Source organism: Numenius arquata, chromosome 17 (assembly GCF_964106895.1).
Source record: "Numenius arquata chromosome 17, bNumArq3.hap1.1, whole genome shotgun sequence".
Taxonomy (NCBI): Eukaryota; Metazoa; Chordata; class Aves; order Charadriiformes; family Scolopacidae; genus Numenius; species Numenius arquata.
The window spans coordinates 5,434,220-5,578,398 of record NC_133592.1 but is presented as its reverse complement, the minus strand read 5'-3'; the positions used below and the strand labels follow the sequence as shown (position 1 = coordinate 5,578,398).

Sequence of the window (144,179 nt, the reverse complement as noted above, 5' to 3'; positions counted from 1 at the left end):
GTTATAGTGTTATAAAAGACTGATGAGAAGAGGGAATTTTCCTACTAAAATGAGAATAAATCATTTTTCATTCTGTAAGACCTGCTCATACAAATGGGATACTGCTACAATACAGAGAAAAATTGCTTTATGTTACTGCTTTAGTCACTGAGTCCAAATTACCTTTGGAAGTTGCAGGTTGAGGCCTGTCCTCCAGGTGCTTTCTTGGGCCGAGCTCACGTGCCAGAAAGAGAACAAAGTAATTTCCTTTTTGCAGTTGCAGAACTCTAATGGTGGTTAATGGAATAAGCTGCGTAACAGCCAGGGTTGTGAAAGCCAAACATATGTTCAATTTTAGCAAGGATTGAAGTTGTTAACCCAAGTGCTTGTGCTCTCCACTGTTGAGCAGTAAAACAGGGTAAAGGGTTGGGCTGCTGGGAAGGCCAAGGGCGCTGGGCTGGAGCTGACTCCTTCCCAGGAGCCTGGGGAGGCTCCCCTGGCAACCCGCATCTCTGGGGTTTGAGCAGGGGCAGGGGCACTCAAGGGTTAATTAAAGGAATTTTGACGAAACGTTCCTATAATAGCAGGGAAGTGGATTCAATGACTCAAGAGGTTCTGTCTCTCTCTGGGATTGCTTGTTGCTCAGGGGCCTGAGCTAAAGTCCGTGTCTTGTCCTAAGGGATTAGCCTGAGCTAAAGTCCATGTCTTGTCCTTTGTTCCTGCCCTGCTGCAGACTTTGAGAGATCCTGAACACGTTACTCCAGCCCAGAGTGTCAGAGGTATTTCAGCAACACAACAAGCTGTTGAGATATTCAATGTAATGAACTTTGTCACTATAATGGCTATACCATAAAATTAGAACAGATTTGAACAGCATTTTTTCCAGTGGAGACAGGTGTTGGATTTAGCTGAGGTGATCATCTGGTTGAAAAGGGTTGTGCAGGGAAAATCTGGGAAATTATCTTTTTCAAGAAGCAGAGCCATTTCTTACTTCTCATGAGTTTTTTCTGGCCTATTCATATTACTTCCAGTGCTGGAGCATATCCACCTGCTGCTGAACATATAAGCACACTATATACTGTACTTTCGCAGAAAGAGCACAATGTTAATCCAGGAACTAAGAATGAGGATGTGGTCTTTCTAACAATGTCTTAATTTGTATTTTGCAGTAAATATATGTCCTAGAAATTGACTCAGTTTTAAAGCAGGTTCTTTTGTATTCCACATAGGTACAGCCAACATAAAATCTAATTGTGCTAACGCTGCACCTATTATGATACAATAAATCCCTTACACTATGTATTGCATTCAAAATTGTTATGTGAGCCTCGACTGAACTCAAGGTTTAGTGAAATCATTAACCATGAAAGAAAGGAAAAAGGAAATCAAAGGCATGGATTGTCCCTCCCACCTGCCAGGTGCTGGTCGGTCCACTGCTCTGTACCACGGCATCCCCTTCAGGAAAAAGGTACAAGCTTTCTGACCTCACATGAATGTGTTGCACAAGTACAAAATATTGACATAAAGTACTACTTATCAGCAGTGTTGTATCTAAGAGGGAGTGTGAACTCGTCGTGATTTATGCCTGTGTTACATTTTATAGCTTGCCATGTCACATGGATGCTTTGCTGTTGGTTATGAGCGGACTGAGACTGCAATATATGAGAAAGCTGTATCTGAACATCTTTTGTACGTTAAGTGGAAGGCCAAAATAACATATGTCCTAATGCTTGTTTTTTCAAATACCAACTCTTTTTATTGTAGAGTAGCAAAGACAGCTTTGCAGTGTATTCCAGCTGAATCTGATACGCAGGGCAGGACCCATCCTGTCAGTGGGATGCAGAATATGGAATTCCCCTTTGTCCTCCAAAGAATTATAGGCTACGTTTATGTCCCTTAGAAAGTCCCACTGAGAGACTGCAGGGTCCAGGAACCTGGCATGAAGCTCCTTTGCTGCATTGCTATTGCTGAGCTGTAGCATAAAATTTGACATAGGATAATCTTTCTATAATCATCTTAGCTGCAGGAGACATTAGGGAAGGTTACATTGACGTGCTGAACTAATATGGAGTCAAGAGACAAATGACATGGGCACTGACTCTAACCATGATTATTTTAAAATAATTGAACTAGGAACATTCCGCTCCCTGTCTTTTATCTGCTTATGCAGCAAATGTATTAGGGAGACAAAGGAATTCCTCCAGTCGTGCAGTAAAACAGACTCTCATGTGTGCTCAGTGGTGATGGCTGCCTAGCTGGGCTGCACAGAGATGGATAAACTCTCTTCTCGAAGCAAATAGCTAATTTGCTGCAAGTGTGCTGGGAATCACACAAGTAAAAAGCTGCTGTTGTCAGCTTTATGTTGTGTCACATAAAGTCTTTTGTTCCAGAAATGTTACATAAAAAGGTCAGAGCATAAATTTATAGCTGCCCAAAAGCCACTCTGCCCAGGGAATAGCCATACCCAAGAAATTTTATGTTCAATCAAAGAAATGAAAACTACTTACCATGGCAACCTTGGCATCAGTGATAGCTCTCAGGTAGGGAATGTTACTTCAAAGGAAGAAACATGCTTTAAAATATTTTTTATGTACCCATATGTTGGCTTCAGTCCTATAAACTGGTTTGTAGAGACCTTTGAAGCCTTGGTCTCTTGGCCTCCATCTCCTGTGTCCAGACGGCGGAGCTGTGGGAACGATGTTTCGGTCTCTCTTTCTTTAGCACCTGGTGCATTTCGGGGAGAGTCGATCCGTGGTGTCTGCCTCAGGCTGGTGGAGAACTGGCACCGTGCTGCAGCTGAGGCACACAGGCCTGGAGACACGCACTGCCTCTTGAAGTGAGGGTCTCTGCTTGTAAGAACTCAGAAAGTACCGATACGGATTCAGACTGGCATCCAGGACATCACTGTAGACTTTCTTCTCCCTCTGAAAGTACTGAATTATTTTATAGTATAATATATCCAGATACGGTAATGAAGAAATATATCTTCCAGACTTTTGCCCTTATTCCTGGTTACTGAGATTTAAGCATTCTGTTCGTGCTGCTTCAAGGACGATATTAACATGCAGCTTATTTCACTACAGAGCCGTCTGCAAGAGGGTTTAGATGTGCACAGTTATAAGGAGCCTCAACCCAAAACTGTGCAGTTTTCTGGTCTCATTATTTGTTTTGTTTTGGGATTATTTTTTTCCCCTGAGGCGAACTGAAAATATTTCGTATTTGAATTTCTCCCATTCTTTTTATTGAAGGTATGTGCTGGGGAAAGAAGGGGGCATGAATCCAAGACTGGTCCCTTGTGATATAAAAACTCATTCCTCCCTCCAGTAATCTTCCAGGCAGCTGCTGTCTAAAATTCTCAAAGAAGTGTCTTTAGCAGGTAAGGAGAGCTGCCCGCTGTGCTGGTTGTGCTCCCCAGTGCATGGTGGCTGTTGGTGGGAAGCCACCCCAGACACACTGGGAAATGGGGAGAGCAAGGGAGAATCGTTGCTCTGCTCCCTGGCTGGGGGGGGTTCGGTGGTGGCCCAATGACATTGGCATCAATGTCCTACACACACATGGCACCGGCAAAAGCAATGGTGTAGAATCCTTGGCATTACAGACACAGGAAAGGGGCTGGTGAGGTCTCCCTGGCAGAGGTCAAAGTCATCAAGACTGGGACTTCTGGCATCTCTTCCTTGTGCTCTCAACCTCTCTACCTCCCTGAAAAGCCATTTCATCCCCCGTGCTCCTTCACGGGGCTGGTGGCGCTTGCTTCTTTTGTAAAGCCCTTTGGGATCTTCTTTTGAAGGAACTGGTTATTATTCCATGAACTTACCAAGGGTCAGTTATATTTTTAATTGCTCGTACGTGTCAGGTCCTGTGTTCTTCAGTAAGCACTTGGAGGCAAATCTGACATAATGTGCTTCCCTCAGATTGCTTAACAGAGCATCGCAGTGAGCTGGGCCTCTCTGCAGGGCCAGCAACACATGCCAGTCTGCAAGTGTGGGACGTCACCTCCAGCCTCTGGAGCTGTTGTGTTCCTGGGATGGAAACAAGTGGGGGTCAGGGGTGGCCACAGCAGCTGATGATATTGCTGGGGTCTTCTGTTTTCTCTGCTTGGCTGGAATGAGCAAGTCTGCGTAAGAGCAGTCTGGGCTGAAGCACGGACCGGTCCCAGGGGACAGTGAGGTTCCCACTTTCCTTAGGAATGAGAAAGAAATCTAGAGGGGCAGTGTTGATGGCTTTTAATACAGGAGGGAATTAAGGCTCTGTGATGTCTTGCTGTGGAACCCTGGACAGACATTGCCATATAAAGTAACAGCTCTCTTATTTCATTATTCTTCCCTGTAACGTGCAGCCTTCTTCCTTACTTTTAGTTGTTGCAAATCTTTATTAATATTTATAAACTGCTTTCTTGTTTTCTGATAGAGAGACCAAATTCCAGTGCAGCAGTCACCGGCAACTGTTTTCCAATTGTGCCTGCCGTAATTAGTGTTACTGTGCTATTCCCTAGACCTACCCGATACCATGGCAACATTATTTAATTGCGGAGTCAACTGGCCCACTCTTGAAGATAACTACTGTGCAGTGTAGTATGGCTTGACTCCTGTGTTGATTCTGGTCTCAGTGCTACCAGGGGTAATTTCATGTTTGATTCTAAATCTGTAATAATTATAATTTAAAATTATTAAGCAAAAAGTACTGGAAAAGGAAAATAAGAATAATTAACTTCTCATCAATGTCAGGGCTAAAAAGTAGGCTTTCAAATAGTAAATAACATAAGTGGATTGTAATTCATGGTGCTTTAAGAGATGTCACAGGGGGACACAATTCTAAAGAAACATACAAACGAGAGGCTTTGAGACTCCATAAATTTAATGGAAAAATCCCATTAGTTTCAACGGGAGAAAGAAGATGATTGTGTGTCAGAATATTACTAAATTAAAATTAAGTGGGGTTAGAACATTACCTATGAATATTGCTGACATTGGCTGGAGGTAAGCAGTTTTGCATTAACATCAGATAATTTTTTCAGTAGCAATAGCCTTGCACATAGTGAGTTTTCCTCCTCTTCTGGCAAGAGAGATGCCACAATGATTATTATAATATAATTTATCCTTTCTGGGGCTATGAAGTTGTTGAAGCAATTATTTTATAGGTTGCTTTTTCTTACTCTGGATGAGAATCAGCCATCCCAATTAGATATAAATGTGCATACATGGAAACATTGCAGAAAAAACTCAGCCTAAGACAGAAAGTCAGCAAGGGGAATTTCAACCCACATGGTTTAAATCTGGCAAAGTTACTAACAACAGAAAAAACATTGTAATGGAAAATGTCAGGCTGTTGCACTCGCAGATACTGCTACCTGGCCTGTCTAAGGTGGATATTTTATGTAACCAAATAACAAGATAGTCATTATTTTTCTTTTTACTCCCATTAATTGCTCTGCTGTTGCAAACATGTAAATGCAAGTTGACAGGAACGGGTTTTTTCAACCCTGTTCCAAGTCTTCTGAAATCTGAAGTCTGGAAAAGAAGGGGGAAAAGGAAAAAACTCCTCACCTGGAATTTGTGGTATATTTAAAGGGTTATTTTCCTTTCTTGGTGCCTGTCTCAGGACTGTCTTGTGTTCAGACAATGCCAGCTCTTCTGCCTTTCCTGATCTTCTGCCCAGAACATGGTGTTATTTCAGACAGACTGGGAGTTCTCCTAATTAAAGTAGCTGTTTTATTGGAGCTCACATCCAGTTGTATCCCAGATAATTTGGTCAGAGCAACCGGAGTTGCAGGAAAACACTGAATACACCCCCACTTTTCATTTTTGATTGTCCCTCCCCTCCTTTACGTAATATTTTAATCTGACCCTGATTTGACCCAGTATAATTCAGCAGGAACATATGCAGCACCTTGTTCTGCAGTTCCCCATATGGCACAGTGAGAGAAGGAAAGCTGGTGCCAATTGCAGATCCAATTATAGCCAAGCAAGGTTGCTCCATTATTGCATTTGAAGCCATAATTAAATTTGCTAACCGTGAAGAGGTGCCAAACCTGCCATTTCTTTGGAATATGGGACATCTGTTTAGTGCTAATGCTAACATGGAATTTGAGAGGAAACATCAAAACTTTCATCAGATTCTGCTGTTTCATTTCTTTGTAAAAAAAAAAACAAACAACTTGCAGTTAGTAGCTCCTTGGTTTTGGTTTTAAATTTCTTGAGGCATTTCTAAACTGATGGTTGCAAAAGCTCTGGGTCCTGTGTAAGCCAGATCTTTTCTGGAAGTGTAGAGAGAAGCATTAAGGCAGCACTGTTCCAGAGCTAATGTACCCCGGAGCACTCTCTCTGCACAGGTTGAGCTGATGCAGCTAAATGGCTGCTATTCAGCCGACGCTGTGCATGGGAGCCAGTGTGCCCTGCCTGTATCCATGCTCCCCGTCCTTCTTAAATGTGGTTCTTTCACAGATTTTCTAATAAATGGTTATTTTTTTAAATAACCAGCATCTTTAAGTGTGACCAGGTTTTGCAGTCAAAGCAGCCACACACCGTTCGCTTTCCCCTGCTCCAGGGCATCATGTGGCCTTGAGTTTCCCCGTCTGCTCGCCCTCTGCCCTGCCTCTGCCCGGAGCTGCCTCTTGCCTTTCCCTGAAGGTGCAACCAGCCCTAAAGGCATGGTTACAATTGCATGCATTTTGGGTGAATTTATATGTTCCTTGCTGTCTGTCGCTGGTACCACCTCACACAAGCTCAGCATGGGACAGGGTTTCTGATGGGAGACTATGGAAACCCTTATGCTGTGTAGACTTGTTATCCACTCCCCACCAAATTCCTCTGCAAAAAAAGGCCTGTGTTTTTCTTGCATCTGGCAGCATTAGAAAAACGTGCGTACCTTAAAGTACCCGAAGGGGTGATTTTTCTGCCGTGTGATCCACTGATTTCAGTGCAAGGCAAGACAGGTTCTGCGCCCAGTGGCCGTTGCAGCCTGGAATGTGCGGTGACCAGGTAAATAAGAACAAAGTTCCCAGTAAAGCAGGGGTGGCATGCCCCTGGGCTGAGCAGGGCAAGAAGGAGGATGAACAGAAGCAGATGCAGGGTAACGCCAACACCTGAAAGCTTTAACTGTATTTTAGTGATTGGGAGAAACGTACGAGCAGCAGTTATTGCTCTCAGCATCCAGGCACAGCAGTGAGAGCTGCCTTTTAGCATTTCAGCACTCAGGTCTTTGGTGGGGGAGATAAAGCTCTGTGCTTTGACACTCAGTCCTGACATCATTTAAAACAGGCTCGATATGGATATCTGTCTTCACATTTTTTCTTCACATGCTTTGCAGTCGTTCAGAGCTGAGATTACTCACTCTTAAAATGAGAACACAATTTGCTAAATGGAATGTCAAAATACATGGGGGAGTTAGATGTGCTCTCTTGGTATATTTTTCCCCCAATGAGTTAATGTTTTTATGAGTTAATGTCCTTATTATTAATATACAACCTGGTTATAAAGAATGAAAATATAGCAAGTCTGTGTAGGAGGGAGAAAAAAGCAGCAAGGTTCAGGTAAAATGCCTCTGGAGATTCAACTGGAGACAGGATGATGGATTCAGCCGTTCATTCCCAAAATATATAATGGCTGTAAGAACAGGCACTGAAAATATTAAAAATTAAAACATGGATTTCCATTATTACCTTTAAATGGCAGTTGAGAAATTTGTGAGGCTTGGGGTTGAGAGTGCATATGTTATGATCTGGCCTATAAGAACGCCATTTGCTGCTGACAGGTATCAAAATGCAATGTAATTACACTTCTAATCAGACATGTATGTTTCATAATCATATAACGCTTCCAAATGCATTTTTCCTCTTAGAGATTTAGAGAGAGGGAGACAGAGCTACAACCTGAGACCCAAGAGACTGCAATACAGATATATTTATAAGTACTTCGAAGCATGCATTTGGCTGGCAGCCTCAGAAGTGACAAAACAGTGTCTGGTGGTTTGGAGCACCCGCTTGGAAAGCAAGATTTCATCATTCCCTTCTCATCTTTCCCCTGAATGCGAGGGTCCACACACAAACCAGGTAATGCCTTGGCTCTTTTTACTGGCCTGTGAGAAATTCTAGTTCCCCACCAGAGTCTGAGTAGTTAAATAGCAGTTGCTACAATCACAGCATACTCTTTACAATTCTTTTCAGAATTAGAAAATATTGAAAGACTATAATGCACAAACGGTTCATCGCTGGCGAATTACTGAATGCTACTATGAGGTCTAAGGTCTGCATGAGTTCATTGAGTTTAGAGCGGGACTTTTGCCCTCCCCTGTTTCAAGAGGCAGCATTACAAACACTCGCCTCTGTCAACTGATTTCATCCAAACCAAAAGTTTTCTTTTTGCCTCTGCAAAAAGCTCCACAAAGCTTTAGAGCACTCCAAATGGTTTGAATGAAAAATACTTGATTTTAATTGCACTAGACCTTACATAGATTGCTCTGAAAGCTGGCAGTATGATATAATTCTTCCCTCTATGTTTAGACGTATGCGTAGAAAGAGTCTTTGGAGCTGGGTACATAATTCAGTTAAATTATCGGTGGGATGATAGACTAAGGTCAGCGTGGGATGATAGACTAAGATGCATTACACATGTTCTGGTTGGTTTTTTTTTCACTTGTCAAAGCATTAGAAGAACACCTCTAAGGGAAAAGACTTCTCCAAATAGAGTTGAACGTGAACTTTTGTACAAGGACATCTTCTGTACCAGTGAAGCGCAGCCGATGCTCTGAGAGCTTGAGAGGGCATCTTCAGGTAAGGAACATATCTCTGCCAGGTGATCTGCTGTTCCTTGAAGGACGCTAAGCAGTTCTTGATGTTGAGATGACATTTAGTTTAAAACAGTATAACTCTTCCTGATCACCGACACTCGAAAGGTGTGATTTTTTCCTTCATTGGAGATGACATGGAAACTTGAACAGAATTCCCAACCAAAGAACATTAAGGGTTGCTTTAGCCAGTGTTTTGCAATTTGCTTTCCACCTTTTATTCTTATCTCCATCTTCATATTATTAATTCTGGATAAAGAGGTAAACTGTCAAAATCACTGAATTTTTGGTACTTTCTAAAAGGTTTTATGTTCCAGATTCTTTCACGATCCCAACTATATAGCCTCTCATTTCTTAGGATACCTCAGGTCATTCTCCAATTCAGTTATGCCACTGCAAGAATATTTGTAATGAATACAAACCTACTTTTTTTCTTGTACCGTCTGGCTCCTGCCTTTAGATATTCCATACCTACTATTCAATATCGTCTCTGAAAGACTTTATGATTCTTTCATGTAGATTAATAAGACTGTAATCAAACATAGTAAAATGTCTATGGCCAATTCATTTACAGAATATCAAAGGAATAAAAGTAATGGTACGATAGTGCTATTTATATTACAATCCCTTGCAACTGAATAGGTTCTTATGGCTTGGCCTGCTGTGAGAGTAGGAACTGATGTCGCCATCTGTTACTTTTAGGGAGCTCCTTTTGCTCCCGTGTTCTTCAAATGCTACGCTCATAGTCCCAGGTGTCACTCGTGGAGACATGAAGCAACATTTTCAAGTTCATAGTGCATTAGACAACAGCAGGGAGGGCACCAAGGTTACTGGAGCTTGGATGGAAAGGGCTGCAAGGGATTTTCATTTTTTAAATGACCCCGCAGAGAAGACAGCACACATGGCCATTAATGTCTTGTCCATAAGTTTGAGCTTTTCTGCTCTCAAGACATGTGTGATTTAAGTATTTGTTTTATGGAACCTCACAAAGTCTGTGCCAGTGCCAGGACCTAGTGCACAGTCAATGCTTCTGGACTCTGTTTTATAGCAAAGATTTATAACATAGATTAGCTTTTGAGGCTTTTTTTTTTCACCTCTGATGGCTTTCATTTTATTATGGGATAATCCAGGGTTTGTAAGTCCAGGGGTACATTGCTCAATGGAGTTCAGCTTCCGGGGGTATTTCTAACTTATGTGTCTTTTATGCTATTTCCTGCAGTTGTGGGGAAGTGGCTCAGTGACCTAAAGGATCCTTTTCTGTCACTAAGACAGATGCTTCTGTATTGAATCTGTAATGTTCCAATTTCATATAATGAATCACTGCTACCAGCTTGGCATAAACCAATATAAAAATATGCAAGAGGACAAAAGTATAAAATGATATACCAAGTAGCAGTTTTTCCATACCCAATTTCTTTTATTTCCAGGACTTTTGGGGGTTTTGCTTGTGTTTTTGTTCCAACAAAGATTAATATGTGTTTAGAAATAATTTACAAAAGAGAAGTTCTAAGATTTGATGGGCTCTGTGAAGTAAATAAAGGAGGTTTGAAACGTGCATAACTTTGAATGGTGAGATACAACCCAAGCAAGATTAGGTGCGTGGTTCCTACCTAGAGAGATGAGATATTTCAAATCTGATATTTTACCTCTCGGATCATTCATTCTAATGTATCCATTCCTCTGCTGTCGACCAAGTGAAAGCAGGAAAAGATTACGCACCTTCTTAGTTAACCTGGTGTTAACTTATGAAAGGCTTTTTTGGGGAAACCCATTGCTCTTGTAATCGGGCCTGAAGCTCGCGGCTGCTCTTATTCTGCAGCGTTGCTGCTCACCTGGGTGACATAGGGGAGTGCCCAGATCAGCCCTCGTGTTTTAGCTGTTGTGCAGCTTCAGAAAAAAAAAGTAAGGTCAGTCCAGGCAATGAAATGCCTCATTGCAGAGAATTTATTATGTGGAAAGAAATGTTGCATATATGCCAGTTTCTTACTGGACTCTATTGCTGATGGCATTATAGAAGTCATTTCTAATGGATCCTCAGGGGCACTAAGGTAGTAACCTACAAAATCAATGTACATCTTGCTTCACAGAGGAGTTTTGGCAAGTTTACCAGGGCAGTCGGTGAGGCTGGGTTTTCAGGTGTCTGCCCATTGAGCATTGAAGGGATTTGAGTTCCTAAATCGCTCTTACACTCCTGAGAACTCTGCCTTGTGTTCTGTGTGTCTTGTCACATAGCAAGTGACCGCCGTGAGCAAGTGAACTTTAAGTGCTAAAATTTCTGCAAAACACCTGCTATCTCATCTCTTTTTTTAAATTATTATTCTTTTTTCAAAGAGACTGGCCTTAAAGCAGTATCCAAGTCAGCAGATTAAAAGGGATTGTTCACAACAGAAAGTCCAGTAGGAGGAATTTCCCTGAAATAAGCTGTTCTGGGAGGAAGCCAAGTTAATAGTTTTGTTATCAGTACTATAACAAGGCAGCAGGAGTGCTCTAATTACCAGTGCTTGATGAGAAACCCAACACTATATCAAGGAGAATAACTGTCCTGAGTCTTGTGGCCATTAGAGATACAATTTTTTAATATATTTTTTGGGTTTCAGTCTTTTGGCTTTTTGATGCTGCTTGCTTCCCGCCAAGCCACCCTTGCCATACAAACACCACCCTCATTAGCTGTTGCAGGTTTCAAACAAGCACCAAACTTTAAGGCACAAATTCCTAGAAATCAAACTTGAGTGTTTCAGCTGTTCACAAAACTACAGATTTTTCAGTCAAAAGTGAAAAATTGCCTAAACAGTGGAGGAAGAAGAACATGATTTGACCAGATCTTCAGCTGGTATAAAAAGATAGAGACCGTCGACATGTATCATCTGAAGCTGAAGTGGAATTGCAGTCAAAAACCTTTCAAGTAATCGCACAAGCCTTAAAGACTGAAAAGCAAGAATTATTTCCAAAATGCCAAAAACCTTTCTCCTAGGAGAATCTTTAATTTGCTGCTGACTTTCTGTACGTAGGGTTTTTAGATAACTGGTGAGGTGATGTCAACATTCACTAACAAAGAAACTTTCGGTGAAGTAGTACAAAGTCTGGAGATCTCATCAGCATCGTTACTGCCATCTTGGGACAGTGGTGGCCAGAGCGTGCTCTGGAGAGCCCTATCTTTGGCACATCAGTTCTCGCAGGTTGCGAGGGGATATATAGTCACGCTTCAGCAGATGGCTTCACCAGGGTTTTTGGTTGTTTTCACTTGGAAGGCAGGGAAAAAAATTACCTTGATTTAGTAGAGAGCATTGCATCAGGAACAGGGGAACATTTTTTGTGAGCTTATATGTTCTGGACTCTGATAGGTATTGGATAGTATTATTGAAACTTTGCAAAATGGATTATTCAAACTTTTTGTTCAATTCCCTGACTTTTGGAAAAAAAAAAAAAGTCCTGAGAACAAATGATATCTCATTATACCAAGTCAGATGCCATTAGAATAAAATTGATGTCATGAATAATATCAAGAATCAATTTTTATGCTTGGAATTAATTTTCTGAATAGTGATCCACTGAATGTTGCCATAATTACTGCATTGCTCATAAACCTATTAGCACATCTTTTTTAGGGCTGAATTCACCATACAGTTACAGCTCCACATTTAAGTGCTCACCATCATCAGCTGCGGCCAGAATTTCAAGAGCACAGTTTTTATTGGCACCAAGAATGTGGCCAGTGCATTTCTGGATCTAAGAAGGAGGTCACTGTATTTTGTTAATTTCAACTGGTCCCCACTTCTTTAAACAAAAATGAAGTAACTTGCGGTTTGTTTTCTGGGCTTATTGGTATTCCCAGGACACTAAACTAAGGCCTGAGGCCCATGGGCTCAGTTCTATCTGTTGAAATGGGAAGAGGACACAAGTTTTCTCATACAGGTTTTCAGTGAGCACCTCGAGATGGAGCACTGATTGCACATTCTGTGTTAGCATTCGTGGTGTCACTCAAAGTGAACTTTTACTGCCCACAACAACCTATTTCTGTAGCAAAGGTCAGATTTGTTATCTATCAGGATGTAGCAGCACAGTGGAATAATGAGTTGCCACAATGAACCGGCCTTTTTACCTTCTGAATGGGCTTCTAAATCAAGCAGAGGGAGCATTGACTGAAAATCATTGGGTCTGTCTACTTGAAAGGTCATAGTCTGAAATACTGCAAGATAATTTCACCCTGGTTTATATAGTGAAGCAGTCTCTAGTACAAAACCCACCACCTACACCAGTTGTTCAGTTCTCTAGCCTTTTGGTGATTCGAGATAGTAATGGGAAAAAAGAAAGACTACTTGGATCAGCCACAGACCTAAATTAGTCAAGGAAAGATAGAAAACAATAATGGTTTGGCTTTTTTATGTATTTATATTTTTCTCTGTGGCAAGAGCTGCTATAGCTTGCAGTGACTTTCCTTAGAGAAGGCACATGCTTTCTTCAAGTCCAGGTAGATCTGCCTGCTTTGCCCAATGGTGGAGGTTACCACAGCCTGTGTGGGGGCTGTACATCTTTCCAGGACTTGCTTTCATAAGTAGTTTACTTTGTCTTGCTCAATACTCAGTTAAATATACCCATTTCTTTTCAACATTACTTCTCTGATCTAAGGCCCTTCTCTTTGCACTCCTCAGTCAATACAGGGTATTACTTAAACACAGGGCTGCAACTTCCAGTGTAGCCAAAGAAAGATGTGCAGTTCACACATTCTCTTTGCCTGTGACAGCGACGTCTGGTTTTCAACCAGTCAAATGTTCATCAGTTTTGTCAAATGGAGGTGCGACATCCTTAGGTACATAAAAGCAATACTCAACATTATAAAAGTAAAAAATAAACTCCAGTAACTGGTAAATTAAGCTCTTAATACAACTGCTGCTTGATCAGTTTTGGTAGGGTGTTTGCCCCTTGGTATACGGTTAAACATCTGATATTAGGCCAAAAATTCTCTGTCTTTCCTCTAATTCCCATTTCTTTTAGAGATAAGCCAAACAAAGTGCATTGTCAGTAACATTTGAAACAAGCAAAGTTCTGCTGTTTAAGTGAAGAATATCAGTCTAGACAGGGTCCAGTTCCCTACCTGAAATCGGCTTTGCACTGTGTTATTTACCTTTATGATGTTACATCAATACACCCAGCTTTTTCCAGTAGCCATAAAAATATTTACTTTTACTGCTGCAAGACAATGCTGTGACTTGCAAAATATCCTGAGCTCTGGACATAAGAGTGAATTCTTGAATTTTCCACCTGAGTGAATTTATCCTCCTCACACAAATCCTTCTCTGATGCAAGGCAATTTCACGTCTTTGGTGCAGGAGGCAGAGCTTTTTTGGCTACTGATCTGAAGCTGCAAAGCAAAGTACTAAGAGTAAATGATTACCACAGACCTTTCCATCTTCCCTATCAAAACCCGCCAGGCATCTCTGAATTACTCTTCTTCACTGAATACAGAGCAGTGGATAAAAAACCAAAAAAAACCCAAAACCACATGCACCCCGTGAAAATAAAACTGAGCACTCCGTGTCTCACACGGTGCTCTCCAGAGGCAGGATGAAAGAAAAAAGAATAAACCATGTCTGACAGATGTTAATGAAACACAGAGGCTCATTTTAATGAAGCACTGGAAAGTGGCCAGTCTATTGTAGTTAGGACTTTATAAGCCAAACAGAAAAAGAAAAGGACACAAAGAATTTTATCTCTTTTCTAAAAAGTATCCTCCTTTAATGATGTTGGGGAGAGTTTTGTATGGTTGTCACAGGGCATCTTCATGGGTACACAAGTAGAAACCCTTACCTCCTGAGAGGCAGAAGTGCTCTGATGACAGTACAGTTCTTGGGCACCAGCACAGCTCCATCCAGATCTGCATGTTTAATCCTCCCGTAGCTACTTGGGGAACAGTTTCAAAAGGTCAGTAAGCACCACAAATTCCAAATGACAGTTCCTGAATTTGTTTCAAAAAAAAAAAAGGCTGGATTTTTCTCTGTTGTCCCACTGTAAATGCTACTCAGGCAGTTTAGAGCGATGCTGCAGAACAGCTCTTCCCAGGGACACCCAAAAACTTCCCACTTTTCTCTGAGTAGGTGTCAGCCGGTGACACGGCTGCTGTTGCTTGGAGCAATACAAGACTGTGCCTGGCTGCTTTGAACCAGATTTTGTGTTGCAAGCAGCCCACTCCTGTTTTATCTGCCATCACTTAGGGAGGTTATGATATTTAAACATATTACCTTTGAAACAATATTAGGAGGAATAAAATATTAAACTAAATGTAATAAAGAGATAAAGAAACGTGCACAGGGTAAAATGCTAACTTTAAATATTAAAAAAACCCAAAACAAACGAGTTGAGGGAACTCATGGACCAGCAGTCTCAAGATTTATTCCACGTTATTATATTAACTTCAGGATTTAAATTTGGCTTTTGTTCCAAGTAGACTCCTTAAGGAGTTGTGGCTAATTTTCAACATATTTAAAAGTGTACACTGAGCCCTCCCAAAAGAGTAATTTCATTAATTGCTTGGTACTGCTGCTGCTTGGACTTATAATCCTTTTTTTAAATTACAAAGAGTATTCAAGCCAAGACATCTTCCCTACAAGAAGCACCACAAAAGATTACCCTCTATGATTCTGCTGCTGCTGTTGACACAGTGGTCCTCTGCAAATTTCATGATATTTCTGGAAAGGGATCTGTTTATAATATTATTAATGTACACATGATCCCTACAAGCCTTCATTTTAATCTTGGTTAAATAGCCAAGTTATTAAGTAGTAATTCCTGGTGCTGGAAAAACATCATCATCCCATGAGACAAAACAGGAACAGGGAATTTTAAGGCACTGGCATTTTAAAGCTAATTTAAGGAGGATTTATCACAATTAGAAAAAGAGATAATGAGGGATATATGCAAATTGTCTGGCTAATAGTGATCCACGTTCTACCACCATCATCAAGCTGAAGCAGAGGTTAGAAGGGCAAACTCCTGCCCTACCTGCAAACACCGATGTGACTGCAACGGCACAAGCTAAGCTTTTCCATCACTTTCCAAAGAATCAGTGTGAGAGCAGCTGTGAGTAGTATTTAATAGCCCAAGACAACTGAAATGTTATTGAAAAGAATAAGAGAATTTCTGTGGCTTAAGGCAATATAATTAAGCCTGCCTTCCGCTCTGATTTATCTACAGAAGAAATACCTAGCACAAATTTTATTGACTGCACTCATCATTTCTGCAAAGAAAGGCTTGTGAAAAGGTGAATGCTGGATTAAGTCTTCAGGATTAATAAATTGTTTAAGTACCATCTCACAGGCGTTCTGCATCTCTGGCTAGAGCTGCCCGTCTGTCTCTGTTGAACAGGTGGGTGCAGGTACCAACTTCAATGCCATTAATACTCCACGGGCTGCAGTTTCAGGCCTGCCTTCTAAAACTTCTGGTTCCTAGTCCCCTTTTAGCGATTATATAGGCTTTATTCCTGTCCATGCTAAGACTGGGTTTTCCCTGTAAAGCTAAAAGTCTGTGTGTATGTGGATGGATCAATGGGTGAATGGAAGGAAGAAGGTAAAGCGAGTAAGCTTTGGTAGGGGTTTTTGAGCTCTCTCCAGAAGTGGCATTAGTATTATGTGAGAATGGCAGCTCCGCTTGGCAAGAGCTGAGCTGAAATCCGGATCAATGAATGGTAGGAAAAAAGAGAAAATTGGGCCATGGAATAGCAAGCCATCTGATGGATGTGAGAGAGGTGGATATTTGAGAAGGTTCATCCTAATAGAGAAGGCAACAAAACATATGAAAGGAGTCTAATGTGTGCCAGTTTCCAGGAAAAAAAACATTTTTAACAGCCATTCTGCTACAGGGGCAAGCTCTAAATAATGGGCAAGCATTGTCAAAGGTTTGGCTGACTAGATCTTCTCTGCAGCAATATAAACCACACTGCTTATAGAAAAGAAATGAATAAAAAAATCTGATGTTCCAGATTTTATTACTTTTGCGCAGTTGTAGTTCAAGGTGAGACTTTGCAGAAGACCTCTTCAGAGTCTGGGGATCCATGTGAAACAGTTTTAAGGTCTAATGAAAACTCCAAGTAGATTATCTAAATATACGCAAAAAAACTTTGGTATCTGTGTTAGCAGTGGGTTTTGTTCATTGTTATATTTTGCTGTGTGTTTTTCTTGGGATCATCTAAAGGAAATACCAGGATCTTTAAAATACATTAGCCCAAATTTGGAATACTTACTTTATGCATTGCCTCCATGTGGTAAATTAAATTTCAGGGCAATGTGAATTAGATCTTTGAGCAAGTAAAAGGGTCAGCCTGAGGGTTTGTAGCCCCATCAATAATGGAACTTGTGTTCTAATATGAAATTAATTCAGCACATCCTGTTTTACGTGGATAATTTAACACAGCAGCTTTCAAATTTGCTGAGACTGAAGGCTAAAGTCTCAATAAGTCATTTAAAACATTTTCAAAAAATTGAGATGTAGTAATTTTTCAGCTTACCTGACTCACAACTAGGTTTTGTGCCAAAACTATGGAATAGAATCACTTCACTCCTTTTTAAGCCCTGCACTGTTTAGAGCCTATACTGATTTTATCTTTTTTTAAAGTGGAGCTATAAATTGTTTTTTATGACTGATAAGGAGGGCAGCAAGAAACACACTGTGTCTTTGTAGCTTCCAAGTGTGCTTACTACTATAAAAACCAGCTTGGTGCAAACTTAAACCTAAGCTGCTGATGCAGACTTTTAGCAGGAAAGTGCTCGGAGGAAGAGATTTGTGTGGAAGAAAAGCAGAGTTGATTGAAACACGTAGGTCTGAAATTAAATGCAATGTTTCTAGTCTTTGTTACAAAATCAGGAGATGGTTCCTTTCCATCTTGAATTCTCCAGATGTGTCTGACCTTATTCTCCTACTGGATATATTTTTTTCTGTGCAATCTAGAAATTTTTCAGGAAGGTTTTGCTTGTGTTGGTGGGCTATTGTAGGTTACATAAAAATTTCTTACGCGTTTCAAATATGCTTCAAATAAATTTAAAACTTGAAACAGTTTTATTTTTCGTTACCTTTCTGTATCAACTCTGTTGCTAAATTCTTCTTGTTGCTCTAGTGAAGCTGAATTTGCCCGTTCAGTAATTCTGCCTAACTAAAACCAGAGGTAAAGCAGTATCAATATTAATCTTCTTATGCCCAGGGGAAAACAAGTGTCTGCCCCTGTGGTCCATCTCTAGGCTAGAACTGGAAGAGCTCACACTTCATTTAGTGTGGTTTAAACTTGTCACTATAAGTGCATTTTTGCAATTCTGGTCTCAAAAGTCCATCCCTGCTGCCCCTGCAGCCTATTGCAGCTTCAGCTCTTGTTTTGTTCTCTTTATTTTAGAGATCCTCATACTGTTTTCCTCACCTTAGACATTTTCAGTACTGCACTAAATTACATGACTAACATCTCACAGGCACGATTTGTTTCTTCAGGAAGTACCAGGAGATGGGAGTCAGAAATAGAAGATCACTCACTGTGCCACAGGGAAAACGTGGTAACGTGAATACAGTCTCTGGCTCCCTCCTCCATCCTCCTGGTCCCACAGCTCTGTAACTGTGTAGGGAATATTAAGCAAAGTAGGTAACTAATATAGTGCAAACATTCTAAAGGAAACACAGTTATTGAAGTCTGAAATAACTTGGTCTTGACATAAAATCCCCACTAGGTGAGTAAATTCAGTTGCCCTTAGCAAGTAAGGGTTAATATACTGCAAATCTTGCTTTGAGCAACATTGATTACTGAAACAAGACTGAAAACCATGTCCAGTCCCACAGATGTTTCTGCTTTTTGGCTATTTCAGTTGTTTCTTCATCAAATTAGCTCTCTGGAGTCAAGCTAAAGATGCAGATGCCTTGGGTATATGGTGCATCAGAGATCTCTGACCCGCTCTGTTCCATGCACACAGACCTGCACAGCTCTGCATGACGATGCCAGCTCAAGTCCCAATAGCAACACGTAATCTGCATCTGTGCATCATTTGGCTTACACTTCAGGCCCACTTCTCAGCGCGGGCTGTAAATGCAGAGAGGCTCTCTCTATTTCCAACGCCAACCTGGCCCTGGACATGTACAGATCTCCACGTTAACTGATATTTAGAATCCTTGTTTTCCAACACTTGTGTTTGTTTCTGATTTGGAGCATTGTCATGTCTCTCATGGAATAGGGTCGATGTGAAATGTTACTTTTAATTCTAGCAATTTTCTGTTCATAAATGCAAGGTTTTCTAAGTGGAAATTTGTTTTGAAATAAAAATAAGTTCTCTGTTTTCAAAAAACATTTAGAGGACAGAGAAGTGTTGAGTATCTGATAAATTTCGATTGGTTCTTACTCCTTAAAAGCTACAAGCTGAAATCATCATTATTTCCATAGCACCTAAAGGCATTAACAAGGCCTGAAAGCAAGTGGAAAATACTGCATCACAGTCCATATGCTTACTTTCTATTAAAAAAAGACAAGTAGGTATAACTAAAAATCAGGATAAATGGGAAAAAATTCAGAGCTGTAGTAAGTTGGCTGTAGGTGTGTCCAAGCTACGCGAGTGCTACGTTGCTGCTGTACTGTGCTGGAAGAGGGGACACAGGAACTCCAGAGCGGTCTGACCCTGTAGGACAGAGAGGAAAGGGAAAGGGCAGCCAAAAGGTCTTGCTGTGATTCCAAGAGTGAGGGTGTCTTCACATCTACTATCACTGTTCACACAGCTAAATCACATGGAGATGATTTCTTTCCTAAATGTGTATTAATCAAAATGGACCAGTCTGCAATATATACTGAACATGCAAGAAATACCAGGAATTTCTATCGCTGTGTACTGGCCCGCTGTGCACAGTAAGTAAATCTTCCACTAGATTTGACTTCCAGCAGGAGTCCGTGAAAGGACGTGTCACTGTAACTGTGCATTTATTTTTGCCTAGCAGATTTGTGCCTTCCTGGAATAGACCTGCTAGTCAGCAGCAGTATCTGGTATCATCAGAAAGTTCTAAAAAAATATAGTATTAGATCAATCTGTTCATCCTAGAAGAATTTTAGTTCCTTTTGCTCTTTCTATTTGTGGGGCGGTTGTTCTTCTACCACGTACAGCTTGCATAGTGATACAGATAAAGAAGCAAAACAAGTAAGTTGTTATTTTTTTTCATTTAAGAATCTACGCTACTAAATCATTTAAGCATATGCCTAAACTCAGTGGGTTTTAATAAGATTTAGCCACATGCTGAAGGTAAGTAGGTACTTAGTGCCTTATGAAAAAAATGGATATGTAAGGAAAGCACTTAATGATATAACAGTACCTTTTTTCCGTATCTAAGAGGCTTCAGTTCAATGCACAAGTGTAATATTAAACTTCTAAGATCAATCTAGTTCTTTTGCATGCTGCAGAAAGACAGAGATGGACGGCTGTTGTGGTTGTCCATGTTTTTATAGATTTTGTAATAGTGATCTTTTGGTCTCCTGTCCTAGTCTGACCTCTGAGCCATCCGCTCCCGCAGGCCTATTGGGCATGGACTCTCCCAGTTCCACACTGAGCTGCTTTAAAAGGTGATTGTTTTCCTCGATGTATGATACCATGATTATTTGGGTACTCGAATTTCACGGCCAGTGGTCACCTTCATGAATAAAATTTCATGACAGTGGCCTAGCCTGTCTTTGCCAAGCCGTTAGCCTGGCCCCGCTCTATAAAACTATACCACGCGCAGTACAGTAGGTTAATGATTGTGTGAGTGAAACTACTGTTACCGTCCCAGCTGAAGGTTATCAGCTTTGACAGCGTTTGCTGATGCCCAGTGAACCATAAGCCATATTCTAAGAGTACTTATCACTTACTGCCGAGGGCAATTCATGAGCAGTTTGTGAGGAAAAAATGTGAGCAGGGATGAGGAGGACACATGAAATTTTGGAGGGGAAGAATAAAGTATTAGGCAATGCTAACTCATCAAAATAGGCCATGGAATAGGCTATAAAAGAGATGAAACAATGAGAGAGCTATCATCGTGGAGATAACTATAGGACCATCCATGTCAGTCTGGTACGTACTTTTTACTTGCTCCCATACCAGCCTGATTTGAAAGCGGTCTTTGACATTTGGGCTCCGTTAGAACACTTCTTGCCATGAGATCACTGTATAGTTTCACAAATATTATTGAAGTCTCACACAGTGCCTGTGAGGTAGATCAGTGAAGTCATCTCATTTTTTCAGATGAGTAAATTACAGCATAGAGAGGCGAGTGATTTTTATTTTTCCTTTTTGTTTCCCTGAGACCACAGCAAGCCACCTTTAAAGCCAGAAGCAAGATCCCAAGAGTCTTGGCTCCTTCATCCTGGTTTTGTAACCTGCACCACACTACCTCTGATTTAACAGGGTCCTGGTAAGGAATTTTTGTGTGTTAAATATCATGTCTGATTATGAGTCAGATGTGTCTATACTTGGTGCTAGTCTCTGCATTGAAAGAGAAGGAGGAGCTGCTGCTCAATAGGATTATAGTTAATAATGTTTTGTCAATCGGCTACAGAAATGTGGATTAACTAGAAATAATATATTTTGCATTAGATAAATATACATTAAGTAAAATATTTTTATTTGGGAATGTAGCTAGAGTACTGAATGGCTGTTTATTTGTAGAGGTTGATTGACAACATCATGGTCCTCATCAAAAAGAAACCCCTAATTTCCTTTTGAAAAGCACAGGGGTAAGTACTAAGATTTTCTGGTTAAAAATATAAAATCAGTCATTCTGTGGAATGTATATTTACAATCAGTTATTAGAAATATAGAAAGAACTGAAAAAAATTACAGGGGAATAAAGATTGACTCAACTGATAGCTTAATATTAAATATTAACAGTGTTCATAAGAACGAGGGAAATTACAAAGGTCTTGCCAAACTGTGAATTGTCCAAAATGACTGACTGAATCACGAAGTTAAACATCCTCAGGCAAAGCAAGCTATATACCAGTGAAGGTCATTACAGTTTCCTCAGAGGGGTTAGCTCTTTCACTTTGCAATTGAGCTGGGTTTTTTAAAATAGTTTGAATACGCAGACTTAAAGGTCTTGCTCTTTGTTAAACAGAGAGGCTTTGAAACCAATTCCCCCTAACAGTTGTTAATGAATATTAGCAGGTTATTAGGATGTTACCTGTCGCAGCTTCGCTATGTGATACTGTGTGTGAAGGCTACATCAGCCACACAATGGTTAAAGATCAGAGGTTTAATTAGCTATATTTTATTGGGCTTGCCTTTAGGCCTCAGAAGTAAAAGGACTGAAAGAAGAGCAAAGGAAAGACTTTTTTTGTCTTCCATGGGAGCAGTCTCAGGATCATGTCCAGAGCACTCCGCACTGCATCTGTGCCATTGCATCTATTACCATTGCGCTGCTGTTTCAGGCTGTGGCAATAGAGTTAATTTCCTTTATTATATCTGTATGTCACTTGCACAGAATTTACTAAAAAACTAGAAGCAAGATGAAACACTGAGAAACTAGTGATCACTTTCTTCATGTGTAGGTAAACTTACATCCATATTCAGAAGTCTGCTGACAATATTGCACAACATTGCATATTTTCTGCCATTGATTTGAGCAACAGGAACAGCAAGAGTCCAAAGGCAGCTCAAGTACCCTGTTCACAAGATGATGGTGCGCTGTTAACTGAATCAAAGCTAAGACTAAGCACTACTTGAAGCTTATTACCGTTCAAGTGAGACAAGTTAAAAAGCAAGCACCAATTTAGGGCTAGTGACCTTGAGCTGTGAGTGTTGTATTATCGGATCCAGCTGAATATGGATCTGGCTCAGCTGAGGGGTAGGCAGGAACTCACACTAAAGAAATTATAAGTAACAAGCCACTGCATGAGAGGCTCCGTCTGCCTTGCTTTCAGCCCTCATTCCCTACAAAATCAGAAAATTGATGGTAAATGCACAACATCTTATCATCCATGGGTGGTTAGAGAATTCCAAATTGAAAGGGGCTGGGGTTACTCTTGCCTAGCAGATGAAATGCTAACTGTATTTCAGTGCATTTGTGTATAGCAATGGAGAACGTAATTTATCTGGGATGTCAGGAATGACATTGCTTTTAATTAACCCTAAATAATGTTATTAGGCTTCGCTCAACTGCTGTGTAAGTACATGTATAGATACAGAATTGGAAAGTGTTGGAAATTCCTGAAAACTTGCTAGGAGAAACCTGTTAAGAGCTTGTAGCAGGTATTTATTTTATGTTTTAAAAATTCAATACCCTCCAGTTAATCTGCCCTGTGGTAATCCACAGAATAGTGATTGAGCCAGACACTTAGCTGGTGTAATGTAGTGAAGCTCTTCTGAAAGCAACAGTTAGGCTGCTACTCTAAGATATAAGAGGCTTAGGCTCAATTCCCTAATTTACCACAGATCTCTTGTGTAACCTTGGGCAAATTCTGTATTTCTAGATGAAAAAGAAAAGGGTTTACAGGCATTGAACAAAGTTCAAATCCTGATGATGCTCAGACTTCCTACATGATGCGTTAAGGACAGCAAGGCTCATTACATGGATTGCAAAATAAAAAACATAGTGGCTGGACACTAAGGAGGCTCCTCAGCATCCTCACATAATTTCTATATGCTTTTAGGAAGCCAATTCTATGATATTTCCAATGAGAATCCTCTGGTACTGCTTACATCACCAGCAGAGCACCCAGTTTCTTGTTGCTCCTGAAGACAGGCACGAAGTAGGAGCCAAGCTGTTTGGTTCTGTCATGACAAAAGCCTTTGCAGGCAGACATGGAAGCAAGTTTTTCTGGTCTCTGGTCAAAACACAGCTGAGAGCATTTCAAGCATCACATCTCTGGAATTGGGCATCAAAAGAGGGACTTCATAGAAATTAATGACTGTAACATTTAATCTTTCTGTTGTTGCTTCACGACCTCAATGTGGAATTGGAAGGTAGATGCATTAAGGAGGGTAAAGCATTCAGTTACTGTAGCAATGGGGACCATGTAAGTAGCTAAAATTAATAGATGCTGTCATTTATAATAGCTGAGAGTTTGAGCGCCAGAGTGCAAAGTGAGTATGGGGGGAAGGTTTGAGCTCTTCAGAGTTAATAGCCTGATCTCTGATCCATACAGGTAGAGCTGTCTGGGGGGCTGTTGTATGGAGATAAGCCAGACTGTAAATGTCTACCCCGCAGGCAGGACTGCAGAATGGACACCTTCACAGCGGCGAAGCAAATGCAGGATGTAAGAAAGTGGCCAAGTGAGCAGTGATGTCGGCACCCTTTTTGTAGCTTTGTGTTTCAGTTCATGATGGAAGAAATCTGTATCGTGGTCACAGTTCCAGGAATAAATGGATGGAAAACATTTTAGGGAACAATTCTATCATAAGAAAGGGTGGAGAAGTGGGCCTGGCAACAATTTTAGAGGTCAAAAGAAAATGAGAAAAAAGCAGGAGAAAATATTAAGTCAAATGAGAAATGTATGGCAGGTCTTCTGTGAAATTAGAGAAATGGTTTTGGGGTGAATTCTGCAAAATTACCACAAGACAAGTATCTAAAGAAGATGGGTGTGTGAGCATGCATGTAGGACATCAGGAAACAAGTTTCATGCTTCCCACCTGCAGGAGACAGCTTTGTCAAATGACATCTCACCATGAGCTGAGAAGTCATTTGCTCTCTCTAACTTTTGATGTTGATAGCATTTCCTCCAGTTTCAACTTCTCCCCCTCTTTCCATTTGACCAAGGACAGCTATTGATATCCACTTTGCTTATTCAGCAACATTTTCTGACACAAAATCTCACTTTGAGAGAAATGGAGCAATTTGTGCTTGAGTTACTTATTGCTGGATCTCAAAAGCTCCTTTAAGTAGGACTGCCAAAAGACAGTGATTTATCAGGTGTGTCAGCAGGAGCCCAGCATTGTCCTTAGTGATGAGCACATCTTGCACCCAACTGTTGATACCTCCTGGGTATCAATTGGGCTTTGCATAGAACAAAGAGCTATGTGTACAATTTAGTGGTCTTTCTGTTCACAAGACCAGAAGTAGGGAGTGCACAGAAATGAATGACATTGCAAGGAAAAATGAGCATCCTAAATTAGTAGAAAAGGTGGCAGAACTCTTGCTCGTTTTCAGAAGTAACTACATTAGTAAGCAGCAACAGACACGGTGTAATGGTCTAGTATGGGAAGACCTCTGACATATTGATCCTGGTAGAAAAAATAATTCTTGGAGGCTCTTCCTCACAGCTGTCTTCACAACAAACAGTTCAAATAATTTTTATACTCTTCTACTGCATTAAATATTTTAGTAAAAATTCCTGCATTGCTGACATTGCTGCATCATTACCCAGTGATAGCTGTGGTGAAACTTGAGTTTTCAGACAAAGTGAAACTTCCAGTTTGCCTACAAAACATGTGCTGTCTGTTAGAGCGAGCAGGCCCAGTGCATCCAAAACTGTTCTCTAGTTTGGGAAATACCAGTGGGATTCCTGCAGTGTGTGAACTGTACCTTTTAGACATGATGAGAATTGTTTCACACAGCATTAAATTACTGGTAGCTGCATGGTCTTGCAAATGCCAGTGCTCCAGCTCCATGGGTAAAATATACCACAGAGAAATGTTTGCCAAAAACATCAGTATTGGAGAAGCAGCCAAAGCAGTAAGTATATTTTGAGGTTTACAGCTGTTCTGGGCAGAGATTCAGAGATTTTTACCTTAAGCTTCAGAGGACCAACGAGCAGTAATTTTACCCTACTCCATCCTGATACAGGGGACGTACCTTCTGGAATTTCTCTCCTTACTGAACTTAATTACAGTGAGCTTAGGCTCCATGACGGGTCGCTGTACAGCCTGTTCGGTTTATATTCCTGCTGCAAAACCCAGTGAACTGCAATGCAAACTAAGAGTCTGAACTCCATGAGAAATGTGTGTGATTCCCCTGCTCCACAGTACTTGGGCTTAGCATGACGCAGAGGTGACAATGCCATAAATCGCCATTTAGGCCACGTGCATTAATCTATGAGCACCAACTGTGCAGAAAGCCCATGGGTCAGAGCCACGCACACTGGACAGCAGTCCCTAACCACGTGGAAGTGTGGTGGAAGTAAAAGAAATCCGAATACTTTCTTCCTTAGGAGGAGGCTCAGTCCAAACATGAGCAGACTTTGTTTCTGTGTTCAGATTAAGAAACAGGATGAACGTTTGCCTCCCTTAGCAACAGGGAAAGATATTCTTCAGCTTTCATTGAGTTACAGCATTAAAATCTGTATTTGTTTGTTTCTTCTATTAAGTGGCAGGTATATAGCTTTCCACTTAAGTTGGCAAAATTTTCTCTATATCCTCCACTCTGACAGTAGGAAAATCACTGCCTTTAAAGTGGGCCTTTTGGTAGGTCCCCATAGATCTGTCTCCACTATTGGAAAGAGGTTTTGGTTTTTTTAACTTCCTTCCAATTAATGCGTGGGAAAATCTACAGCTGGGGGGAAATTTTTCCAACAAAACACCTCTGATAAACAAATTTGTCAAGATCAAAACTGTTCTGGGAATCTGTTTTCATTCAATTCTAGTTCTGAAATTGTCAGCATATCTGGTTCTGCATTCTCAAAATGAAAGCTAATGAGGTTTTGGCTTTGAACAATTTTTGGATTGACTTGGACTAGAAGTGTAGTTTGAACTCTCCTTTTGTTAAAGAAAAAACCCCAAAACACTAGGGAAATCCTAACATGAGCAAAACACTTTGTCATTTTTTATATGACACAAAATGGTTTATTTGTAAGAGGATTGTACCATAAGTTGCATATGTGTGTTCAGTTTAAAAAAACCTTAACAAACAAAACACCCAAACTTCGTAATACTTTCTTCCCTAGCAGAAAAAAAGAAAACAAAACCAAAACAGGGACAGAGAACCTGTATCCAAATGACCATCTTTAATAACCAACTGTCCACTGAAAGACTGTTTCCTCAGTTCGATGAAGGGACTGTGTATTACCGTCATGATAGATGAGACTTGCTGAGACCTCAGATAAAGACTCCTGTGGAAGAGCATAATTGATGGAGAGCTCAAAATCACAGCACTGGCTTCTTCTTGCTTTCCTTAAAATCCTGACCTTGGTAGCTTTTCAGGCCATGCCTGTGTTTCCTGTAATGCATTTATTTGATGTGAGCTAAATTTCTCTAAGCTGCTTTGTCAAGTGATTAAAGTTATTAGTAAAATTATGACAACATTTGTCGTCCCTTATAAGAGATGAAAATTATTTTTTTACTTTGTGTATATATATGCTCAGTTTGAGTAACAGTAATGATAGAACTACCCAACTAGTTCCTTCATTTACTTTGGTATTACATGATTTTTTTAAAACTAACAACCTAAGAAAATAGTGGATTTTCTTTTTAGAGGAAAGAGGAGTAAAATGAATCCAGCAATAGCTATAAACCAAATTAAGAACACAGATTTATAAGCTTCTTTACCTTTATAAACTAGACAGAGCAAAATCTGTTGCTATTGTTATTTTTATTCTGAGAAGTCACCCTGCGCTACAATATACTAAGTGGTACTATGTACACTGCTCACTGTAAAACAGCTAAACATCCATGAGTCATTTGTTTAATCATTTCTGAGTTTTTATGCCAAGCACCTGCCTTTTAATTTGCTACAACCAACCTGAAACATCTGTCAATTTTTTCCCCATGAATTAATAACTCTGTAATTAAAATCCAGCAGAGAGCTCAGCTGAGACTCCTGGTTAATTAGGACAGAAGATAGCCAAGCGAGCGGCATGGCATTACATTAGTTGGAGGAGGCTTGGATTTGAACCAGGGCTCTGTGGGTGACACGGAGCTACCAGTCCATGATTTAACAAGGAAGCTCTTAGATACTTGTTCCAGTAGCCAGTACGTCTATTTGTGGGCAGTCAAATATTGCTGAAATTATTTAATCAGGATGCAGTGCCTGAAAACTATTTTCTTTAAATGCGTATTTTTAAAGGATCTGGTTTTAGTTATTGCTATTCTCCAAATACTAAGAAAATGAGAAGAAACAGTGCTGAACTAAGCTCTTGCCTAGGGCTGTTTTGCACTTCAAGTGGCAGGGGGAGTGTCGTGAAGAAAAAAATGGCTTTCTTGGTAAAGGCTATACCTGCTGATGATGTGCAAAGGTTGAGGATTTTAGTTTCTTCCTGGATTGCTTTCTACTGCAGTGGTGTCCAAATAATCAAGGTTGTTGCTGGTACTCAAAATATCAGCTTGATTCAGGTTGATGCAGGTTGATTCTTGCATCTTTTGAAAGGATTCATATACCACCTACTTGATACATAAGGATTTGGCGATTGATTTTTTGCTTTTTGTTTTGTTTTAAAGCAGCAGACAAAGATATTTGTTGTATCAAATCTCAGCACACCTATAGATGAAAACATCTGAAGACCTCATCACTTGTCAAGTCTTTTTTAATTTTAAAAAGTGCACCAATTAATACCACAGAATTTTTCAAGCTTGTTCATTGAAGGCAAAGAAATTTGTATTGCAGCTAAGAGTGAGATATGAAAGATTTTTGTCATAAACTTCAATAATTTGAAAACAAAATTAAATTAAACTTGTAGCACACAGTAACGTATACCATAGGTAATCTGAATGTCCTGCTGTGTACCACAGAGAAAAAAAAGTATCATGGTAACTCGGAGGGCATTCCTGTTTAAGTTAGACAATTGTGTTTTACTACTGTCCAAATTCACAAAGCATCTCCTATGAAATAAACTTCTTTAAATAGCCTCTAATGTAAAGAGACATCTGGCCAATTAATATATTCTTCATTGTCAGCTTAAATGTGAACCAGTTACTTGCTATTTTCCTGTGCAGAGAAGATGATAGAAAAGTTCCCAACTTCTCATATGCTAGCTTGCTGTAAATCTGAATTACTGAGTTCATACCTTATTTTCCCTTTTGAGCTTGCTCTTTACGCAGCCGTATATAGAAGTTTCATCCCAATCATGGGAAAAATATCTACAATTTAAGATTCAGGGAGTTTTTTATTTCTTCTTAAGTTTTCCTGTGAGATTCAAGCAGAGGATTCTACCTTCCAGTGGATAAGGTATATTTAATAATTAACCTCATATGAGAAAGTTGAGTCAAGACTCCAATATTCTTCAGTATAGTAATGATTTCATCATTTCTTTATAAATCTAGAATCTATTGCCAGAAAATATGCCTCTGGAGAGAAGCTGGGGGAACTGGATGATGCATCTTTGTCTATGAGAAGGTGAACTTGAGAAAGGCTTTGGTAAGTTTCCTAAATATACAACAGAATATTTATCTTCAGCCTTGATCCAGGGAAAAAGGAGTATTGTTTCCTGAAAGGGAGGAGAGGCAGGAAAGCTTTTGGATTAACACCACATTGTGCAGGTAGAATCCTAGAGGGAGGTAATGTGTAATATCGTTAAAAATTTTTTAGAAAGTGAATAGATGTAAAATACTTATTTCTGAAAGATTTGACACTCAGCCTTATGTAAAACAAGGTATAGATGGTTTTAATTTCAAATTAGCTGTGACTCCCATAGTGTGTTATTAAAAAAAAATGTTTTTCACTTGGAATTCTCAGTGTTTTAGAAGAGAGAGAACTACAGATCTGTCCAACTTCACGTGCAAGTCCCAGGGCAGTGACAGTGTGCTGAGGCTGTGGGGGTCCAGGAACTGCAGCACAGAAAGAACTGAGACTGAGAAAACCTGTCATTCACTTGTCAGTCCTGAAAAATACCACATCCCTTACCTGCTACCTTTTGAGAGCTTTGCTTTGCATATATAGAGATATTTTTTTTTAAATCTCAAATTACAGGAAAGCATTATAACATTAAAGAGTTGCATCTGAACCACACTGTGTGTATGAGAAAACTCAATATGGCTGGTAGGGTATTGCCTTCTTGATAAACCATCCTTCACTTCCAGTGCCCACCGCATGAAAAATGAGGAGATTCGTTGAGCAAGATTGCCCTCTGCAGGCTGCAGACACCTCCTTTCCTCACTGTGATATTTGTTCCCCTTTTCTACACAGGCAAATCAAATATGCTGCGAACATAATGGGGTTTGAATTTAAAATAAATAAAAAAACACCACACACAAAGCTTACCAGTAATTACTTGAATAGATATTTAGGGACAGCTCTTTATTCTTACGGAGATTGGGTCCCAAACATTAATTTAATTTGCCTAAATAGCTCCTGCTTAGGTTTGCTGTTATCTGAAGGCAATGAGCTAATGGAGATGATGCAGAAGGGATCTGATTTAGCCCTCTAGCTGTTTGTTCAAGTTGAGCTACCAGCACAGACCATAACCAGCATCTGGTCTAATGAGCTACAGTGAGAATCCCGCTGATTGTATCTTTGTTGTACTGGATAACAAGGAAGAATCACACTAAAATAGACTTCTGGTGAAGGCTGTGAGGGTAAATACAGCTCTTGGGAGATGGAGGAGCGAATACTTTGCAACTCCTCACCTAATCTCTGCTGAACAATGATCTCTGAAGAATCTTGTTTTTAAACTAAACCAAAAATCATCACGATGGTTTAATAATTTTCATATAACAACAGCAGGTACAAGTCAATATCATAAAACAGTGTATGAATATGACAGCTGTTTAAGATTTCACTCAATGTGTTGTGTGTGTGTGTGATTCCTTGAAAATAGGACTGAAGACTAAATAGGGTAAAGGTTTGATTTTTAAAAAACTGAATGAATGATACATAGCTCTCAACTTTAAAACCAGCAAAACTAGGTTGAAAAAAATCTCTGCATAGCTATAGCAATTAGGGATGTGATTTTGTATTCATAATTGACATAGCAACATCAACAAAACCTCTAGTACAAATAAAATTACATTGACAAACCTGTTTATGTTGGTATAATACATGTTAGCTCAGGAGGCAGACATAAACTTTGCCACTAAACACTCTTGTTTCAAAACAGTTTGCAGAGAGAAATTACTTAGCCTCTTCTTTTTATAACTTACTATGTGTGCTTGCAAAAGATGGAAAATGTCCCTTAACAGTAATAATTAAGTACAATACTGTATCTGAAATAATAGTAAAATTGCAAAGAGTGCAGTAGGACTCTCCTGGGACTCTTGATCACTGACTCATAAATAGCAAGGACTCTAGTCCAGAGAAGGCTGAAGAGTCAGGCAGCCTTGTTTCTAGCAGAACCTGAAGCCCACTAGTTCATAGATCTAGAATAGTAGCTGATTTCAATGAGTAACTCTAATCAGTAAATTCCAATGAAAAAAGACTTCACCAGATTTTTTTCTCCCGAGTAGCTCAATAAAATACATACTCTGAAACAAGATCTGACTCACGTTGCAGGTTTAACAAGGGCAAATTTAAATAGGCCCTTAATTCAGTATGAAAAGAGCAAATGAAACAAACACCTAAGTTTAGAGGACTTCTTTCAAAATTCCGCAACCAAGAATAAATGAACAAACTCCTGTTCTGACATATGATGTCTGGCTTATAACCAAATGACAACAGAAGTGTGGAAAATTGAGGTGCGTTCATAGAAACAGTCTCAAATGGAACTTCACAAAGCTGTATCATGAACTCCACCCATTTACTATAGGAAGAGTAAGAAAAAGACTCAGCTCCCACATTCATTGTACATGATCAACTTGCCTAAAAGTTCTTGTAATAACTTGCTTTTTGTAGAGATACCCGCAGGTACACAAAAAGGTGTGTACCAGCCTTTATGTTAAAGCCATCCACTAGATGGGGCCATAGAGTTATTCAAAATGCAAAATAAAGTAAAATGAGTTTATCCTAGGAAGAACTCTCATAATCAGTGTAAATACAGCTTTGTTAATTCATGAAATTCTAATGTCAGGCAAATAATTTATTCGGTTATATCATTTTCTGACTGTATGACTGATTAAGCTGTATTCAAATGCTCGTTAATATGATTTTGTATTTGTTTGATACTGAAATAATTACAACTCTCAGTCAACAAAAATTACAGCTGAGGTTTTAATTTATTCATGCCACATTCATTCCCAAGTTTTGTATAGGTCTGAGATAGTCAGACGTGTGATGAAGTGACACAATGGAAGTCATTGCTAGTAATTGTAGCAAGAAAGTCCCACACGTGGAAACGTGTATGTGGCGAGAGGAACATGTTAGTGGTTCCTACATAAGACAAAGGATGACTTTATGAATGTAACTTACATGTGCTGGTTTCTTCCCCCGCTTCTTTGAGATCTGTGCATCTGTTCCTGTTAAACCTGTGAAACAGAAAAGAACATACGGGTTTCAGAAAACAGGTATGAATGTTGCAGGAGCAGGGGTCAGCCCCAGTGATTCCATAGCAGCAGATGCTAAAGGTTGAATGTGTCTACAGACTGTGCGGTACGGTGTAGCAGAAGTTGTCACTCTCACTGTGTTTGCCAGTTGCCTTTTAAAATAAATTAATTGTGTGTAATCAATTTAACCAGCAAATTGTATCAGGTATCAGTTTAAAAGCGTACATTCTATTTTGCTGCCTTTGAAAAGCCTGATTTTCTGGGGTCTCGTACCTGAAGGGAAGGTCTTAACACTTGTATCGTAAAGCTGATCCTTTAAAGTCAGTTCTGCTGTAAGAAGTTCTTCAAAATACATGAAATAACCCCAAAATTACCATTCATCTTCTGTGCTACTGAACAGACCCATGGGGGTGAGCGCTGCAAGACAGCTATTTTTCCCCTTTCTGCTGAAGTTAACACAGGTTTCCAAGTCACAGGTGCCAACCGGCAGGTTGGAGCCCCTGGGTAGGTTTGACCTAGGCGTTCCGAGCTTTGCCTTATGAAATGCCAATTTTCTCGTGGTTTCAGCTATTAAGTCCCATTTAGGAGATGACTGAGGGACCTCTGAGTTGGCCGTAAATGGGGGGTCCTGTCACACGTTAAACACTGGCCAAGGAGCAGGGAAAGGAGGACGTGGCTACGCGATGGAGTCAGTGGGGTGCCCTGGGCCCGGCATCGAGGTGCGGGGCTGACCCGTCCGTGAGGCGCAGCCCCCGAGGCCGGGCCCGGGCCCGGGCAGGGCCGCTCCCCGCGTTAGCCGCGTTAGCACTTACCCCGCTGCTCCGAGGGCACGGCAGCCGTGTGGCCCCGCGGGGGCGGCGCTGCCGGCCCGGCCCGCGATCAGCAGCGAGGAACCGCGACGGCACCTGGAGGCGGCTCCGCCCCAGTCCCAGGAAGGGAGCGACCAGCGGGGCGGAGGGGAGCGGCCGGATCCGGCGGGACGGGACGGGGCTGCCTCCCCTCAGAGGCCGCGCGACTCTGCCGGCAGCGGCCATGGCCTTCGGGAAGGCTCCGAAAGACCCTTTCGGCACCGCCGTGGGCAGCCTGGTCGGTGAGTAACGAGAGGGCATCGCGTCCCGCCCTGGTCCGCCGCCCGCCTGAGGGGAGCCGGGGGCCGCCGTTTCCCGCCTCGCTGCCCGGGCCGTGAGGGGCGCGGCGGGACGGCGCCTCCCCGCTCTTCCCGCCCGGCCCGCGGGGTTCCCGGCCGTTGCTGTACGGCGGCTCCCCTTGGCTTTTCAGACCGGGCGACGTGCGGAGCGCTGCAGACGGAGGAGTGGGGACAGTTCATGCACATCTGCGACGTGATCAACGCCACGGAAGAGGGGTGAGCGCCGCGGGGGGCTGCGGGCCCGGGGGGGGCTCCCGCTGCCAGAGGTCACTTGTGGGGAATGGGAACAGCCGGGTTTTCGTCTCAGGGGTAGCAGGCGATACAACGCGCGTGTAAAGTTACCCAAAACGGTATAGCAGCAGGGAGCAGGTGTCTGTTTCGAGGGAAGAGTTTTCCCCGTCTCAGTGCGTTTTGCTCAGACGTTGGCACTTGTAGGGATCAGATTTGTAGGCTCTTCCCTGTAGACAAGCACTGAAGAAGGGTGATCACATAGGTTCTCACCTGAGCCTGCTGTATTTTGTATAACCTGCACTGCCCGTCAGGCTAAACGGGTGCCCTTGTGCTCTGCAAAACCCATTTGGTTGCCTACATCGCAACTTAAAACTCTGTGTTTTTAACTTAACCGGAGTTCCCCACTGTGCAGCTTCTCAGCCAAGATACATCACAGCAGGAGCGAAGTGATGGCTGGGTATCTGTTCGGTGGGATCTGCTGTATCACCGCGTGTGTCCGGGGCTCCCGGGACAGAGGTGGCCCCTTGACTGAATGGCCGTGTTCTGGTTTCCTCCTCACTGCTTTGTACTTCCTTGGTCCCACCTGTAAAAAGAGGAGAAGAACAAATTTGCTCTCATGTAAGATCTGTTTCAGCATTGCATTGTAAGAACTCACTGCTAGCAGTGGCATGTTTTAACACAAATTGGAGAGCTTTCTCCAGGAGAATTATGCCTTAGTTTCTGCACAAGTATCTTTTTGTTATATAAGCTTTTCCTTCTTTTTTTTTTGAATCCCACACTCTCACCCATGGCTCTTAGAGCTTGTAAGATCAGTAATAACTCCCTTCTGGTCATTGCCATAAGCAACAGCATGCTTTGACCTTCAGTGTTAGTTTTTATGTGGAGCTTCTATGCAACAGAGCTTTTTTTAATAAACTGTTTCCTCTTGTGCACAGCTTGTGCTAGCAAAGGAACTCCTTATAACTTCCTCCTAAGCAACTACTACTAGTCGCAGTCTGTAACAGGATACTAGGAACAGCAGAACTGCTGTATCTCATTAGGCAAATGGTTATTTTAATGCAATATCCAGCTCCTGACCAGAGCATTTCCAGATGCTTCAGTGAGGGAAGCAAGAAGCAGGAGTGGAATAGTAGTAGTACAGCTTTCTGCAAGGGAGAGTTTTCATCTCTGCTCTCATGCTCCCATTTGTCACTTGATTCTCTACTGGTATGACATAAGATTAAGAAAAATAGAGAAATCTCTTCTTTTTTCCTGATGAAGTATGCCAACATTTCAAACTGAAAAATGCAGTAATGGTAAATACCCATTTAATTTCATTGCCTTTGAAATATTTTCAACAAAGATCTCTTTTTTTTTTTTTTTTTTTTTTTCTTAGTGAAACACTGCATTTATACCTATTGCTTCATCTTAGATTCTAGAGAGATCCTAAAGAGACTTTAGGACATCTTGTTTTTGTTGATCACGAGCATTGAGCTGGCCCTAATAGTCGTACACATACAATTGTAATTGTATGATAGCCTATATTAATCAGGCAAAACTGTTTTCCACGTGTGATAAGCTTGATACCATCTTCCACCCTTTTCCTCCTACATAGATAGTTAAAAGATACGGGGTGTATATATAGACATCAAAATGACTGTGCTAGAAATGCCACTATCTCTGGGGTGGAATGGGTTGTCCATCCGTACATGGTAATTATTCAGATGAGTTGAAAGCATCCTGCAATTATAAGATTGGAAGTTAGCCAAGACACCCCAACTCCTGACAGCACTCCCAGGAGAGTATCTTTTAATTGCATCATACAAGAAAAGTAGGTACCAGTCAACTCTTGATACAGCTGGCAATTGTTATTCCCTTTCATAGCAAGAAAAGCTAGATAAGTAAATCTATTGTACAACAGTGAAATAATATAATTTTGGAGGAGACTTTGCAGAGGAGAATAACTTTGTTTCACTGCACGAGTCTCTGGAGTAACGCACGGTCTGCAGCAGCAAACCTGATTGACTGCTCCAGCTCAATGCTGAAGTGATTTTGTTGAAATCAATGGGGCAATTGCTCTAGTTCTATGTGGGTGTAAATACAGGGATGAATATGGCCCCATATCTCAGGCTGATATTTTTGGCTCTTTGATGAAGTTACAAACTAGAAAAACAGTCTAACTTCTCTGGTAACTTTTTCTACCCAATTTCTTGTCCCAGGCCTAAAGATGCAGTTAAAGCGCTAAAGAAAAAGCTTTCAAAAAACTGTAACCATAAGGAGATCAGGCTTACCCTGTCTGTAAGTACAGCTATATTTATATTAATTAGATACTAAGAAGGAAAACATGTTAAACGATAAGGTGGCATGCAAATTATCACTGACACAACTCTCCAGGATGTTTTCTTTGTTGTTTGTGTGTGCAGCGCTACCACAGTGCAGATCAGATGGTCTGCTGGTGTTCTCTACAGTCCTGGGTGATGCAAATTCTTAAATTCACTGCTGCAGTTTTGGGTTTTTTTGAACTTGTACTACATAAAAGTATTATAGTTCTTATTTATTCCAGTGACTGTCCCTCTGTGAGTGCCCCACCTGTTTGTAAAAGATATGGAGGTTGGGATATTACATAAAAGCAACATTTGACCATTCTATTACTCACCTTGTTGTACTGATCTTAGTTAAACTAAGACTGGTATGCAGTGTGGTGGAATGTGCAATACCTGTTTCCTAAAGGTAAGTGTTATTGTGTATAAATGAGAAACTTGAATGAAAGGGTAACTGGTGAGTTAAGCAAGGCAGCGAGACATAGGGTAAGCCACATAAGATTCAGATGTTAGGACTAAAGGATGGAGTGGCTGGAAATATCCTCATTTGAGATAATCCGACAGTGTTTCTGAACTATCCTGGAGTTTGGGAAAGTTATGATTTCAGTGAATTTGAGGTTTACTCGAGTATGTTAACATAGTTCTGTGTTTTCCACTACACTGATAACAGGCAGTGGCAAGAAGTTCTAACACTGTCATAAGTCCAAAGTTCCCAACTTGAATTACTCTTGACTAACAATAGTGCAACAATAGTGCAACTGTAACCATTCATATTTTAAGTTGTTGGGGATTTGTGTCTTTCATTACTTGTCTAGTAGTATTTTCTTCACCATTTCCTTTTTTGAGGTTGTAGAGGCCTGTCTGCATTACACTGAGTACTATTACTCATGGGTTTGGTATTTGTTGTGCAAAATCATTATCTATATCAATATGCGCTGAGAAATTATTAAGGAAGATGGGTGATTGATAGTGTCAAATTGTAGGTCACTTAGCAATTGCCCAAGTGTCTCCTGACAAGTTAGAGGTGCAGATAGATGTGTTAAGCATACCGATGTATACCTTCAGCTCATTCCATTTCCGCACTTCTTTCCTGGCTTCCTCCTCCACTGTCTCATGACTCACCTTTTTGTGTGTTGTATGTGTTTGCATAACAGAAACACTCAGTTTCCACCTGTAATTGCAATCCCTGTATCAGATCTGCTTGCTTTCTCCTACAGTCTTGGTGCACCTAGGTCCTCTTCTGAGTATCTGACACAGTCAACTGGAGTTGTGATAACCCAGTGCTTAGATTTAGGAGCCTTTCTTTGGATATTTACTCGGCAGATATACCCAAGGTGACATTATAGCTTAGCTCTTTAGGACATGAAAGTGGGAGAAGGATCTTGTTTCAGGTGTATCCATGGAATAACTTTATCACGTTGACCTGGAAGCTCATTGTATTTGCTCACAGATGGAGCCTGTACCAGGTTTCAGTTGTGCTTGTAGTTCAACACTTTCTCACAGTTTCTTTACTGTTCCAGGCCTCTTTCTCCACGTCTGTTCTCACCTACCCACACGTACGCATGTAACCCTGCCTGCCAGGCAATCACATCCTTTTGGCCCAGCTTCCGTTTTCTGACTGCAGGTTTTTTCTCCTTGAGTTCCTTAATACTTTGTTTTGTTTTAGTAAGTGCCAGCCTTTCCTCTAACTCTTTCTCTTCCAGCTTCTGTTCTTATGTAAAATCTTCCATCCTTACCTCTCCTCTGCCCCTGGCTTCTTTCCTTTTTCTGGTTTTCTACCAGTACTACCATCAGTTTAGCGTGTGTGGAACCTTTCTTCTGATGACCTCACTGCTGACCACGTATGACTTTTAACTCCTTTTTTCCCAAGTCAGCTTTTCTATGTGCTTCTATGTTCTTCTGGTTTGGGTTCTTGATTGCCTTGATGAAATTGTTCCTGTTTCCCATTTTGAAATGCTTATATTGGAATAGTGAATCATTGCAAATGGAAAAACAAAAATAATTTTCAATTCCTAGAACACAACCCCCCACCATGCAACATCTCTTAAAATTATTTTTCTTTCAAATTTCTACAAAAATAAGGACTTGTTTTTAATGAAATCTAAGTTTACTTACTGCGTTTCCTACAGTAACTGTGGTTCTCCAGCTTTTGAGACTCTACATCAAATTGTCTCTCCTACCTACATTAGAAACAACTAAGGAGGCAACAGATCTACAAATCTCTTTTCTTTTGAAATGTACTTTTATCCGCTTTTATTTACTCAACCTTGAAATTCTAGAATTTAATCTTTCTAGTGAAACTGCTTAAGGAGTTTATTCCCAGAGAATACACAAAGAGTAAAATGTGGAAGTGTTTATCTGAAGTAGCACAACTGCACGTTGGCCCTGATTCTGTCATCGAGATACGTTAAATCTCAACAGTGTCTTCCTTCTGGCTCATAAATGTGTATTTGTTTACTCGGAGGAAGAAGGGTGATTGCCAGCTGTATAATGTGTTGGCTGTGGCTTGACTTCATGCACTCTGATCTAGTGACGTTACCCAGTGTGTGTGAAGTCACACGGATCAAAGTGGATGCATGTCCAACCATTAAGTTGTTTAATGCACGGTCTTTGATAAAACCAAGAGATCAGGCTTGGCGGTGGTGATTTTGCAATCAGACTGAGGAGGATTAGAACTTTTAGGCAGGAATCCAACAGTGTATGTGTTAGTTGACTTCTTATTACTAATAGACTTTGGATACTAAACTCAGTGTTTACGTAGTGAACACTGAGGCACCTGTTCAGTTGTCTCTATAGATCTCCCTTTGTTTTGTAAAGCACTTACTGCAGTTCCCCAGTTCTGATGTCTGTAAGGTCTTGGGAACTGAACAGCACATGGGGAAGTAGTTCATTGAATGTGTCACTCTGTACCTGTGTCCACACACACACACTCTTACATACAGAGGAGTGGGCATAAATTTAAGATGGAATTAATGTTTCATTTTTGCATTACACTGTAGGAAAATATTTTAAAGGAAGTCATTGGCTAGGTTTAAATTTTGCAGTTTGGATTTTTGCCTTAAGCTTTTTTCTCTTTTTAATATTGTGTAAGTTTTCACATGTTAAAAAAATTTTAGCATGGCAAATGTGACCTTCAGATCTTCTTTTGTTAACATTTCACAAAGCAGAGGATCTTAAAAACAAAAACATGAGAGAGCCCTACAGCTCCTCAATCAAAAAAATCCTAGTGAACTTTATTACACTTTATGATATATATGGGCAAAGAGGAAAAAAGGGAAAGAGCATTGAGTGGGAGCAAAAGAAAAATTCAAGACTTCTGAAAAAGTATTTTTGAAATGCAGAATCTTGGTAAAGTCTACATAGCTACCACACTGTAATTGATGAATGGCAGCTGAAAAAGCTGCTCATACAAGTTTCTTTTAAATGCTGGCACTTGGAAATAGTGTCTTGCTGTTCAAAAACTCTACTGGGTAGACATCAGTATATGTTTAGTAGAGTGTAATCCTGGAGATAGATAAACAGTTTGCTTCTTTGTCTTTCTGACTCAAAGGGAACAAGTCATTAATCTGTGTTATCTGTGTTCACCTTAGGTCTGAGAAGTATCCATCACAAACTACATCCATTCATTACAGCTTAATGGACCATACCTGGCTACTTTAGATGAGTAGATAGTCCTACTGAATTCTGAGTGAGGTCGCTATTGATAAGGAATGTAGCTGACTTTCTTATCCTCATCAACTTCTCCCTCTTTTGTTTTTGCCTTACAGTTTGTCTTTGCCTCTGTTCAGATGCCTGTTACCATTTTAGTTGTGTGTTGCTGTCATGTGAACCAGAGGGCTTTGGTTGCGCAATTTGCCCCCCTTTTTGCTCAGTGCAGGTCTCTTCTCAACTGGATGTCTGGTATCAGCTAGCCTGGAACATAGCAGCTCTGTCAATTCCAACAGTCCTCAGGTCCTGCCTGTCATTTAGAGGAAGTTTAATGGTTTGGTCGAAGTTAATTTGCCCGTTCTGTTATTAAAACAAGTTTCTATTGAGATTCCATTGTGTTGTGTGGAGCAGTGGTTGACTTGGCCGCCTTGGATCTATTCATTCAAATGGAACTGCTTGGGAAGGTGAAGTCCTATTTGAAACGATAAAAACCTTTCATTAGAGTTTTAATATGGTTGTTGTTATTAGCATGGAAGTGGCTTGTTCACGAATGGCCTGGTTAAAAATAATTGAGTCAAATTCTTCTTTTTCTTACACCAGCTTAGTTTCACTCTGAGTGGGGTGTACTGGCATAATTGAGTCAAGGATCTAACCCATTAGTTCAGTACTTTCATTCAGAGCATAAATTCACAGTCCCTTAAGTAGAGAATTAATAATAGGGAGTTGCATGCCGAATTTCCCATGCACTGGGTTGAAAATTTTTTACGCAGACCATCTTTGAAGTACGGCACAGGCAAATGATTTGGTTTATTAGCATATGTTTCATGTACTCTTTCAAATGAAAAATAATGATTCGAGCCAAGATTTTTTTTTGTAATTATCTCTCAGTTAGTTTTTTTGCACAGCAGTCTGCCTGTGTCTCTTTGTTCTACCCTGTTTTCATTTCAGCAATATATTTTCTTCTGGTTTTAAACCTCTTCTCCCCTAAGTTCGTGATCACACTGGGAAAAAAAAATCCTCAAGTCCTAAGGCTAGAAGATGAGTTACTAAAATTATTTCAACTTAGTCAAATATAGTTTGCTCTGAATAGGAAAGTATATTTAACCTACTTTTATCAAGATTACAATAGTGTCCTTTAAAATCTGTGTATCCTTTTGAGGAAATATCCTATCTGTTTCATGATTCAGGGGAAATTTTGTCTCAAAACCCATGACATTTTGCAGACTTTTGTTACTTTCTACTCTTTGCTTCCATCTTCCCTCTTAAATTGAGAGGGAAAGTAAAGATACAGTAGAATAGCAAAAAGCATAAGAGTAACTGTTTTTCTCTATGTGGGACATCATAGTCCTGTGGTTGATCCCCTGATTTGAGCCAGGCAAGATGAGTTCTGTTCCTGATTCTGCACCTGATTTGACTGACCCCAGTTTCCTATCAAGACTTTTGTTGGCCTGATTTCAGGTGACTGGGATGCAGTGACAGCTTTTGATATCTGTTCTCTAAAATGGGGATTGTAATCAGCCACCTCCAGATGTACAAGGGAGGAGTACTGTGTCATTATCGCATATTGCTATATTTGGTAGGGCAGATGTGTTGCTTGCAGGTATCCTACTCTGAGCATTCCAAGCAGAGTTTTGGAAGTAGACTGCTTTCGTGAAGGTAAATCTGACAATTGGAACAATTCAGCTATTCTGTTTCAAATCAATGTGACCTTTAAAATGTGTGAAGAGATTGTAGTCCGAGTTGTTGAATTTGTTCTTTTCCGTTTTTTCATTAGTCTCTTGTTTACAGGGCAGATTACAAGGGAGGCATTTAGTAATCTTATTTTCTTCTCTTGTAGAGCTCTTCAGAATCTGCCAGACTAGGGTATCTCTGTGCTAAGCAGTGAACTAATTCTATTACTGAATCTGTACAAGTTTTTTTTTAAGCTATGGACAGCTTTCATGCTGTTAAGGTACAGTATGTTCAGTAACTGCTATGACATGGAAGCAAGTGTGACCGTACTTCTCTGTTAAAAATAGTATAACTCTGGCCAACATGTCTCATTTTTTATTGCATAGGTGTAACAGTGCGCACAGTGAGCTACTGTTTCCCTGTAGCAACCTCATCAGGCATTCTGGTGAGGTCACTGTCAATAATCTGTTCATACCCTTTTGTACTCTTCCCCATAACACCTTGGAACAAATTTAACAAAAGGAAGCAAAGGTAATCGAGTTGGGTTTTTTTCCCTAGTTTCTGTGTAACAGAAGCTTTTTGTGTGCGCAGCTGCTTGACATGTGTATAGAGAACTGTGGCCCAAGATTCCAGTCTTTAGTTGTGAAGAAGGATTTCTGTAAAGACAAGCTGGTGAAACTGCTGAATCCAAGATACAATCTGCCAATTGACATGCAGGAGAGAATCTTGACCTTTATCATGGTAAGTCTAGAGCACACAGTAGATGTTTGTGTCTCTGCTATATGGTAAACATTTAATGATGCAGCCCATTTCTGTAACATACTTATGGGAACCTCTTCCTAAAGCAGGCTTTATTCTTGCTGCTCCTGCTTCATGCAGGAATAGCACAGACTGGAAGACAAAGGGAGGGAGCTGGAAAACTCCGCCTTTTATATTCCCCTCCCAGTCTGTGTATGTACTCCCCCTGTGGTCGCACTCAAGAAGCAGGATGAGAGGTATCTTTGGAGCTTTTGTGGTTCCTGCTGCTTTGAGTGGAGTTAGCTGGAGTGGATGGAGGGAATGACTTGCCTTTAGGACCATGTGTTTTAGAAGCACTTGTCTAATCCACTGACTGTCCATTTCTGTGACTGATATTGTTTCTGTTATTTCAAAACTAGGCGTGGGCCCGAGGTTTCCAAGGAATGGTGGATGTGAGCGAAGTAAAAGAAGTTTATCTAGAATTGCTGAAGAAAGGAGTGGAGTTTCCATTTTCTGACTCCAGCAGAGGGGGACCTAAGGTGGGGATACACAAGGATACTTCATTAACCATTGTAAATCAGAAGTGGGTTGTGTTAATTGTATGAGCTCTGTAGACAAAGAAGGTGTGTTTGGTTTGGTTTGTTTTATTTAAATGCTCCAGGGCAGAATATGACCAACCTACTTAAGCACGTGAGCAGGGATCGGTTTCAGTTATAACAGCCAAGATAACAAAGAAACCTGGCCTATGTAATAGTTTATTTTATTTCAAACCATAGATTAGTGGATACGTTCTCAAAAAGGAAGCATCTCTCTCTTGAAACTTTCAAAGTGTGTAAAGGGTTTAGGTATGCTGTTTACCTCAAAAATTAATGAGAACCGAGTGCTCCAAACTTGCCAACTTCTGAAAACCTCAACTAAAATGAGTAAGATTTTAATGAACACTGATACTGTTCAGAATATGAGTATTATCTGTCTTTAACCCAAGAGAGATGGGAATCTAGAAGAAAATATTATTGTCTATATATGTCTCCAGCTGTTTGCACAGCCTGTACACAATAAATGTTATTTAACCATATATCATAGGTATCATTGTGTAGCATCTAGGACATTAAGCATAAGTATGGCTTGAGCGTTGGACATAGCTGAAAATAAGGCTGTTCTTTCCAGAATATTTTTTTCCTATTAGAAGAGTTTTCCTGAGAGTTTTGGGAAGTGTGAAAGCCATCTACCACTGGGTGGAACCTTGCAATTACAGAATTAGGTGCCTGTAATCAGTGCAGACAGGAATCATTCAGATTTATCCTGAGTTTGATTTGATGATTGAATGGTGGAGTGCACAAAATCTTACGTATTTAAAGGTTGTTTGAACAAGCTGTATGGAGAATGCTCTCAAGAAACATTTTTTTTTTCTCACCAAGTACAGTAGAGACAATTCTGTCTACCATGTGTATCTGCCGGTTAAAATCAGTGGCAAACCTGTTTATCTCAGAAATGGGAGACCTGAACACAATTTTTAGCTCAGTCCCTAGGAGTGTGTCTTGTGTGGGTTGGGTTTTGGATTTGGCTTTATCTTTAATAGCAGTCAGTTCAAATGCATGTGAAGCTTTCTTCAGACAAAGTGTTATAGCTTTTCGATCCAGAAGGCTTTTGTAGTTCATCTTCTGCAGAGCCCCAGACTTAACCCCATCACTGCTTCCAAGTGTGATTGCATTCTAAGCTATCCTTCATTGTAAAATTGCAGTGGCAGTTTGGGAAGCGCTCTTGGCTATTAGATGGCTTGAGAGCTCAAGGAGCTAGCCTGTTCTTAGCCATTCCCAATTTATCCTGTGATGGAATTTACTTGCAAACCCATTTAAAAGATATCTGAATTCCAAGCCTCATTTCATTAAAAAATGGCCATTAGATTTATTCTTGTAAATAGAACTTGCTCAACAAATTTCCTGGGAACATTAATTATGAGAAAGCTGATGCCCAGTTGTTCAGTCTGACAAAGATGTTTTGTAGCTCGAGCTCTGCTCTTTTGTCTTTCCGCAGGCTTCATCTCAGCCTTCTACCAAGTCGTCACCATCCTCTGCTACTCCTGCAAAGCGTTCTTTACTGCCTCTTCCCGCAGGCCCAACATTACTGCTGACTCCCGAGCAGGTGCAGTATTACAGGTTCCGAGGGGGTCCACTTGAAATGTACTGTTAGCATGTGATTTTGACAACCTGGGTGCATAGACCACTGGAAGGGAGCATCAGTTCAAGTGGCATAGTTCTATATTACTGGTTTTAGGTTCGTTCACCTGAGGATTTTTTATATGTTGGTGTGCCAAAGCAAAGTAGGCAGAAGCGAGTTCAATAAATGCCGATGCCAGGCTGTACCCCATCCAGAAAGTGGAATCGTTTACTCAAGCGTGAGAATATCTAATAATCTCTTATGATGTTGTTATGCAAATTGATAAAAGTTACTTCAGAGATCAGTGAGAAAGTCAAGCTTACTTTTGCATAAGACCTGTTTGAAGAGATTATTCTGAAAAGCAGAAAGGAAAGGACAGCTCACTTCCATTCCTCCTTGGCCTGTAGGTAACTAAGCAAAGTAACAGTACCATTAGTGAGAGGGATTAACTGTAAGAAAAACAAGTAGTGCTATCAGACTTGAATCTTAGTTTGATTGCACATATAAAAGCTGAGCTAATTCCATTCATTTTCATGGCAAGTCACCAGAGTAAAATAATGCTAATTAGGCCCATATTATGTATAATAGGGAAGAAACTACATATTAGAGGTAAGAATTGTTCTGCTCACTCTCTTCACCTACACAATATTCTTTCATGTTGAACTCAACAGATTGGGAAACTGTACAGTGAACTGGATATGGCAAAAATGAATGTGAGAGTCATGTCATCAATATTAAAAGAAAATGTTCCTGGATCTGAAAATCCAGATGATATGAATCTTTTACAGGTATGTGATAATTCATTGGTAGGGGCTAATGGTTTGATTTGGTCGAAATTGTTTTTAAAATACATTAATCCTTTCTTTAAATGTCTGGATTCATGTTGCCACATGGAATCCAACAACAGGTTTCAGTCTTTGGTTTTGCTCAGCTTTCTCTTGTCTTCTTCACCTTCCCCTGACATCTAGATAGTCAGGAAAGGACAATACAGCTTGCAATGCAAATTTAAGATCTAGGGAATTTCAAGGGCAAAGGAATTTCATAATGGAGCGTTCTCTGTTAAGCGTGTTTTGTCAAACAGCCCCGAGAACATTCCAGTTGAACGCAGTTGCCTTGTGGGAAAATAGATGATGACACAGTCTGTCTCTCACATCCGTCCTGGAGTTTTCAGTGCTCTCTTTATTATTACCAGTACCTTAAAGGCAGACTGAAGGCCAGTGAAGAATATGAAACACTGGGTTTATGTGCATGACCTCAAAAGATTGGGAGCCTGCTATGCTGTAGATGAATCCACGTGCTCTTAAAGTGTGGCCTGAAGGAAATGTATTGCAATAGTCCAGTTTAGATTTGACAGTGAACGTGTAGTTGTTCTTCTTTCTGTGATGTCATTTCTTCTACTTGTTCATGCTGTATTTTCTATTTTAGAAATTAAAAATGCAGTATTACTTTAGCGTTTCAATAGTAACCTGTCATTGAACATTTTTGTGTTTCATACTGTCTGCAAGAATTTAAAAAGCTTCTGTCACATCCTCCTGTTTCTAAACTTACCTCTGAACTTCTATTATGAGGAAGCATTTTTGGTAATTTGTCAGCATTGAATGTGTTGGAGAAGTGATGTAATTTTTGCAAGCCTTCAGTGTGCATCTCTTGCCCAGTGGAGAATTCTTCCTTTGCAAGGGACCCTTATTGGGTGCTCTTGGTTTGTCTTCAAGGTCGTCCTGTTCAGCTGTGTCCATTTATGGATTGGTTTGCAACTGGAGGTGGGATATCGAGAGATAGCAGCAGTTTGCCACTGTCTCTCATCTTTAACGACAGGCAGTGTTGCTGGTCTGGGGGAACGAGATAGGAGACAGGGGCAATCTCTCAGTGGTTTTTGCTGCCCTGGAAGTTCCTCACATCCCCAACACTGTCTCTTTTACAGAGATTTGTGGAGCTACAAGTCCAAGGAGGGAAGGGCCTGTGAAGCAAGGGTCTGAGCAGAGTAGGCTTTAAACACGGGCAAATAGTTGTTGGAAGAGATTGTAGAGGGTTTGCTTTGCCTGCACTAAAGGATTGAGTACAGGTTGTTCCAGCTAAACTATAGCTGTTGTATGTACAGTACTTCACTTCTGTAGTGGTATTGCCACCAGGGAGGTGGCCAAGGTGCAAACTGGTCTTGATGATTTAACCAACCAGTGAAAGATACCCCAGGTCGGAGAATACACTGGTTTAATATACTCGGGCACCTCTGTCCAGTCCACGACAAGATAAGAGTTCCTGGTTGTGAAACAGGAAAAGTATGTCTTTAATTTCCTGTCTCCTGCTATAGTCCTTCCACATGTAAGTGCACAGATAAGATTGCCCACAGTAAACCAGTGGATTGTTACTGACACTCCCAGTAATAAAATTGTTGGCAAAAGTTTGAGGACAGGGCGTGGAGTTCTCATTTGTGGGGGAGTGACTAAAAGCTTATTCCTTCTATGTTAATTTCACTGTTGTTCTGTCTCTTCTTTTCCCTTTGTGCTGAGTGGTATGAAGCATCAAGCATGGCTAGTCTGTTCCTTTAACAATGTTTAATGTTTCCTTTTGTTTGTAGCTCTACTTGGATTGCTTGGATTAGGCTTTTGTTGTCAAAGAACAGTCCTTTACTAAAAAGAGCTGCTTGGTTAGGCTTTGAGTGAGTTGCAGACATTAATTTCAGTCGTTCTGATTATCTGAAGTCTGTCAGTAAAAACTGTAGCAGGGTAAACTTTTATCAGTGCAACATATTTTCAGTTCTGTAGATTCATTCGTGGCTAGGCTGCTCCCTTTCTCCACCCTGTTTGGGCAAGGCTTGAGATAGCAGATCTCACTTGAAATGTGCTTGAAGTTAAAAAATAGCTGAAGCTCAGTATCAGCCAAGAAGAGTAACAAACTTTTGTCCTGGAAAATGAATAGATATATTTGATGGACATGCAAGACCATCAGCTGGTACAAATTAGCGCAAATTCCTTGGAATCACTGGTGTTTGTTATAGCAGCTGGTTGCCCATCACTGTAAAACTCTAATTTTCAATACATAAGAGTGTATGGATAGGATACTGTGGATAGGAGCAAAGTGTATGGATAGGATACACTGTGGATAGGAGCAAAGCCTTGCAAATCCATGCTTGAAATGTCTCCGTTTCCTTCTCTATTGAATATCGATCTTTACAAAGGAGCTAGTTTGCCCGTATAATGGAGTCGTAAGAAATACACATATATTTTTTAATGCGGATCAGGTAATAAAGTGTGGAGTTGGAGAGGTTTTAAATTTAATTTCTGACATTAAACTGAATACGTTTTTGTGTGTTTTATCCTGGGCGATGAAGGTAGAGTACTGGAAGGTACAGTACTCTGTAATCATTATGCAGATTTGGCAAAGGGGTGCAAAATTTCTTTTTACATAAATAAAATCATTTATTTACGTGAAATACATGCTTTTTGATGAAAAATCTGATCACTTTGAGAATAATACCAGAGCAATTTCTGAATAGCAGTGTGCAAATAGAATAATTTTTCCCCTCCTATTTTTTTTTCCCCTTAAGCAGAGCCTGCCAGCATTTGCAAATGCACTGTGGGGGGGAATAAAATGTTGGCTGAGTTGAAGTTCCTGTTGCTAAAGAATTTGTTTCTTTGAACATGCAAAATCTGTAGTGGAGAGGAATATAAATAAACTGTCTTCCATTTCAACTGACAATAATGCAAAAATCTGCTCAATAAACTCTCCTAGTTCTCCTATAAGCTGATTCTGCTCAGTTTGTGTCACTTCCTCAAAAAGTGCATAGATTAAGTGCATCCAGACTTCCCCACTTAGAGGAATAGTTAGAGCTGGAGACTTGTGTCACAGAGCACTTCTGCCCTTTAGACTATTACTGTTTTTCCTTCAAGCAGATGTTGAACAGGATCACATCCATTACATCCATGTGAAGTATCCTGCTGAGTTTAATCGGCTTCAAACAGGATCAAATCAAATTTGCTCTGCATCACCTAGAGGGGTCTTCGTTATTTTGCAATTTGTAATTTTGATTTTAGAGACAGATACACATTTAGAAATAAAGGCTGTGTCAAGAGGTAGGGATTGGGTAGGAGTGCTGGCTGTGATGATAGTAGTCGTCAACCTGCCTTGCTGAGATCAAAGACGTGAAAATTATGCTGTTTGCAATGTTTGGTATGTGTGTGATTTGTGTAAATTAAGTATGTTACCTGTGAGTCTGCAGTGCTCAGGTGTCTTATCGTTCTTCTTCAGAACTGACAAACTGGGAGACCACAGTTGTGATTTATGGTGTGTTTTTTTTTTCATCCCCTGCCTTGGGCAGAAACTGTACAAGACCTGTCGGATGATGCAGGAGAGGATCATGGAGTTGTTGGTGACAGTGGAGAATGAAGACGTGATGGTTGAGTTAATACAAGTAAATGAAGATCTGAATAACGTCCTCCTGGGACATGAAAGGTAGGTACAGGGCCTCTCTCCTCACATCTGGTGTCCTAACTGAGTAAGGGCACTTAATGGACACAGATGGTCCCTACCTCTAATGTTGATCCTCCACAAGGAGACAGATTTTATCCTTAAATGCAGAAAAGAAACATGATTGCAAAAAAGGGAAAATGTTGTATTTACCTTCTCCTAATCACTTCAGAAATGGTTTATAAGAAATAGTTAGAGGACCATTAGAATTGGGTAAAACAAGTTAACAGCATAGGCAGGAAATCAGACAGAGACACACAAAAGTTATTTTGGAATTTGGCTTTCCTTTTTGGTAGTGCACAGTGAATTTGTCATCAGTCTGCTACAAACCCTTCAGTAGTGGTGATGGTCCTTATCTATGTTAAGTGTATATGCCTCCAGAAAAGAATACTTGTTCTCCTTTCTGAACAATTTTGACAGCTTTACTGCAGAAATTGGCCATGGAATAGCATTCTGCCTCATTGCATGCATAAGAGAGTCACTTGCTTTTCTCAACTGGATTGAAACGCGCTGTTCTACTTGTCTTACAGCACCAAATGTTTCTTTCTTTCACACATGGAAGCACAGCAGTGCTTGTGTTGACGTTCTGTGGATGCGTCTATTATGGCGGCATGACTAGATGCTAGCTAAACTGAAATTAATTTTAAACTCAAAATTCCAGTATTATCCCCCAAAATATCACAGTGAATACACTTATAAAGAGTATTCTGGTTTAATAGGAACTAGCCTTCCTTGTTAAGTAGTTTTATATCTTCTCCATGGCTAAGAAATGTTATAAAAATCATCATACATCAAGTGCGATGGTTCATCATGGTTATCTTTTCTTTTTAAACCTCTTCTGAATTCTGCACTGAAAATATCACAAATTCTAAGTGTCACGGCACAAACCTTGGGTCTAATCTTGACAACATTTAGTTTTCATTGCTCCTTAAATCTTATGTCTACAGCAGTGTTGGCATAATTTACAATAACTGCCTTGAAAAAATGTTGTGCTCACTTCTTGCTTTAGGAAGTTTCTCATTTTAGTAAAGCAAAACTAGAAATCTGTTCAGCTTCTCTAAATCCAGTGAAGTCAGTTGTGGGCTTAGATTTTTGTTACGACTGACAAATACTGGCAAGGCCTAGAACCTCTTAACTATCAATAGTAGCTTGTGGGTATCATTCAACCCATTCCTTAGGAAAGACTCACCTGGTGATTTAAGGAGCAATTAATTGGCCATTGTGAAACTGGACAGAAAGCTGCTGTGTTTTCTTACTGTAATGTTATGGTTTATATGTAATGAGGCTCCCTGGGTGCAGATGCATTGCACTTTAGATTTGATAAGCGTTGAAATGTATTTGGTTAATGTTCACTGCAGAAGATTTGTTCTTCGGAACTCCCTCTGAACAATGAGATGTGTAAAGGGCAAACTGATTTTTAACTAGCTACATCTGTTTCAGACTATGTGTATTGTTTGAAGACAAGTCATGCTGCAATTGCTGTTTCTGATTGTTAATGTAGAGCCTAAATTAAATCAGGAGCAATCACCACTGTGCGGTAAACCAGCCCTGTGTACGTAGCAATGGCTCCCTCTAGTGGCTCTAGCAACTTCCCGGTTCTTCCTGTATTTCAGAGAAATATTTTTTCTGCATTTGGAAAGGTTTTTTTTTTTTCTCCTGTTCCTCCCTGCACATACACTATCTTTGTGGACTTCACCAGTATGGTAACCCTGAACAGCAAATGCAGTTGTATAGACAGTCTCATGCCCATCCCACTCCGGGGCTCTTACTTCTGAAACGGATTGACCTTATGGATGCTGGATGTCACTTGGCTGGGCCTGCTCTGGACTCAGTGTAGCACTGTTACGACTCCTAGTACATAAATATTTATGCAGGTGGATTTTTTGGGTTTCTTTTTTTAAAAAAATTATTTTGAATGCCTGAACTAATGAGAGTGCTGGGTACCAGAGCTGGTGTGGTTTGTCCTGAGATGGCATGAGGGAATGTGGGGACCTCTGAGGATAGAAGGCTTCCAGGGACCCAGTTGGAAGACTCTTCTGGTCAGAAGGAGCCAGACTTGGCAGAGTTCACAGTTACCAATCTTGCATGAACAGAGGCAAATTTGGTTTTGCCTTGGTTTTGCGTTGGAAGAAACAGATGGCTGCATCCAAAAGTGATCCCAAGAACAAATTAACTGGTGTTCGTAGGTGATCAGAGGGCAATGGCCCTGCAGAGGAGTGAGTCAAATTGCTAGTGCAGACACGAGTCCCCCAGAGAAAAGCAGCTCTAGTTCTTGTTTGGACCTCTGGAATCCTTTGATAACCAAGCTTTGATTATAACTGGTTTCATTTTCTTAAGAGTGACATCACAGAAATGTAAGAGTGAACACTTAACTCTGCAACTTCAACAGGTTCTCTCGAAACAGAGTTCGTTTTTTGGAGAATCAAAGAATACAACGTGAGCGCACAGAGGTGAGTAATTATAGATGAGCTCATGAACTTCAGGACTGTAAACATTCCTTTTTCTGTCATTGTGAAAAATACGCTTTTAACGTATGCAGAATTTTATTCTCTAGGTGAGAGGTATGGGAGACAGCAGGCTGATACTGCTCTTACTGATTTTTCTAAAGTCTCGCTTGCAGAATTTTATGCAAATTCATGTAACTAAAATAACAAATTATGTCAAATCTAAGATGGAATCTTGATCAGGAAAAATGAGAGAGATACCTATTCCAATGCTGGTTTATTACCTCTACAGCTAAGTCCTGTTATCTGCCTTATACAAAATGGGGAACCGTAAGGTTTCTTTTCATTTGTTCTCTGTTAAGCATTTATAGACTGAAATACAATTACACTATCGGAACTCACGATTACTGGTTTTTTTCTGAGTCAAAGCTTTTTCTGAATTGTGAATAAGGGCTTGTAGCAAAACTTTAATGACTATCCTTTATTGATTGATAATTATGGTTGTTAATTATATTGCCCAGACTAGTTTTGCACATGTTTCAGCTTCTGCTAAGCCATAATTGTGGAGTCATCTAGGACTCAATATGGAAATGACTGCATTGTGACTGCTGAAATACAGCTGACAATTATTTAAAAAAACATAGAAGACGATCTTGTTTTCCTTGAAAAGCCACTATTACTACATTCTGGTTATGAGGGTGGATGGTTTTGCTTGATGGATGCACTGTTGGATTAGTTAATAGTCCAAACAGTGCAGTCTGTGCATTTTTGTATTATTCAGGACTCTTCAAGCTTAAAATACATCTCTTTTTTTTTTTTTCTTTAATCTGGTGTGACCAAACCCATATGATTCAAGCGTGTGGTTGTATTAAAATCTTTGGTTGGCTACAGTTTTAATTCTAACACATTCACAGGAGAAACCAAGGGAACCCTTTTCTGTGTCCTGGGAAACACTGTTGTGATTTTGAACTTTTCCCATCCAAAACAAGACTGAAAAAAATCCATCTCCTAAGTGTGTATCAAATCTCAATAACGCAAATAAGTAACATGAAAATATTGTAAAATACTCCATCAGAAGATTGAGATCAAACCTGTATCTAAACAAGTTCATGATTGCTTCTTGAATTGAGTCTGTTTTATTTCCTACTTTGGAATTTTTTTCCTTAATTTTCTGAAATAGCAACCTTGCTGAAACTGATCTTTTCTGGAAAGCATTTTTTGTTTCAGTAGCTATCTTTGACACCAAAAAAAAAATATCCTGGTCTTCTCTCATACTTGCTAGTTTCTAATATTATGCTTTTAAAAGTTTATATTTGTGAAAATAGCAATTTGTTTAAAACTATACAAGTTCCTTCAAAAAAAAAAAAAAAGGACACAACAAAAAACCCAAAGCAACTTTATTCCTTTTCAAATGTTAAGCTGTACAGGAAACAGCCATCTGCTCCCTCAAGTGATCTACTTGACCTCTCCATAGATTCTCCATCTCCTGTGTCGACAGACTCTGCAGTGTCTCCTTCAGGCCTTAGTAAGTGATGGAACACACATTTCCTTTGGCAGTCTGGGTTCCTAAAGCAAACCAACGAGAGCTTAGTGGAGGAATCAAGAAGTTTCTTGTAAAAAAGAAAACAAAGATACTCCTGAACTTTAACGATGTTCCTTAAACCTCCTTAAAAGGAGAATTGATGTGTGTACATACCAAAAAAATGTAAGCTGGTATAAGGTTGCCTGTATTTTCTTTAGAGTGGAAGGAATAACCTTTTTCCCCCATGACGTAAATTCGAACAGTAGAACACGCTCTGTTTTTCTGTTACAATGAAGTCTGTAAAACAGTTCTGTAGGCTTGGAAGAAAGAAACACAGATACGCCTTTCTGATGCCCTCTTGATGTCCTAAGTTTTTTTCAGGATGCACTTTATGTTAGAAACAGTTCAGCTTGAGAAAGGTACTTATCTCCTGTAACTTTGGACTTCTTTCATTGTCAGAGGAGTGAGTAAAGCTCCTAACTCTTGGTACCTGGAATTAGTGTTTGCAGAAGCTCCCTCCAGGGGAGTCTGTATACAGAAATTAAAGGTGTGAACGTCCACCCAGGAATAAATGCCTATAATTCCATTTTAATCTTTTAAAAATAGGGAAAGGGGTTTTAAGTGGTGTCTCTACCATGTATAGCACTACGGATGTTGTTTTAATGTTTTAAGGCGATAAATACATTGCGTCTAAAACCTTCTCAGACTTATTTAAATTATGCCTTTCATGTGATAAACAGCAATTTGTTTCAGACTCCTTATATGCCTTCCAAACAAAACTTTACCCTTTAATGTTCATAGTACAAGTAACTAAGATTTGCTTTAAAATGTTCAAATGATCATTAATTATCACTTTGGATTTCAGATTGCATATCTGCAGATAAATCCAGGCATCATCCCTCAATTTATCCACAGCTCAATTTAGCAGCTACTCCAAGCGGTCAGCAATTCCTGTGAGTAATCTCTTGTCAAGGAATGGTAACAGATAACAGAACTTCAGAGGTATTAGTACTCTGTAATTCATCTAATGAGTTTATAGAAAACTCTGAGAACACAGATTTACTACTTTTACACATTAGTCAAACAACTGAAACAACTACCTGTGTGCTAGACGTTGCTTAACGTGCTTAAAGATGCACTGCTCCTGCAGCACTGTTTAGTCATAGACATTAATGTATCTCAACAGTCAAAACATACTTGCGATACATATGACTTTCTGCTTGAGTCTTGCCAATGCTGCAATGAAAGGGGGAAACAGATGAATTGTACAGGTCAATAAGAGGAGTTTTAAGATAAGAGAGGTGTCCTTGTAGTTCCCTACCTTTTATGTGAATGGGACAGTGTCCCACCTGTCCGTGCTGCTCTCAGTTGTGACATAAGGTAAAGACAGACCAGCAAAAAAATAATGTAACAATCAGACCATACAGTTTTGATAGTTTCAGTTACTTTCAATGTATTACTCTCTCCTAGATTTGCAGCTGAAGCACAAAACAATAGTGTAAGCAACCCAGCTGGACATTCATATAGCAATGTGAGTAACACTTGTGTTCACAATAATCATTCTTTGCTGGCAACTGTCAAAATGAGAACTGTTTGGATTTACCCTGACAACTGTCCAAATGGGATACAAAGATTTATTCTGTGGCCCTTCTCCACGCAGCAGGGAACACTCTGTACTTGGTGACCAGGCCAACTTTCCTCTTTTGATACCACAGACGCTAATATGAAAGCATATTTTCTTGGGTCCAGCACAATCTCAGGGGAGTTTGCAGCAAGCAGTTACTCTATTATTTGTGTTTAATCTGTTGCTGTGTGAAACAAGCTGAGATCTCCCCCCAGAACCTCCACAAACACCAAACAACCCCCCAAAAAACCCAAACACTTAAACACCAAGTACACTGTAGGACAAATAGCATATGCTGCAGGAAAAACACCCGTAACAGAAGGAATGCAAAGAATATGAAGGGCCTTTGAGGTAATGTTATGAATTTCAATGCTGTTCTGTGGTAGGCGGTATGAAACAGAAAAGATGAGAAGCAGCCCCGAAACACACATGCGTATACCCTATTTTAAACTGCAAGTAAAAGCAGATACCTTTATTGTGAATACTGCGGTCCTTGAGTCTGTGTAGCATAACAAATTATACAGAAGTAAATTGTACAAATGTGCTATAGATAACACTAAAAGATGTTTGAACTTAGTGCGAAGAATGGAGATTAATTAGATTGGTAACTGTTGACCTTAGAATTTAACTGCTATAGTCTGAGAGTCTAAAGATAAGTCAGCAGTTACATAAGTTAAGTCAAACCAGTTCTCGTAGAACAATCTGTTCACGCACCGTTTTGCTTCACGTCCTTAGTTGGCGACTCTTTTAAGCCCAGTGCCTCTGAATCCAGTAAATCTGCAGACTGGACATACCACATCATTAAATGGACCGTCACCAGCAGGTAATAAATACTGCAGACCACCTGGCTTTAATGAAGATACATTTTTCTTGTTAGAACTTAAGGGCTTTACATAATGACTGTTAAAAAGACTAGGAGCAGCAACAAACATTGACAAAATCTCATATGCTCATGGCTTCTCTGAGACATGTTTGTCCGTTTTAGCATCTAAAGCAACTAGATACATAGGAGATAATCTGCTACTTTCAGAAGATACAAAAAAGTAATATTCTTTGCATGCTTTTCATTTACATTTGAATCTGGATTATATCTGCCTGTCTTTATTCTTCAGCTGCATCAAAGAACAAGTCACCATCACCTCATTACTATGAGATCATGGAATTTGATCCCTTGGCTCCTACTGAGTAAGTAACTTTTAAAATAGATAATATACAGTTTTCTTAGGTGCCAAAGGCAAGAAGAATTCTGAGGTGGCTTTTTCTTTTGAGGGAGAAAACAGACCATACTATTTAGACTGCGTTAGCTGATCAACTGGATCACTAACATAAATGAGAGTGGCTGCTTTTTGTACATTTTCTTCCAATATTTCTGGCATAACCAATTAAAGAATAAGCTCCTATAGTGTGCTTATTGAATGGCATCTGCAAAACTGGTAATACTGTGTCAAAAATGATCTACTAAAATCCTATCCAGTGACATGAAAAGGTGAATAAAGCATGGTAAGGGTCCTGGTGGAGGAAGCTGATTGACACTTCAACACAGGTAGTTCTGGAGCAAGGTAACCAAAGTAATTCCTCTTCACAGGAATTGTGATTTTTAAGAATGTTGTTCTACTGCATATCAAGAAAATGCTCAATTTGAATACAAGCTACTAGAGGGAACGGATGCTGGGACTCTCTAGAGGGCCAAATAGTCAGAAAACTAATACAAAACTAAACAAATCGCAGAACTCTTTACCAGTAAATTGCAAAAAAATTGAACCATCTACACAAAACTTATTTCCAAGGAACCATGAAATTCTGAGATAATAAATAAAAAAAAGCTTTGTTGAGATTTTTCTGACTAGTGCATGCATGAAACTGCATGCCATGTGGCGTGCTTGCCATTTGCGTTTTGCGGTCCTGTTCCCAAATCTATTTCGTCAAAAGTGACAATGTCCAGAGGTATCTCATTAAATGTATAATCTCAGGCGCGCCGCAGGATTGGCTCTTTGTTCCCATGGAAACCTGGGCATCCTGCAGCTGATGCTACTCCATTTGGCAAACGCTATCAACTCTTGGCAGTTCATGCCTGGGCAGGATTTCATTGGTGTGTTTTGTCAAAATGAAACTGTGATGTAGGAGTCGTCCTGTTTCTCTTCTTTCAGAGCTATTTATGAAGAAATTGATGCCGTGCTGAAGACAGAAGTTAAAAAGGATACAGAATGCTGAAAGTGGAGGTGAAGTTTTTTACTGAGCACACGTTATTCTCTGATGCTGGTCCTGTGCAGCGCGGCTTCTAACGTACAAGTGAATAACAGAACAGGTTTTGTATTTTGACACAACAAAATGTATTAGAGTGCTAAGCTGTGTGGAAGTTGAAGTTACTTGGATCTACACCATGATAATTTGTCCTGAATGTTCAACTGTGTATTCTTCAAGGTGACTTGTATGAGTATTTGTAAAGTATTTTAGAGGCCTTTAAAATACAATTTCCAAATTCACCTGTGTATGAAGTAACACTTGACACACAAGTAAACCAAAGGACACTTGCAGGTATAGAGGAAAGCTTTTCTTCCAAGTTAACTGTTCCTTTGTATTGCTTTACCCCTTCATGCAGCAAACAAAACAGAACATTGTTTACAGAAACTGCAGAATCCAGTTTCTATTTTGGCCTCATTGCTGTCTGCGTTAATCTCCCTAGAAATTTATACAGGAGTGTTGATATGTAGGACATTTCTAAAATTGGGCCTCTTGATAGCTGTCTGAAGACACGCAGTGTTACTTTCCTCCATGCATAGCCTGAACACAGATTTTGGTTTCTTCTAAAAGCCCGCAATCTAGTTGGATTTTTGTCTTGCCAAGAACCTGAGCTGGGACATGAGGTGCCGTCATCCATGATTAACAGAACAGAAAAAGCCCTGCTTGTTCCTGTGTTGTTGTTGTTGTTGCTTTTATTTACTCAGTACATATTGGAGGGGGATCAATCATTTCTTTCAATGTTCCTGTCCTGCAGAGATTGCTGTTATGGTGAAGGAAAAAATAATCATCTACAAAGCAGATGAGCAATAGTTAACACGTTTTAGTCAAGTTGTTTAACCCTGTTAATAACAGTTTTCTCTTTTAATAAGTAAAGTGCCTTATCTATTTTAATGCTGAATGTAAAATGTGCACTTTAACAGGTCCAGTTCTCTGAATTTATAATTGATATAAAATTTGAGAACATAGTCTATGTTGATAGCTGATAAGCTAACTTTTTGTGAAATACTGCATTATAAATGCTCGGTAACTGTTCCAGTGATAAGAAGTTCTCAGTTTTGCAATTTTTGTAGCATAAAATTCCAAATAAAAGCAAATGCTTACTGAGAAGTTAACTGCCATCATTTCTGAGTTTTTACTAGACTGACATGCGTATTCCATGAAATACTGAATGTAGATACTAGTGGAAGTGTTTTAGTGAGAATCTGTGGCATTTTGTTGCATAGTTAGCAACTTTGCAGTTTGCTGGAGGACCATTATAACACCTTACTTCATCAAAAACATGACCTTGAAGCAGAGGCGAAAATTTAAGCTGCTTTTTTATTATTTTTCTTGTATTATTTGCAATGGAATGGCCAGCAGCCTGAGAATGGTCTGGCCTGAGCCTGCTGAAAATAGGATTTGAGGTGGATTGATTTTTCCCTGCAGCTCACTTGTATTGGTAAAACCCCAGCACACTGAACTGTAACAAATGAAAATACGCTATTGGAATATGGTAATCCATACTGGATGATTGTGAACTGAACTTTTCCAGATTTAAAGAAGCAAAATGGTCGCAGATAGATGAAAGGGAACTGGCTAATACTGAGGTTAGAGCTTGTTTTATAGTTGGAATGTGGTCAGTATCTGTGCAAACCTGGGCTTTCAAACTTGGAGGAAAACCCATGTTTTTATGAGTGGCGCTTGCCAGGGGGATACTCCTTTTCTTCTGAAGCACGCGGCCAGAATAAAGCAATGTGTGGAGAACTGTCATAATCAGTTCAACTTTCAAAAAGACAATGGACTAGAGACAGCCCAGGTAAGAATTTTATTTTTCCCCCTAGCCTGGATTCAAAGATTTGTCTTGATATTTTTAGTATTTTTTTTCTGAAGCATAACTGCAATTACAAAGCTTGCTGCTATCTTCATACAGATGTATTTCTTGTGCCCACTTGTGCGGGCTCCCCATGTTCTGCTGGATGAAATGCATTAGAGAGATGAAAGAATGAAAAATTTTAAGACTTTAATAAATACACAGTGAAGACCTGACATGAATGTCATCCAGAATCCATTTAAACAACACAGAGAATTGGTAAAATAATGCATTTAAAGGTGGCATCCGTTTATTTTCAAAAAAGCACTTTTTGAATTATTGTATGCAAACATAACTTCCAGTTACTTCAGTCTCATTATTTCTGATATACTTACTACCTTTTTAGAGTCCAAACAAATGAACACTATTTGTGTTGTCTTTGTTAGATCTCATCTGCTGAAAGGGGTAGAAAGAACTGGCCTAGCAGATGAGATACTGGGCTGGGATTAATTCCTGTCTGAAAATGAGCAGGTCACTTAAACTTGCTCTGCAACTCACTCCTCGTTTCCAAAGCTGTGATAAAGTGTTATTATCCCTACCCCACAGATAATGATGAAAAGTTACATAAATACAGGCTTACGTGTTCTGGTGGTAAACAGAGTACCCGGAGTACCTCTAACAACCCATGTGCTGCTGGGCAGGCTTTGTCGGACTTAACCTCTGAATGGGCTTGATTTCCTTTGGGTTTCTGAGGAGACTCCTATGCTATTAATTTAGCCTGCAATTCAGAGCAGTTGTTTATGTACTGCCTTTCCCTTCAAAGCATTTCATACATAAGCCAAGCTTGTCTCTGTGTAGAGGTGCGTGGTGTACAGCCCTCTGCGGAGTGAAAGAGCAGTCATTAGCAATACAGGTATTTTAAATGAGTTGAACACAACATGGAAATCTGAAGGTGGTTTTGCTAAATAGAAACCATCCCACAGATTTGACGTGTTTACATTTAAATTACTGTTCCTCATTCAAATGATAACAGTTTTAGAGCAGTCCGCTCTTACCAAATGAACTACTGATTCAGTAATAATTCGAGAGGGTGCATCATCTTCTTAATCATCATGTCCTCCTGTGCCGTGGGAGGGTTACATAGCAATACAGTCTAACTTTGTTTAGTTTTGAGATTTCATGAACTGATTACCTGTTTTTACCTTTTTATAAAGTAACTTACATGGAAGTTACTCTTCAGAGCCAGCAATGCAGTTTTAGATGCTTAATAAACTGATTTGTTTCCCTATATTTAAATGAAGATCTCAATTTACACTTGGGTTTAAAAATTGGCCTCACGGTATTTAGATAGCATGTATCATCTTATAAAAAGATGGCTTGAGAAAACCCTCTCTTCCAGGAACAGTGTGTTCCCTTCTATTGTCTGATGAAGAAATAATATCCCTAAGAAATAATATTACAACCATGTAACTTTCTGTTTAAAAAAATAGAAAGACATCTGTTCATAACAGCAGCATGTGCCCATTGTGGTTTAATAATATAATTTCATATGGCACAGTATTCCTGCAGGTTTTCCTTCTGTTGAAAAATGGTTTCAAAACTGGTAGTCCAGTAGCAGAAGTCAAATTGTCTTGAGATTGCACATTACTGATATCCAGGAAGCGGTAATTTCTGTCCTTCCTTTGCTTCAAAAAAGGTGTAAGAGAGGGTGATCAAATCAACTTTAGCCATTTTAGGGTCCTCTACAAATTCTGGATCAATGTAGAAGAAGACAGGCATGTCCACTTCCTCTTGAGGATTTAGCCGCTGTTCTTCAAAACAAAAACACTGGAGGATGGAGGAAAAAAACCAAAACAATTAGACAGCAATAGCTATGGTAAACTTTATCTCTGCCAACATGACAGAAAGCTTCCTATTTTAAAATCAACTCCCATTCCCCGAATGTCCCTAAAATCCTGGGAAGGATCAACCATATGAGCAACAAAACAGCAATTCTGTTCCTCTTTTGTTACAGGAGGAAAAAAAGAAAAAAGCTTTTAATGAAGTGTCCAAAGGTGCAAATTGGCCAGGCTGGCTCACATCGTTACCGCCTGCCCTCAATGTCACTGGTACTAAATATATATTTGGGAGCCACTCTAATTTGACTGAAGCTTGTTATGAAGACAGACAGGCTAAGAGTGAACTGTTGCACTGTCATTTGAAAAAAAATCAAGGTATTTTCTTAAAATGTTGGCATACAAAGAATGATATTCAGGATCAAAATGAGAAAATTTATGGATAATGATTCTTATTCATGTAAAGGAAAGTGTAATCTTTGTTCACACTTACTTGTATTTTATTGAAATACTGTCCTGCTTCAAAGGGTATTACATTGTAGGTAGAGATTCCAATTATTGGTTTGTCAGTAGGATTTTTCGCTTTATAAAAAGCCAGTGCAGTCTCTCCTGGTACCACCTGTATAAAGTAATTGCATGGTGATTTTTAATCCACTGGAGTCTTCCACCCCTCAGAGGTTTTTAGACTTTAGCCAGAATTAGTTCATTTTCTCAAGCTCATTACTTCTCTACTTCACAAATATTTTCCTTGTAGGCATTTCATCCTTATTCAAAGCATTAATAATGTTCTATGTATGCATTTTTAACCTTGCCCAGTTTACCACTGACACTTCTATTATTCTCAGCAGTTTAGTGGCATACAGAGCTTTTTTAATATGGAGATTTATATATGATGTACCTTTCATTTTTAAGGTGATTATTCTTTCAGTAGTGGACTCGAAACCAATTAAGGAGCATGACTCCTTTTGCGAGTTTTTATTCAGTAATTTTGAGCAGTAAAGTTAGATTAAAATCTTTGTTTTTTTAAAATACAGAGACAGTCCTACAACCATAGTGGCAAGAAGAGGAGGTACTAGGGATACCCACAGGTACATATATATATATATATATATATAAACATATAAACATACTTTGGTTAGCAATGCTTTTTCGGCAGCTTGATGGGATGGCAGGGGAGCAACTACACCTTAACTGCAATGCAAGAGGCAGCACGAGTTCTGCCCTCTGGTAGAAGGAGACGCCGGCCCTGCCTTCCCAGCCGGCACCGAAATGAGATTCGGCAGTGGCAGTTCAGGGGTGTCACCCGGGCGGAGGGGACACCACACGGGCTGTGTGTTTTCCCAGACAGGCGCATCGATGGCTCCTCACCATCGGGACGCCGGGGACGAAAAGGTACAAGGCAAAACCTGAGTTTTTCCCCTCCCGGTGTAAGGGGTTCGTGTGTGCGGGGGGGGGGGAACGGCGGTCACTCACGTAGATTTCGCTCTGCTGGGGTTTGAAGTTCCACTGGATGCTGGAATGCACGTCCGCGTTGAAGGTGACCCTGATGACGCGGTCCCTCACCGGCTCCATCCTCTCGATCTGCTCCGCGCTGTGCCCCGCGCCCGTCGTCCCGCCCAGCCCCGTCGCCTGGCAGAGAGGGACGGCGGTGAGTGCCCGGCGCCCCTCCGCCCTCCCTCCCTCCTCCCTGGCTCCCGGCTACCTGGCAGTAGAGGCGGTAGAGCGGCACGGCCGCGTAGGACATGCCCACCATGCCCACGGCGGCGGCGGCGATGTAGGCCAACGCCGACCGGTTCCGGCGCCGCCATTCCTCCTCCTGCCTGCGGGTGAAAGGGTTGGAGCTCCGCACCCCGCGGGCTCCCCGCGGGGCCGCCGCCTGCCCGCCCGCAGCCCAGAGGCCGTACCGAGCCTTACCCCCCGGACACCCGCCGGTAGGGCCCGGTCGGGGAAGGGTCCGGCCCAGCGCCAGGGCCCAGAGGGGGCCCGGCCCCCCGTGGAGCCGCAGGCCCCCGCAGCGCGCCCAGCCCCGCCCGCACAGCCCCATGCCGCTGCCGGCGGAGCGCGGCTCTTCTCGCGAGAGGCGGCGGGGTGAGTCCGCCTCCGTGAGGCGGGGAAAGTCTCTCCGTGAGAGAGCGGGCGGCGGGCGCTGCCCGGCCTCCCCCCACGCCCGTTTGTCGGCGTGAGGGGGGCAGCCGAGGAGGCGGTGGGGTTGGGGAGCGGGGCGGGCCGCGCCGCTGAGGGGAGGGAGCGCTGCCGGTGAGGGGTCGCCCAGCCCTCAGAGCGGCGCTGAGGCGCAGGGGGTGCCCGCCAGGCCCCGCCGGTTGTCTCTCCCGCCCTTGGGCGATAGTGTGCGTATCGAGGTAACTGTCGCAGCCCCGGCCTCTCCCGGGGACCTCGCCGGGCTGGTCCGAGCGGTGCCGGGGCGGGCTGGCGCTGGGCGGCCGCCGAAAAGTCCGCCAGAAGTGGGTTAAGGGAGCGGAGCGCGGCGGGAGGCGGCGATTATCCCCGCTAAGTACCTCAGCGGCGCTAATGCCGGGGAGGAGCGCGCCGGCGGCAGCGGGACGGGGGTGGGCGCCAGGACCTTCTTGGCTGGTTCCTCTGGGGCCGTGAGGGCGCCGGGAAAGTGGCCTTTATGCCCGCGTCCCTCATCTTTTAGCGGTGTTCTTCCGTCGGCGGCACAGGGTGCCGAACACCGGTGCGAGGGTGTTCAACAGAGAGGGGGAGACTCCATCCCTTTGTCTCCCTGCAGCGCTCCCTCTCCCGTGGACTGTGGATGCCGGTTACTGTTTTTTCCAGTGGTGCTTTGTTTCACGTTTAGTTTCCTCTTTTTGTGTACCGCTTTGGTTTTGTTCAGGCAGAAATACTGGCGTGCTGCGGAGTGGCTGAGCATCCTTTGCATAAACAGCGATAACTTCAGGACAGGCAGGGTGAGGCAAACCCGCAGATGCCGTCTTTCTTCGCAGGACTGGTCCCATGCGCTGTGACAAACTTTGCCGAAGCAGGGCTTGAGTGTATTGCTTCAGAGCACTGCTCAGCTCTGCTGCTGGCTCCAGTAATGTGAATCACGCAGGGACTTGGGCAGCTCCTGGTACCGCTTCATTTCCCGTTTAAATGCGTTGACTAAGAGAACGATAAAGCCCAGAGTGAAGCAATATTGTGATATTTTCTGTGTATTTAGATGGAGTTATTTTTGATCCTTTAGCGAGAGACCTGAAAACGTTTACCACAGGAAAATCTGTGATATTCCAAAGCAAATTTAATAATTTTTTTTTTTTTCTTTTTTGGTGCAGAAATACAGACCTGTAAGAATTGGTCAGTGTGATTTTGTGGAAGCTGACCCTGCACCTAGGGACCCTACTTCATTTTAGCCTAGCGTTGTAGTGTCACTGGTACCACTAGCACCTGTGGCCACCTTTGCCTGTGCATCGCGCAGAGAGTTCCTTGTCCCCCTTGTACCGTGTCTTAGGAGTAACATCTTTTCCGGTTCACAGCCGTGTGAGGGTTTAGCCGTGCAGCTCGTGAGGTCAGGAGGGTTTGCTGCTCATGCAAACAGACAGTTCTGCGTTAGTGCTTTTGCAGTAATTTTTCAAATGGTTACAGCCATTTAGGATTGTATTTTTTGTTGACCTGTTCTATGTGCTAATAAAAATACAATGTGAGTGACTGGGGGTTTTGCTCTATTAGTGGTACATAACCACATTTTGCCTGTATTTTGGCCTATGTATTACATACTTCATGTGAGATTTCCATAGGCACTGGATACTAAACAGTAAGTTAAAAACGTGAGAAAACAAGACACCCAAAACACTTTATCATGTTCAAAGCAACATTTCTTCCCCAAGTAACCTTTGCTGGAAAAAAATGAGATTGCTTTTGTCTTTAGCAGTTCTATTACTGTATCCTGGAATTGTAATCTCACTTAATTTTTTAGAAGATTTTAATCACAGGGGGTCCTACCTCATAAATCCAGAGGAAATTAGGATGTCAGATTTTTGGTACAATATACAATGAAGTCTGAGTGTTAACTGCTTGCTGTTTTCAGCAATGGATTGTATCTGATTTATCATGAAGTGTCTCTTTTCCCACTTGATTTCAGCCAGTCAGTAATAAGTAAGAATTGTTATCAGTGACTGAAAATAAACGTAGCCCTGTAAATTTCAAAAAGGGGTTTCTCCTTTTTTACAGCAATTATTATCTTGGTTACGAGCCAGTGCTTCATGTGTCAGAATTCTTCATTTTGAACTTTTGTTATAATAGTGCACCTAAGAAGATGTCCAGTACAGATCTCCTAACAAATCCAGATAAAAAGTAAGTACTTTTTTCCCCCTGCACAGGAATACAACAATTGCTGGGTTGTAATATGAAAATTGTTGCTGTTTCATTAGTAGGAGCTTGTTTTGATGAAATCTTAATGAAAAATAACTTTGATATTGAAACAGTTTGAAGCAGCTTCTTACAAAAGCTAATACCAGCACCAGTGAATTTACACATAAAGGGAAGAAATAGCTCTTAATCTTGTCATTAAGTTAATCAGCACTTGGTTTTGACTGGTTCTGTAGAGATAAAACCCCATGTAGGAATTCCTTAATGCTTCTGCAGCTATGAAAATGTAAGGTATACAGCAAATCATTTCCTTGTACGTATAGACTAACTATGGTAGCATAAGACACTGTACAGGCTTTATGTATTATGATGCATTACTTCTTCAGATGAGTATGTCTGTATGCCTTTAGTGTTTTCTGTGTAGTACTTTGGAATCATCTTATTTTTTACCAGTGCCATGCAATATATAATAATTATATTCCTTCTATAAACTGTAATGTTACCCACTTAAAAGTTGGATCAAATTCTAAATGGCAAACTTGGATTCAGTTGTGATTGAAAATCGTAACTCCAGGCCCTTCCCAAACTGCTGAGTAACCGGGCCAACGCTGTCATCAAAACCATAATTAAAAACAGGCACAGACAGCTCTTGCTGACTATCGTGTTTGCTGTGCTTGTGCAATAGAATCCACCAAATAGTATTCAAAAGTATTGTCAAACAATTTAGCATAGATTTTGAATTATGCCACTTCATAAATAACTTGATTTTTAAAAAAAAAAAAAAATCCATAAAACATTAAAAAAATGAACTTGATTCTGAAGAAGCAAACACTCTGCTTGTCCGATGGAAATACAGAGTGTGTAATACAAAGATACATCTTTGAAACAGCTATGGTTTGCTAGATTCGTGTGGAAGGTATATAATATGAGTAGTTACTAGATGACTGTATTCCAAAGGCAATTTTTCACATAAGAGATGAGCATGAAAGGTGCGTATAACTGCACTTCAGCTACATCGTGATGGAAGACTATAATTTTCTGTACTTACTGCTTTTTTTTTTTCTTTTTTTTTTTCTGGGAGACAGTATCAATGCACAATGCTTCAAGAATGTACTTGTTACGTGTTAATTGAGGTTTACCTAAACTTTAAATAATACCTTTCTTCTCTACACAAGGGGTTAGCCTCAAACCATTCATGCTTCTCCAAAATTACAACGTTGCTCAAGCTTTTTTTTTTTTCATGCTTAACAATAGCCATATAATGACATGTGTTTTCTTTTAATCTTTATGACCTAATCAGCAAAATGTATTTTGAATAATTAGTGGGTTTGGATAGAAGATAATTCAATGTTTATTCACACTATATGATGCAGCTTTCTCTTGGCTGTAGTCCTTAGTATCATAATGAATTTTTACGTTTTAGGGTTAATGAACCTGAAAGGCCACAGTTACGTAATTGACAGGATTTTTGTAAAAGACCTTTTTTTGTTTATAACAAAAAGATCTTGTGAATCTTGCTTCTGAAGATTCTGCAAATCTTTTTGTCGTCTGCTGAATTATCCTGTAATCCATCTCAGTTGCTGAAGTATTACAAAACTTCCTTTGGGAGAGGTGAGTCATAATTAATAATGTTGCCAGAATAGAATAGTTTACTAGCCGTTTGAAAAAGAATCTTAGTTTGTTTGCGGCATGAAATAACAAATGATGTCTCTTGAAAATTTAGTCTTACGTGCCGATATTAGGTTTGACGGGGTTTTATGTTGTAACAGTATTCCTAGATCTTTCTGGAAGTAAAAAGTACTTCGTGTTCCCCTGAGTACATTCTCAAGAGGCAGAGAACTTGCAAAAGAACCATTTTTCTATATGAGTCCTTTAGAAACATGAAAAGCAGGGTAGCAGCAGAATTTTAAGGTAAAGAGAAATGGAAGCCATGGGAATGAGTTCAGGAAGCTGAACAATGCACAGTTTGAAGAAGGGATGGAGGAGCAATTGTCTGAACAAGGGATTTATTACTGATAATAACTCTTATTAAAAGAGGTGCGAGCAATAAGAAACTTACTACTATTTTTTATCTGCTCAAATTGTTGGGAAGTTTGTCTTGCTTGGCTTAATAAACATCATTCTTTCATTTTTCAATAATGGAAATGCATAGCCTTGAGTCATACTTTTAATTGGGGTGCGTGGGGTGTGTGTGTTTCTGCTGCAGAAAACACGATACTGGAAACAAGCCATATTGCTCTCAGTGATGTGTTTTGACAAATGTTCCTGATACTGATACCACAAATTGAATTCCACTGGTGTTAAAAACAGTGACAATTCTGTTGAAGAAAAGCTGTTTGTATTTTGTCTTCTGTAAACTTGCTTGAAGCAAATCTAAGTGAAACGATGCTTAAAATATTATTGGCTTTTTTTCCATCGGACTGTAATGCCAGTAACACCAGCAGAGTTAAACTGATTGTGAAAAGACCATGAAGGGCCACATTTTCATCCCTGAAGGGATTTGACCAATCCAAATGATACCAGTGGAGCTCTTCACATTTTGGGAATTGGGAAGGCTGCTTTATGTTCCCACTTCTGTCGCTGACGGGCTCCTTAATGTCTGCTGGGTCGGTTTACCCTTCCGCCCCTCCTGTGCCTGCGGATCACAGGCTCTAAGGGCTGACCCCTGTAGATGTGAACATTATATAGCACCTTGCCTATATGCAAAAAGATCCTCTCCCCAGAATAATTACGTGCTAATGAAACCACAGTCACTACAACTTTAAAAAAAAAAAAAAAAGGTGCACGAGATAAGCATATGCATTTCTCACCCAGCCAAGCTGTCCTGCTGCGCGGCTCCAGACGCTGACAGATGCTGTCTCATCACAGGGTTACTCCCTGCTTTAGAGAGGATTCACCTTTCTACTTAAACAAAGCCATCAGGGAACACAGAATATTTAGTTTTCATTTTAAACTGTAATCTTCTTAAGATCTTTTAGAAAGGGGGGAAGTAATACAAATGCATCTTCTGATGTAAGCCTGGAAGAAAACAGTAGTTAACCAAAGTGGTGTCAGAAGCTCCAAAATTCGGTGCTAACTTTTTGACTGTTGTATACTGGAAGACTAAAAACCAAGTTAATGCATGACACAAGTCAGTACCATGATTGAGGATGCAAAATAATAGCATAATGGCATTTGTTTCATTAATGCTTTCAGTCTGTCTGCTTTGTTGGCTTTCCCTTTTGTGTGTGGATGTACATAATCCAGTCTGCCGGGGAGATTGCTTTAGAAAGGTCATGAGTTATTGCTTTTGACCTTGTTTCGAGGGAGCATGTATAAATTACTGGAAGAACATGCAAAAATAAGTTTATTCTATTTTAATTTTTTCATTTGCCTTCAGCTGCTAGATAAAGATTGCATATTCGCAGTTGTAGTATATGCAAGTAAATTTTCTCTCCTTTCCATTTATGAGTCTTTAAAATTGCTATAAATTGCCATTTCAAACAGAGGAAAAGTAAACATTACCTTGGTAGGTGAATTAGTCCATGTGACGCAGAGGGTTTCAGAGAAGATTAAGTAGGCAGAGACACTTGTCTGGAGCTCTGTCTGTTTAGTTTTTTTTTTAGTTAGTAGCAGAAATCGTCCTGCCTGTAACCTTTACCCGTCAGAATTGGAAACCTCCGGTGTATTTTGGTTGCTTTGTCATTGTCTTTGCTGCTCTGCTGAAGAATGTCCCTGCTCTCACCGGGAGATGAAGACGAACCAGAGCGTTTCGATGGTCTTTCTCTCTTATACTGGTATGCTTAAACGTTAGGTTCTGAAGGCATTTTTCTAGTTGGTAATTGGGAAGAGTACAGTAAAGATAATTTAAAAGCTGTAGACATTTTCAGCTTCTTTTCGTAAGCAGCCAGAGTTTATAATTTAGATTTTTGTTTGTCAAGTAATATCTGTTTTGTGAGTAAAGGGTATTATTCTTCCGTTGATAAATCTAGATAGACATTTTGTTTGTGGACATAAATGACTAATAATTTATCAGGAATAAGATCAGAAGAATATCTGGAGCCGTATGTTCTGGTAAGCCTCAAGAGGATATAAAATATAAAGCTGTTGAGCTTCCTTGTGTGTGCTGGTAAAAAGTAATAGAAAAAAGTATCGAAGATTTCATTTTAATTGCCTTTACTAGAACACCTACACAGAATTACACACGCTTAGTCTATTCACCTTCCAGGACTTCAGTTGAAGTGTTGAGTTTAATATTTTTTAGTGTAACAGTGTGATTTTGTAGTCTTGCTTGTTTATTTTGTCTCTTGCATCACATCTTTTATCCTCTGTGTGCTAAAAGCTTGCTTACAAGCATTTTTGCATGACTTCTGTAAGAATGAGCAGCGACATCTGATTATTCAATTTGCATCTTTTTCTACAACAAATATTGATGGTTTCTGCTACTACTGCCAATCAGTTTAGAAGCCTATTTCCTTATTTATACCGTTGAACATATTTCTAATGTTTTTTGGGAAGCATTCTAATATTTCATAAATATTAAATAACGATAACATGAAATAAATGTTGGACAGGTGCTAAATCCAAGTCTTTTTGTAGTGAAAGTGTTAAAGCCCTGTTTATTTTATCTCTAAGTTAAATGGGAGAAAAACTAACGTGAAAAGCCAGGAAGATGTGCTACTCTAAACAAATTCAGGGCATTTGAAGATCCTTGTCTTTTTATGTGATAAAGTAATTTTAAACCTCATGTATTGGAGGGAATTTGTCTTTAGAACATAAACACAAGTGAATGCCTTGTATAGGTGTCTCTTCAAGGTGTCAGCCCTTTCTAATGGTAGGTGGCAACATCATGTTAACTTCAGCGTTTCAGAGATACCTGGTTCCTCTCTGCTGTGAATTATTAGTTTGTGTTTTCTCTGTATCCTCTTTGTCAGAATACATTTTATGTTAGTTAGGATCTCTCTTTTGAAAGTATTGCCAGTTACTTCTAGAAGTGTAGATCATTTTCTATTGAGTGTTCTGTTACTAGATTTGATAATATTTCATGATCATTTTATATGTTAGTATATAAATAGATTCTGCCATTTCTGGTGAACTCTGAACTTTAGACTTAAAATCTGAGATTTGGTCTTTTAAGACTTCATGAAAGTAAACTTCTGTGCGAGGTTGAAACAACATTTGTTCTTGCTTTTTTATTTTAATAAAAACTGCTATGTGAAAAGTGCTGAGAGCATGGCAGAGCAAGAAACAACTGTAGTAGCAAAAGGCAAGAAAGAAGAAAAGTAGAATAATTGCTTATTTTAAAGATCAGCGTTCCTTCTCTAAGGTTTCAAAGGTGGATACAAAGCAGGACAGACCTGTAAAGAACATGACTAGTGTGTTGTCTTTCAGCTTCAAAACATTATAAATTCATGGGGTAATCGAAGCGACAGTACCAGGCAGTAATGCAGAATACTCTGCTGTCGTAGTATAGAAGCAATTTATCAAAAAAGTTTTGTTAGAGAAATAGCAGACTTAAGGATTTATTCTTCCTTTTAGACTGTGTTTAAGTAAAAGCAGTTGGGTTCACTTTTAGCCTTGCAAAGTGTGCCTTATGCTCTGTCACGTAATAGCAAGGTCATGTGCAGTCGTCTCAGTGGCCAAATACACAGACTCGGTTTCATCATTTCTTTTTATCCTTTGAAACAGATACTGTGAGGAATACTGAAGTGAAAATTGTACAATGGTTGAAGCGTAGGCTTCTGGTTTGTTTCTAAAGATGAACTACTAGGTCTGTTTTTATGGACAGCCTTTCTAAAGCAAAGGCTAATTTTGCAAATACTTGGGAATTCGAGGTTGTGGAATAATTTGTTGCTTTTCAGAGCAAGTGCTTATCCCTTGATTTAAAAACTCATCAAGTTTTCTTATACAAAACCAAAAGAACTAGAGATATTCTTTAGAAGCTGGATCTCCTACCTGGTGCTAGAATTCGGGAACATTTGGACCTTCTGGATTTCTCTCTTCCCTCTGGCACAACACCTTTTAATGACATGTATGCTGGCTTTTGCAGAAATATCCAGTTTCAGGCATGAAGTTCATGCTGTGTCCTGGATTTGGTTGCATGGGAGGATTTGGGTCACTATGTCCTCCACTTTGATCTTCTTTCCCCCCCTGCTAATGAATTCTAGTTGTTCCATTTCACTTTAACATCATGCTCTAGAAAATGCAACTCACTGTCAAATATAGAACAATGTGTAAGTCATAGCAGAAGAACCCAAGTGGTGCTTCTTTTTTTTTTTTCTAGAAGAGATCAGGTGAGTCTTCTCCAAAAATGGTACAGTGAGAGGACGAAGGAGCTATGATACAACTTAGATTTTTTAATAATAAATTGTCAAAATAAAAAATGGTAAAGGATAATTGGATTTATGGGAATTCTTAACTCTTTGCATTTTCAGAGTAGTATTCTGGTCATGTTTTCCAATTGAACTGTAAATTTAGGTTTCAAAACTCTAATTTTACTTTGTATTCTTCCTTAATTCTTTAGCATTATCAGCTGCCTCCAAAATACTCACCTGTCTTTAGACAATTTCAAGTGCCATCCTGGTTATCTTGTCTTAGGCTGGGAGGGTACACAAGAAAAGCCTGTAATAGAGTTTGGAAAGAAGCCGTTTTTAAAACAGAGAAAGAAAACAGTATTGAGTGAAGAAATGAGAGACTGTAGGGAAAAGATTATGTTCCTAAATAACTGCAAAGTTATGTGTTAGATATCCTAGAAAATATTTTTGTATACACTTAGCTGTGGGTTTGTTTTAATGTTCATTACCTGATCTAAGACATGATGATGTATTTTTCTTGCCTAAATACTAACCTGGACCAGGTAGTGCAATTTTGTTTCTATTTAATTCTACTAATACTTTCTTTTACGTTACCATCTTATATTTGTTATGAGTTTGATTTTTCACTGTGGGGAAGGATGGCACAGAGGTTATCAAACAATATAAAGTTGTCAGTTGTAGAAAACTGGGCTTGGTTTGTATTAGAGTTAAAAAACATGGTCACTGTAACAACTTCTATATTAACATAGCTCTACATATATTGCTAAAATTAGGGATTTAATGACTTTTATTTTATTCCTTAGGACTATTATGGGCCCTCATGGAATCAATCGAGCTGTTCACCGCCTTTCTTTTTCTGATTGTCAAAATGGATTAGGTAATTAGATTGCACATTCTGTTGATTTGGAGTAAACCAAATCTAAAAGCACCTGGTGAGCTTTTCCAGTTCGCATGTGTCATCAGTAGAAGTGTAATTTATCTGACTTCTATGGATTTGACTGTAAATCCATTTAGCACAGTGGGTGGAATAACCAATTTCTTGCTTGTTTCTTTTGTTTGTTCTGCAGGAGTCAAAATTATTGGAGGTTATCGGGCACAAACAGCAGAAGATTATGGGATTTTCATAAAGAGAATCCTACCCGGAGGGGTTGCTGCTGTAGATAGTATGTAATTTTAAATTTTTTCTTACAAACATGCTGCATATAAAAATCTGTCTAAAGAAGTCTTCTCTGCTTTACTTGCTGGATAAGGTTATTTAAAATAGCATGGTTTAGTCAGGATCCATGATGCTGTGGCTTACCTTAAGATAGAGAAATGAAGCTTGGACCCTTCATGGGAAAAGTTTTTAATGCTCCCAGTTCTTGAAAATGTGTTCATATCTGGATAAGGCTGGTGTGACAGCAAGTGGCAATCTTCAGCACTGCTACGTAAGTGTTCAGATGCTGAACCTCTTTAAATTCCTAGAGGATAAGTGTTTCCTTTACAGAACCAGTATTTTTAATGAGTTCTGATAATTTTTTTTTATTTTTTTTTTTTAATTGGTGGTTTAGATGGTCAGTGTGGAAAGAACAAATTATACTAGGTAGAATGCAATAATAAGGTGACAGAATATACTTCTGTCCTAGGTTTGTATATGGGATTTTTTGAGATTCCATCTGGTCTTGTGCAGAACGATCACTTGAAATCTACTTTAAAAGTGATAGTTCCTAAACTTGATATTTGCAGAAGGTTAAAAGTAGCATTGGTTCTATAAGATCTTTTTGATGTCTTTGTTAATATATAAAACATTAATGTATTTATACGTCATAACTTACGTGTATGTTAAGAGCAAAATTCAGCTAGAAGTTAATTCCACAACTGTGAAATGTAAATTCCAGTCCCACGAATACTTGTGCTACGTGTAAATAATACAAACAGCTAAATAATGGTTAATAAGACTAATTGATAGCTGTTAGTCTTATGACAATAGCCTAGCTTAATTAGAATCAGAACCTAATCTGTTAAAAATCATAATGTTGTTTATTGCATTAGGTCACATAAAATCAAAAGAAAAAGGCCTTTTTTTTTGACTGTGACATAAAATGTTCACCATTTTCCTGTTGATTCATACATTACTGTTCATTTTATTACCAGGCCGTTTGCTTACTGGTGATCTAATTTTGGATGTCAATGGAGAAAACTTAATTGGAGTAACCAATGAAAGGTATGTTTGTACTGATTACTAAATGCTTGCTGGAGCTTGGAATATTTTATGGGGATTTTTTGCACATTATGAACCACTGATTAAAAGAGCACAACGCCACTGAAGTCCTTGGAGTTCAGCTGGCAATTAGTTTATCCTATAAATCTAATTCAGCAAAATCATCGTGGAAAAATGACAGGACTTTATATGCTTCTTTAATGACAGAATAAGCTAGTTTATTAATCATGTAGATTATAGCATGTATGTGAAAATAGCAATAAAACATATTAAGCTGTTAAAATATTTTTATATCTGTCTGTTGATTCAGTACTGGTGAATGTAAATGAGGCAGCCAACAGGTATCATTGCAATGGGACAACGAAGAAGAAATTGTTTAGAAACGTCTGTAGAACATGTTGGATGGTTTCTGTAGCTGGATCACCCGAAGTCAATGCAGCTTAGTTCTGGAGGTGTAGATTTAAAATGCAAAGAAAAATTGCGGTATATATTGCTGAGGAAAATCCTGAGCAATGAAGCATGCCTGAGCGGCAGTTTGTAGGCTGTTAATCAAACAAAAGGGAAGGGAAAGAGAGGGCAGTCCCAATTTATTCCTGTCACCGGGCACAGAGTCACCACAGTCTGCCTTTCGCTCAGTTCTCCAGTGCTTAATTTGGGTTGTGCTGCTGGCAAACTTTTTTCTCTGTATCTGGCAGTCAAAATTTTTAAGTACATTAAGAATTTGCTCATTTTCCTGCTCTTTTAGCATTATGCACCGTGTACTTCTTGACAGCACCCTGGTATATTTATTTGGCTGTTTTTCCCTCCATCTAGGGCTGTTGACATCTTGCGAACAGCATCAGCATCTAATCACATGTCTCTGCTAGTTGCCAGAGATGAAGAAGCAAAGTAAGAGAAAAATAACACATTGTTTTAACCTCAGAAGTAATAAAAAGCCAACACTCTAGCTAAGGTTGGGTGAGCAGGCTTACATCTATTTTTCTTTCAGATTAGTTTTAATCACAGAATTGCACCACATGATATACATTTTTCTCTGTAGTATTTGATCCCAAATTCATTCTGAGACTATTTGCCTCAATTGAAGTAGCAAGCTCAGGCCAGTTTCAGCTTAATGAAGAGGACTGAAATGTTATGTTAGCAGCTAATATGACTAAAAACTATTTGCTGTGATAATTTTCTTAATTCTCCTCACATTTTAAACTAATAAAAAATGAGGAATATTTTAGATCAACAGTACCACAGGACTGTATGATTTAAACTGGTCTTGCCTTCTGAAAAAAAGGCAGATTTAGTTATTGTTTCCCCTCAGAAGTTCGCTTTTCAATCTTTAATGAGCTTTGAATTAGTTTGGATAAGTAGGTTAAACTGTTCACTGCAGCAGGTAGTCCAAAAACATCTGTTATAAGGACTTTTATGTTAAATACTTCATTAACCTTGCTGTTTGAAGTTAAGCATATAAACCAATATTGGCAGAGAATCATCGGAAATCCTAGGATCCAGGTCTGTATCCCCTTTTGACTTAAATCTCTGGAGGAAATGGCTTTTATGTAACTATATTTGATAATCTTTGCAAGGGTATCTGCTGTTATTTGCCTTTCCTGGGATGTTCCACTTACAGAGTAATCTCTCTGTAAAGGAATTTTCTCTAAATTCTTTAGCCTTTTTTCCGATTTAAGCTTCCTTCTTCTGCTCCTTTATTTTTTCTATTTGACAGACATTTAAATCACCCTGTAGCCTCTGATCTCTCCTTTTTTCAGACTGCCTAGCTATATGTGAGGTCCAGTCTTAATCTGCTTTTATCTAAAGCATACTGACCTAGTTCCTCTAACCTTCTTGAATAATTAAAGTCCATCAGTCCTTTTACTGTTCTGGTGATATGCCCAAAGGCCTGTGCAGAATTTGGCACCACATACAGTCCCTCACTCAGACACCTGTGATTTCTTGTGACTGTACATTCATATGCTAAAAGATTATTTGGTTTACACTCAACTGTGTTTATGTGTGTTCCCTGGGTCTCGCATTAGTTCAAGAAATTTTGACATTTTTTAAAAAAACAACGCGTCCAGCAGTTTTCAACAGCCCTCTGCAGTCACTGGAATTACCTGGGAATTGCGTTCCCTGCAGTCAGTTAATTTATGTTCTCTCTAATTCTGTAATACTAATTTGCTGATGTTTTTGGCTTACATAATTCTAGATTATTTATCTTTTTTTAATCTGTTATCACTGGGGTAATCATAGCATAGATTATAAACATTTATTTAAATTAGGCTGCATTCAGTATTAGATTAATCAAGAGTTTTTGTTTTCTCTTTAATGTATGTAATACAGGATGTACATCTTCGCTGCTTTTTTGGTAATTTGTTACAATATGATTGATTTCTACAAGGAACTATGCTTTTATTTTTTGTTTTCCAGCAGTGCAGCTGAGCAAGGATTGCTCTTGCTTTCATCTGTTGGGGCTTTTTAAAAAAAGATACTGTAATGAAAAAGATAGTCAAAGCCCAAGCACACAATATTTAATATATAATGATATTTACCTCACATGAAATAGGCTGCAAATCTCTGAGAAAGCTAAATAGAAATTAAGAATTTGCATCTGTTTTAATCGTTCTTGAATAATGAATAAATATTTCTTCTATCCTCTTTTTTGAGGTGCCACAGCTTTGTTTGCCACTCTCTTCTGGGTTTTTGTTGTGCAGTGTAGTTGAACTAAAAACATTCTTTAGTTCAACTACAGTAGCAATAGGAGTATGCTATAAGTATATTATCTGATTCCTTCTGATACAAGTAACTTGTTCTGGACCTAAGTAATACTGTCTTATCTGTAATTCACTTGAATTAAAATTTTCACCTGTAGAAATAGGTGAAAACGGTGCATTTAAACTACTGCCAAGTCCTGATGGAGAGGATCTTTTTATTGCTACAGGAAAGAATTTCATGACCTGATGGATAAGTACGGCTCTCACAGTGACACCAGCTCTGCAAGAAGTTCTCCGACACAACTATTAGCTGGTGAGAGATTGCTTTCTAGCCTGGTATAATCCTGTAGGACAGTAGTCATTCTTCAGTGGAGTAGAAGCTTGCACTTAAACCTCTTCTCATTTTGGGGGAGGGTATGTTGGAGGAAGTGACTGAAAGTCAGGCAAAACACATGTTTACTTAGACTTTAACATTTAGTTTGTAGTCTAAACGTGAAACTTGACAGGTTTGTGTATTAGTTTCCCCAATTCTTAAAATAAATGTGCTACCTCCTACTCTCAACGATTTTAATTCATGAATAATGTGAAAAGGGTTTGGTATTTGTAGATTAAATATACCGTAATAATGCAAAGTACTAATAAAAATTTGAGCTAGAATACCATAAATTCTAATCCTCATGGAATTGTCGCCTAATTAGGATGCCTTTATATATGCCTTGATATTAGGATTCAGATGAGATTGTTTTTGCACCCAGTTTGAAAAAAAATCATCACTTGCTATGTTTTAAAGAATTGCTCCCGGAACCCTGGGTGGCTTACAATTCTTAGCTGTGTAGACTTAAGCCTTCTTTTGGTTATTCGATTGCTTATAGTTTGTCTGTTTTCTAACATGAAAATAGTCCCACTGAACTCTTCTCACATGAATTGAAACTTCATGCTTTTTCCCGTATGTGTGTTTCATTTCTTTTTTTCATTGTTTCTTTTCTTAAGCAAAATCTATAGACAGCGCTTCTTCTGCCTCATCCTCAAGGTCGCAGAGTCCTCAGCTGCATCCAAAGGATAATCTCACAACCATCGGCAGAAATAATTGTGTCCCAGCACCATCCCCAAAGCTTGCAAAGTAATTTCCAAAACAGACTGTAACTCTTGCGTGAGCTGTAGAAAACAGTGTATTTGGTCGCTCAGGAAAATTTTGGGTTGAGCACTAAAGGTTCAAGTTTTTCTTTTCTTTTAAATCCTGTAAGTTATTATACTATGGATATAGCGAACTTTGAGTTTTAATAAGGTATTTTTGTCACTTATTTATTGTTTATATGGTAGAAGTAGATTAATCAGTGTCTTAATTTGCTCTTAGTGTCTCCTAATGAATTAATATCTCGGGTTTATGTGTACCTAGGTACTCCCGTAAGCCTTGGATAGATACAGTAGAGAGGAGCTATCATTCTTGTAAAATAGTATTTTGGTTCTTCCTGTAACTGCCAGAAGTAACAACTGAAGTTGCTGGGTTTGTAGTAAGTAGGCAGTGTAATGTTTGAACGTTGAGATTAAATGTCCACTATTTCTGTTTGTTGCTGTAATACATATTTGTGAAATCGGTAAGATAAAGATACTTTAGTCTTTATTAGAGTATTTAGTTCTGTGAAGTAATTTGCTTTTTTCCTTTCTCTTTGTAGGGATAGTGCATTTCAGATTATCTCCGTTTGCAAAGGAACAAGCCTAGGTTTGAATATTGTAGGAGGAATTAATAGAAATGAAGGGCCTTTGGTCTATATTCAAGAAATTATTCCCGGTGGTGACTGTCATAAGGTAAAGACCTTTTTTTCCCTCCCTCCTCCTTCAGTCCACCTCTATTTTTGCCTTCATTTACCACCTACTTCAGTATTTTATATATAGTCATATTTTAAGTACAAATTTTGATTGTGTTTCTGTGTGCTTTCTCTTTATAGAGAATTATCTCATTACACCATAGCATGGTTACATGGTAATGAAAATTATTCTTGAGTTCATTTGAGGTAAATAAGGATCTTATTCTCCAGTTTATATATGAGAAAGAAAGAAATCAACTTCTTTAAGAGGCTGCATGGTGCAAGATAAATCAGCACAGTTGTGACAGAGCTATAGGTTGCATCTCTTTCTTTTTTTTCTTGGCCATTCAAAAAATAATTTTTCCTTTGGACTTAATTTAGATGGATCCTTGCAGTTGGAAAGCAAATTAGGTAGGCAAATTAGAATAAAGAATATTCTGACAGTGTAGACTAATAAAATGTATGAATCAGTACTGATTACTGTTTTAACTTATGGCAAACGCAATATATAAATCAGGAGGGTTTGACAGTTTTAAAAAAATAAATAACACAACTGTCTTATTCAAGTACACAAAACTGTTTATCCAAGTGTCTCCTTTTGCATCCTGAGTTGTGGTTATTTTGATGTGTATATAACCAGGTTTTGCCTCTTGCAAGGCAAGAGGGTTTGAGTTAATTTCAAGAGCAGTGAGGTTTGCCCCAAAATAGTCTACAACTGTTTGTGACTGAATTTTTGTAGATTAAGGGTAATCCCAAAATGCCAAAATGAAAGGAAAAAATGCAATGTTTCTCCAGCACTTCTTTGAGTAGATAAATGGTAATCATTCTTCGTTTTCTTCTATTTTTTTATGGCTTCTAAAACATTTTTCTCATTGTGAACATATAATTTAAAGCCTTTTATACATAATCAACAGACAGATTGAGCCATTAATTTGCAGTAGGTTCTAGTATTAGCAATCTTAGAGGTAATTTCCCAACCTTGGTTGTCCTGTTTGAGAAACCGAAATAGCAGGCATATTTTAAATCTCTGCCACATGGGGGCAGCATTAAAATGGATATCTTGTAATAGGCTGGATGCAAACAAGATAAAAGATCTACAACTTTTTGTCTTTAATCAAAACGGAAACACTAAGAGACAAAAAAATGTAGCAAAGTGCTATCATAGGTTTGAAATAACACTGCTAAAATTATAGTATATAGATATTAAATATGTAAAATTATACTAGATACTGGTCTTCAAAAGGTATTTTACTTATTTCCTATGTATCATCTTCTGTACAGTTTGTTTCACGTGGTCAGATTGATTCCGTGATCAATTACATGTTACATGTAATTTAATGTGTATTACATTAGACAAATGTCATAATTGACTCCGTAACCATAGGTGAATTATATGATTTTTCAGTTAAATTATTGAGGCCTCTTGTAAAATGTGAGTGAAGAAGGCTTTATCTTAGTATAGAATATATCCCAGCATGTTTAATGTCTTGTCTTACAGTCTCTGAGACAGAAATGTGATATGTTGCTGTGTTGGTAGAAAGTTTGCACTGAATAATTCAACAGAAGCACAAAGTTGACGATATTATTTCTATCATGGTTTTGACTGGTGAATTCCTAATAGACTAATTTGGTTTTCTCATTAAGACTAATATGGCTAGTAGGTACCTGAAGAGTCCCCTCTATAGCCAAGAACATTGGTTTTGAAATACAGCTGAATTAATCAGTAAATAAGCTTCCCATAGTCAGATGAGTTGGTACTCCTTGCTGGAAAAATTACTCTCTCTCTGGTTTGTTTGTCTGGGGTTTTCTAACAGAAATATGCATCTGGGTCCAAATTTTTTTTTACACAATATCTTGAGATCCATTTGGTCTGATGAAGCTTTTGTAATGACTGCTATCATGGTGATTAAATGATCATTTGATCCACTGTTTATTTCTGGAAGATTGTCAGGCAACGTTTATAGCCATTCTTGGTATTTCTTGTCTTAGCAGATCCAAAGGAATGTGTTGAAGTGCAGTGATTGTACAGTTCTTTCTATAGTGCTAGCGATTAATATAAAATGTGTGGGTTTGATTTTTATTTGTTATGTTAGGATGGACGATTGAAGCCTGGAGATCAACTTGTATCCATAAACAAAGAGTCCATGATTGGTGTCTCCTATGAAGAGGCAAAAAGTATAATCAGCAGAACAAAGACAAGGTATCTGTTACTGTCAAACAGCTAAACCTCCAAAATGGTTTATTATACAATATTTATGATCAGATTAATGTGAAATGTCTTGTCATGTGTACTTAGAGGAAATGCAAGGAATATTAATTTCTTTGAAATATTCAATTGCAATATTATTTCATAAAAAAAACAGTGAAACGCACCTTTTAGACATGTGAAATCATGATACTTTCATTCCTTTCAAAAGAAAAACAAAACAAAAGCCAATCCCACAGTATTTACCTTTTTTAATGATGGGGAATAGAATATCCTTTTAGAAAAATAAATAAATAAAATCACACACGGTGCTTGGGAACATGTAATTTTTGCAAGAATAATATTTTGTAACCTTTTAAATTTTAATTTTAGGTTTGAAGGTTTTTGGGAGATAGCTTTTATTAGACAAAAAAATATTCCCAGTTATTCAGAGCATCTGCAACGTCCTTCCAGCCTGTTAACGTCTTCTGTAGCGTATGGAGAGCAACAGGCTGCAGTACTTGGTTGTCTTCCATCTCCTAATGGGAATGTTTCAACGGTCACTCCAAATGCTGTGAGTACACTTATTACTCCTCCTAGTGTAAAGTGAGCAAATGGTTGCGCTATCGGATTATTTTAATTCAGTTTCCATTCTAGTAAGAAAATGACTGTCTCTTTTTCCTGCACAATATTAATTCTTTGGAATACCAAGGCTTTTCCAGAAGACTTGTTGTGTAACAGTAGATGAGAGGAATCTGAGTAACACTGATGAGAGGAATAAGAGTATTAGTTGACTCATGGTAAGAAAACAAATCAAATAAAATAAGCATTACCCATGTTCTTAAATATAAAGTTCTCTATACTGTTTCTGTAGGGAGTAAAGTTTCAGAATTAGATATATATAGTTGTATATTTCAGAGAGAAAGTACTCTCTGATTACTACATATGTGTGAGTACAGTACAATTTCACAAGTTACACTCCATGATGATGAGATTTTTGCTTAGAAATCAGAGTCCTAGAAGAATGTGAGGTTTTTCCCCTGCTCTTTCAGCTAAGCAGCAATTGTTATTTTAATTCATACAGTTCACCATTAGTGTAAAGAACTAATGTTGACCACAAGAAAACGACTAATCTTGACCACAAGATTTTAAAAATACTCTGTTACTTCAATTAAAAAAAAAAATGTTTTTTCAATTTATCACATTTTTTAAAGTATTGTCTTTGAACAAGGAAGAATAAAACGTTCCATATCAAACACAAAGTCAAAGCAGGTGATTCTCAATTGTTCTTACATTTGTACTTAGAATTCTTGCCCATTTTTCTTTCCTATTGGAGATACAAACATTGAAACAGGTTGTCTAGAGAGACTGTACTATCTTAATCAGTGACGATATTCAAAACCCAACTAAGGTTTTGATGAGGCCCTGATGTAATTTTTTGGAATGGCATTCCTTACCACCACCACCCACGCCTTCCATTTTCCATTTTGTTTTGATCTATCCAGCCCTGTTTCTCTCTCCGGTCTTCCTTCTTCGCCCTCTTTTACATTAATGTGTATTTCTAGTTTGGCTTGTGATCTGCTTTAGAAATGGTATTTCATCACTTTTGATTTTCTTTCATAGATGGAAACTGGAGTCAAGATGGGAGACCAGTCTCCGATTACTTCTCTAGACAGCAGTCCTACTGATGTATCTGCCACTGGTAAATGCGGATTTAATTCCCTGCCACCCTTTTTTTCTTCAATAACTGTCACACAGAAAACAGTACATAGTGAGACTCAATAGTCTTTTAAAAAAGGAATATTGCACATTTTTGTAATACTAAATAAAGAACTGAGATCAATGGATTGTTTAGTAGCTTCTGTCAAATATAACTTACATTGTCTTTAACAAACAGCTGAAACCAAACAAAAATGAGTGATCACAACATTTGCTATACAGCAGTAATGATAATAGACTCGGTAGAAACCAGATAATGAAGACTCACATATAGATCAAGATTAGGTTGCCATAGAAACTGTGCTTTCTTGATTTGATGAAATTCTGTGGATGTATACTGCTTGCACTTTTTTTAAAAAAAAAAAAAAAAAAAAACAGGGCAGCATATTGGAAGGATAGAAATAACATGCAGACCTATTTCAATTAATAACAAATAGAACGTATATATGTATATATTTGAGAGTCATGACGTTCAAACAAAAACAATAGTAACTTTGATCATATCTCTTAAGCATATATTTTGAAAAAAACACTAAGGAAAAATAGAGGTTGTAGAATTCGATCAGAATCAAATCTGAACTCAAACATTGTAATTCCTTTGGGAAACAATTGTGTTGTGTTTACAAACAGTGAAAATGCAGTAGTTTGACATAATAATGAGAGTCTCAACTGACACAGTAAAATAACTGGTTCAGTTTTGTATTTCTATATGAAGACCTGAACCGTACTATTTTTCCTCAGACAGTAGTAACTAAGCATAACCTGTGCTTCTCAATTTGATCTCTAATATATTGAGAAGAGGAAGGACAAACATACAGGATGCGATTCATTCTAGATGTTGCTCCGCTGATGTTATTTAAATTGCACATGCATTTATTATGGCCCATATCAGATATCCTAATTTTAAATGAGACACTCTCCACATTGCAAAACTGACCCATTGGCTTCCTTCCTTGAAGGGTGAGCTGACTGAACATGAACTTCTGAAACTGGAAAGGTTGAGCACACCTAGAGCATAATGATCACAGTTTTTTCATGTTGATCATGAAAAACACCAGAACTAAATCAGATGAACAAGACAAAAGGATATTTTTTTAATATCTTCAGAATATAAGACTCTTGGTTAATATAATGCAATGCACAGGAGCATCACTGTTGCTTAAAGAGATGAAGAAGGCCACAGTTTCTTAACATGAATAACATAGCTAGTAGAGTAGAAAGCAGAAATACTTGCAGCTCCAGTTTGTACTGTTTCGTGTCTTTTTTCATTTTAGTCTTATTTAATAGCACATCCTTAGTCAGAGCGGCCGCTTCACAAACGCTGCCCTTTTACTAGGACAACCTTTCAAGGATAACCTTGAAAATTAATTTTTCAAGTAGCTCTTTGATAATTTTTTTTTAAATACTGTAAGAAAAATCAGCATAATTTTGAAAAATTCTTGCACAAACTCATGCACCAGGCTTTTTCATTCTGAGTTGAAAGGAAGTGTGCCAATTCAGCTGAGGTTCTAGCCCACTGTCTTCTGAATTTAATATAGCATGTGAGAGGTGTTAGTGTCAGAGATTTTCAAGATGTTTTGGTTTATGCTTTTGGCATATAAAGAGAATGTAAATTACTGGGAGCTTGGAAACAGATATGCTGTGAAACTGGAAAAAAAAGTCTATGCAATTCCTTCTGTTCCTTTAGAGAGAATCTCAAACTGCAAGATCCTTTAGTTTCCAAATGCTGGTTTTGATTTCAGCACCTCTCTAGTCCATTAATGAAATAATGAATAAAGAACTAAATTACATTTATAAATAATAAACACAAACAAGTATTCCATTTTCTCCTGCAAAAAACAAGCCAATGAATGTTTTCTATTTACACACACCTAAAATCCAAAGAAACTGATAGTTAACTGCTCCTTTTGCCTGCTGCATGTGATCAAAGGCTCCCAAAGGTTGCTGCTTCTTGTGTTGTCCACATGTGTGTCTGAAACGTGACAAAGCTGTGACTGCATTTCTCAAGTTCCATTAAAACTAAGCACGTGTACCAATAGAAAAAGGCAATTATTCTGAAATCTTGCATACGGACTGCTTCATACTGCAAGCTTCTTTCCTCAGCTTAATCATGTTTAAATGTTGGAAATAAAAAAGATGCACCATAAGCTATTAATGCAACTAGCTAAAATTATGCAAACATATTTCTGAGTGAAAGGACTGGAGAGGAGGGGATGATGGACGATGGCTTAATGGACGGTAGTTCTTGGAAAAGTTCCTCTCCAGGAAAAAATCCTGAGGAGCCTGCGGGAGTTCAGGCTAAGCTACCTCCACACAGTCATTCCCTCCCTTTCCACAGTGTTTTCCAGATCACTAAATATGCTTTGGGGAACTGTTGGTTATGCTGAGGGTGTGTCTTGAAGGCCTTTCTTGGAATTCACAAGTTCGTTTCCCCTTCTGTTTCCAGAGTAAATGTGTATCTCTGAGAGAAGAGAAAATACCACAAGTATAAGCCATGTGCTTGATGGATCACTTAAAAGTTATTCCTGGTTTCTTTCTGCTAATTTGATACTTGTCACTTTTTGGTATGGAAAAAAAAAAATAGTTTAAGTGATTGATACCCCTAGATTTTGTTTATTACAATTATGTCCTTTTTTTAAAAAAAAAGCAATCTAAATATCAACACTTCTTTGTGACAAGTGGGTATGTAGCTGGCATCCATTTGATGAGCAGAGCTTCAGAACAAATTTTTCAAAGCAATAGTTACAACTGTATCGTTATTTAATTTTAATTTTTTACTTCTTAGTAATTGCCCCCAGCCAGAATGATGATTATGAGCTGCAAGGAAGGAACTCTACTATTCGTCTCAAAGCAGAAAGGCTGGAGAGGGTAAATACTTACAATCTTTTGAGTTTTCCTTTCTCCCCCTTCATGATGCCTGTAAAACGTCTGGAGAATATTTCTAGATTGACAAAATTTAAGGTATAAATTATACACTGAATTTTTCATTTGGATACTTCTTTCAGGTTGTAGGCCAATATTTCATTTTATATATTGGGCAAATTACTGTTTTTGTTAATCTAATTACTGATTAACTCTTCTGGGAATCTGAACATCCCTCAGGATTTTTAAGGCAGTTATTAAGGACAAAGGGGTTTGCTTATTACACTCATCTATATTCAAGGTTAAATAATATCTGAACATCTCTCAATTAGAAGGAAAAGTCACAGAGTGTCTCTGGAATAAAAGTGTTGTCAGTGAGAGTGTACTATGATACAAAGGCTCTTTGAAGTATAGCTCTTTAATTACTCCCCTATGTCCCTGCAGTCATTATCCCTAGTCCTTTTTTTTTTTTTTTTTGTCCAAAATAAGTTTTCTCCTTCCAGGCATTGAATTATCTTGGGATTCAGCCTACAGATGAACAGCAGCAAGCCCTAAGGCAGCAACTTCAGAAAGATTCTAAAGGAACCGTGTCTTTTGGAGGTAATAATTTGTTAATTACCATGGAAAATAATTAAATGTAGGAATATAGAAATAATAGATAATAACCATTAATATATTTTTTTGTCAGTATTCGGTTGCTACTGCAAATAAAATGATACTTTAAGGCAAGAACCTTATCTACTGTATAAAAATAAGCTTGGAATTTTTAACTGAGTAATTGGAAAACAAATCACAAATTTATCCAATTAGGAGCAGCCTTGAAAAAGTTTTGATTTTGTGCTCACAAATTCCTAAATTTTTGCCTTGGCAAGAGGGTACTGTAGTTGTTCCTAACATTACTTGGGAGACTATCAATGGTTTAAAGAGATTTCTTGAAGCAACTAAACTGACAGATTATTTAACTTGCTTAGTTTGTGAGGAGCAAGAACATTTCAACTAATGCATATAGAAAGAGATTTACATGGAGGCCATCATGATTCTTCTTCTAGCTAAACTTAATTCTGATGGGGATGAGTTGCTTGTGTTGGTTATGACAATTTTGGTAGGTGACACTAACAATTTAAGAATATTTGTCATAAACTGTGAGACATATGATAGTTCTGATGTTAAAACTGACGGAAATTTCACTTTTCCTAAAGTTTATGAAAAACAGCATCAAACACTAGAACATGAAAAATAATTTCTTGTACTCAACCAGCTAAAAAGACACTGCATTTTTCAAGTACCTATCTCTTCGAGTATCTATCGAGAAAGATGCTGGATCTTCCATCAGGTTTTATGTGGTGTAAACAAACTGACCTTTATATTTCCATGTTTCTCTCATACTGTAGCAGAATTCTTTTTTATGCATTCAAAATAAGTGGATAATCCAAGCCATGTTGATTGAGATTGCTGTAGTGTTTGTATTTAAAACTTTCAACTCGGTCAACATAAATTTTGCCACATCTTTACCAGGGGTTTAAGGACCTGCAAAGGAAACTATGAACTGAGAGCTACCACAAATTTTTCTCTTTTTCCTGCAGAGACGCTCTGTCGCGTCTAGTAAAGCCAAATCACTGGGAAAGGCAGGTGTATAACAGGGGTGCAGATTTCTTTTAATTTTTCACAGGTATCTGCCAAATGTAGAGCATCTCTAACCAGGTACTTCCAAGGTGAATTTCACACTGCCTTTTGTTTTCTTTTCTCCTCCACAACTTGTTTCAGGGGTATTTCATCCCAAGACCTGTTTTGAACATTTCTGTTCTTATTTTTACCAGCCTTACCAAATTTTTCTATTCAGAGACATGTGTCTGACAAAGTTGTAGAGGATTTATATTTTCCTTTAGAAAACTTATGGAGGACAGACAAGGCATTTATAAAGGATAGTCACACGTTGTGATATTAGTAGTTGTGTTGCATCTAGTGATACTGCTGCTAAACTGAACTTGCGGACTACAGCAACAAAATCTAACCTGTTTTTTAGATTTCGTTGAAGTTTCAAGGAATCTGTTCTCTATGCAGTTGAATGCAACAGATGATGGCCAAAAATCTGTAACATTTGGGGTCAATGAAATTGCCAGCTTACTGGATTCAAAGGTAAAATGTGTGCCTGTACAGTGTTTAACTGTTGGGAGGAGATTATTGGAAAGCTTATTATATGTAAAATGACTCCAAATCTTGGGCAGATGTTTAGTACCGCTCCGTATCAGGGTGTTCTAGTTTCTGTGAAGCTTTTTAAAGCAACCTACTTTGCAGAAAGCAATTCACGTAATTATGTTGTGATTTGTTGTAAGTATGAACAACAGTGATTTACTGAGGTTTCTTAATGGAATACATATTGGTACTACCCATGTGAGTGATAAACAAGTATCAGGCCCAGTGATTTGAACTACTGCTACCATGAAAACCACTTTATTCTGGAAGCGTCTTTAAGAAAGAGCACTTGCAGCATAGGAATACTGTAATAAAGTTATGTATTATTTAAAACATTGAAGAAAATGAGCTATTAGTGTTGTATTCTTGGTACTTTAAAAAATATTTTTATTAATCCTTTTTAATAGGAAAAATAGTTGTTCCTTTGGAAGATAAGTTGGTCGGAATTTTCTTAAACATCTTTAGTATTTTTGGAGCTTTAAAGTATTTTAAAATTAAGATTATCCTCTCATTTTATTAACAAGACTTTTTAAGATTAGATGTTAAAGATATGGAAGATGCAGTTAGTAATACATTCTAACCTACCTATTTAAATACACACAGTGTGTAACCTGTGATTCTTTGGAGGATGACATGGAAAGACTTAAGAAGGAAAGAAATGAAGCTTTAAAAGAAATTAGTAAATTAAAGGTAATAATTAATTTTTATTTGTTTTAAATTATTCAAGAGACTAACTTCTTTTTGAGTGTATATAGTAATTTATTGTTTTTCTTTTGAATTTTATTTGCAATTTTGATGAATAAATAAAAAGGCAGAGTAAACAGTCCTAATTATGTTTAAAGATCTTATGCTTACCATGTATTTCTGGAGACCGTGAATTTTATTTGTTATACTGAATACTAACACATTTTTTAATCTGGTTTACAGAGAAATGAGACTGAGCAGTCATTTCACAAAAGTGAATTTGGAGAAGTGACTGATTTGCGTAGCAATTTTATTTAGAAATGTGTGATCCTAGTAACTGCAGTGTCTGAGCATATGCTAATACTTTCAAAAGAAGTCAGAACTGCAGGATGAATTAATCTATTTTCAAAATTAATACATATTTTCACAGACATTACAAAATACAGAAGATCTAAAGGAACAAATATGTTTATTTTTTATAATACCCTGGGTTACAACCATGGTCCTATGGTCCCAAATTTCTTTTTTGAGAACTCAAAAAATTCTGGTTCTGCATTTAGCCTTCCTGACTGTTGATCTCGGACAGGACTGGAAAATTGATCCCAGGATACAGGCAATTCTGTAAATTGCTTCCTGGTCCAAAAAAATTTGTTCTTGCTATAGATTACAAAAACATTGCATTGATGTGCCCAAAGGTCTGTTCTTCATTCTGAAAATTTTGTACTGAAATGAAAGAACCCAGTTTTCATTGAACATTGAAGTAGCGAATACTTAGCACGAGTCCCTAAATTGCTGATGTTGAAAACTGGCAATGATCAATCTGTAATTGCCTCATTTTTTAAACTCTTCCCTTAACAATCTACAGCCAAATACTTGATACTGGTCTGACTCAGTATGAGAATCTTTATCCTTTTATAGCACTTTTTTTTTCTTTAAACTTTGTTAGAACTTTTAACCTTTTGAAAGTGGTGTACCATTTGTGCACCACTTGGCACCACTTTGAAGTGGTGTGCCTACAGGCTTCTGGTATAAGTAGGTGAGTGAAAGAATGGTCAAACATACAATGTTGAAAATAACTTGACGTGAATATTAGGCTGTACAGCAATCTGTTAAAGCCACAAAAATATCTTTATTCTGGTCATTTGCTAGGTGGCTAGGTAACAAGAGACTTAAAATGTTTATGTTACTTATATCACAGAAATGTGCAGTAAATAATCTTCAGATGCTCAAGAAACTTCAACAGTATCAATGAACTCACTGAAAATCTAGGTTTTAGAGATTAAAAATTTGGTTTTATAAAAGCTGTTGGTTCTTATTTCCACCAGAACTTTTAAAATATGTGTGTTTCTGATTATACATCTTTATTAACAGACTTATGTCATGGCCTAGAAACACAGTAGCTGTACAGAAGGCAGTAAGTACATTGATAACGTTAAGTATTGCTACCTGTAGTTTTGAAAGAGCTAATTAGGTTTTAGGAATGAAAACTCTTATCTCTTTCAGACCTAATTATTATTTTTTTCTTCCTTCTTTTTTTTTTTAACAGGAAAAGTTGTCTGAATCTGTGAATTTACAGAAACAGTTAACAGAGGAGCTACAAATAGTCAAGCAAGTATGTTGAAATTCCTTAAAAATATAATTATTGTCTGTTTTAATTTTTGCTGGTTTTTGTGGAAGGGAGAAGGGAGCACTTCTTTCTCTCTTGATGCTCGTATGCAAGTCTCATGTCATTTATAGCCTGGATTCAAACCCAAGCAACTTTGCTGATTCCTGCTTCTACTGAACATCATCCCATCAGCAATTTTCTTCTTAGGAGCTGCTCACCTTTCTTCTCTCCTGTACTACGACACACATTCCTTGTAGCCTTCTCATGGCTATCTGTTCCATCACATGTCATATGTAAAAATGTAAGATACAGTTTAAAAATGTTTCTGTGCACTGCTATATTAAGATTAGTTTTGCGGTTTTGCTCATACATGTAGATTTTTTTCAGCATCTGCATTATCACCTTTTGTTCCTTGAATATAAGAGAACTGCTTGGAAGCTTTTTCCATGAATACGGTGATGTTGCCATCAGTATGCTGTGGGACAGAGAAATAAATTGGATTCTTTTTTGGATAAAATTTAACTCGAACTATGTTCCAGTAGTGCACTTCGTGTTTCCGTTCGCTAATGGGTGTTCAGTCTGTTGCTCTAGACTGGAGCAGATGTTCAGTCTGTCAGCCTAGACTAACGCTAGTACAAAGTACAAACCCCAAAACACAAACAGTATGGACACCCAGTCCTCAGCATTGAGTATTTCAATTCTCATACCTTCTCCTGTTGGGTAGGTAGACTTGGACACAGGCGGTTTAAGATGGTCTGTTTTCAGTGGCAGCAATGCCCTTTTCCTACCACCTGAGGTCCTCCTGCTTTTATTTTTGTGTCTGGTGCTGTCATGTGATGGTGAAGGTCAGTTTTGCAGTACAAACCTCCAGGGAATAAATACTCTGCTATTCCAGTGTGCATTTTAATAAATGCTGTTGAACAGTGAAATGAAAGAAAAATAATAAATTACATGTAATTACATATGTGATGTGTGACCTCTTTAAGGAGATACAAGCAGGCTTTTAATGTAAATTTTATTTCTGTTTATACTTGGTGCATTTTCAAGTGTTTTATATATATTTCTATAGTTCAGAACCAATGTTGACATTGAGATTCATGGTGATACAAAGTTTTAAAAAAATAGGCTACTCACAGTACAAGTTGCCATTTAACTTACGATGATGCATTCCTGCTTGAACTGAAGTTAGTGAAATAAGTTAATGAGTACATTATTGAGCCCTAATGGCCTGACTAAAAGTAAACAAACAAACCAACTTAAGTATGTGCTTAAGGTCTTCTGAATTCAGTACAATTTAAACATTTTTTTAAAAAAATAATCACTGCTTTCCTGAAGCAATAAGGTTTTAAATGAGGATACAGGCTACCAGTCATATATAGGAGTGTCTTCTGTGGTATTTCTATTGCCTACTAATTGTGAATTGCAGAGATTACAGCTTAATTAGAACAGGCGTACAAATATTCTGGTTAATGGACATGTTTTGTTAGTACCCATTCATTAAGTGGTGCTTGAATCGGTAGCTAACAGGATAAACAAACTCTTACGATTAGAAATATTGCTAACTTTGAAATGAGGAAGTAATTATTTTCTAATATTGGTCTATCATAATGAAAATATCTTAATTGATGTATTTTTACTTTGAGATTGTGATATAGCACTATCTTTAGGTCTTCCTTGAAATCATATGGAGGCTGTAGTTGGCGTAAAACACAGAAAGGCACTTTTGCGTACCTGAAGTCCTGTCAACACCATGAATGTGAAATCTGTAATGGTGTCTTTTGTCTTCCTGGATGAGTCTGACTGTATTCTGTGCTGCCTGAAAGTCCTGGCTCATACCAACCTCAGTGAGCTCTTCTTTACCACAGCTTTTTAATGCGGTTATTGCCAGCTGAAGCACCTCAGCCAAACATAGTACATGTGAAAGGTCGTACCACTGTGGGATCCCCTACTGCTGGACTTGCATTTCATAGGGCTAAGATTTGCCATTCTATGCTTGTGCTTTCTGGGGGGAAAAGAGTCACTTGACTTGAATGGCTGCTATTTTGGAAGCAGTATGTAATTTATTTCACCCTGCCTGAGAGAAGTATTTGGTTTATTTTTATTTTATTTTTATTAGCTTTTTTATTTAAATATATAGTAAAGATACTTAAAGTTCCTTTAAAGCATGTTTTCAGCATACAGTTTTTGTAAAATTAATGAGTAAACATAATTGAATTGTAACTACACTTGTTCATGTAGTTTAAAAGAATACTTTTGTTCCAATGTTTGTGGTGAGTGGAATATTACCTGGATAAAACCTTCTCTTGACACTCTGAATTTATCCAATGAAGAAATAGAACCTGGCTTTGAAAGAAATCTGTACCCGCAAATCGATTCTGTAAGGATTCAGTTTCTCTCCTCCAGCCCACAGTTTCTTTTTTGTTGTAGTGGCATCATACCAGATTAGGACAAATGGGCCCATCAAGCATTTATATAGATGGAACATTAGCAGCTGCAGATTACGTTTCTGTTGCGTCTTCCTTTGTACAAGCAGTTGAATGGGACAAGAGAACCTGTTGCTGAAGCATGCTGTGATCCATCCGGTCTTCTGCTGGGGGTCCCGTACCTGTATAAGAGAACCTACCGAGTCACTGCAGCACCATCTTCAGTAACTGTAGAGCTGGGAAACCTGATGATGTGGCTTCCCTTTGTGCCTCCCTGCTCTAGCAAACAGCTCTGGTTTGTCAGAAAATTTTGCTAGTTCAATTGTAGTGTGGATAATCGTTTCACTGTAATGTAAGAAGCCATTGTTCGTTAATTATTCCTTTAGGTCTTTCACTGTTGAAATCTGGTCATACTTAGTCTACTATTATAGAGAAATTAATATTCAACAATTGGGTTTCTGAAAAAACAATGAAGGAATAAAGGCAATTTGGAATTATAAGAGATTAAACCGTTATCTCAAGGAGGTCTTATTTCAGAATGAAGACCTCCCTTTTCATTATAGCAATTTTTCCATGACTTTTCTGATGTCAGTTTACTTAAAAATGCACACATAGGAATTATTTAAGATGCCACCCTTTGTCAAGGCCTCTGTGTTCATTTATATTAGTCAAATTTAACATCAGAGCATCTTTCCATTTGTCTCTAAGAGCCTTTTTCCCACCTCCAGCCTATTACTGAAGGCTACCAAATCGTCCTCGGGATCAGTAGGGCCCAGCTTTTCTTGCTGGTGAGTCACAGTTTCTTACAGTGGCAAGAAAATGCCTTCTAGAGCGGCAGTAATTTTGACCTCTACTGATGTAGATTCCTAACTTCTTAGAAGCCCCTGTGTTCTCTGAATTGTTTCTAGGAAAAAGAACTGTCACGATCAGGTTTCAGGAGGGGTGGATTGTTCTGGTAGTCTTTCAGCAAGTGCTTTCAGTAATGGCCCCTTGCACGGTTCTTAGTGCTGTGCGAACAGAGACCTGTAAACCAAAGTGGCTGAATACCAGAAAGACGTGCAGCAATAAGCTTTTGAATACTGTCTTTCCAGGTGGAGATGATCGTCATGTAGAATAGGCTCATCTAATGCTTTGTGCTTCCAAAAGAAAAAAACAAAAAAACCACCAAAAATCATTATACTTGCTGTAAAATTAAAGGTTATGTAAATGTATCTCTTATCCCTTGTGCTCCTATAACAGAAACCTCTAACCTATATAACGCCAGTGACATCTGTATTCACTAGTGATGTTGCTCTTTGCTACATGTGTGATTGCTTCTTCTAATGCTTTATTTTCTAAGAGACCAGAATGTCCCTGGCAATCAGCCAAATTGGTATTATATTGCAAAACCGTTATAAATATGAAGATGATGATGTCCTATATATGTCATTGAGATTAGTTTACTTACGTCCTGAAATAAATATATATTGTTTATTAAGGCTAAGAGTGTACAGGTTAAAAGTCATCTGAAACTGAGATTGGTAGATCATTTTATAGAGAAAACGTTATGAAAAATCATAGGAAAACCTGACTTGAAGAATATTGATTGCACAGAACAAATACCTCTAAGTTAGGAAATAATAGAATTAAATCTTCCTTCGTAAGCTCTCTAGATATTGATATTATGACAGCTGTCAAATATTATATGACATTTCTTCCACAAAAATTGAAAGATTTGGTCATTTAGGTTTTTCAGAAACAGTCTAGTTTCTAGAATATTATTTCCTACTTATTGCAGAGTCTTAGTGTCTGTTTCTTCTCTGCCCCTGTCTGTTTCCCCTCTATTTCCCCCATTCCCAACCAGGATATAGTTGTAAGAATAAAATACGATAGATAAACTAGGAATAGGATATTCACTTAAGTATCCTTAGCTGAGGAATTTGTACAAAGAATTTCTAACTGTGAATTAGTATATTTAAAGCTTATAACACTAATGATTCAGGAAATTCACATAAAGTGAATTTTTCCACAGATTAATAAAAGTGAAGGGGGAAGACGTTTTACTGCTTTTGGTGCCAGTGAGCCTGTATGTACATTTTTTGATGAGCAGTTTGTTTGGTTTTTCCTAGTGTAAACTCATCTGTTGTCCAGACCTTTACTTTGACTTTTAAAATTTACAAATCAAACTTAACTTGAATTAATACTCAGTACTAAAGTGAACTGAGCAATATCCTTCTCTAAATCAGATTTTGCAACATTTAGGGTTTACTTTGGCTGAATTAAAAGCTAACAGTTTGTAATTTTCTGGTTTCTATACATTATTTATATATAAATTTTATATAACACTCTTCAGTGATAATACAGGATAACAATATGAGCAGGAACTAGGCAGAAAAATAAAAACCAGCACTTTCATTTGAGAACAATGTCAACTGAGTACTTGCATTAGAAGTCCATCTATGTGATGTGTGAACTCTGAATTGGGTGATTTCAAGCAATAATAGTAAAAGGAAATAACATCTCATTAAAGAACTTTTTAAGTACGGAAATGATGGGGCAGATTAACAGCACCAGATGCATTTCTAGAAAACCTTTCATTCAATTAGATTTACAGTAATCAGAATTTGTGATTTAATTTATTAGGAAAATTATCTCTCTCTGTAAATATCTGGTTTTTGTTTGAACAGCATACACTTAAAACTTAGCAATTGAACCATCTAACCATGAATACTAAAAGGTAGCCCTCATGCCAACTGTAGTACTTTTTGAGCTAAATCTGTACTTCTTTTTAGCTGGAGTTGTAACTTTTCAATTAAATCCTGTCATCTGTAGGAAGCCAAGGCAGCTGTAGAAGAGACAAGAGCCCTGCGAAGTAGGATTCATCTTGCAGAAGCTGCACAAAGGCAGGCTCGTGGAATGGAGATGGACTATGAAGAAGTAATTCACCTCTTAGAAGCTGAAATTGTAGAGCTGAAGGCTCAGCTCACTGATCATTCTGGACAAAATAAAGTAAGCAAAGCAGTCGCCTGTCGTAGTTACCATGGTTTCCTCGCTGTTGTCATGTATCTTGTTTTCATTTTCTTTTCATCTGCTTTTCTAAAGTAGGTCACTGTTTGTCTTGTATTATTCAATAACTGGAATGATGGGTAGTGAAGGGGGTAATGTGAAGTGTATGAGTCTTCCTTTATCCAGATATCTTTGGGCTCGAAAAACAGACCTAGAAGCATATGTGGGTCATAGGTCAAAACGGCACCCCTCAAGCATTGAAGAATGGAGTATTTTCTGGACTGCGGATATATAGTCTATAGAGCCTATAGGTATATTTGGATGCTTTTGTATTTATGTAAAAATGGCCTTCATCTTTATGTTTCTATTAGGCAAATAATAACAATAAAAAGTCCCATACTGTTCTTAAGTAAATTTAGATTTAATCAAGATAATCAGTTTAATGCTGCTAACAGTATCCCACCAAAAATTAATTTTTTTTTTTAATTGAGCCTCATATTTTAAAACCACTTCATCTCCAGTGAGGCGTTTCAACACATGCTAAGGAATAAAATAATTGAGTAGGATTTTTCAGAAAAGATCACCTACAGTGATGTAAAAGTTTATTTTTAATGATAGTGATATATTCTTAATTTTGGAGAGTATTTTGGTCTAGATCTTCTGTTCAGCAAACAGCTGAGCTAAACAAACATGCCCGTATACATGTGAAGACTTTACTCGTGGTCTTCTCGCACGAACTCGGGGACTCAAGCTGAACCCTTGAGCCTCCAGAACTTGATCTAATGGGACTCACATTCTGCGTAGCTGAGTACAGAGGGATGCATAACACTGATCAATAGGTTATACAAGTGCATGTAGATAAACCCAAGGGGGGTAATTTTCTCCAAGATATGCCATAATTACTCTGTTGGCCAAAGGATGTACAGACGCAAACTGGTAGACTGAGTTTGTTCACACACTGGCTATTGATGCCACCCTGCTGACAGATACTGTTGCCATCAGGTTGGTGGTTTTCATCCATTCATGAATCAGTTCAAACTTTCTTATAGTTCAGCCAAAACGCTGTTGTTAGCTGCCAATTTCAATTTACCTTTATATCATTTGGCAAAATCTGTTGCAGTCTGGGAGCTGATTTACTCGCAGATCAGGCTTACCTGCCTCAGGAGCAGCTATGTTTTTCAGAAATGTAGAAAAGAATGTGTGTTAAACATACCAGGCATCTGTTTCAGTTCACACCGTGTATCTGTGTGAGCCTTGGGGGAAAATTATTAGAATAAAAACCTTAAAATGTCTTGCCCAGGATAACATCCAAGACTTGAGAAAGAGAGTTACAGTGCTTGACTGCCAGCTGCGGAAATCAGAATCGGCTAGGAAGACCTTTGAGGTGGCTACTGAAAAATTGCTGCAGTTTGTAGAGGTAACTTTGCCTTTCATTTCTAAAGATGGTCTGTAAGTGTACAGATCCATGTAGGAATTTACTTAATATTTATGTTTTGCTAAACACTAAACAAATGAAACTGATTGATTTTTTCACCTAATTTTTCACAAACTCATATCAATTTCTGTAGAATTCCCCAGAGAAAAAAGGCAGAAAATGTAATATTTTATAATATTTTGAAATATTATGAAACAAAAAAAAAAGTTATTACATTTATTTCATTTAAAGGGGTTATAATATTTTGCTTTTTACTTTTACACTTCTAGCTGGGAGAGAGTAGACTCTATAATTACAAATCAAATTCCCCACACCCAAAGACAACATTGAATTATAAGGTATTAACTTTTTGACTGTGTCAATTTAACTTCTTGACTATGGCCAACAGGTTGTGCATGAAATACTTTCAGATAACTCTACTTCCTCGACGGTTTTAAGGTAATGCAATGACATAGTTACTAATATTTAAATGGCAATAATAATATTGAAAAAACTCTACTGTTGTTTCAAAGTCTCCAAAAACTATCTTGTAACTATTTTTCCTATACTTTTTGCTCTATGTTTCTGAGTGTCATTTTATTGGAGGAGGGGGAATGTAATGAATTATAAATTAGGCTTTCAGGATTCAGCTTCATTAAAAACCTCAGAATTAAATTAAAACAGTTAGTAATTACATAGCTATGCTTGTCTGAATGTTTCCATAAAGTAATTATAATGTGCTAAGGATTAATTAAAACTGCAAGGAACCTTAACAGTGGGTTATAATTATTTTTTTATTTTATTTTTTAGATTTGCCCTAGCAATTCTGCATCATTATTAAGCCAGTAGCATATAAGTAAATTGATAACCTGTATATCCATTTAATTTTTATTACTTTTCTTGTTTAAAAGGGAACCAAGGAATATTCAACAAGATTTAGAGCAGCCTTTGGTCCTTCGGAATATCAGCGTGATTGTGCCTATATATCCCAGATAGTGTTCGATTAATTAATATTTATGTGGCAGTAGAGTCGTTTGGTCTCTGTTCTGCCATCTTTTCCAGTAAAACTCTCAAGGAAATAAAATCTATTTAAGTGAAGTTAGCTGGCACTTCATTTTAAAAAAATCTGCAGGATCAAATCAACTATTACATTGTAGATGTCTGTGTTCTCATATGCTAATTCTAATCAATTAAATGCAGTTCCCATTGGCACTGCACAAGAGTGATGTTGCGTATTTTATAAAGTTTGTAGACTATATTTTAGTTAAATACATTAAAGTATAAAACACGAAGCTAAAGTGACAGACTGACTAGGTAACAAAAGATAAGAATTGGGTCCCCTGGAGCAGTGTCCTTTCTTAAATGCTAATATGAAAATTACTTTTAAGTAAGTTTCTTTCCTGGCACCCACTGAGTTTTTGACACTAGATTTTGAGACGTGAATGTTGATTGAATTGAACTTTCCTAACACCTTTCTTGTACAGACAGAACTGCTTCTGAGGCAAACCTGTCAGTTTGGTAGTATGAATCTTTTTTGTTCATACAATGAGACCAAAACCAATCTAGAAATACAAGTTTACTTTATTAAAAGTAACCATTTCTTCTATAATGTTACGAATAAACACTATTTTTTGTTCTCTTAGTGACAGAAGAACAACATTATCTACTAAAGCGCTTCTTGCACGGTTGGGAAGGATTGGACCCACTGTCACAACAGCTCTTGCAGCAGAAGCCAGAGACCTTGCCAAGTCTGTCCGTGCCATTTTGGAAGTAGACTGTGAGTGAGCGTGTGCGTCTTTGTGTGCGTGTCTGCGTGTATACACACGCAGAAATACTTTTGTTCTTCCATCAAATGTGGCTTTAGCATCTTGCTTGCTAATTGAGAGTAGTGTGTTTCAGTAGTTGCCATGTGGAGGTTTTTTTCCAAATGTGGAAAAAGGAACCTGAGTAGAGGTTCTGTTTAGATTGGTTTAGGACTGTGGTACAGGTAAGGGATCCAGAGTCCTGTGTCTTTCAGAATGGTAGAAGACCTACAAATGCAGGAAAAGAGCTGCTGCTGCTAAGGGCTGTCATCTTTGTTTTTCTAACTCTAACCCTTACCATAACCTAAACTTACCCTACCCATGGTCAGAACCTTCTCTTTCAACTGAACTGGCCAGATTGGATGTGCTTTGAGTAACCTGGTCTACTGGGAGGTGTCCCTACCCATGGCAGATGATCTTCCAACCCAAACTGCTCTATGATTTTCATATGGTGATTTGGCGACTTTTCTGTTGTGTGCTTCACCCAGTAGAATTTGTTCACTGTATTATTTTTTTTCATTTCATTCCAAGATTACAGAGCTGGCTTAATTCTGGCTGCTTAAGGCTTAGTCGGTACTTCCTAGGACTGATACGGAATGAGGGAAAACTAGTATCTGTCTAGGGTTAGAAGTGGTTTTCCCTGTTAGGTCTGAAAAGACCTAATAATCCAGAGATAAACAGTACATTTCATCCCATTCCAGAAGGGTTGACTGGGCAACTGGTGAGTTCTATGCAAGCTGAAATTAGTCACCTGTTACAGAGTGCAGAAAAGCCAGTGGATGTTATTGGGGACATCAGTGATTTGCTGCCATGGGGCAGATCATTTAGAGATCCCTCAGTGGATTCAATTTTTCTTTTTAGTTTTATTTTTCTGTTTCCCTTGCCTTTTGCACAGTCTCCTTACTTTCAGGTTCATCAACAGGCTATTATCTAGCAAAGACCTCATGAAAGAAAAAATGAAAGTGTAATATTAAACCGTTGTTTTGGTTCTTTTAATAGCATTCATTGCTCTTCCAAAAACAGTATACCAAGGACTTTCTGTAGTTCAAGATCATCTTGATCTAAACATTAGGAGAAAGACATCAGAAGTTCAGTCTCACATGGGATTCTAGAGACCTGGGTTTCCTTGTCTCAAAAGACATCACCTGAAACTTATTGGTGGGAATATTTCCATTGACCTTGATGGGCTTTAAATAAAAGTGGTGTATTCAGTCTGTCAACAGGACTTTGGAATATAAGCTTTAATAACTCTGTATCTTAAACCACACAGATATAGATCCATTTTCCAAGATGCAAGGGTGCATCAGAATGAGATTTCTCCAAATTCTTAAAAAGTCAGAGCATTATTGTTAAAGATTTTTAAATGTGGAATTTGGGAAATGCCCTTCTCCAGAGCTTTTAAATCTGGTATCAATTCATTACCAAAGAAGATAGATATTTTTACTGAAAACTGGATGTGAACTGGAAAAATAAATCATTCATAGCACCAGAGGATAGTGCAGGTTCAGTGTCAGTTCAGTGTGCACTTTCATCAAACTGTAATTAGAATATTAAGTTATTCCAGGGTACATTTTTTTCCTGGAAAATTTAAAGCAGAAAATTAATGCCAAATTGAGGAATATGAAGATTTCCAGAATCATGTAAAACTAGCAGAATTTCCTGACTGTAATACTCTATTTTCATACCAGAATGTTTACAAAATGTTGTTCTGCTGAATTTACATGAACATGTATCAAAGCGTCTTAATGAAGATTTTATTGCTGCAGGGAGTGAATGTAGCCTGCAGTTTCATTTGGAGATACATGTATATCCTCAGGTCAAGAACAGAAATCTGTTCCCATTAGTAAAAATTATTCTAGTTCATGAGCGGTTACTGTAATAAATTGCATGCAGTTGGAAATCTAAGAAACAACTGTGGCTTATTGTACAATTCCAGGTCCTGATCATCGAAATGATTGTATATTTTGGTCATATTTACCTATAGATGAGCAGACGTGTCAGTTCTAATGCAGCTTAGATGGACTGATATGCAAAAATGAAACAGAAATGGCCTGACACATTCCAGGAGTTTTTGGAAAGCTTGTGAATTGTGGTTGGCAATAATCATTGTATCAAAGATTTGAACATTGTTTCGCAATTAATTTAGAAAGGGACTGAATAAGTATATTTGTTGAGGAAATGTTTCAAGATATGAAAAATGTCTTATTTGACATTATTTATGCAACACTTATTTATTACATCAGTCTATGGAGAAGAAAGCAAAATAAGAAGATAAAAAAAAAATTCAGAAGTGTCCAGAATATTAGAGTTAGAGTTACTGGTGGAAGTGAAAAGAATAACAGTGGCCAGAAGAAGAGGTAATTGATTTTCCACCGGTGACAATGGTAGAGTTCTGTCACATTGAGTTGTTTCTACCAGACTGCACAGGAAATAGCGCAAAGAAAACCTTTAGTTCTAAACGCAACTGAATTCTAATGTGTGGCTGTGGCAAACATAATAGGTAGGATACATGTTAGAAAGCTCTGGAGCCACAGCAGGGATCCATTTTATGAACCTGAGGGTTAAAAATAGCTCTGCAGAGAAGGATTTAAAGATTGAACGTCATCCTTCTGAGTTCATTCTGATTTGGAGAGTATTACAGATAGATTTGGGCTCTGACGAGCTTCTGTATGAGATTAAAGCTTGAAACCTCGCTTGCTTTAGTTAAGGCAGAGTAACTATTTAATAGCATTCTGTCTGCAGTCCTCTATACCAGATTCTCACAAAATGTTTCCCATGTGATCTTCAGTTTTCTTGCAGATGGGCTGTCAAAAAGGGGGCTCTTGGATACGTAGCATTTCATAAATACCATACATCAAACAAAAAAGTAGAATAGACATTACATTTCAGACTGAAAGTTTTCCTTTATTCTGGAAAGATGTCCACAACATAATAACTTGTTAATGAATTCGTAGAGAATTGGAGTTAGTATTTTTGAGATTGCTAAGTGGATAAAAATGTTTAGCTGGGCAACACCACTTTAGCTCATAAATAGAACTTCTCTTTCATTATTTGCTTCATTTTGTACAAGGTGAAGTAATGTAGCCCTAACCAAAATACCTTTTTGATTCATTCACAATAGATGGGAAACAAAGCCTAGCTACTAAGACAAGGTTGTGGAGTGTTCTTCCAAAAGAAAGCTGCTTCCCTTGTTAAAGATCATCCTTGATAACCAGGTCAAAATGACATATTTATGAATTGGCCACACAAACTGTCCTCTTCCTCCATAATAGCATGACATTTTGCCTGAGGGAAGAGGTTTAAAGAAGTTCAGTGTATTCCTGAAAATCTCCCAAGAACATACTGCTTTCTGATAATGCTGCAGATCAGTTTTTAGCTTTGTAGGTTGAATGACAGCTCTGTGAAGTCAGTTTGGCGATTCTTCAAATGAGGACTCTGTTTAAGAAAAAAACAACTTCTTTTCCAGTGCTTACTACTACAGGATCCTCAAGATCCAGAAATGCAAATAAGACCATAATAAACAGAATAATCAAGCTCATTCCTATAAAGATCCATCCTTCATCTTCTTGAAAGACTGTAAGCTATTTTTAGAAAGTAAGTCTTGAGAGGCCCTTCTGCTTTGTAGAATACAAGCATCATCTCCTGAAGACATAAAGAAAATTACTTTCATCATACAACAGATAATAATGCCTCAGTGCAATAACTGTAGCATTTAAAAGTGGTTGCTGGCTGCACTTAGTAGTCCATATGGTTCAAATAAAGCTAAAAAGAATTGAGAAAGCATTTTCTTCTTTTCTGTTACAAAATTAGAAGAGAAATATACTTGGTACTGGTAATGGCGAAAATCTGATTAAACCTGGAACATACTTACCTCTTCATAAAATAGCAGGCACTCGGCATTTTGAAATGTGCACTAGCATAATGCAGCTTTCAAGTATTTTGACTGCTAATTTCCTGACTCTGCCTCTGAAATTTCTATCCAAAAATACAATCTTGCTTTTGTTGATATAATCCCAGTCATCAGTACCCATTAAGAGCTATGAAGCTGCTTCTCTGCTCAGCAGGAACTCAAGCAGCACATCTTGAACTATTTTTTTCCCATCATGTTCCTTTAGTCTGTTGTCAGCCTGGGATCTGACACATGACAGTCATGCTGAAGTTCACTAAAATGATCTCCAAATTAACATAGCTTCTAAAAATCCTTCTTACCTTAGTGGTACTCATCTTGCTAGCCACAGTAGTCACTATACATTTGCTGATGAGGATCCTGCAGAAGTTCAGTTGTCCAGTTTTTGCATTCATTTTCCTTGTATGCTGATACCTTTATAAAGAAGGCAACGGAAAGTGCTGGAGGTCAGTACCCATTCGTGCTTCTTGATGGTTAAGTTGCTTTTGATTTTTGGACCACAGTCATACATCTCAGGCATTAAAATCTGGCACATTCCTCAGTTTAGGGTTTTTTTAACTATATTATGCTTAATTGCCAACACTATTCCATATTCAGCAAAGTGTTAGTTGGCCCTTCCCATTCTTTTGACAGTGTGGGTGGAACAAAGTTATAACTCAAGAGTCGCAAGTCTTCACAAATAACAATTTTTCTATTTTGAGAAGAGCTAATATTGTTAAGTATTCATATTCCTTTTATTTGTTTGTTGTAGCCCTGGTGTGTTTGTTTATTAAAACAGAATTAATGCCGTATACATCATTACTATTTTGTTCTTGAAATTAAAGCTACAATAGTGCTATAGTTTTGTACAGATAATTGGCCATAGTTCATCAGGAGAGTTCTGAAAAAGCTAACGTGTAAGCATGGGCCGTTCCCCCCCGCAGCACTTTTTGGTTTACTTCTGTACATCAGAATCCAGATGTAATTGTAACGTGGGTAGACATACCCTGGCTAACTTGGCTTTTGTTAATTAAGCTAGTGATATTAAAGATGCAATATTTGCAGAGACTGAATATCAAAATATGAGTCCTCTGTTGACCCCAAGAATACTGTCTGATTGCTAGCATTTGCTGAAGCTAATGCTGCTGTGTCTTTTTATATTTTTAGTATCAGAAAGAGAAGATTATTTCCTGCAAGATCATCTTTGTGGGGACAATTCTGCATTGGGAGGATAGCATACCTTTAATGTTCTTTCAGCTAATAAACTAGAAATGAACCTTTTCTTCCTTACTGGAAGAGCTGCTTGGAAGGGAGCAGCAGAATGATAACTAAAGAGATAACTCTGTGTATTCATTGTTCTGGCAAGGCCATAAATATTTCAGTGAATTACTGAAATCAGAAATAGAAGAGACCTATTATACAATGTATATCCTGAACGCATCTGTACAGCTCCTCTTTTTAACAGTTTTTTGACTAGCAAAAGAAATCAGTCTTAAAATCAGTGCTCTATGCTTTAAAGATAAAGCAGTTATGTTTGTCAATTAAAAGTTTTCTGACACAGTACTTCCATTAGAAAATATTAACTTGGTGAAATTAAAATGTATTATTCCTTTGAAACTTTCAACAGCAATAAAAAGGGTAACTTTTCCCAAAAGAGAATTTATCAATGGTTTTATCCAGTGGAAAATTTCAGTTTTACCAGTCCCTGAAGGTTGAAGAATTTTTCCTCAAAATAAAAATAGTTCAGTAATTTTATTTTTGTGGGAAGTAATAATATTAAAGTTATGAAATGAACTTTTTACTGTTGAATCTTTTCTGAGTTGGCGTTTAAGAAAAAAGATAAATCCAAGGATCACATTGGTGATTTTGGAATATGACCTGATCATCAGTAGCTCCTTCTACTTACAGAATCTCAGTGAATTTTTAGCTCATTGGGACAGCTGTCTTTTGCCACAGAATATTGGCACGGTATTCTTCATGTAGCATCATGGCATTATACCAAATGTTGTCAACTTCTCAAGAACAATGCTCCAAAATTCATTTTCCCTTACACAAGAGCAGGAGCTAGGTGTCCCTACAGGCCTCCACTGAGTTCTGAAGGCAACATGAGACATAAAACCTCCTCCTTATGTAACAGAAGCATCTCCCAGTTTGTCTTGAATTCAGAATTTAGTTACTTTCTTGTTTGCTCATCCTGTAAAGACAAGGTAGAGCAAGGCAGGAGCTTCATGCTGCTGCTGAATGCGTGGCTTGGTTTAGTCCCTGTGGGGCAGTGGTTTTCTGGTTTCCTGCTCTGCTCAACAGAAGACTTCATAGGCACAAGGAGCAGTTGTCTTCCAGTTCAGCATGTGCTCTGGACTGGAGATCCCTGCTATCAACCACACGTTGGGAGTGAGTGACACGATGCAGAAACATTGGCTGCCACACAAACAGTTTGTCCAAAAATTAAACTTCAGGTAGCAAAAAATGTAAATTTTTTTTTATTAAATTGCAGAGTACCCATACTTCGTTACTGATCTGAAAACCTTGCTAGTGCAACCAAGAATAGTTTGGGAGTTGAAATAAAAATCGGTAATTTTCCTTTTACATCTTCAGTGATATAACCTGAAAATAACCCTTGACTTAATTTTAATTGTTCCAATGCATAACATCAAATGCACATGAGATGAGAAGTCAATCTATTTTGCCCTGTAATATAGATATTGTTGAATTTTTGCCTCGTTCTGAAAATGAGAATGTTTCATTAAAAATTTGATAGCTTATCAGCAACTTTTTAGATATACTGCCAGTCAGATCACAGTGAGAAGTCCAAAGGTGAATAACTTCTGTACTTTCAGAAAAATTAAAATTCCAAGTTGCATAACAGGCAAAATGGTTTCTATAATCCTCAGGAAAAAAAAAATGCAAGCATATTTAATACAATTTTACAAGGACACAGTCTAGAATTCAAAAGCGTATTCTACATAACTGTTTACTGCAGAAAGACTTTTAATTTTCTCCAAATCATTTAAATTTCCAATTTTCCCTGCATGGTAAATAAGAATGAAGAGTTGTAATTTTGACAGTGCTCAAGAACCGTAGTTCCAAAAGGAAAATCTGTCCAAGAATTTTAAATGTTTCATTGCATCAGAAAGGAAGCATTCCACTTGAGGAATGGAATAATGTAAATTTTTTAAAATATTTCCAATTTAAATCAAATTGAGTGTGCATGGATATTAAATTAAAACGGAGCACTAGGACTGTGAGACAAGTCCATTCTTCAGTCTGTAAATCTAATACCATCTGCTTTATTTCCATCATTTGTGCACCTTGATTAAAATTATTATCCCCATTTTAAGGAGGGATTTGTGCCATGAAGCAGGTGACTCGCTCATTCATAGGCAGGGGGAAAAAAAAAGCAAGGATTTGACAGAAGTCTCCTGAGTTAAATAAATGGGGCTTTTTTTCTGACTAGGTGTCATATCCATATTTCTTCCTGGAGAGTAACCCATTATTACTAGAATCTGTTACAATATAGATAATATTCTTATGCATTCTTTGATAATTCTCAAATTAGTTAGTGATTTGTAGAAATACTTTGTTTCTGTGTTATCATTACCCTATGTTATATTTATGCAGTGCATTTTCATTGAACAAAAATGTCAGTTGGTGCCTTGACTGTGGAACGGTGTCAAGTAGCACCTTGACACTGCCTTACCCTCTTAAAGGCTTCATTAGGAAAGGAGAATGGCTAATGAGGAAGCATAGACTTAAGAATAGAGGCAGCCAGCATAGGCTCTGTTAAAGTTTTCTGAAAAAGTTTTACTGGTTTTGGTTTCTTGTCTTTTTTATTGTAATTGCTGTATTTTGGTACTGTGTGTTTGATGCCTTATTTCAATGCTGCATACTTGATCCAAATTAAATTTTTAGTGCATGGTTATCCACATATTTCAAAGTAATTTAAAATTATAGCTGTGGTTTCCAAGCCGTAGTTTGTCAACAGCCACTGAACCACAAAAGTCTTATAACTGATTTACAGCTTGTCTACAGAAACTTAGCATTTTTACATTCTTTTCAATTACAAGATTCATTATGATGATCTATGAGAATTTTCAGGGTGGGTGGTGATGCCTGACTCAAAATTGTTTGAGACCACTGAGCTATAGCATCCTCACTGCTGAGACAGCAATATTTAGGTGCATACTTCTACTTACATAAATAAGGCCAGTGAAGCCAAATGAAGGTTGAATAGTTTATTAGAAGGTAGTAGACAGGAAAAAACCTCACAGTTTCACCTTTGGCTGTGTTTTTGTTGTTGTTTTGATTTGGGTTTAGTATTATTATTGGGGTGTGAGTTCAGGTGCTATCTGACAAGCCTAAAAAAACCACCCTATAACTATAAAGTCTGTTTCTTTGGCCAGGATTGGTTTGGTTTTACCATAAGTACTTGGAAGGAGATAAGCAAAGAGTTGTTTGGTAGATAATATATTACTTTTGTGACCACAAGATGTAAAAATGCCGTGCGAAGGGGAAGCAGAAGAAATGTCTGCGTGTAATGTAAATTATACAAAAGTTTAGAAGACTAGCATTCAGATAGTACTTTGCCACCAAGGAATCAGAAAAGATTTGGCTAGAAATGTCCTCCAGCAATTAGGTAGTGCATCCACCTGCTTCCAGCAACATGAATTACATCTACATTAATCCAAACAGCTGTTTGTGTAGCATATTCCACAGCTTCTGGAGGCTAACTATTCCCATCCTGAATTATCTTTGCCATTAGAAAGCTTTTACTTTGACCTGAATCCTCCTCATTGCAGTTTAAGCCCATTATTACTTGCCTTCATCCCTATAGTTACTGAAAGCACCCTACTGCTTTCCTTTCCTCTTTGTGGCAGCTTTTAACAGATTTGAAGACCATATCATGTCTCCACTCTGTTTTCTGTTCCCCAAAATAAACTAAGTGACACCAGTTTGCTCATTTTTTTCCTTACAGAGCATGTCTTTTAGCCATTTCGCCACTCCTAAAGTTTTCCAAATCCTCTTCATCAGAATTATATTGAGTTCTGTAGCTGAGACCTTCCTGTGGGAGACAAAAATGGAATATAGTTTGTTTGCTTTAATGTATAGCAGACCAGCTCCTATGTCCCCAAATGGTGTTCCCTTTCCCTGATCACTTCACATTACTGAGTCGTGTGAACTTTGGGATTTCCTGTACTTCCTTTTCTTCTGACCCAAAAGCTGGCTTGACATACCCCACTTGCTTTTGTGCAGCTGATTATTCACACCTAGGGAAGTACTTTGCTTTTGTCTTTATTGAATTATGCCTTATTTATTTCAAACATTTGATCCATTTAGTCAAGCTCTTAAAAAATTCTAATCCTGTTTTTCAATGATATTTCAAAGAAATATCCATTTATAAATGGATTTTAAAACCCAAAATATCCCTGAACTCTCCTTAGTTGGACTAAAAAAACCCACATTTTGTTGAATGTGAGCGAGGAATGACATTGTTTTCACCTACCTGGTCTTACTTGTGAGTATTGTTAGAGGACCTAGAAATTAGACCCCACTTGTGTAATTTGGTGTCTGAGATTCAGAACGTTACAACTTGTAATTATGTACAAGCAGAGAAGCTAGGTAAAAGGTGAGACTAATAAGGATGGAAAAAATTTATAGCCGGATCAAATAAAAAAAATATTTAAAATATCAATTATTAACAAGTTGCTAGCTAATTTATTAGTGATTGAACATGAATGTTATTCCCAATGTTCAAGGTGAGGAAAAAAAACAATTCAGTGTCTAAAGCCTGTATTTAAGACAGTTCTTTGATGTGACCTAGATTTTAGAACTCGGTTGTTGCTGCTAGAAAAGCAATTTATTCTCTCTCCATTCACTTACCTTTAATGAGAAAAGATGAGTCAGCTTTTGAATAGGCACTGTCTGTACTGACTTTCAAATCAAAACATTTTAATAATGAAAAACAAGTAAGTGATATTATTATACCTTAAAATGCAGATGAGCTAATAAGATTAGTTCAGTCTCGTTAGGTTAATTTCGAGCATCTCTGAAGGAAGACTTCATTAAAGAGCAGACCTTTAAAAGTCTATGGACTCATTTAGTTCACACTGTGACCCCACTATGAAAAACTTAATTGACTTTTTGCCTCTTCCATACAAGTTATACTTGCTCTTGGTAACTATGGAGACTGAAGTCAAAACTCTCCAGAATCAACAATTTTACTGGATAGTAAATGCTTCCTAAATTGTCCCTCTATTAATTTCTGTTGACATAATACTTAGAATTTTGGTATATTAATCCTTAATTATAGTACAATGTTTTGTCATAAGGAAGGAGGTAGAAAACTTCTAAATTTTGTAGCATGGAGATGCAGATTGCTCACAGTTAGGGGAGATAGGAGTTGGACCTGGAGCTCTCAGCCCCAGACAGGGGTCTCAGGCTCCCGGCTGACGTCCCTCGTTGGGTTTGCGAGCACAGTTCAGCCGGTCTTGGCTGCTTCTCGGGAGGGCGGGCATCCCCGTGCCTCCCTGTGGGCACATACATCTGCACACCAGTCAGGGAGCGACTGCCTCATTATTTCACGTACCAAAAAATAAAGTAACCCTTACAATATGGAGCTGAACCAAAGGAGTCGTGTGTACTTTTGTGCAGTTAATGCTGAGTTAATTTTCTGTGGCTACACAACTACGAGCATCCTGAGGGAGCTGGATTAAAGCTGGCAGGGGAAAATGATCAGACCTTTGTTTCCAGTGTCAGTGTGTGCTAAAGCTGTGAGTGCTCATCTTGTCGAAGAGGCTTGGTATGCTTTTCTGACAGTTCCTTCAGTTGTCACATTTTTTTCACTTTTTTTCAGTAGGTAGGAGTGAGAAGCTGAGGGCTAGCAGAGTTCCTTAGACATATATGGTGCACAAGTGTGATAATTTAAATGGAAAGAAGTGCAGAGAAAGTTGATTGCCAAGGATGATATAGGAAGCTTTTTTAAAGTGTATTTTAAGGATAATTTCCAAGGGGAAAAATAATTGCTTGGTGCTTTTGAAGGAGACCTGAATGAGGTACAAAATGTAGATGTCTTGTACTAGATCTATTACCTCATGCCATAAAGCATATGTATCATTAATGGGAGTTAAGGATGGAGATTTTGCCTTGCATTAGTGATTGCTACAGGTATTATGGTTGAATCCTTTACAGTTAAGGTAAAATAATATATGCTAATTTAGGCACATGGTGGTTTGGTTTTTTTCTTCAGATTTATAGCAAAAAAGGAAAGGTATCGATCCTAGTTTCTAAGAACTTTTGACATTATTTTTAAAATATGCTGGCTTTAAAGTCATAGCTTCCTGTAAATAAAACCCGTCTTTTATTTATGTGTAGCTACAGTGGGTTTTGTAACAAGTTAAAAGGATATCTTGTGTTAATGTGTTTTTACAGTTCTTGCTTCAAAAGGAAAAAGTATTCCTTTGGTCTGTACTTGCTGTGAAATGAGCTCAGCAGAGCGTAGTTCTGGGTCTCTCAATTGGAGGTGGTTCATGCCAGCCCCCTGCGCAGTTCAATTTCATCATCAGTGCAAAAAAAGTAAGATATTACTTAGCAAGAAAGACATATCATGTAATACTATTACTTTTTAAATCTCAGACAATTTCTGCTCAATTCTAATTTTAGACAGTCATTTTAATTTGTTACCAATGAATGCTTTCTAATTAAACTTATATTTAACAGTCACATGCGTCAGTGAGCAATGTGAGATGACAGTGATGGAAGTGGGTGGATAGCACAATAGATGGTGACAAGAGAAGTTGATCCAGTAAGGAAAGGAGGAGACGGATGAATTCCGGGACAGAGAGTAATTGGGGGAGCAAGGGAGCAGGGAAACTGAGGAAAAAGGAAATGGTTTAGAGCTGGGCCATGCTGTGAAGTATTCCAGGCTATTCCTAATCACCTAGTCCTGGTAGTGGATGCCCTGTGTGCAGAGGCTGGTATTTCTGGAATAAGAATGTGTTATTCCGGATTCCTTTTAATCAGTTGGAAATGGATTGTACCAATTCAGAACAAGGATGTTCTCAAGAGAGTACTTACTTCTATTAATTTAATTTATTTTTTTTTAGCATACATGGCATTTGTGTAGAATTTCCCAGTTACGGACCACTTCTCTAATTTTATAATAACTAATATCTTTCTTGCCTTTTCTTCAGCAGTTTGAGATTAATAGGTATAAGCAAAATGAATTTCAAATTAACTTTTGCAAATATTCCTCAAAAATTAATTTTTAAATTGCAGTGTATTCAATCAGCAGTGGAAATAATAATGTGTTCTTGACCAATCGCAAATAGACAGCATCATGTTGACAGTCAGTACTGGAAGGCTGTAGAAAAAAGCCTGCAATTAATTCATAGAAATGAATATTTTTTTAAAGCTGGATAAGACTGAAAAAAAATTTAATGGGGCACATGCTTACCATTTTTAAGACCTTATCAGGGAGCACTACTAGATATATAGTTCCAGGGTACTGTATTTCTCTTGCTGTGTCACCAGTTGACACTCTGTTATTGGAGCCTTTAACATTAAAATAAAACACAACATCTTTGAGTTGGCAAACTAAAGCAGATGGGAGCCAGTAGAGAATAAGGAGCACTAGTGTGATTTTTTTTTTTTCTTTGCAGCCTTCTCTGTGAAAGAGGTAGATTTCTGCATTCTGCAGTTTTCTGATTTTCTGTATTGCCTCCACCTTATCCACAGAGTCTTCAACCACAATAAACAAGAGAATCTGGGGGAGGTTGGTCACTGCATTCTTATGTATTTTCACTGGACAGCCAGTAGCATTTTAGTAAGCAGCAGTGTAGGTGAAAAATACAAGAATAATTGTCAGATAATCAGTATGTTAAATGCATTTTAAAAAGCAAATAATGTAAGCCAGTAGGTTATGCAAAATTCAATGTTTGGTCAGAACGCGCTAGTCTGAAAGTCCTCTCTGCTTTCATTATCCCTTACCTTTGAGGGCTTATGCTTTCCTGACCTAATGACTCGACAAACGCATTACATTCATATGACTATAATGTTGAAGGACTTACTTAATGGTATCTATGCCTCCGTCTGTCAAATGTGTGGTAAGTGAGAAGGCATTGTAAGCCAAATGTGAGACATATTGATTGTATTATAAGCATATTGCAATAGTAACCTTTGTTTTTTCAATGTAAGCTGCTAAATAATTCCTTTTTTCTGAAAGGTGATTACATTACAAAAATAATAATCATTAGTAGTATTTTGAATTCCTTTCACTTCAGCATTTCAAGGAATGCAGTCTTTTTTCAGCTTTTTGTATGCTTAAAAGACATTCCCAGTTTCAGACCAGTGGTTGGTGCAGATGCTCAGGTTCTGGCTTGTGACTGTAGGTGATGGCGTGAATCTTCTGTGTTACCCCTGGGCTAAGAGGAGGATTTATCCAAAAGTCGATGGGGTTTTTTTGTTGGTTGCTGGTGGGTTATTTACCTTCCCTGTCCTCACAGAAGTCTGTATCTTCTCTCGTGTACCTTCGAACAGCTTCTATTTGGTGGAGCGGATAGCTCAGTACTTAATTTGCTGTACTCTTTCCGCTCCCTTTAAAAGTCAGAATGTTTTATAGTAATGTTATTGTGAAGTAGGTACTGTGAGCTGCGGTGGCTTCTGTCATTTCTGTGTAATTGGTTGTATGCATTCAATTGCCATCAACTAAGCAGAACAAAATATTTTATTGCCCTTGTTAAGTGTGTTGTGCTTCTGTTGTACTTTCACTACTAACCTCCTGCATGGATAAAAATGAGCATTGGCTAGACTGTTTGCTTCTCATTTTAATAACAGTCTAAATCGCTTGCGTCCTATGGTACCTAAAGCTTTATTTTGAAGGTGAATATTAGTCTTTATTTGGAAAATATGTAGGTTTGGGTTTTTGTTGTATTTCCACCGTTCAGTTTCTGAAAAGGTACGGTTTTTTAAGTAATGTTTCAGGAAGATAATTCCTGATCCATCTTGAAGACACAGAGCAGCAACCTCATTGCTTGGATGTCTGTAGCTCTCACTCATTTCTGAAGAACTTAAGTGCACACACTGGGCAGAGTTTGTTCTAAATTTGGATTTCCTTGTTTGTCAGACAGGAGAGCAATATGTCTACAATAATGTCTGATCACACGTACTGATTGGAGGTCATTCTTATTTCCTTAAACTAGTCAGTTGACTGATCATTGTTTATATTTTACAGTTTCTATTGTATCCATACTGTTTCTAATTAACTCTGCAAAGTTATTCACAGACAAGTAAAATAGAAGAAATAGAAGAAAAACATTTATAACAGTTTGTAGTTTCAAAATTACCATAAAGATCTTAAAGGTGATCATATAACTTTTCAGCATGAGAAGCAAACTATTTTATAACTCTCATTCTAAATTGTAGCTTGATATGATCTAATTGTTTTAATAAGAGATTAATGAATTTGCCAACATAGATGGCTCAATATCTTATGATTAATAGGAAATGGGAAAACACAAAGTCATCTTTCATCATACCCTGAATTTCCAAAGTAAGAAAAATATTTTTCCTGAAGCCTGGTTTCTAGGAACAAGACTGAAGGAAGACAACCCTACTCTGCCAACCATACTCTAAATTAGCATAAATTTCAGTTGCTAGTATTTCCCATGTGTCTCCAGTTGAAAACTACTTACTCCATCTTAGTTTTATTAAATTACCAACAACAAAAGAAAAAGAACAATTTCTTTAAAATGGAATTTGATATGTGACAGAAAGGAATGGAATGTCCCCTTAGCAGAGTATTATTCATAAAATGAAACACATTTGTTTGTGGGAAGAGCACTTGAAATGGTCTAAAGAATAAAGTGGCACACAAGCAAATGTCAGAAGTGCATACTCACTTCTGAAAGCTGTTTTTCTGAACCTGAATTTTTATAATTAATTCACAAATAAGCAGTAAAATACAGTATATATTATTGACAGCCTCAAAAAATAAAGGTCCATTTTATGCCTGCACCCCATTGAACACACTCGGCAAACAAGGCTGGATATTCCTCCACAAATTTTTGCTTTAGCTGTGTCAAATTGCGTAACTCACAGAGTTCCTCTGCCAGTCTCCCATCATAGGGTACCTCAGTCTCCTGTCTGGGATATTCCCATATGCCAGTAGCACTCAGGAGTCCAAGAGCAGGTAACTTAGAACCAACAAGTCAGATCTTCAGCTTTCCATCCTCTTTGCATTGCCGAGATAGCTCAAGGAGAAGAGCCAAGGCACTGGGGATCTTAACTAATGAATGTTGTATTGAGGCCACATGAGGAAGGTTTAAGTGTTGATAAGAGGTGAATTAGTGGATATTGAAAAGAGATTGGAATTCAAAACTTCGTTTATCAAGTGACAGAGAAAAATGTTTATAATGTTCTTTAGCAAATCTTGTATATCAGAAATAGTTTTAGCAGGTAATTCCTATTTCTTAAAAATCGTCATTATTTTTGAGAATCTAATATGAAATATCATGAGGAGGTAAATAAAGGGTAGTTCTGAGCTAGCTCATGCTCTCTTACTTAAAAAAATATGTATTCATGGAAAAGTCAAGCTAGGTAAAAGATATGTAAAAAGACATCCTTATTTCTGCTGTCGGTCAAAGAATCTGTTCATTGTGAAACTGAATACTTATAGTATGTGGCTTTTGAATTCCAGATACATATTGCATCCCTTAAGCTTGATACTTCGTATTAATTCCAGATGAGGTGGTTTAATGATACAGCCACGAGTTTGTTTAGCCCTTACAGGAAAGGAATTGTAGGGAAACATCCTTTTTATGGTGGATGACAAAGCTGTGAACGCTGCTGGGAAGAAGTTTGTGCTTCACAAAAGAGTTCTGAGGGTGAGATTACCACCTGTGGTAGGCAGCTATCCCTAAGCAATCTTTTCCCATTCATCAGTAATGTTTGTATAATACGTATAATGGAAGCAGGGTTTTAAAGTCTGGCCTTAAGGCCAAAATAAAGCACTTAAAGGACATATTTATCTTGAAGCACCCAAATAGTCACACTTTGGCCAAATCTAGATAAAATCCTAGTGAACAGTAAATTTTTGAACAATTCTTACTGTAGTCTCTGAATCTCTCTTTTCCTTTGAGGAATTTGGTCAGAAAATAAGAAAAATAAAACATTTTGGACCGCAGCGTTTAGATGTTAGGGAAATAACTGTCAATTTTGAGTCAACTGAATATTCATGCTATGGTATCTGCTTTTATTAGTTTCATTGCTGATCTCCACGTTTCTTTTTCTTTAAGATTTTTAAACTAACTTATTGGGGGGAAAAAAAAACAACAACTACATTACTGCAGAGTTTCTAGGTTTCATAACTGCCCAGTAAAATAAGGCTTTTTCCTAATTTTTGTATTTTCACCCTTCTTCCTTTAGGGACACGCTTTGATCATGCTATGTGCAGTTTTTATTGCAGGAAGGCTATACTGAAGCATGAGGGACAGTATAGACATTCTATCTTGGAAACTGGGCAAAAATCTTCAACGGCTTTTACTTCCTACAAGTTCGTAATTTGGGCTGATGCTTATCTTTCTACTTACTGCAACCAGCCAAGTAGCAATGCTGGTGCATTTCCTTTGTCCTCTTAACCCAAGGAAGTGACAAAGGTCGATGAGATCCACACTTCATCAAGTGTCAAGAAAATTTTGTTTGCCCTATGGTTTCACTCCCTTTCTGCTTTATATAATGTTCATTTTACAAGGGTGGTTATCGCAGCAGGCATCTTGCAGCTGAGGAGCAAGCAGTCACCAGGGATACTGCCTTGCTGCTCTGTGACCAGCTCCCGCACTACTGTATACATACAACAGCAAGTGTTTTGTTGTTTTTCACATGGAATTATAGAAATCTCTTTTGCATTAAACCTAATTAAATGCATATACTCAGAACAAAATAATGGTAGGTTATAATGTATTTTGGCTAACATGCGCATTCTCAGGAGACTATTCTGTTTGGGCAAAGGATGCTTTGGACTGTATTCCATTTCTTTTTCTTGCTTAATTACTTTTGCAGTTTTTATCTTTTCTTTTAGCTTGCAAAGATAAATAATCACAAATATTTGAATAGCAAGAAGCCCTGTGTCTTCTGCTAAAAAGAAATTATTTTTAAATACTGTAAAACTTGTTATTTTTTTAAGATTATATATGCAGACAACTGCAGCCAAGATATATTATTTATGAAGTTTCATCAAAGACTGTAGCAATTCACAGAAGAAATTATAAATATGTAGGAAAGCTAAGACTGCCGGAGTTTATATAGGCTAAATCCTGTATCTTTCAGACTATATTTCTGACTGTTTGAGCTCCTTTACCTCCTGTTTACTCCAGGTGAGAGTTTATCAGTCTTTCAAAGCAAGTCCTAGGACAGGCAACAAATCTGACCCTGGAGGGTGTGAAAAAATAGAGCACTAGGAAGTAGATCAACTTATGAATGATTCATGAAGAAACTGAGCTTGAAGGAAGTGCAGATGATGTCTAGGGAAATATGATGAAAACATGAGAGCCTCCTGGCTACCATGGGAAATACCAAGAAGTAGAACTACAAATCTAACAGTGAAGGAAAAGACTAAAGGGAACAGCAGTGAAAAACTAGTGGAGAAAGAGTAAAAATGTTCAAAATAAAGGCATTAAAAAACCTACGGATGTAGGTGAAACTTTGAAGCATATAAAGAGTGGATAGGATATACAATCTAATGCATATAAAGTCAAAAAGGCAAATAAAGCTGTGGAGATATCTCCAGAGTCTCATTTATAGGTGACAAGCGTATTCAGTGTTTTTGAAAATCGTAGTCTTTTGTGGTTAAGAAAAGAATACAGAGCATCAGTTATCGTTGCTACCTACATACTGTTCTTCATTTAGAAGAAAAAAAGACATAATTTTAATCAAATTACTAGTGAAAAAAGTGTAATTATCACTGATGAATGAAATGGGTGATGTAGGGGATCCATGTGAGCACAGAGCAGATGCTGAGGTTTTATTCATAACTGAGCAAATCCGTTGTCATTTATTTTGGATATGCATGGTACATGCAGGAATGAGGAAAGGCCAGGGCAGATGAAAGCAATTGAAGGATGAATTCCATTGCCATTTAAATCATTAGAGAATATCCATGTTGAATAAAGGTCCCGTCTTTTATGAAAGAGGAAGGAAGAACTGGTGATCATGTCTAGGATATTTATAACTTAAAACATCCTTTTCTTCCTTCCTTCATAATGGAGTCAGAGCCTGAAAACTGTTACGCAGCAACTACTTTGTATTTAAAGGGAAGTAGCTGTGGGTTATTCTCTCTCAAAGGTAGTAGGTGGCGTGTTTTGAGGAACAGATTGTATAGATCTGTTCTAAAAATGGGAAGAAGCCTGAGATAAGCGACTAATATGGGGTAAAAGTGAAATGAAAAAAAATTAGTCCAATGGGGTTTTTGCTTTTCGAGCTGTACTAAACAGTAATGGTGCTGTTCTACAATTACCAATTCTCAAGTTCCCTTCCTGAATTTTGGAGTTTTGATAGACTTACTTGTTGCCCTTCACTTGGTGCCTACAGGTATAATTACTTCTCAGATGGTTCGTACCTGCTTCACTGTGCAAAGTCACGATTCAGTAGCTGTAACGAGCTCTGTTTATGTTTGAGAACTGAAGTTACCCCTTTCCAGATTTTTAAGAAGTAAGGATCACACTGGAGACAAAGGTGGGATGATGGGAGAAAAGAAAATTAACCTTTTAAGAAAGAAATTAAAAAAAAATATGTGTGTGCACTTAGGGCATGCGTTGGTATGAAGAGGCTTTCAAAGATCCTGTGGTGCGTGCAGTCCAGCACATTTTCCAAATAAAAGTTTCAAATCTAGAGCAGGCTCACAGATGGTTCTAATGAGCTGGGCTTTGAGATATACTGTGACTTGAACAAAATAGTTTTAACTCCTAAGACGCTAACATTTTGAGATGACTTTCAAGCTTAAGCACTTCCAGAACGTTTTTCCCTGCCTATTTTAATTTTATTTGTATTTCTAGTCTCAAAAAAAGGGAGGCTTTTCAGGACCTTGCACTTTCCTTTATACATATTACAGTACAGTATCAGAAAGGCATACATAAGGAGTATTTTTGCATGTTTGCTCATGCTTCTTTCTCTAGCACTTTTCAAACTCTACAAATGTATTGAACAAATGGTAATAAAAAGGATAAAGGTGTCCTATGAAAATTGAATTTTTAAAGTGATATAATATAGTACCCTACTAAAAGTATTAACTCATCTTTCTCATGGATGGGACTTTCAAACTAAGAACAAAATCGAAGACAGAGTTTTGAAGATTAGCATGACTGATAATTACAAAAGGGCAAAAGAGAGTAGTTTCTTAGTGCATGTAACAATGGCACCCTTTCAGAATTACTTATTTTAATTTACGCTAAACTTCGCAGTATTAAATACTTTGACTCCCAGAGACATTACTGTAAATCACAAAATTAAGCAATGCATTTAATAAATTAACCTTTGTCAGGATATGTAGGCATAGATGAATATACATACAAATATCTGTACACATATGTACAAACAAGTATCTGTATATATGTTCTCTGAATCTGTCTTGTAAGTGCCTTGGAGTTTGTGTCAAAATTCCCAAAGAATTATATATAAATACGGAAGTCGGTGATAAACCAAACAGCAGAGGATTTAATTCTGCGCAGACTGAATTTCACTGAATTTCACTGAATTGTTTTTAGAGTTGGAAGGGACCATATAGATCATCTAGTCCAACTCCCCTGCTGAAGCAGGATTGCTTAAAGAATGAGAGACTTCTACTTTATATCATTACTGGCATCTGTATGTGAAAGCTGCAAAACCAGAGCAAACCAGACCTCAGCAGACCACAGATGGTTTTTAGTCGCTTCATATAGGTGTAAATTACAATAAAAATTTCAAAGAGTTAACTGCTACACTCTCATTTGACCAGACTGTCAGCTTCTACAAAAGAAATGCTAGTAATGAAAGTATCAGCAAATGGTTTATAGCTTTGTAGCACAGCTAATATTTATTAAATTGTATTGTTCATATTATCTATTGCAAAAAAATAGTGATAATTCATTTTTAATCTTTTTATGACATGGTTTGAAATTTTAGCATTCTAGCTTACACCATTACAAAATTATGTTATATGTGTCACCTAAGCTTTGAGAGACATCTTCTATCTTCATTTCATCTTAGGTCTGCCTTATGGATGGGAAGAAGCTTATACAGCAGATGGAATCAAATACTTTATCAAGTGAGTAGTTCTGGGGGAAAATGGATCAGAGTTGAAATAAACGCACATCAAACTAAACACATTTTTAAACCTAGAATTAACGTGAAAATGAGTAAAATAACAAAAGCTGTTGTACGTTTTATATATACCTTTATTACTAACATCACTTGTTCTTTTCTGGTATTTGTGACTTTGCTGTCTAGAGGTCCTAGAGGGCTTAATCACAAAACCAGCTGAAATTCAGTGAGAACTGTGTCTCTGTCCTTCAGATGCCTTTGAAAACCCAGTCTACAATGTTGAGGACTTCCCCAGTTACGTGTTTGAGCCTATAATGGACTCAAGAGATAAGAAAAGAATACTCATCCCCTACGTAGTCTACAAGTATAAATATCTATAAATACCCTTATATTTTGGTTAAGTGGAAGAATTCTTAGAATTCCTTTAGATTTTTAGGAGGTAATGCTCTGGTTTCCCCTTGATCTGAAGTTACTGATGGGCTTTTTCGACGTCATATCCTGCTCCCTTGTGCGGGAATAAGTTGTTCTGCTGCTGCAAGAGGGTGAAGGAACAGGACTGAAAGCATTTAGTTATATTTATAAAATGATCTAGAGATTTCCAATTGCCATTCCATTCATTTAGAATAGAAGTTTTTGTACTCTAGACTTTACACTTTAGATGCGAAATGGTGGCTCGCTAACTTGAGTATCACAGAACGTTGACATTTCACGGTATCGCTGCCTGCAGGTTAAGCAATTTTTATTCCTTTGATAATGCCACTGAAGCTGCACCAGGTGCAAAAGTCTTCTCTCATGTTCTGCATATATACCACTTTTTTGTTCTTGATTCTTACTCCATTACAATTATACCTACTGTTTCCATAGGGTTTGCTTTCTACATTTTCAGGGGGTTGCAAAGATAAAGCCATGCTCTTCATAACTGGCTTATTAGAAATACTTATATTAACTAATAGTGAATTTCACTGACACAAATTCAGGACATTGCAACAGTGAGCACCCTCACAAAAAAAAACTACAGAAAAAGATGTCTGTATCAGGAGTTACCTGCGATTTTTTAGAAGATATTGCGAATAAATTATTTTTTCAAAACTCTCCAGGGACTAGAGGAAAGGTGACATTGATAAGATGTTCCAATAACACAGTGTCTAAAGCATAAAGAAAACGTTTACAAAAGCAGTAATCATTTGAAGATGTAATCATCTGGGGGGGGACACAAAGCACTAAGCTTGGGCCCTTGTTACTTGCTTTTTGGCTTTCCTTAACTCTAAGATTTCCTTAGTGATCATTTTTCTGAAAGACTAGAAGAAAAATTGCAGTGCAAATTCATTATTTACAAAAATTGAAAAAAAGATTGTATTATTTTTTTAACCAAATCCAAAGTGTAGTTTATATCCTGCTGATGTCTTGCAGGTAGAGAACGGAAAGCTTTTTTACAAAGACCTACTTGAGAAAAGCTATAGGAATTTGTATACTTAGGAAAGATTTTTTTTCAATTGTATTCTCTGATTCTGGAGCAAAAATGCATGAAAAGAAGTTGCTCCTGTTGTATGTCCCAGAAGCTTCAGGAAGTGAATTGGACAGTATGCTGTTGTTTTTTCCAAAATATAGTAAAAAATAATTCATATAGTAGGTTTTTTTTATTATTCCTCTAAAAGATTGAAGCAATTGGTGGAAAATATAATTCGTCTCCATTCCATATATATTACAAATCATTGTTTAATCAAGAGTAAGTTCTTCTAGCTCCTGAAATTTGCATGTTGTTTAATTCATAGGTGCCAGCAAGACGCTGTTTTGCAGGTGCATTTCCACCATCTCCTAAAAGACAGGAAGGGCAGCAAATAAATCTTTGCAGTGAGATAAAATTACTTTTATCCCAAACTCTTATAAAAGTCACATAAATAACATTGAAGTTTATGTATTAGCTAGCCAAGAAAAGCAGGGAGCTTTTTTTTTTCCTTTTTTTTTTCAAACATACTGCTCTGTTGTCCTTGACTCACCCCGTGGTGCCTGGAGCTAGATGTATTAAAGCAGACATGTTTTTTTCTGCAGAGGTTTCCGCACACACCGTGTATGATACTGCATTCCAGCTCTAATCAAAGGGCGGCTTTTATTTTCAGACAGATGTAGGTTACTACATGGGATTTATACCAAAAAAAAAAAAAAGGTAGAAAAATAACTTAGGAAATGAAAGTGAATTAAAAGCCAATTTCATAGCAATGGAAATAAATACAAGAGCGACTATTAAAATAGAGCACTGTTCCCTTGGTCTCCATCTGTTGATACAGGGAGTCATTATACGACAGTTGGAAAGTTAAAGGTGGATGCTGGATTCTGTTCTGGGTAAAACACTTGCAGTACTCTAGGCTTATACCTGAGTAATTGGAAAGTGAGCTTGAAGATTGTATTATCTAGCAATAATAGCAAATAAAATTTAGAATCACAATAGAAGAAATCTCTCATTTTTGAAACATTTCTCCCCTCTTTTTTTTCTCTGGTTTTGTTACTGGGCTTCTCATGCCAAGTCCTTATCTTGATGACTCAGCAGAAAGTTAGATTTGCTGAATATGTGAAGGAAATTTTTAAGTTCTGCACTTGGATGTTGAACTACTGCGGATGTGGCAATAAGATGCATATTAGCAACAGTAGAATATGAGCTGGTCTAGGTGGTGGAAGCCTAATTTGCAGAAAGCATCAGATGTGTTACATGTTAGCCCCACGTGCTAAACTACAGATTTGAATTCAGTAGTTGACATGGAAAAGCTTTGTCAGGAATTTTTACATGTCTGACTGTTGATTGTTAATGACTCATGAATGTTCTTCCCTCTTCTTAATGTACTCCTAGTGTGACAAGTGATAGTGCCCTGGGTTTTCCACCATTGTTACCTTCTGTAGTCTGTCTTATAAAGTTCTGCATTTACAGTTCTTACATTTATGTTCTGCATACATCTGCCAGTCTTTGCATAGCAGGCAAGGAAAATCTAATCCATTTTATCACCCTTCATGACCACTGTCTAAAAACTTTTATTCTTCTGAATGGAGCAACCACACTGGAGTGGTGTTAAAAGCTCTTAATGCAGTTCATTAGAATGGAATTAACTGAGCATAGCAATAAGACATCATGGTAATTAATATTCCTTTTAACTATTTCCTTATTTTGCTTTCATCACTGTTCCCAAATGCCTTTACAGAGCGTAAGCCAGGCTTTTTGCATGCTTGAAAATTCATACCTCTTACTACACTTTGTAATGTGTATGAAGTGAGTCTGAGAAAATTAACTATTTCGAGCAAGGAGCAGGGATTGCGTAAGTCTCTTCTTTCTAACGTGGAACGGTAGAGATTTCAAGATGAAAATTCTACTCAACATAGAAAATATCCTTTACTAGGAGGAATTTAGCTTGAGGTGCATTTTATCATCTGATCCTTTTCAGTAGGATTTAATCTAATTGTTTAAATTGGGATTAGCAGAATAGTTGATACTTTACAGCCCTGGTACTAATACTGTAACCTTCTTGTTCTCTCTGGCTGTGAGTTTCAATCCTTTCGTTCTTCAGTGTTTAGAACAGCCAAGGCCATGAGGGGCTTAAGAGTATATCAACATTAACCCACTTGCATGTATACAGACAGACAGAAAAACATGTTATAATTCCCTAACTGTAGCCACAATTAAACTGATCTTATATGTGAATTGTCAGTTTTCGTATTATGCAGTTCGGCTGTGAGGCTGTATAGAAGCTGCAATGGCTCTGTTTAAATTCACAGCAGTTTTACAATATGCTAGGGACAATCAAATGTTATTTTAATTAGTGCTTGCTTTCAGTTCCAATGGGCTTTATTGGGCCATCAAGTAGTTGAGTCCATAAATCTATATGTTATAAATCTAATGCAGTAAACACCCCAGAATGGAATCTTAATAGCACATAAGCTTGAGACAGCTTGCTGTGAAATTTCCATAAATATCTCTGAAGGGGGTGTAGCAATATGAAGTGCATGAGAAATCAGAGTTTAAAAGAAGCAAACCAGCTGGCTTGTGTTACACACTAAAGTGAAACCCACTTATGTGAATAACTGACATGAATAAAACATTTACATGGCTATATTCCTAAGGGTCCGAACAGCTCTATACCTACTAGGGAAAGCTGTATCTTGTCCATGGATATTCACCTTAAGACAGTTTTTGAAATCAATTATTTTATACAGGAAATCATTTCAGTCTCTTGGGAAGTTATTTTCAATCAACCAGGTTGCTAAGATCAGTCACACAGTACTGGCAAGTGTGAGAAAACTACCTTTTTGACTGCTGGTGTGTCATAAATTCACATGATCCTGTGCTAGGCATTAAGGTCATGAGTATAGGTTTACTATGAAATAGCAAACAGTAATGTAAGCCTCTCTGAGTTACATCTCAATATGCATTGGGAAAAAAAAAGCAAGTTTAAGTGTCTTACTAATATAATATAAATGAACAGTTACCAGAAGGACAAAAATTATACCTGTAGAACAAAAGGTAGGGATCAGCTTCATTGCTCGTATAACCGTGCTTTCCTCCTGCTGGAGAGCAAATGTTGAATTTGGCCCCAGATATGTTTTGAGATAACCTGGTGTACTTTAAAGTAATGGAGAGGGCAAGCACTATTTTATTTTGCATGTAGCGATACAATCAGTCACTCATACATAGCATCAGAGTCATGCCCCATCAATTAATGTGTTACAGAAACACATTACTGGTGCCTGTTTCCTCAACAATTTATGTTTGGCATTTCTGTCACTGTTTATATCAGCCAATTCGGTTAAGAGTTGAGATTCTGACCTCATTTGCTCAAAGTGACAATTGAATGTAGCCTAATGGGGTTTTCAGCAGTCCACTGCAATTTCAAAATCATAAAATAAAATCACAGAAAAGTCTAGATTGGAAGTTATATCTGGAGGTCATCTCATTTAACCTTCTACTGAAGAGTAAGTTATCCAGAGCCCTGTCAAACCAAGCCTTGAATATTTCCAGTGAGGGAGATTCCACCACCTGTCTGGGCACCCTATTCCAATGTTTAGCTGTTCTCACAAGTGAAGAATATTTTCTTAATTTAGATGGAATTTCCCCTGAAGCAACTTGTGCCCATTGCTTCCTGTCTGTTGCTATACGTCTTTGTGAGAGGAGTGCCTCCGTTTTCTCTATAACTACCTTTTAGGTACGGGAAAACTTTGATTAGAGACCCACCCCCTACCCCCCGAGCTTTCTATTCTCTAGGCTGAACAAACCCAATTCCTTCAACATTTCTTCATGTGCCAAGTTCTCCAACCCTCTAATCATCTTGGTGATACTCCACTGGATCCTCTCCAATTTTTCCCTTGTCTGTCTTGAATTTGGAGAACCAGTGTATTGAAGAGACCCCACGTAAGAAGGTAAAAAAGTTTGATATTAATTAATTCTACCTATTAGATGAGTAAGGCTGCTTTTCTGTTGTGGGAAATTAAATTACTGATTTTCTTTTAGAAATTCCTGTCCCATGTAGACATTTTAGCTGTAAATTCCAGAAACACAGAGGGGCTAATGAGCCTTTGTAGAGAATCACCTAGATCCAGATGCGTATGTATGCACTTACCAGTCAGTCGGGAGGCGTTAAGATGGGAGAAATGTTGTAAGTAAGAGCAGGTTCCTCTTGTTCACTTTTAGAACTAGTCATGTGGCTATTTTTGCCCAGGCTTAGTTGAGGTGTAATGTTGAATGAGTTTACTAAGTGTTGTAACCACTATTAGAACAAAATTTCACTTTCGTTGTATGCTCTGGCATTAAAAGTCCTCATGGAAGTCACAGCATTGCAGCCATGCAAACAGAAAATATTTCTGTAATTGAATGGATTTTGTGAATTCAGAACTTCTGGGTTTGGTTTTCAAATAGGAGAAAGAGTCTATGCGTAACTTTGCTCTCCCAGGGAAGTATCATATATGCTAATTAATTAATGGTTATACACTTGTGGTTTAGAATCACACAGGAACAGTATAAAAAAGCATAGATGTGACACTAATTTTTTCCCAGAAAACCCATTATCGTTAATCTCTTCCAGCCTCCCACTGTGTTCACCTTTAACATATGGCAGCTCTGTATCATGAGACTGACACCTAAAATTAGGCAGGGCCTTGCTATTCTCCCTCCCACTCCCACCCACTCCTTACATATGTATACAGTTTGTAAGGACCAGCTGTGAATTTTGCCCCTGTAAACACTGTTTTTCTAGCTTTTTAATAGCACTAGGTTCCAACTATTCCACATTAGCTGTTATTTGCCTCAAGAACATTTATCTTAAATTAAATTTTCCTGAAAGACAAGTAAAAGTTCCCAGATATTTTAATATTTTGGGATCTTTTTCCTCAGATGTGTTGGGGTCTGTGATGTTTTCTGTCTTATACCAAAGGGGTAACAGTAATATTTGATTTAGGGTTATCTTTGAGCAGTTTATCTAAAAATCAGAAGTTTCACATGGAAGCATTGAGTGCTTCAGTGTGACAAAGAGCAATGAAAGTGGTCTGATAGTCTACCAGTACAACTGAGAATAGAATTTGATTCATGTTAAGTAGGAGCCTAAAGTCAATACTTGTAAAATACAATCAATAAAACCCACACGTGATGTGTTCTGGTAACAAATTGGGCTTCCACTTGGAAAGCCAAGACATCATACTTACATATTTTATAATATTCTATTTTGTTTGGTTTTGCTTTGGAAGGAGCAATCATTAATTTTACTAAAAGCTGGGCATTCATAGAAACTGTTTATTATTTTATGACTGAACTAAGAATAGCAAAGAATGTGTGATAGATGAAGAACTTCTGTAGTATAAACATTGATGTTTTATAGCGCCAGAGCTAAAGGTACCATCATAAAAGAAAAATAAATCACAGTTAATTTTACTTACTGCATGCTAAATCGAAAAAACAAAGAAACAAAGCTGTTCCTTTGATAAGTGTACTCCGCACATTTCTACTGCTTTCTAAAGGAAGGACCCAAACCCCAACATACAGAGATGTGTTCAGCTCCGTCTCTGCTGTCCCGTTCCAGTATATACCAGTATATTGCAATATACTGGTTATCTGCAGGTTATCTTAATAGTGGTTGGAGTGGCTCTTCCTAGAAGAAATCAAGTTCAATAAAGCTCAAATCATAGCAGAGCTGACCTAGAAATAAAATTCTATATGTTCCACTCAAGTTTCAGTGAGTTCAAGGCAGCAAACTAAGAAAAAACATGATCTGCTGTACTGAACATGCCATTGAAATCCCCCCGGGTTGGATCTAGCACCAGCTCTGCTCCCGACTCCCTGTATAGCGGAGGCCAGTTAGTTGCCAGTTAGTTATTATCAGTCATCAAAATCATGTAGGTGTCCCCTTCTTAATAACTTTGATGTTTTGTGAGTAGGAATGGGTATTTTGAGGCACAGAGTGCTTTCTGTTTTCATTGAGTTCAAAGAAAGATGCAATTCCTGTGCATCTCTTAAAATTGGACCTTGCCGATTTTACATGTCACTCAAGAATAGAGGTTGCTTTTGAAAATGGTTCCTTTTACCTGTCATCCTCAAGTCTTCCTGTCTGAAAATAGAGGAAAGAATAGTTACATAGTCACAGTAAGTTGCAAACATTTAAATAAAACGAGCTCAGCACTAACCAAGTGCTGTTGTGACTACTTTTTAATATACCTTTTTAATGTATAAAGTATAATATAAATATATAATACATAATGTATAAAATCTCTGCATCCATGAGCTCAACATCAGTTCAAACACCTTCAGATATAATCATATGAATTTGAGTAATCCTGACGTTTTTCTTTTTGATTTTTGGATAACCACCCTGAGACATCTCAGAGAACTTTTATTTTCACAAAGTGTTAATGCCTGCCATCTGAAGTACATGACTCTTTGCTGTCTCACGTTGGTCACTAGGAATAAATATATCCAGAAGTAATAGTCCTCTTCGAAAATTTCACCCCCTGGTTGTTCTTTGTTCACAGTCACTGTTGAATAAAGAAAGACTTGCTATTAAAAGACACAGCAATGATTGATGATAAGACATATCGCTAACTAAAAATTTATGAAGAATTACAAGGTAGCCGGGATAAGATGAAAATTCAAAATAATTGTTAAGGTTTAGAAATGGTTTATTGCCAAATGTTTGGGTTGTAAGGAATTCAGTCTCTGATTTTTCACTGAAATCATTTTGCATGACTACAAGGAAAATAACCTCAGATGTAAAACTTGGAAAGTTGGCATTGGATTTTATGATAACATGAGCTTGTAATACAAGAATGTTAAGACCTTAAGCTGCTTTTGGTTGGGCAATTTTTTTTGCTGAGAGGTTGTTTGTTTTTTAATATCAAGAACCAAAATGGAGAAACATTCTTTCACAGATACTGCACACTCTGTCCAGGTTCTGGCCTATCATATAAGGCAGCTGCTAAAATTTCTTCTGTGAGAAAGTACATGAAGCTAAAATTGCATTTTGCTCTAGACCTACAAATCCCACTGAAATCAGTGGGCTGATTTTTGTTAAAAAAAATAAAAGGGTAATTTTACTCTTAGATGGATGTGCTCAGAGGTCTAATTCTCACCCATTTAGTTACTTCTGTGAGTGGGACTGGGAACGTGAAAGTTCAGACTCCTATTAAATTTTCCTTTGTTAGGGCAGGATTTGGCTGTGGTGGAATAAGCCATGTGGAATAAGCGCCGCTCTACACCATCAGTTCTGAGATCTCCCTGGGGTTTGGGAGAGCCATCAGAAGCAGAACAACGCACAGCAAGGGATTTTTTAGTATGTGTTTCATCTGCAGCACGGGCCTAAGCCATTACTTTGGCTTTAATTTATGTTAGGACACACTTAGTTTAAACATAAGCCTTGAGCGTTCTCCAGGCTGTGGTAGGAAAAACCTTCTGTGACGTTGGCCTAAGCCTGCGACATCTGTCGGTATCGGGGCCATGATGATAAGCCAGGGCTGCTGTGAGTAAGCAGCCTGGTTGGGCAATTCTTCACAAAACTAGCACTGCTGATCTTTACGTTCTGATGCATTCGCAAATAAACTGCACCAGAATTTTTATGATGTTCACTTACAGGGTTATGAGTAACTGCATATATTAAAACAGCGCTTTTAGAGTAATAGCAGTTGGCTATTACTGGGGTGAGACAGATTTCAGGTAGTGCTTTAAAACTGTGAAAAGTTTGCATATCTTGTCACTCAAACCTGTGGGCTTGTTCAGCCTTCGCTCAGATCCTGCTATTATTATCATTTTCATTTTATGTTGGGCCATTTGTTTATTGTTGACAAGTTTTAATGATATAGTATGCTATTTGGCTATATAAATCTTCTCCCAGTGATAGCTGCCTTCTGAAATTGCTCATAGATTTGTCTTAATAGACAAGTGTTTAATCAGTTTAATCAAGGAATAAACAGCAAGACTCTTCTGGGGTTTCACTTTACATCCCCTAATCTTTAATTAATACTCAAGCAAAATCTGCGATCCCTGAGGGAAAGACAAGAAACATTTATGTCGCCTTAGGACACAGTTCCATGAGGTAACGAGTGCTCTCAATCTAATTACAGCCCATAAAAGTTAAGGTCACTGCCATCTTCTAGGACCTGCCTAGCATCTCCTGGGGTACCATTACATGTTTTTGAAATATTGCCTTGAAAGAGGGTCCAGTCTTAAACCAGTTTTAACAAAAACGGAGAAAAAAAAAAAGGATGTTTAATTTCAAATAGTCTGATTTTGATAAATGCAATACAAAACCCCTTCCCAAACTGCCTATAGTTTTCACGTCTGGAAACCCTCTTTCCTAGGTGCTCTCAGGATTGATTGATTATACTTGCATCAGCCTCACTCAGTTGTTATATCTTGTTCTAATTGCTTATCCAAAAAATTAAAATTGTTTAGTTACAGTTAAGAATAGTTCTTGCAGAGCCTCCCAGCATTTGCTCTTCAAAATAGCAGGAGTTTTCAGTTGCCTGACTTGGTATCCCCATACAGCATTTAACATCTGTTTTCCAACCACTGGCATTTCAAAGGAGATACCAAACATGACAGTGAGTGGGTCTGCAAGTGTGTGCTACCTCTGAGAGCTTATTTCATGGTAAACAGTGGTGTTGAAGAAACAAAAAATTAATAACAAGTTTAAATTCAAAAGGGACAACAGTAAAGCGTTAAAAGCACTGGTTATTGAAAGCTGAGAAATAGTTGTGCTCCCAAAAATCATGCACTCCTAAATAAAATTAGGAATGCATTCACCAGTAACCACACGTTATATTTGATCTACTTGTGCATATTATAAAGCGATTTAGAAACACTATCAGGCAGAGATTTGAGGGCAACAGAATTAGCACACTTCCAGCATTTAAGCCATCCTGTGTACCAAATCTTACTGTATATTATTTATCTAAACTCCACACTCATGGGAGGGGGCTGGGCTATAACTAAGTGTCTGCGATTATCATCATCCCATGATCAAACCTTCTTAAATGCTTTCAGGAGTAGCAGCTCCCTGGTACTGCCTTAGATACTCCATTGCCACCTGCTGGCATGAGGAAAGGTAATTCTGTCTCACCCTACCCAGACGTAATCTTCAAGGTGCCTGGTGCAAACCAGGACTACTCCATTTTTGTGCAGGATCTATTTTTGATGGTATATTTTCTCATGCAATGTTTCAGCAGCTGTGTGAGAAACGTTGATCGTGACCCAAGAGACTTGCATTAGCAAGTTAGAGAAGTATAAGTGAAACGGAGATGAAAGAGCCGGGTACCTTCTCAAAGGTGCAAGATTTAGGACAGTGGATTTTAAAGAGAAAAAAGGTATCCTTGCAAAGCAAAAAGCCATTCCAAGCACAAGGGAAACAGAAAGGCCCATCAACAAAAGACAATGGCAGCAATTAAAACAAATTTTGCAAAGCTGTGTGTAGTCCAGCAAAATGCTACACAGACAGATTCTGTGCAAGAGCAAGCGAGGAGGATGATATAACCTCTAGATGAAGGATTATGTTTCAGGATCTTTATTCAGTGGCATTGTTCTTTATTTTCCTGTTGCTCTGGTCCTCATTAGCCTCCAAACCACCACTGCATGGGGGCTGCACATTAGTGTGTGACAAAGGAATGCATAGTCCCCCACGGAGCTACTCATCTAGCAGATGACATGTACTCCTTTCACAGCAAGTTCAGAACTTCCCATTGGGATATGCCTGTAAGTCTAAAAACTAAAAAATCACAACATGAAATATATTTCTGGGTAGTATAGAGCATGTCCCCTTCCACCCCACTGCATCTACACCTAGCGGTGCTATTTGCTACTTTTTTTTTAATGATTATTTCAATAACACCAGTGAAAGTACTAAAGGTTAAAGGTTTCAGAGTGTGCAGTTTCCGGTGTCTCAGCCTTGCTGTTGTCAGCACAACAGCATCGACACAATGGCTTGGCAACAGTTTTCGATTGTCAGTAGAAGCTCCATCAAGCATCAATACTCTTTAGCTGAGCACTATTGCATTTTAAAGGGCTGGTGAAGTTCAGGAAATCAAAGCATAAGGTAAGAAAGGTTAAAAGTTTAGCAAAAGTACTACTATGGATTAAATGGACTTAGGTTATGGGGTATGTTCATTTAAGGAGGAAAAGAGCTACCTTGGGTTTTGTGTTATTTCACAGGAGCAGAGTTCTGCTTTCGCTTTCATCTTCTTCAATACTGTTCAATTTGGCAGAGCAGCACAGGGTTCATGTGAGGCCAGAATTTGTCTTTCCAAGTTCAGATACAACTAAATTCTATTTGGTCCCTAATTAATAATGGTCATTCTGAGAGTTTGGCTGATTAACTGTTTAAGGCTGCATCTTGTCTGCTGAACAGATCTCAAACAAATGGCTCTTGCACAAAATTGCTTCTTTTCAAGCTAAATAACCCGGGCACACTGGAAAAATTTAGCCAGGTGTTACGGATGTGGTCCCATGTCAGAAGGGGGAAAAAACCCACAACTTCAAAGAATACCACATGGCTGCTTTGTAGCTCAGCATCCTGCGCAGGGACCTACAGCAGCTGTGTTGCCTGCAAGGCTCTTCATGGTTCCCTGTCGGGTTCCAGCGTTTGGCCCTAGTTGGAGAATACAGTTTAGGTGAAAAGCATGTCTAGATAATGCTCAAAATCTAACAAAGATGCAAACATTTTTTCTTTTTGAATTATTCTTTTCTTAAAAGATTATCTTAAGTTCTTATTTTAAAATAAATCGTTTTCCATGCAAATAAGTAAGAGCCATTAGGAGGGTAATTACAATGGTATTTTGAATAATTCGCTACCATTTCTTTGCCAAAAAAAAATCCCTGTGTTCTCATGTTTTGTTTTTCCAAGCTCTAAAATTAAAAAGAGAGAATAAAAAGTTAAAAAGATGGAATAAGCTACTGGCATATTTCCAGATCAAGCGTTTCTGTTTTCTAACAATAAATTTGGCTTCTCTCCGATAGCAATGACTTGTTTGAAAACCTAAAAATCTTTAAATATTGTTAATTGCTGTGAAAATGTGAAATAAATCTTTTGAACAGGAATATTTGCAAATGGAAAACATTTTACTTTTAGAGTTTGTAATTCTGGCTTTCCAAATACTCCTTTAATATTCAAAACGGTTTCATCAATTAAGCAAAACCTAGAGGTGGATTTGAATTCCCTCTCACTTTTATTGCTGGCCCTAACACAAATCAGAGAGGATGTATTTCTAATACAAGAATGTTCTGCAAACCAGTAAATCTGGGATTATCTCTTCGGACTGATTATGTCAAAGCTCTTTAGCCACAGCACTTTTGGAGAGCTAAAAATAAATAGCAGGAGGGTTATACATTTATTCTGTACCTAAATAATCTGTGCATATTGTTGTGTCTGTCTACAATGTGAGACATGGTATCTGGACTTAATGTTCATTTATAAGAGTTCTTTTCCTAGTAACAATTTTGGCAAAGGGTTTAAAAGAAACTGTTCTACTAGAAGCATTCATGGGATAAAGCCTCGTGCAAGTTTAAAAGAAGTGAGTTCATATCAGAAGTATTTTCAGCAGATTGACATTAGAGCAAAATACGGCCCCATGTATTTTGAAAATTGATGAGAACTTGTTCTTTCTTACTAGTGATTAAACAAATGTTATGCCATTGAATATAGAAAATCGTAATCCTCATTTGAATGCCACGGTTCTGCACTATTAAAGGTCAGGAGAATTTTTGCATTTATTTATAAGAGAACAGAAGTTCTTAGAGCGGTTAGCAGAAAGGTAGATGTGCTATTGTTTGCCTCCTGGTCCTAAAGTATGTAGGAGGAAAATCTTTTGAAGGATAAACACTTAAGAATTTTTTAATTGGTTACATCAAAGACCCATGAATGCTTTTCCACATAACTCTTCTACTCTTGTGCATTTTCTTCCATTTCCCAGGACAGATTCTGCATGGTTATGAGAAAATACAGCTAAGGGTTCAGGTACGCAGCAGGTCAAGGCATGCAACATGGGGAAGTCAAATGGAAAAAAAAAATTTAAAAATAATTTTGTTCTTATTTAATTTCAATAATGGATTGCTGAGAAATGGCTTGATAAAAGCAGGCAATACAAACACTTAAAATAGTACTGCAGGCAATAAATCTTGCATTGGCAGAGCTGGAATGGATGGAATCCAGTTATTTCAGCTCCCATGGTTGCACTGGCATTGGAAGGAGTTCTGTGTCATTATGCAGATAAATGAAATCACATGCTGGAACTTTAATTTAGAGTGATATCTTCAGTTTTAAGCCATAATGACTAATTTTTTTAAATGAAAAAAAAAAAATTGTGGCATTTCCTGACAGTATAGAAAACATTGCAGAAAAATTCAGCAGACATTTTCCATATTATATTTACAAAAATAAATATAGTCATAATATAAAAATGAATATATATGTTTCCCTGTGTTGTGCAATAATGTTCTTGATTAGACAGATTTCCTCTTAAAAGGGGATTTTATTCACAACTCTCTCATAAAACATTTTATAAGGACTCTCTTTATATTCTTTGTTTTGTCTATCATCTGACTTTCTAAAGGTAAACATTGGAAACTTCTGGAAAGTTGCTCTTGTTCCTAGTAAAAACGGTACATTCACTTTCTTAGAATGAAATTATTACTGTACTTGAGAACAGTCCGTACCTGCTGCGCTGTATTTTCTGTAGCTACATGTTGTTCAGTTATACTTCTGTTTTAACTTCTCTGAAACTGATCTCAACAGCTCCAGTAAGGTGATGCATATTTTTGTAATACGCTCATGAAGGAACGGAGTCCATCCAGTGCTGCTCTGACCAAAAAAGCACTTATGTATTGTTTTTATACATAACTGGAGCTTTTGAGTTTGTTGGTTTTTTAAGGATAAGAACTGAGGATATGGCCTTTATCTTGCACATTTTTTTTTTCTTGCTTGGTCATTACTCAGGTGTTGTTTCAACTGAAGTAGTGGCTAAATGCACAGATTACCAGTTCAGAGATAGGTTAATCTAGTTAATGCAGCTCAAGATGTGATTTACGTTAGCATCATATTTACCTCTTGGTGAACAATATTGTTGTCGTCATCATATCAAACTTATTCTGAGCTCAAATGAAAGATGTGAATCCAAGGTAAGATCATAGCACGATAGTTTTGACTGGAGTAGTGATCCCCATACCCATAACTAGTGTAGTGGGACACTGACTCATATTCCTACTTCAACATATCAGTTTCTGTAATCGGATGTTCAAGAGAGCATTCTTGAAGACAGAAAGAAAAAATCTGTTTTGACTTGAAAAGGTAAATCTAGAGTAGTTCCATCATGGCGCTTCATAGTTAAACCAATGCACCTGCAAGCATAGGTATGGCTTTAGGTACACTATATATTAGAACAGCTGTTTGTCTTTTATGGTGTATAGTATATGTACAATATTTTTCAGCTAGTTCTTGTAATGAACTTCTATTACAAAATTCATCTTTGCACTGACTTCACTGTAAAAACTGTGAATTTATTAGCAAGATTTTTTTAAGTGAAAAGAAGCTATTTCCTTTACCAAGAACGCGTTATTCCAGAAGGGAGAAGAGGCTGTGTCTTGCCCACACACAGTATGGCTAGCAGAGATGCCACCAATCATAAGGTGTACAGTGTTCTCACCCGCAAACACTAAACCTATTCCATTTATCTGTCCTTACCCAGCCTTGATCAGGTTCTTTCCATTCATATAGAATCTTACCAAAAACTGTGAAGCAGCTTAGAGTGCAAGTCAAATGCACTTAAAGCCTTAAAAAGTAGTACTGACTCCCTTTTGTGACATGCATGTCCAGAATTTGGTCTAGAGGATATGCAAATAACATCCTTTTTTGGATTTATTTTTCAACCGTTTTCTGCAAGAGGAGGAATGGGCTTAATGATGCTCGAATATTAGTTCATGTTCTGACAAACTGAGCATATTTCTATGATGTGATTCCACAATTCATCAACTTCCTCTTGACCACTGTGCCTCAGGTGTTAACTGGTATGATGGCAGTTTAATACCTCGCTGGCTTGTTGGAGTTTTGTCTGGGCTGTACACTGTTGCTGGGTTAATTGTCTACAGCTCTATTAACAGGAAATATCACCAGTCTGAACTGGAAGTCTCTTACAAAAGCATTCCCTCTAATGTAATGGGAAATGAGACCTTCAGTCCAGGTTCCAGCACCCAGTAGACTCCATATTTTGTTGTAAAATCTCATAGTTAGCAAGAAAAAGAGAATTCTGTATTTTAAAGCCTCCAGACTCCATCTAGTATTTCTTGGTTTGAGAATGGTAAACCTCTTCTGGGCTGCTAATAGTATTTCTTGTTTCTTTTTAGTCACGTGACACAGACAACATCATGGATCCATCCTGTAACAAGCGCCCTAAGTTTGCTTAGCTCTGAGGATGATGACGATGGAATAAGAGAGCTTCCCGGGTCCAAGAGCTGAAGACGTCTGTTGGCAGAAAGTAGTTTGTCTAGTTTCCATTAGCGAGAAGATGCACACTTTTTAATCTATGTACTTCATTACAATAGTACCCGATGACGTTTCTCCCCTTCAAGTCAGAGGAAGTTCTGCCAGTCTTTTAGCTGGGTTTATTGATGCTACAAAAGATGCAGGCATCGCAGAAGTCTCCCTTCAGTCTTTGATCTGTCCCAGTCGGGTGTGCAGGGCCCAGTCTTATCTTAGGGCCCAATCCAGTCTTTTCATGAGTTCTCTACTGGCATAACTTCACTGACCTGAAGTGAAATTTTCACAGCTTTGACCAGCATGAGAGTTAAAATTGGGCCATTGGTTGTAATTTCACGTGACGAGTTCCAGGTAATGGTTGACTGAAAGCTGCAAGGTGAGCTCTTTCCTTCTTTTAACCAATGCTAGTGACTGTAATGTAGATACATTTTAACTACTGAAAGTTTTGATTTTTATGGATTTTGCAAAGAAATTTTGCTAATAGAAATTTAGCAATTTATTACGAGTATTGGAGCCCTGATGACTTCTAAAACAAATACTTACTAAGATCGGTGGTTGGGCTTTAGAAAAATTAATCTTTGATAAGTCGTCAAGTAAAAAGACACAGTTTTGGTAGAGGACACCATACTCTGCCAACAACATGAGGCAAAAATGAAAATTATTCTACTTTTGTACTCTGCTAAACCGATACATACATGCATCAAATACTTCAGTGGAAGCTGTGAAGTTTCAAGTACAATGAAACCTGTGAAACCACCTCCAGGATCAGCAAAAATCAGTCACCTCCTCAAAGTTGGTCTTTAAGTAGAACAAAATCATTTTTTACACTTTGGTGATGATTTAAAGAGGATAAAGAAAATGACAGGGGGTGCTGGTGCAATCTAATGAACAGGTTTCACTGTACCTCAATAGCATGGAACATTTTAAATGTCATCATTCACAGCACAACGTACAACAGCAGCTTTGTCAAATACATGGTTCTATGCTACATTTTTCTAGAGGTTCTTTATGTATATGTGTGTGTGTATGTGTATAATATATATGGTAGGTGTTGACTAATGAATGAAAGAAGGACCTGAAACTGTGCAGAAGCACTGATGAACACGCCAAAGGAAAACCCTTCAGTCCAAGAAGGAGAAGGGGAATGTAACAGTGTGAGGAAGGCACAGGCTGCAATCTGCATTTTTCTGAGCCGCACACTTAAGGACTTGAGAACCTCCCTGGAAAGGTTCAGGCCCACTTCTGCACTCCAGCTCACCTCTGCTGGCCGATACAAAGGAATGAGGCTGAGCAATCACATTTTTGGAGGTCTGCTGCAGCAGGTGTGGCACTGCATTTAAAAATCCTTGCACTCTGAGGAGCGGATATGGAGACCAGACTTATTTGCAGTTCTGGTGCCTGTGCCCCACTCTCTGTCCTTAGTATTACAGAGCTGTGCCAAGGCACACTGTAGTTGTTGATCTTTTGAATCAAAAATAACGTACTTTTTTTCTTTAAAACCCAAGTCAAGTCTCTCTGAATAGCAGTGCAGCAATCTACTGCATTTGGCCTGTGAAGTGCAGAGCCCATCACCAAATGTTCCTCCTGGAGGAACAAAGTGCAGCTCACAAACGAGGTTTTTGCAGCCTTTGCTGAAAGTAGATGTCAGGATATATTGAATAACCAAATAGGAAAATTTGTTTTATACTTTTAACTAGGTCAGAACCAAATTATCCATGAATCTACACAGGTGGTGTGGATTAGGAAGAAGAGCTTGCTCAGCAGACCCACAGTAACTTACATTTCTAAGAAAACTTCTCATAGCAATAACACAGAAATGCTTTAGCCATATTTTGCTCCAGTGGCTCTTATGTGCTTCACAGCCTCCTTTGTGTTCCCAGAGAAGACATTCTGAAGGGACAGAGCATGTGCTTCAGTTTCAGGGTTGGACACACTAGAAGCATTTTTATTTAAATCCCTTTTCTGACAAGCAGACTCATGACCCATGGAGGATATTTAAGGTTCCGAATTCCTTGTGATGTTTGCTGTAGCCGTAGCAGTCACGTGGATGCTTTATGACAAGCGCTTTCAGTTCATACTTCCATGATACCCAGCCTGCATGTAGATTCCAGTTTTCCAATTCTGTTCAAGAGAGGTTTGAATCTCCACTTGACCCTCGCAGACTTGATTTATTCTGCTAGTGGCTTTGTGGGTGTTTCCCAGCGGAGAAGCTATTTGGGGGCAGAGACTATGAGTCAGGCAGGCTGCATGAGCAGAAACTTTATGGAGAGCATTGTAAAGCTGTCCTTCTGCTAGATGAGCTGGAGGAGGACAGCGATGCGCGCCCTCCCCAGGGAGCTGGTGTGATCCCTGGCTCCGGGCGTGCGAAGCCCAGCCTGCTGTGCACGAGAGGGCGAGAAATCGAGACGAAATGTTGGCGTTCTGCCTGCTCTGCTTACTGTCTCCACCCACAGAGGAGAACATTTCAGAAACTTGGGGAGTATTTCTCCCTCTCTCTTATAAATTTGCCTAGAAATTAAAAACGCTAGAAAGAGATTTCTGCATCTATCTAGCTTCTTCTCCGGTAAGCATTACCTTTTCAGATAATCCCCTAGTTCAGATTCTCTGCTATTGAGACTACATTTTCATACCTAGATTCTCCAAATGTTCTAATCTATTTTTGTACGCTGGCATACTTGTTTCCTAGGTTATTTCTCTATGTCTCCCCTTGTCTCTTCCTTTCTGTGAAATAGTTTGTGAAATTGTTTTGATTAAGCTGAACTGTGTATATTAAGAAAATGGTTCTAGGATAACTTAAAAAGAAATTGTAAAGAGCAGTTGTCAAAATATACAACACTGTAAACATCTTTTCATTTTTTTTCCAGAATAAAAAAAAAAAAAGTGGAAAATAAATGAAAGTGCACGTTATATCCTTTAAAATAGTGAAACTACAGCTTTATAAGGGAATGGCCATTGAGCCATAAATGATTGCTGTACCTCTTATTTATTTTCCATGTAAAGGTGACATTGTGAAAAAGGCTGTTCTGGTACACACTGGTGTTAATCTTTACCTGAATGCTTGCACCACACTGCCCTTTCAAATACTGCAAATATTCCAGTAAATTTAAAATGGCACATTCTCCCATCAAAGCAAATAGCTTAACACAAATACCTACACAGGCATATTGGATACTCAGCTTTGCAGGTGCTAAATAACTTCCTTGTAACACTACTCGGTGTCTCGATAAATTAGATGATCCTTTCATCAACCCCACCAGATAAATATAAGCACAGATACATATGTGAGCTGGCCGTTCCATAAACATCACGTAAATATTCATAGCGGTCAGGCGTATGTGCTGGCAGGGGCACAGCCACACTGCCTGTTTTCTACAGGAAAGTATATAGAAAAGATACTATTATTATGTAAGTAAATACCTAAAGCCTCTGTAGATTTTTATGATAAATCAGAGGGAGAAAACCCAACAGTTGCTACTTGTAGAGACACCTAATACAAAGCAAGGACCGTCTTGGACGCAACCTTCCAGCACTAAATCTGTTCTGACACCGATTGCATTTGGAGCCTTAAGCACTCACATGGGTTTGCGGCGGTGCCAGGCTCTGCACAGAGGATTTCACTGTAAATTCTCGTGTCGTTCTCAAAGGATGATCCTACTCAGACTTCATCTAGAAAGGCTCCTTTCTAGACAAGTTTAATACCATCCCCTTTAAAACCGTAACTGATGCAGACCACCATTCCTCTTTGTACTCCAAAACATTTGTGGGGGGGGGGAATCTCCTGTGTACTTCAGACGGCAGGTTTCAGTGACAGAAGGCACTTACTTCTGATGTAATTAAACAGTACGAATCGCTTCTTCACCTACTCGAGCTATGCTCGTTACAGAATCAGCTCTTGCTTGCTTTCTAGAGCTGTTGTAGGCTTGTAAAGGGGCAAAACCCTGACAGTCGGCAAAGGAGAGAGAGAGAACGAGCAAATCCCACTTTTCCTGCTCTAACATTGCATTTTTCAGAATTACCAAAACCCAGTTTTTAAAGGAAGCTACAAACGCAAATCAAGCTTGCTGCAATTCCTGTGCAGGTCTCTGTGGAGCTTCACCTACTTTGCTTACATTCCCCATGGCTGTAGTTTAAGGAACAGAAGCTAATAGTATCCTATCTGGAAATCAGTTGGAGGCTTTAGCCTCTACTGTAAATTAAGGAATAAGAAATTGCTTACACTAAAATGAGAAATACAATAAAATAGGGGTAATTCCTGTAACTTATCCTTTTAAATTGCTGGTTTACTTCAGAATACATTTGCTTCCCGGGCACTCTCTGTTGGGTGGCCTCATCTGCTCCTCGGAGCAAGTGGAGCTGCAGTTGCCTCAAGCTCCCGCTGCCGGAGGGAGCCGGGTTTCGCCACGTGTGGTTTGCTGTGGCAGATAAACCTGACAAGCCGGAGCGCTGGGAGACAGGTTCGGTCAAGCCAAGTGTTTAACACGGGTTGATCTATCCCACGTACCGTTCACCATCTATTTAAATGCTTCTCGTGACAGGCTGCTTTATGAGCCTGAAACAAATTATTTGGTTGATTTCTTTAAGACTGTTTCTGACAGACAGGAGGGTGTCTATTGGCATTGAGTTAAGGCAAGGAAATCCTTTAAGAAAAATGTTTGCGGTTGTGGAACAGGCCGGGCTGTGCAGGACTGACTCGTGGGAAAGGCTCTCCTGAAGCTCAGCAAATGCTATTGTGACTTGGCTGGTGAAATCTTGACTTTTCTGGGAAATAATGGGATGCTTAACACCCAGCTCAAGAAACTCACCGAGTCAGAAACCTTAAGGCTTATTCCAAACCAACCACCAAAATTCAGCGGCCCTTTTGCAAATGTTGCTCTGGGTGACTTTTGTATGGCTCTAGCTTAAGTCAGCAGTAGAACTTCATGCCAGCTCGGGAGCCTTTGTTCGCTTGTGTGCTCCCGGTCCTTAGGTATCGTCCACACCACCCCGCTCCGAGGAGCGTCGGCTTGAGCTCCGGGTGCTGCAGACGAGTGCAGCCCCACCAGTTGAGTGGAGACACCTGCCAGCCCAGGCGCTGGGGACGGCTTTGCAAAGATGTTTAGCAGCTTAAAGATGTTGATGGAGTTAATGGGAATTAGGCACCTAACCTACTTAGATGCTGCTATAAATGCTGCTGGGCATGTTTAGGTACCTAAATACCTTAGTAAATCTTTCCCCTTGCTGCTTGCAATGATAGTGTACCAAAAATCAAACACTAATGAATAAAGCCTAACCTTTGCCCTCTGTAACCAGCTTTGCCTTTCCCTGGGGATTGTTTTCATGTAATACTAAAAATACCAGCCATCTCACAGGTTGTACCATCCAGATTCTGCTCATGGTTTTGGTGGCTTGATTATTTATTGCTTATTCTAGATTTTTTTTTCCCCCAGACATTGGCTGATGTTGCCATGGCCCAAGTATGATTATAATCAAGAACAATCCTTGCTCTTGTACGTGAAGAGACCTCATTAAAACATACAATTAAAATGGAAAAAGAAAGAAAATTATGTTTGTGGCCTAAAACAAAAATAGAACAATAATAGCACTGATATGGGAAAGAGAAAGGACCTTGGGAAAGGCAAAGCATTGGGGTTCCTTCTAATGTTTCCATTTTTACTCCAAAGCCTGGTAAGACATCACCATTCCTTTCCAACCCCAATGGCCTGAGAAAACCAGGAGCGCTGAGCTCTCCAGGGATGGTGGAGCTTTCGGTCCCCAAGCAGCAGGCTGAACTGCATTTTTTAATCTCTAGTCTGTGCCACTGGGGACCCTAACATTAGGTACTGTAATTAGTCACCATGGGGGTACACGTTCCAAGTCAAAGACAACTGTACATAATTGATGTCATGGCATGAGCAAGAGCAGAGAAGCCCATTAAGAAAGCTGCCTGTCACTCTCAGATCAAATTATTCCTTCAAATTAAATACAAAAGTGTTGTAAATAATAAAGATACAGAGGAACAGGAAATAGGACACCAACAGTGTTGAAGTATGACTGCCTTGTTATTTGGCTATTTAAAAGATGCAACCAAAAGGAATCATTTTGTTATTAAAGGAAAATGTGTAAATGCAATTAATCTCATCTTACTCACCTCTCCACCTGCTCGTCTTTGGGAATGTAGTCTGGTCCCCTAAGCCTAAACTCTCTATGTATGTGCTTAACGCATTCTGATTTTAGATGCTGAAGTAGTAGGGCAATATAGGCTCTGGTGTTCCAGTACCCATTTAGAGTCCCACAGTGAATGATATAAAAACCAAATATCAAATCAATAGTAAATGCACACTAACAGGAATGTCCTGCGGCTGGCTAAAGATAATGGAAAAGTCGGGTTTACTGCTGTGCTCAGAGGTTGGTTGGTACAAAACTCCAAAGTCTGTTTCAGTCCAGGTTTGCTATCGTTGCTTGTCCTGACTGTTACATATACACACATTAACCTACTTACAAGTGAGCACAGTTTCAGGAAAGTGAAGGAAAAGGCCTTAGTAACTTCACCACGTTCAGAAAAATATAGATTCCCCCTTAGAAGAAAACTTGTTAGCCATCGGGAATGAAGTTTTGTTATGGCACAAGTGAGCGCTACAAGAGGACTCCTCCAGGCAAGGGACAACTGATGCCGAGAGAGGTGAGCAGCACAGCAGGGCAATTAGCAGTTTCACTTCTGATGTGGCTGGGAGAAACTCCTGCTTCCAAGTGAGGAGGGGGTACCTCATTTCTTTATTTGCTGCAGCCAGCTGGGAAAGGGAAGCCAAGGGACACCGTGCAGCTGGGAGTGAGGACAGTGGCCCAGTCAGGTGCATCACGTCTTTGAGAGGTGGTTCCTGAGAAAGGTTCATCACCAGGTAAGCCCTGCCTTTCTCTGACAACTTTTAGCTGATTGTAGTGAAAAGTTCTCAATAAAAAAAAAAAACAAACACGCTTGCTCTGGAAAGGTACTGAGCGTTGTAGCTCTGGGCAGGGAGCTTAAATGAAAGAGACATCCACAGAAGTGTCTGTAATCCCTTGTTAAAACCAAAGCCACAGCACAGCCTCCTATCACTTTTAGCACTAACTGCATTTCCGAGTTGTTCACGGCACTGATGCCAACACAACACCCATCTGTAGCTTCCCTCTTGTGCTGCCCGGCCCTGATGACCCCCCCAGAGCGAAGCTGAGCTGCTTTTCCCTGCCGTCTCTCGTGTCTCCGAGGGAGAGGCTGCAACTCTGACAACTCCCAAGCAGGTAAATTGAGTTTGCAGTAATCCCAAATACCTGAGATAAGAAGCAGGGCTCTGCCGTGGAGGCTGAAGGTTTTTGAGAGCAGGGAAGGACAGGGAGTCAGATGGACGTACGTGCCTTATGTCATGTGTCCCTGCCAGGGCTGGGGTCTAATTGGATTTCACAAATGCGACTTCTCTGTCTCTTGATCACAAAACCAAATTAAACCTCAAGAAGTTTCAAACAAATCCCTACCTGAAAGTTTGCCTCAAAAATAAAACGATGATAGATCGTCTCATTTCAGCTTCTCCTCTGCCCCAGAAGGGGAGTAAAATGAAAACTTCAAACCAAAAGCAAACTCTATTAAAACAAATAAGAGAAGCAAAGCGCAACCAGCAGATCTGCTGAATTCCCGGGTGCACTGAATAAAATCAGTCATGTGATAATGATGGGATTTTCTAGAACACCTTTTAGGCATGCAATTTCTGTATTAAATCTATTCAGACATCCCTAGAACATCTGTTTCTTCTATAAAATGGGAATAACAGCTGCTTTTTACAGTGCATTGACAGCTACAGATAAAAGCATGGTAATTGCTCGTAGTGACTACTGCCTAACAACAGATTTTTCTTGAACATTAACCTGTCAAGATTTTTAAGGCTATTGCACATCTACATGCAGATTCTGGATAAGAGCCTCGGCCCTGATAGCCCTATGCTAGTTCACACAATTTTGGGAGGTGGGGTACATGTTAGATTTATGGATAACAGTGGGATTCAAATAGATTCAAGCCTCTCTTGAAGCCAGATCACAAGCGGGCTGATGTCTGGAGTCAAGGCAGGAGAGGGAGCAGAGCTCTCTCCCTCCGAGACTGCCTGTTCCCTCTGATTTGCTGTTAATGTGACCTAAAATCAGTTGGAGCGGCTTTAACACGCTGGCACAATGGGCTGCTCTGCCTCCCTTTCGGGGGGGGGACACTCAAACACCTGCTAAAATACTGGATAGCCCAGAAAGAGAGGAGTCAATTATAGCTAATGCCCGGGAAGATCCACAGCTCTACAGCAGCATGGGCCCTAGCTGCTTTTCATCTAGCTCCCTCTGTCCCTATGTTTATTCATGAGCCGGGGTGCAGAGAAGATGAAAAGGCTGCTGGCAGACTTCTCCCTGGAGTCAGCACTTGAAATGGTACCACATTTCCAGGGAAGCCTCGCCGGCTCTCACAACAAGGCTGACACTCATGGGAACGCCGGAGTTCTGCCGGAGTTCCCAAGGCAAACAAACATTACCCTTATTGCCCAAGCACTGAGGCGCGAGGAGAAGTCACTAAACGTAATCTGCTCTGGTTAGGTCCCCCAGCTAGAGTGAAATTTTACCTCTCTTGAAAAACCCAATGGCAATATGGGGATGGATCTGCTCGGTGCCAGGCTCTTCTTCAGGTCTTTATGGCAGCCACACGAACAGCTGTAAAAGGGACAGGGAAACATGGATTGCCTTCACGCGGGGCTCCAGCAGAGCAAAATTCTGCTGCAGCAAACCTGGCTGACATCTTTGTTTGCAACAGGGAATGGCAGGTATTGGAGCAGAAAAAAACCCATGCCTGAATGGAAGGAAAGCGACCTTGGGGAGCCCCCAGCCCAGAATAGCTCCTGCTGTCCTTCGTTACAGTCTCGTGCGTGAGCAGGGATGGCCAGAAACAGGCTGGCGGTGTGCTCGGGTCCCTGTGGGCCATGTCCCCTTGCTAAGGAGCAGCAGTTACTCGCACGGAGCACCTGCAACCTGGGAAAACACTATTTCAGACTATTTTTTTTTATTTTATTTTGAGGGGAACTGTTATGAATACTGAAAAGAAATCACATCTCCTGATACCTATTACAAAACTGGAAAGCTTAAAATTAATTTTTTTTCTCAGTTGATTTGCAAACTCTCATCAGTGCTGTCTGTGGTGATGCCTTATCATAAGGGTATCTCTGAGTGCTGAAACGCATATTCTCTAAATGAACCAAAAGCACAGTGTTTTGTGTCTGTAACTGCAAAGTGTGTTAGAGCTACAAACTCCTCTCCCGTGAACTCATGCATATTTTACTTTTTGTTAAAATTTACAGGCACCTTCAGATGACAGCAAATCTTACATTTGTAATAAAGCCAGTGTTATCTTTCCAGAAAAACCAGTGGCATGGACCACAATGGACCCTTTTCTGACCCTTATGCCAGAAATATGATGTTTCCACAGATTTTTTTAATTTTGAAAACCAGTGGCAGTGAGGCGTAGCACCTGAGAAATACCAACAGCCTAGTGAGAGTGAATTGTTCTAGCAGAGATTACTCATGAGCTACTAATCTCAGCATAATAAAGCCTTTGACTGACTTCCAAAGGACCTCAGTGCAACTCGTAAGTAAACCCAGAGTAATAAAGCTGTTTTCTCGTGGGACAGGATCTCACAGAGGTCCCCTGCCCGAGCTGGAGTGACCCTGCTGCACGCCGAGTGCCTCTGCCCGCTCTGACGGGGATGGCCTGGCTCTCAACAACCATTCAGCACCCGGCAGCACCGAACCCTCAAAATCTAACTGGGATCTAAGCAGTACCAATTTCTTATGATGAACAACTATTGGGCTGTTTGTCTGTGCTGGCAAAGTGCAGAAATCTGCAATAACCGAGATCAATACCGACTCTGTTACTAAGCAGATGCCGTCTCCCAACCTCTGAGCAGGTCATTAACAGGGCTTGAGAGAGCAACAAGAGGGTATTACTGATATTACTGCGAGGTCCAGAGAAATACAATGTTCTGCTGCAGGACTTATTACTGGAAACAAGTACCCGGCTGTTGTCTACAAGAGGCTTGCAATCTGTCAGTGCCATAATAGACCTCGTTACCTTATTTATATATGAAATCGCCCAGCTAACTCCTGCAAACATTCACCTGGGATAGAGAGGTTACTCTCTTAAGATTCTCCTCCCTGCCCCTACAGGAAATGGAGACAAACAACAAGAGAGACAACACTGATGATAGAAGCTGAGCGACTTGTCCAAGGCCACGCAGTAAGTGGTGGCAGAGGCTGGAGAGATGAGCGCTGGTCACCCGCCTGGTGCTTTAACCCCTGTACTGAACTGGCTGGATAAGTGAAGGCTGCAGATCAGGTTTAAGTTAGAAGAAAATTTTATTCTTCAAACACAGTATTAAAAAAAACGGTTCTGAACTTTTCCATCTGATAACACATAGAAGACCATTTCCAGTGATGAAAACTCTTGGACCACATGTATGATAAACAACAGATTCAGCTCTGCACCTTTCGGTGTTGTTGCACAGCTCTTCCCACCCAGCTGGGGCTCAGTCTTGAGGTGCCCTGTAGCTTAAACCCCAAATATAAGGGACTGTAAACAGACCAAGAGTGGATACGTTTCTCAGACCCACAACCAGGAGTAGAGGATGCAGAGCTGTGAGAACCCAACACTCCGGTATCCCGGGGGTGCCCGGGTCTAACGCCCACTGCTCAAGGAAATTCAGATAATGAGACAATATGCCCTGCTTGCAGAGAGGACAGCTTTGCCAAGGAAGAACTCACATAAGCTAACAGTTGACAAGTCAGATAACGACCAAGATAAAATGATGGTGCTGGATGTCTGAGCAAAGCATCAGAGAGATGTTCTACAAAGCTTATCTAAGAGTCTACAGCAGTTGCAGGTTTGTTTCTGTTGCACAGAAGCTTCTTGGCCATACAGACATTTCAAATGAGTGTTTCAAATGCCCGTTGGCTCCAATTCTCACCAGGACAGAGAGGAAGGAG

At 38.6% G+C, this 144,179-nt stretch overlaps 3 protein-coding genes across 3 annotated transcripts; 2 read left to right on the top strand and 1 right to left on the bottom strand.

Moving 5' to 3' along the window:
• Positions 1–33,047: 33,047 nt before the first annotated feature.
• Positions 33,048–56,172, top strand: TOM1L1 (target of myb1 like 1 membrane trafficking protein). Its single transcript, XM_074160185.1, has 15 exons — positions 33,048–33,105; positions 33,294–33,378; positions 35,592–35,670; positions 41,604–41,753; positions 42,170–42,289; positions 43,785–43,892; positions 44,579–44,695; positions 48,223–48,356; positions 50,761–50,821; positions 52,235–52,340; positions 53,203–53,290; positions 53,808–53,868; positions 54,697–54,784; positions 55,074–55,146; positions 56,109–56,172. The coding sequence occupies exons 1-15, from the start codon at positions 33,048–33,050 to the stop codon at positions 56,170–56,172; spliced, it is 1,392 nt and encodes a 463-aa protein (XP_074016286.1).
• Positions 56,173–57,991: 1,819 nt separating this feature from the next.
• On the bottom strand, positions 57,992–61,870 carry COX11 (cytochrome c oxidase copper chaperone COX11). The gene is made up of 4 exons (XM_074159999.1): positions 61,529–61,870; positions 61,300–61,455; positions 60,320–60,445; positions 57,992–59,818 (listed from the first exon to the last, which is right to left on the bottom strand). Exons 1-4 carry the CDS (start codon positions 61,868–61,870, stop codon positions 59,636–59,638), a joined length of 807 nt encoding a protein of 268 aa, XP_074016100.1. The 3' UTR covers positions 57,992–59,635.
• Positions 61,871–62,303: 433 nt separating this feature from the next.
• STXBP4 (syntaxin binding protein 4) lies at positions 62,304–136,030 on the top strand. Its single transcript, XM_074160104.1, has 22 exons — positions 62,304–64,134; positions 71,246–71,319; positions 71,510–71,605; positions 72,576–72,645; positions 73,456–73,530; positions 75,569–75,654; positions 76,332–76,461; positions 77,015–77,147; positions 79,240–79,346; positions 79,725–79,905; positions 80,955–81,033; positions 83,836–83,918; positions 84,416–84,512; positions 85,936–86,048; positions 86,709–86,795; positions 88,336–88,401; positions 93,630–93,806; positions 95,104–95,220; positions 95,627–95,676; positions 96,861–96,994; positions 117,136–117,193; positions 133,034–136,030. Exons 1-22 carry the CDS (start codon positions 64,097–64,099, stop codon positions 133,143–133,145), a joined length of 2,163 nt encoding a protein of 720 aa, XP_074016205.1. The 5' UTR covers positions 62,304–64,096; the 3' UTR covers positions 133,146–136,030.
• The last annotated feature ends 8,149 nt before the right edge of the window (positions 136,031–144,179 follow it).

What these genes read in the sequence shown, in the direction of transcription:
- COX11 (XM_074159999.1), bottom strand. Translation starts at nt 61,870, where the DNA reads ATGGGGCTGTGCGGGCGGGGCTGGGCGCGCTGCGGGGGCCTGCGGCTC. An exon ending in CCCAGCAGAGCGAAATCTAC is followed by an intron (nt 60,446 to 61,299) that starts GTGAGTGACCGC and finishes TACTTTATACAG; the next exon opens with GTGGTACCAGGAGAGACTGC. An exon ending in AGTATTTCAATAAAATACAA is followed by an intron (nt 59,819 to 60,319) that starts GTAAGTGTGAAC and finishes TCCATCCTCCAG; the next exon opens with TGTTTTTGTTTTGAAGAACA.
- TOM1L1 (XM_074160185.1), top strand. Translation starts at nt 33,048, where the DNA reads ATGGCCTTCGGGAAGGCTCCGAAAGACCCTTTCGGCACCGCCGTGGGC. An exon ending in TACTGCTGACTCCCGAGCAG is followed by an intron (nt 43,893 to 44,578) that starts GTGCAGTATTAC and finishes TGAACTCAACAG; the next exon opens with ATTGGGAAACTGTACAGTGA. An exon ending in GATCCCTTGGCTCCTACTGA is followed by an intron (nt 55,147 to 56,108) that starts GTAAGTAACTTT and finishes CTCTTCTTTCAG; the next exon opens with AGCTATTTATGAAGAAATTG.
- STXBP4 (XM_074160104.1), top strand. Translation starts at nt 64,097, where the DNA reads ATGTCCAGTACAGATCTCCTAACAAATCCAGATAAAAA. An exon ending in ATTGGAGTAACCAATGAAAG is followed by an intron (nt 72,646 to 73,455) that starts GTATGTTTGTAC and finishes CCCTCCATCTAG; the next exon opens with GGCTGTTGACATCTTGCGAA. An exon ending in TACTGATGTATCTGCCACTG is followed by an intron (nt 81,034 to 83,835) that starts GTAAATGCGGAT and finishes TTTACTTCTTAG; the next exon opens with TAATTGCCCCCAGCCAGAAT.